Below are 144,179 nucleotides of genomic sequence, written 5' to 3'. Positions count from 1 at the left end.
AATTGAAATGGAGCTTTGAGTCTCATTTAAATGAGATGGTGTGGTCTGTGGGTGACTGCTACGCGTCCCTCAGGCATCTTGCCCCTGTACAGCTGTTAATCTCAGGCCATTGCCCAAATGCATCACCTCACAATTCTCCGAATTAAATTCTACATGCCATTTATCTGCCCATCTTAGCCTATGTGCTTTAACAGTCTATTAGCATCATCCTCACTGTTTACCACATCTCCAACTTTGATAGCTGCAAATTTTGAAATGTTACTCAGTATTCCATTACCCATGATACTTTTATCTTACTGTAAGTGGGAGTTTTCTTTCACCTGTACCATTATTTATATATTTTTTTATGCTTTGATATTCTGGATCCTTCAAGTCTTTTATTCCTCCAGTGACTTTATTTGTGCCATTTTTGAGATTGTAATATCAATCTGCTGCTAAACTCACCAGTATGGAATGCTTATCTGGTGCCAACACCAGGTGCAAAAGTGTCAAAAAGTGTTGCAAGATGTTTGGGCCTAGGACACCACCTGAGGAACTCTGCAGCAATGTCTCGGGACTTAGATGATTGGCCTCCGGTAACCACGACATCCTCCTCTGAACTAGGTATGATTCCAACCAGAGGAGAGTTTTCTCCCAATTCCCATTGGCTTCAATTTTGTTACTTTACCTTGATGCCACACTTGGTCAAATGCTGCCTTGGTGTCAAGGCAGCCACTGTCACCTCATATCTTGGGTTCAGCTCCTTTGTTCATGTTTGGACTAAGGCTGTACTGAGGTGAGGAGCTGAGTGGCCCTGGTGGAGCACAAACTGAGCATCAAACAGGCAAGTGGGGAGTAGGGAGTATTCCATCACGCTCGTGACTTGTGCCTTGTAGATCATGAATAGGCTCTGTGGAGTCAGGAGATAAGTTACCACAGAAATCCCAGCCTCATCTTTTTATTTGTTTATGGGATGTGGGCATTGCTGGCTAGGTCAGCATTTACTGACCATCCCTAATTGCCCTTGTTTAGAGGGCATTCGAGTCAATCACATTGCCATGGGTCTCGAGTCACATGTAGGCCAAACCAGGTAAGGACGGCAGATTTCCTTCCCCAAGGGAAGTAGTCCATTAGAACCAGATGGGTTTTTATGACAATTGGCAATGGTTTCATGTTTATCATTAAACTTTTAATTCCAGATTTTTATTCAATTCAAATTTCACCATCTGCCGTGGTGGGATTCAAACACAGGTTCCCAGAGCATTACCTGCTCTTGTAGCCACAGTATTCCAGTTCAGTTCTGGTCAATAATGACCTCCAGGAGTTGATGATGGTCATGCCTTATCGATCAGTATTTGGCTAAATGATTAGTTGCCCTTTACAGTTCATGAATTGATTCCCCGTGTTCTGCCCAAGATCTCTTGGGTCAATAGCTCCTCGCTGTATCTGCAAGGCAGTCACCTCAAATAATACCATATTTTTATCAAATACTATTATTGCCAGCAGTTGCCTTCCCTAGGATGAGAGAGACATGGGAATGTACAGATCAGGAAAAAACAATGACAATCATGCAGCCCAGTAACGTCTAGGAAATATTGTGCACTCTTATCTCAATCATTTATCCTGCCAAATAGCCTTACAGTTGCCTCTTGAATTTGCCATCATCCACCTCCCTGGACCCCCCAGTCCGTTTTACCCTTCATCACTCTGTCTGTAAAATAATTAAATTTGAACTATATAAACTGTTTCCAGTGGTAGGGTTGTTAACTGAGGGATACAGATTGAAGGTGATTGCAAAAGAAGCAATGGGGGAGATGAGGAAACATTCTTTCACATAGCCAGTGGTTGTGATCTGGAAAGCACTGCCTGAAAGAGCGGTGGAAGCAGATAGTAACTTTCAATAAGGAATTCGGTAAATACTAGAAAAGCAGGAAAAAGTAATACCAAGCTACAGGGAGTGAGCAGGGGAATGGGATTAATTGAATAGCTTTTTCAAAGAGCCAGCACTGGGATGATGGGCCAAATAGCCTCCTTCTGCTGTATTATTCTCTGATTCTACATTCACCTTGAATCTGTTTTAATTTGTAGAGTCAGTGACTACATCAAATATATATTGAGTGAAAATTTCCTCAGAGCATTACATGCAGCAACCCACATCCTTTGTAAACTGCCAATTTATATTTATTCATAGGACTCAGAGGAAAACTCTCGTCCATTATTAGGCTGGCCTTCAATACTTAAGTAAGATCTCTCTGATTCTTTCCCAGTTGACAAAGTGAGCAGTTAGCCTTATCGATCAGCTGCTTGCATTGCTTTGTAGATCAGGTGCCTCATCCAAGTGTCTTTTGCTGTACCCTCTCTGAAGCCATGCAGGCTGTAAATGTTAATCTAGACCTGTGTCCAGTCCTTACAGAGAGGCCTGATCGAGGCAGGCCTCAGCTGCTTCACGTGTCGTGTGGGTGGGGGGGATGTTGGATGGGATAGTGTGGGGCTCAATCGCCAGGACTGTTGAGTTGGGGTGGTGGAGGTAGGAACTCCGGCTCCTCCTGGTTCCACAGAAAAGTGTATTAAATTTTAAAACCTCACCCTTGTTTGGCATTCACAGGGATTGCAGCAGAACATCAAGTGCAGATCTGCTCACTGTCCCTATCATCAGCAAAATATTTTTGTAAAGGGCTCCTTCAATACACCTAAGAAGCCAAATAAACATAGGATTATGGTTGTACAACACAAAAACACCCTATTCGGCCCATCCAGTCCATGCCAGTGGTTATGCTCCACTCGAGCCTCCTCACATCTTTCCTCATCTAAATCTACCATCATAACCCTCTATTCCCTTCTCTTTCATATGCTTATGTAGGGGTGTGCGACTTTGGAACTCTCTGCCTCAGAAGGCGGTGGAGGTGGAGACACTGAATATTTTTAAGGCAGAGGTAGATAGATTCTTGTTAGGCAAGGGAATCAAAGGTTATCGGGGGTAGATGGGAATGTAGAACTCGAAACACAAACAGATCAGCCATGCTCGTATTGATTGGTGGGGCAGGCTCAAGGGCTGAATGGCCTACTTCCGTTCCTAATTCGTATGTTCCCCTTAAATGCATCTATTCTATTTGCTTCAACCACAACCTGTGGTAGCGAGTTCCACATTCTTACACACAGGGTAAAGACATTTCATTCTGAATTCCCTATTGGACTTATAATGACTATATTGATGACCTTTAGTTATGCTCTTCCCCACAAGAGGAAATATTCTCTCTGTATCCACTCTACCAATACCCTGTATTGTTTACGACCTTAGGTCGACCCTCAGCCTTCTTATTTGAAGAGAAAAAAAATTAAGTGGCCTAACGCCAGCTTTATGGGCCACAACAGCGAGTCCAGCACCTGCATGGGATCTCTTGCAGTGCAGCAAGTGGTGTCCCCACTTCTGAGCCAGAAGCTCCAGGTTCAAATTCCACCCGGGGGCTTAAAAACAAAAAACTGCGGATGCTGGAAATCCAAAACAAAAACAGAAATACCTGGAAAAAACTCAGCAGGTCTGGCAGCATCGGCGGAGAAGAGCAAAGTTGACGTTTCGAGTCCTCATGACCCTTCAACAGAACTAAGTAGAAATAGGAAAGGGGTGAAATATAAGCTGGTTTAAGGGGTGGGGGGAGGGAGAGGGGTGGGGGGGGTTGTTGGGACAAGCAAGCAGTGATAGGAGGAGATAGCCAAAAGAGGTGTTGAAGGTGGTGATATTATCTAAAGGAATGTGCTAATTAAGAGTGGAGAGCAGGACAAGCAAGGTACAGATAGCTCTAGTAGGGGTGGGGTGAAATAAACCATGGGTGGAATACATTTAAAAATAATGGAAATAGGTGGGAAAAGAAAAATCTATATAAATTATGGGAAAAAACAAAAGGGAGGGGGAAGAAATGGAAAGGGGGTGAGGATGGAGGAGGGAGTTCAAGATCTAAAGTTGTTGAACTCAATATTCAGTCCGGAAGGCTGTAAAGTGCCTAGTCAGAAGATGAGGTGCTGTTCCTCCAGTTTGCGTTGAGTTTCACTGGAACAATGCAGCAAGCCAAGGACAGACATGTGGGCAAGAGAGCAGGGTGGAGTGTTAAAATGGCAAGCGACAGGGAGGTCTGGGTAATGCTTGCGGATAGACCGAAGGTGTTCTGCAAAGCGGTCATCCAGTCTGCGTTTGGTCTCTCCAATGTAGAGGAGACCGCATTGGGAGCAACGAATGCAGTAGACTAAGTTGGGGGAAATGCAAGTGAAATGCTGCTTCACTTGAAAGGAGTGTTTGGGCCCTTGGACGGTGAGGAGAGGCGAAGTGAAGGGGCAGGTGTTGCATATTTTGCGTTTGCATGGGGAGGTGCCGTAGGTGGGGGTTGAGGAGTAGGGGGTGATGGAGGAGTGGACCAGGGTGTCACAGAGGGAACGATCCTTATGGAATGCCGCCAGAAGGGTTAAGGGAAGATGTGTTTGGTGGTGGCATCATGCTGGCATCATTTTCCACCCTGGGACTTGATGGCCAAGGAAGGTGCACTCATAATGTGACCAAACAGGTTGAGTATCAATCTGCAAATCCTTCCAATACACACCAATGACAGGGGGTAAGAGTGGGTGAGGTGCCTGGTCAGCCCTGTGATGGAAAGAAGTTGTAGCTTCTACCATCACTTTCCATACATCCAGGCTACAACATGCATATAAAAGTGCCTGTTACCACAGCAGCTTGGACCCCCTGAGTGAACTGTAACCCACCAACTGTACAGATTAGATGTGGGACATCTCATCGTTAAATTGGTATGTTTTACCCTCCCCGAAAACCCAACACAATGCAGGTCAATTTCTATTACAAGATATGCGTATTCCGGTACAGAAACCAGAATGATAAACAGTATCTTAGATCAATGCTCTGTAGATAGCACCTGCAGTCTATGCCTCTTTGACTATTCTCCCCAAGAGATTATGATGTAACGTCCCATGATTGATTAAAGAGGGTTTCACATGTGAGCCAAGAAAAATCACAGGATTGATGTTTTGTAATCTTTGAACTTTCAGTGGTGTTAGTTTTAAAATAAGTATAGGGGTACTTGTACGTTGAGATAACTGACCATTAATTTGTTCATGTGATTCCCACTGGGAACACTGGCAGTTCTATGCCTGAATTTTCAAATCCACTTCAAAATTTGAAGGACCAGCAGCTTCAGCTTGAGCTTTTATAGCGCTTTTTACAAAGAAAAACATTCCAAGGTACTTCACAGAGTTATAATCAGACAAAAACAGATGCTGAGTTACAGAAGCGGTTTAGGGGCAGTGACCGAAAGCTTGGTCAAAGAGGTGGATTTTAAGGTGCATCTTAAAGGAGGAGAGAGGCTGAGGGGGGAAATTCCAGAGCGCAGTGCCTGGGCGGATGAAGGCATGGCAGTCAATGGTGGGGCAAAGAGTGGACATGAAGCTCAACAGCATAGTAGGGGGTTGAGAGATGTGATGGAGAGATGGAAATTGCTTGTCACCAGTTGACCCAACATCTATGCTAAGAGGCAGACTCTAAATGATGAAGAGGAGGGAACCAAGGATACATCCTTGAGTAAAAGAAACCAGAAAGACACAGAGGTTTCTTCGGTGTCCAGGAGTCTGGATGAGTGGGAGTTTTGGCAGAGAAGAGTGAGTGCTGATAACACTTGAGATGGTGCAGCAGATATGCTCACAAAGGACAAACCAGTTGTGCATGAGATACACTGAAGTCTGTGGCTCCTTGGACTTGAGGGAGTGAAAATGGGGATGTTGCCAGAGGGGATGACCAAGAGAGGAAAGCATAATGATTTTAATGGAGTGAGGGAATGGTTGGGCAAATCTTATCCTAAAGGCTGGGAATTTGGTGGTTCGAAAGTGTGGTTGAAGGGATTTGGGAGAGAGCTTTATCGAAATGCAGAAGGAAGCAAGACTGGAAGATGGTAGGAGGCTGTGGCTAGTGAGAGACCTAAGGAATCGGTTTTGCTGAAATCTGTAGAAGCAATCCCAAATGTAGAGTTCTGCGCCTGAATTTGTAGGCTGACATCTGAATTTGATGAACTGTTACTGATGTTGAATTTACTTTTAACAAGTCCCAGTAGAAGATTAGGACTTTGAGCTTTGAACATTGCTATTTCACCCATGCTGTGTTTCAGGTAAGACATTTAACCGTGACCATGTATGCTCTCTCAGTATGGGCTGTAAAGGATTTCATGGCTACTACTTCCAAGGAGGGCAGTTCTTGCTGTTGCCCAGGCCAATGTTTATCCCTCAACCAACATCACTAAAACAGGTTATCTGGTCATTATCACATTGCTGTTTATGGGAGCTTGCTGTGCATAAATTTGCCTCCGCGTTTCCTATGTTACAACAGTGACTGTACTTCAAAAGTACTTCATTGGCTGTAAAACACTTTGGAATGTCCAGAGGTTGTAACAGAAGCTATATAAATGCAAATCTTTCTTCTTACCAAAGGAGTCAGCATGTTAAGCATCCCAACTATTTCAAAGTTCTTCACAGTCATATAATATTTGTATTTGATTCCCTCTGTGGATTGTTCTGTGCCTGGGTCAAATGCGTCTCTCATTGTGACAATCTCACTAGAACTGGTACTTATGCAGTAGGCCTTTTGGTTAATGAATCTGGAATGAAATGGCCAAGCCCACTGCTATTCTAATCCCTTTCATAGGAACAGGAGAAGGCCATTCAGTCCCCGAGCCTGTTCCACCATTGAATTTGATCGTGGCTGATCTGAACCTTAACTCCATTTACCCACTTTGGTTCCGAAACCCTTAATACCCCCACCTAACAAAATCCATCTCAGTTTTGAAATTTTCAATTAACCCCTCAGCCTCTACAGCTTTTTGGGAGGTGGGAGAGAATTCCAGATTTCCACTCCCCTTTGTGTGAAGTGCTCCCTGATATCACCCCTGAACCACCTGGCTCTCATGTTCTGGACACATGAGGAAAAAGTATCTCTCTGTCTACCCTATCAAATAATTTAATCATCTTAAACACCACAATTGGATCACCACCTAATCCTCTAAACTTAAGGAAAAACAAGTCAAGTCTGTGCAAATTGTCCTCACAACTTAACCCTTTCTGTCCTAGAACCATTCTGGTGAATCTGCACTCTACCCCTTCCAGAGAACATATATATCCTTCCTGCAGTGTGGTGCCTAGAACTGGGTGCAGTTACTCCTAATGAGGATTGGAATGTGGGGAGGAGTGGGGGGAGGGGGGATCTAACCAGAGCTTTATATAACTCTACTAGGCACAACCATCTTCAGCTGCTTCATCAATGACCTTCCTTCTATCATAATGTTCAGCACTATTCGTGACTTCTCAGATACTGAAGCAGTCCATGTCCAAATGCAGCAAGACCTGGACAATATCCATGCTTAGACTGACAAGTGGCAAGTAACATTCGCACCACACAAGTGCCAGGCAATGACCATCTCCAACAAGAGAAAACCTAACCATTGCCCCTTGACATTCAATGGCATTACCATCACTGAATCCCCCACTATCAACATTCTGGGGGTTACCATTGACCAGAAACTGAACTGGACTGGCCATATAAATACTATGGCTACAAGAGCAGGTCAGAGGCTAGGTTTCCTGCGGTGAGTAACTCATCTCCTGACTCCCCAAAGCCTGTCCACCATCTAGAAGGCACAAGTCAGAAGTGTGATGGAATACTCTCCACTTCCCTGGATGAGTGCAGCTCCAACAACACTCAAGAAGCTTGACACCATCTAGGACAAAGCAGCCCCGTTTGATTTGCACCCCTTCCACAAACATTCACTCCCTTCACCACCAACACACAGTAGCAGCAGTGTGTACCATCTTCAAGATGCACTGCAGGAACTCACCAAGCCTCCTTAGGCAGCACCTTCCAAAACCACAACCACTATCATCTATCTAGAAGGACAAGGACAGCAGATGCATGGGAAAATCACCACCTGCAAATTCCCCTCCAAGCCACTCACCATCCTGACTTGGAAATATATCACCGTTCCTTCACTGTCGCTGGGTCAAAATCCTGGAACTCCCTCCCCAACAGCACTGTGGGTGTACCTACACCACAGGGACTGCAGCGGTTCAAGAAGGCAGCTCACCACCACCTTCTCAAGGGCAATTTTTTTTTTTTTGCAAAAATATACTTTATTCACAAAATATCTTCAACAACATTTCAAACCATTTCAAAATCACCAACACCAAAAATACAATCAGGTTCAACTTTTACAATGTGTATCACGAAATGCATTGATACAAAAAATGAATATTACAATCATTTGCAGACATTCATTTTGAGCTGTACAGCCCGAGGGGATTTAAACAGTTCCCAGACCTCAGTGCACTGTGGCAGAAAGGTCTTAGGCAGCGACCCTTCCCCATTGTGCCTTTGCGGCGGCTGCTCCAAGCTTTAGTGCGTCCCTCAGCACGTAGTCCTGGACCTTGGAATGTGCCAGTCTGCAACACTCGGTCGGGGACAACTCTTTGCGCTGGAAGACCAACAAGTTTCGGGCAGACCAAAGAGCGTCTTTCACCGAGTTGATGATCCTCCAGCTGCAGTTGATGTTTGTCTCGGTGTGTGTCCCTGGGAACAGCCCGTAGAGCACAGAGTCCTGTGTCACAGAACTGCTCCGGTTCTCAAGGGCAATTAGGGCTGGGCAATAAATGCTGGCCTAGCCAGCGACACCCACATCCCGAAAATGAATTTAAATAAACTACAAATTCTACCTCTTCACATTCCATGTCCCCTTGAGGTACATGCTGTTCACTCCTATATTAATCAGAATCCTAAGCCCATGGAAGGTTTTTAAGAAAGTGAAGCCTGTGCTGGGGCCAAACAACCACCTGACCTAGTGCCAGATTCCTGTGTTTGTTTAGTGCTGGGAGAGGATTTGGTCCAATTATGTGAAGGATAAATGTGTGGTCCAGAATAGAGCCACTTACAGCTCAACTCTGATTAAATATTTTTGATGTGGTGAAAATAATTAGCTTGGAGGAAAAAAATGAAGTTATATTTCAATGAGTTGCCATGTAATATCCTTCACAACTGAAAGACAGAAATATTGCTTCCAATTTAAATAGTAAAATGATAAATTAAATATTATACACAGATTAATATTAGGAATTTCAAAACACGTCCATAGACCGACAAAACAGCCACTTACATCTTTATTGAAAAGTTTTGTTTCAAATCGTAAATTTGTATCATTTTAGTTAATTTGTGGCTATCTGCATTAGCTTCGGAGATAATAATGGTGCCTGAGGTATTGTTTCCCATAAAAATGATTCCTTGTAATAAAGATTACTGTCTCTCAAATCGAAACTACATTGACTTAATATCATTCCCCATTCCCGCTTTAACCAATCACACAGTAATGCAGTTATGCTCTATCTGCTGCCATCTCAGTTGTCCTCGTTCATTTAATTCCAATTTCACTCACAGGTTTCTGTTCTTTTAGCATTACTGTTCCTTTCCGTCAACATTCTCTCCCCACCCCCACTCCCCTCTCAGCTGCACCTGACTTTTACAGCTAGAAATGTAAACGGTGCTTCAGATGCAGATGAAGTACGGATGCACCTGCTGAGCAAAGAGACTCTAAGGGGAGAAAGGAAGGAAGGTTTGCATTAACACAGCACTTTTCATAATCTCACAACATTGCAAAGCGATTCATGGCAAACGATACTTTTGAAGTGTGATCGCTGTTGTAATGCAGGAAATGCAGCTGCCAATTTGTGCACAGCAAGCTCCCACAAGCGGCGATGTCATAATGACCAGGTAATCTGTTTGTTGTGATGTTGGTTGAGGGATAAATATTGGCCCGGGACACTGGGGAGACCTCCCCCTGCTCCTCTCTTCAAAATGGTGCCATAGGATGTTTTACATCCGCCTGAGCAGGCAGATGGGGTTTCAGTTTAACATCTCATCCAAAAGAGAGTGCAGCACTCCCTCAGCACTGCACTGGGATTGTCAGCCTGGATTTTTTTTGTGCTCAAGCCCTGAAGTGGAACTTAAACCCAGAACCTTACAGGGGCAAGAGTGCAACCCGCTGAGCCGAGGCTGACACATGCTGGCATGTTCGGCACTATCTTCCTCCTGCCCAGACATTGTCCATTCAGCTGGAGGTTCCACCACAAGAAGAGCCTCGCTGCACACCCCATCACCCAGCCTCTTCTCTAGCTTTAGGTTGAACTTTCCAACGCTCCAGGATTGGAGTCTCTGGGAATTGAAGATTAAGCTCCTTGACATTCCAGGAGAAAAAATAATAAGGGTATTTTTTTAAAAATCGTTCTCTTTCAATTTTTTTGCTCGGTAGTTATAAAGAGGCTGTTTGACCAACAGTCAAGAACCATCCAATCAGGTAACAGGAGGCACAGTTTGCTTTCTAATTGATGTGATGAAGCCTCCAGTATTATGTCCAACAACAGTTAGTGACTAATGTTCCCTTTAAGCTGCATGACTGCAGCCACTTGAAAGTCCCCACACGTGTGCGGTCCCCTTGAGAAAGAAATTAAAGGGGCCACGCACTTAAACAAATTGCCCGCGAGCTCCAAAAGTAAAAAGTGAGGGTAAATTGCTGGCAACTTTACACCAAGCCCAGAGACATTGGGGTCAATTTCGCCTCCCCTTCACCCGCTAACGCTAACGTGGTGATGTGACAGCCTCAAACCGGCAGTCCGGAGCGCCATCGTCCAGTTAATGGCCGTGTCCCTGTCGGCGCCACTTTTAAAGGGCTTTGGGACTTCCTGAGGTTGTGAAAGGCGCTATAGAAATGTATTTTCTTTCTTTCTTTCTTTTGCAGCCCATGGACGTAACTCCTAGTAGCTCTGGGTAGTGGCTGAAAATTACCTGCTGCCCATTTAGTAATCCTCAAAATGCATGCTGAGCACTTTTCCAGTTCCAAGATAATCCTTCAACTAAGTGACAGGCCAAGAGGCTGTTGAGGGAGATCTGGCTCTTTGTTTAAAATCAATCAGACATCTGCATCTAATGCAGCTGAGAGTCTCCTCAGGAAGTATTAGGTTATTAGCCTCTTCTGGCAGGGAAGCTAAAATATAATTTATGCGATGGAACACACGAAGATTACTGTTTCACAGAGCGAAACTGAAACCAGGCCATCTGATCTCTGGTTATAGCAAGTAACTGTTTACTAACTGTTTTAAGGAATATAAGAAATAGGAGCAGGAGGAAGCCATTTGGCCCCTTGAGCCTTCTCTGCCATTGAATCAGATCATGGCCCAATCATCTACCTCATCTTCACTTTCCTGCCCTACACCCATATCCCTTTATTCCCTTAATGTCCAAAAATCCATCAATCTTTGACTTGAATTTACTCATTGATGGAGCATCCACAGTTCTCTGGGGTAGAGAATTTCAAAGGTTCACAAACACTCTGATCAACAGTGTTATAATAAAAATAAAATAACGCGGATGCTGGAAATCCGAAATAAAAACAGGAAGTGCTGGAACAACTCAGGTCTGGCGGCATCTGTTGAGAGAGAAACAGAGCTAACATTTCGAGTCCAATATGACTCTTCATCAGAGCGCCCTCTAATGTTTTTTGGGGAGTGCATGGGTGATTTTTTTTCTTTATACTTTGATGGGATGTGGGTGTCACTGGCAAGGCCAGCATTTGTTGCCCATCCCAACTGCCCTTGAACTGAGTGGCTTGCTGGGCCATTTCAGAGGGAATTTAAGAGTCAACCGCATTGCTGTGGGTCTGGAGTGACATGTAGGTCAGGCCGGGTAACAATGGTAGATTTCCTTCCCTAAAGGGCATTAGTGAACCAGATGGGTTTTTAAACAACAAAAAAATGATAGTCTCGTGGTCGCCATTACTGAAACTAGCTTTCAATTCCAGGGCCAGAATCTTCGGGTCAGCGTACAGGGGGCGGGCCCCACTTGCCGATGCTTAAAATGACACGCGGTTTCATCGGGCGTGTGTCCCGACGTCACCACGCATCATTCCCATCTTCAGTTTGGCGGGTGCGCACTAGAGTCGGCTGCGCGCCTGCCAAACTGTCAAAGGCCTATTAAGGCCATTTAAAAACTAATTAAAGTAATTAACTGAGCTGCCCGTCCAACCTTAAGGTTGGCGGGGGGGCAGGCGAAGAGCCCAGGCGGCCTTCGCATTTATCATGAAACCTCATCCACGGGCGGGATGAGGTTTCATGAAGGATTTATAATTCAAGTAAATTTTTAAATTAAAATTCATTGACCTGCCCCAGTTCATGTGACACTGTCACGTGAGGGGACATGTCTGAAATGCTTTTTTTTCTCTTTATTTAAATTTTTCAAAATGTAATTAAACTCCCTGAGGCAGCTCCGTGCCTCAGGGAGATTTCTGCACTCTTTCGCATGCATGCACAAAAGAGCGCAGGCCCCGACTCAGCCTACACCCACCCCCCCGTGCCCCACAAGGAGTGCTCTGCGCATCACGCAGGGTGGGCCTTAATTGGCCCGCCCACGTAAAATGGCGTTTTATCAAATTCCACCAACTGCTTTGGTGGGATTTGAATCCATGGTCCGGAGCATTAGCCTGGGTCTCTGGATTACTAGCCCAGTGACATTACCACTATGCCACCATCTTCTGTTTAAACATGTGGTCACTTCAATCTTTTTCGCACGGCCACACACACACGGTAACTTAAAGGTGGCCAACTTGAACGGAAACTTTTGGTCACACAGCTTTGAAGGGACATTGCCCATTGAGTGAAGAAATTTCTCCTCATGTCAATCCTAAATGGCCCACCCCTTATCCTGAAATGGTGACAGCGTGTTCTGGACTCTGCAGCCAGCAGAGTCATCCTCTCAAGAATTTTGTAGGCTTCAAAGACATCACCTCTCGTTCTTCTAAACTCCAGACTGTATAGGCCCATTCTACCCAATGTTGCTAAAGCTCACCTGCTGCTTGTTGGCCAGTTTGATGGGTAAAAATACCGGATTTTGGTCTCTCAGAGAATTAAGGGATATGGGGAGTAGGCGGGAAAATGAAGCTGAAACGCAAGATCAGCCATGATCGTTGTGAATGGGCTCCATGGGCCGTGTGGTCCACTCCTGCTCCTATTTATTATGTTCTTAATAGAGGTTGCTGTGATGGGAAATATCTCCACACTAGACTGTAGAGGTTGAAGAAGGAGGTCAAATGGCAGCTTGCAGATGGACAACAAAATATTGGCCTTGCCAGTGTCGCCAATATCCCAAGAATGAATTTTAGGAAACTGGCCCCCAATGAGACATCCACCTGATGTACTGCGCCAGGCCATTCTCCCACCAACATCCAGCTTGACCTGAACTGTAATTCCTCGAGTTCTGCTTCAGCAAAGCAAAATTTATATTTATGTAGCACCTTACATTACCTTCAGGAAACATGACAGGCAATTTGAGCACAGCAAGCTTCCACAAACAGCAATGTGATCATTTAAATTTTAATAGGCTCTGCAAAAATCTGTCTTTGTGATGTTAATTAAGGGATAAATATTGGCCAGGACACTGGAGAAAACCCCCCTGTTCTTCTTTGAAATAGTGCTATGGGATCTTTTATACCTACTTGAGAGGGCAAATAGTTTAATGTCTCTTCCAAAAGGCAGCACCTCTGACAGTGCAGCACTCCATCAGTACTGCACTGGTGTGTCGGTCTAGATTCTGTGCTCGTAACCCTGGAGTGGGACTCAAACCCACAGTGTTCTGACTGAGGGGCGGGTGTGTGACCCACAGCTTACAGCTGATACCTAACTCTCAAGGGCATCTCACCTGCTTTTGGGAATATGCAAGCAAGGGGGGCACGGTTTCTAAATTCTACTTCAGGAGAATGCAGAATGTTCCTCTTCCTCTGCGTCCAGAGATAACACTGTGGAACACCAGCCAAAAAGTAAACAACAGCAGCCAGCCACAAAGTTGGAAAAGCAGTGCTCAGATGATGAAACCAAGGTAAAGAAAGTCAAGTCATAGTCATTCTGCATTGTAATGATGCAAAGTGTTCAATATTTTCCAATTAATGTAAATTATTTATTTTGCATTTTTGCCAATGAAGCAGTATCTGTTTGGCTGCGAAGTTTGCAAAAATCAAATACAAATAAAAGCCACATGGGGCAGGTATGGGCTTTTTTTCATTTGTTCACAAAATGTGGATGTCGCTGTCAAGGCCAACATTTATTGCCCATCCCTAACTGCCCTTGAGATTATGGTGGCAAGCTGCCTTCTTGAGTATATCTGAGTGGCTCGCTGAGCCATTTCAGAGGGCAGTTAAGAGTCAACCACATTGCTGTAGGTCTGGAGTCACATGTAGGCCAGACCAGGTAAGGGCAGCAGATTTCCTTCCCTAAAGGGAACTATGAACCAGATGGGGTTTTTATGACAACCAGTGCTTTCATGGTTACCATTACTGATGCTAGGTTTTTATTCCAAGTTTAATTATTAACTGAGTTTAAATTCCCCAATCTTTCAAGATTAGCTCCACTTCTTAATTTTAATAAAGGCTCCCCAAAAATTGTTTAGTAAGTTCAAGTAGACCAGGTGGCACAGTTAAGGCAAACTGGTGGGAAATCTAGTGAGGCAGCAGCACTTAAAGGGCTGCCACTTGCCATTGAAGAGTAAGAGATTTTTCTATAATTTTCTTCGAAACGGAATAAGCAGAGATTGCTGGGTAGAAGATCTGCAAAGTGTGCAGAATAAGGACTGAAAACAGAGAAACAGAGTTAGATGTCTAAATTGGGTAGAGGAGTAGAGGGATCTAAAGGTATAAATACAATAATCATTTAAAGTAGTGACACAGGTTAATAAAGCCTTAAAAATAAAAATGCATAGGAGTTCATTTCTAAAGGGATTGAACAGAAAAGTTTGTTAAACTTGTACTGAACCTAGGTTAGACTACACTCAGTGTACTGTGGACAGTTCTGGTCTCCACATTATAAAAAGGATATTGATGCACTGGAGAAGATGCAAAAACGATTTACTGGAATGATATTAGAACTGCAAGGTTATATCTATCAGGAAAGACCAAACAGGCTAGGGCTCTTCCCTCTGGAAAGAATACTGAGGGGTGACTAATAGAGGTTTTTAAAATTATCAAGGGATTTGTGAAATTGGACACAGAGAAACTGTTTCCACTTGTGGAGGGAGATCACACTGAGGTCCATTAATATAAGATTGTCACTAATGAATTCAATCGGGAATTCAGGAGAAATTTCTTCACCCAGAGAGTGGTGAGAATGTGGAACTTGCGACCACAGGGAGTGGTTGAGGTGAACAGCATTGATGCATTTAAGGGGAAGCACATGAGGGAGAAAGGAATATAAGGATATATTGATGTGATTAGATGAATTAGGATGGGAGGAGGCTCATGTGGAGCATAAACACTGACATGAACCTGTTAGGCCCAATGTAAATTCTACGTAACTCCTTCTTTTGATGGCAATGCTTTGGAAGTTCTTCTCCAAGAGATGCACCAAGAGGAGGACACCATCTTCGGAATGGTGAAGTTTGTCGTGTAAGCTGCCAGTATGGAGGTCATTTTTCTTAACTCTGGCACAGGCCCACAGGTGCCAACAATCCCACAAGATTTTTAAAGATGCAGCTCATTGTGTAGAAGATGTGGGGGCAGGGAGGAAGGTGTGGTCTAGATTTAATATCACTGGACCCATATTATAGACCCAAAACAGACTCAATGATGACCAATTTAGCAGAACTGAGGCTGATGCCCTATCTGCTCTGGAGTTCAGGCCACTGCTAAGTTGGTCGGTGATGAATCCTGCTTCAGACATCAGGAAGTAGACTTTTTAGTCTTGAGTCGATTCACAACAAATCTCTATTAACAACCCCTAACTACGTATGTATATACAGTAGATGGTGCAGGTATGGAGCTGACTCTATCCTAGGTCTTTACACATCTCCGTCCATCTCTAGACTGACCCTGGTTCTGGGTCATGTACATTCTTACATCACTGTGTGGGCAGTGCTGTACTCAGTCCCACATTAACCCTGTATGTACCAGACTCTACCACGACAAGTCAGGGCAGTTTATACCTACCAAAAATCTATCAATCTCAGTTCTGGAATTTTCAGTTGACCTCCAGCATCAACAGTTTTTTGGTGGAGAGAGTTCCACATTTCCACTACCTTTTGTGTGAAGAAGTACTTCCTGACATCACCCTTGAATGGCTTGGCTCAAATTTTAAGGTTCTGCCCTCTTATTCTGGACTGTCCTCCACCAAAAGAAATAATTTCTCTCTAACTATCCTATCGAACTCTTTCCTCATTTTAAACGCCTCAGCTAGATCACCTGTTAATCTTCTATACTTGAGGGAATACAAGCCTAGTCTATACAACCTGTCTTCATAATTTAACCCTTTTAGCCCTGGCACCATTCTGGTGACTCCCCCCCAATTTCTTGTCACCTTAAGACAAACACTACAGCAGTGTAAAGAATTAAATAAACTCTATTGAAGACAGCTCTGCACATTGTGCTGAATATTAATAGAGAGTTTCACTTGGTATATTCATTCTGATTTGGGAGTCTCTTAAGTGGAATAAATTGCAAGATAAAATCATTAAGTGGAGCAAATGGAAATTATTTAGTAGGCAGATATCCTTTCAGCGGGATTCTGTCAATAAACACATCTTTATCGGCCCTTGCTGGTGCCTAAATACTTCTTATAATCTCAAGGTTTATATGTGTTTATGTAATTCTGCAATTACCATGGAAACCAACGTTTATCGGGGATAAGAATGTCAACTATTGTGCCAAAGAACTAGGAGAGGGAGCAGAAAGATAATTCCTCAACAAGGGAAGAGTTCCACGCGAGGACAAATATCCTGCAAACAGCAGTGTGATAAAGAGCAGGTCATCTGTTTTTTAGATATTGGTCGAGGTCAGGAGACTGGGAAGAAATCCCCTGCTCTTCTACTGAAATAGAGGCTGTGAGATCTTTTATGTCCATCCTAGAGGCCTCAGTTTAATGTCTCACCTGAAAGACAGTACTTTTTTTTCAATTTATTCCTTCGCAGAGTGTGGGCATCGCTGGCTAGGCCAGCATTTATTGCCCATCACTGATTGCCCTTGAGAAGGTGGTGGTGAGCTGCCTTCTTGAACCGCTGCAGACCCTGTGATGCAGATGCACCCACGGTGCTGTTAGGAACGGACTTCCAGGATTTTGACCCAGCAACAGTGAAGGAATGGCGATATATTTCCAAGTCAGGATGGTGAGTGGCTTGGAGGAGAACTTGCAGGTGGTGGTGTTCCCATGCATCTGGTGCCTTTGTCCTTCTAGTTAGTGGAGATCGCAGGTTTGGAAGGTGAAAGGTCCTCTGACAGTGCAGTATCCCATCAATACTGCGTTGGGAATATCAGTCTGGATTTTGTGCTCAAGGGTTTAGAGTAGGACTCAAGCCCACAGTCTATTTGTACGCAAGAGTTCTAATTGCTGAGCCATGGATTGAAGTCACAACAACACAAAGAGTCATTCAAATTGAAATTGAAATAGGATATAAATGAGCGATGAAGTGGATAGCACAATGCTCCATAGAAATAACAAGAAACTGATTCATAGGGCCAACGTTGTAATTTTACTGGCTGACATGTCCTCTCTGATTTATATATAACTATTTTTTTGTTATTCTTGACAGAACTGATGAAAGAGCCCCAAATCTATTGTCTAACTAGTAATATCCAAAGCGTTAGATTAATAAAAATAGGAACTTGGCTGAAATCGTAAGGGGAGCAGGAGTAGGCCATTCAGCCCATTGAGTCTGCTCTGTCATTCAACAAGATCATGGCTGATCGGATTGTGTTCTTAACTCCACTTTCCTGCCTGTCTCCCAGAACTCATAACTCTCTTGTCAATCAAAAATCTATCTAACTCAGCTTTGAATATATTCAATGTCCCAGCCTCCACTCTGTTCGCTGGGGAAGAGAATTCCAAAGACTAATGATCTCTGAGAAAAGAAATTCCTACTCATCTCCATCTCAAATGGGAGAGTCCTAATTCTAGATTCTCTCACGAGAGGAAACATCCTTCTAATGTCAACCCCATCAAACCCCCTCGGAATCTTATATGTTTCAATAAGATCACCTCTCATTCTTCTGAATTCCAATGAGCAAATACCCAACCTGCTCAACCTTTCCTTATAAAACAATCCCTTCATCCCAGGGATTGGCCTAGTGAACCTTCTCTGAACTGCTTCCAATGCAAGTATATCCCTCCTTAAGTAAGGAGACCAAAACTGTACACAGTACTTCAGGTGTGGTTTCACCAATGCCTTGTACAGCAGTAGCCACACATCCCTACTTATATATTCCATCCCCCTTGCAATAAAGGCCAACATGCAATTAGTCTTCCTAATTAATTGCTGTACCTGAATGCTAACTTTTTGTGATTCACATACAAAGACACCCAGATCTCCCTGTACTGCAGCATTCTGTAGTCTCGTTCTATTTAAATAGTATTCTGCTTTTCTATTCTTCCTGCCAAAGTGGGGCAGAATTTCCCGGTCGGCGTGCGGGGGTGGGACCCGCACGCTGATGTGTAAAATGACGTGGGGTGACATCGGGCATGTGTCCCGGCGTCGCCCTGCATCATTTAGGTTTTCAGTTTGGCGGCCCACCGAACTGTCAAAGGCCTGTTAATTACCTAATCGAGGTTGTTGTCAGGGCTACCCATCCAACCTTATGGTTGGCAGCCAGGCTGGGAGCCCAGGCGGTCTTCCAAAAAAACATGAAACCTCATCCACAGGCGGGGTGAGGTGTCATGAGGGTTTTAAAAATGTTTATTAAGTTTTAACATTCAAGTAATTGACATGTCCCAGCTCATGTGACACTGCCACATGAGGGGGCATGTCAGTAATTCTTTTTCTCTCCGTTCAGCACAGTTTTTAAAGTTGAAGCGATCTCCCTGAAGCAGCACTTTGCCTCAGGGTGACCTGTGGGTTCTTTCGCGTATGCACGAAGGAGCGCACAGACCTGCTCAGGGAATCCCCGCCTGGTGCACACAGGGAGCACACAGCGCTTCAGAGCGGACGTCACACTGGGCGGGCCTTAATTGCTCCGCCCACATAAAATGGCGGCAATCGGGAACCCACCCGCCCACAAACGTGCCTGCACAACCCCCCCGACAGGCAGAAAATTGGACAACCTCGTATTTTCCCACATTATACGCTATCTGCCAATTTTGTGCGCACTCACTTAGCCAATCTATATCCATTTGCAGGTTCTTTGTATCCTCCTCACAACTTGTTCTCCTAGCTATCTTTGTATCATCAGCAAATCTGGCTACACAGTTGGTCCCTTCATCTAAATCATTAATACAGATTGTAAACTGTTGAGGTCCCAGCGCTGATCTCTGTGGCACTCCCGCTAGTCACAGTTTGTCAAACCACAAATGACCCACTTATCCTGACTCTGTTTCCTGCCGGTTAGCCAATCCTCTCTCCATGCTAATATATCACCCCAACACAATGAGCTCTTATCTTGTCTTGTAATCTTTTATGTAGGACCTTATCAAATGCCTTGTGGAAATCGAAATACACTACATCTCCTTTTATCCACCCTGCTAATTATATCCTCAAAGAACCCTAATAAATTTGTCAAACACAACTTTCCTTTCACAAAACCATATTGACTCTGCCCGATTGTATTATGATTTTATAAATGTCCTGCTCCTGCCCCTTTAATGTTGGATTCTAGCATTTCCCAATGACCGATGTTGGACTGACTGGCCTATTGTTTCCCACTTTCTGTCTCCCTTCTTTCTTGAATAGTGGTGTTACATTTCTGGTTTTCCAATCCACTGGTGCCTTTCCGGAATGAAGGGAATTTTGAAAGATTACAACCTATGTATCCACTATCTCTGCAGTCACTTCCTTTAATATCCCAGGATGCAGGCCATCTAGTCCAAGGGACTTGTCAGCCTTTAGTCCCATTTGTTCTCCCAGCACTTTTTCTCTAGTGATTGTGATAAGTTCTTTCATCCCTTTTGCCCCTTGATTTTCTACTATTCTAGGCATTCTTTCTGCCTTCCTACTGTGAAAATAGATATAAAATACTTGTTCAAAGTCTCTGCCATTTCCTCATTTCCCATTATTAATTTCCCAGTCTCATCATCTAAGGGACCAATGCTCACTTTAACTGCTCTCTTCCTATTTATATACTTGTAGAAGTTTTTACTGTCTGTTTTTATATTTCCTGCTAGTTTCCTCTTATTCCCCCTCTTTAATTATTTTTGCTGGTTTCTAAAATTTTCCTAATCTTCTGGGCTATCACTAATATTTCCAGAAATGTACATATTTTCTTTCAATTTTATGCCATCCTTAGCTTCTTTAGTTTGCCATGGATAGTGTATCCTTCTCACAGAGTCTTTCTGAATTCTCAATGGAATACATCTCTGTTGAGAGTTATAACATATCTCCTTAAATATCTGCCACTGCTTCTCTACCATCTTACATTTTAACCTATTTTCTCATTCCACTTTAGCCAACTATCTTCATACTCTTGTAATTGCCTTTAAGACACTAGTTTCAGATTTTTTACCCTCAATCTCAATGTGAAATTCTATTATACTACGATCACTCTTACCTAGAGGGTCCTTTACTATGAAGTCATTAATTAATCTTGTTTCATTACACATTACCAGGTGTAAAATAGCCTGTTCCTTGGTTGGTTCCAGAAAATATTGTTCTCAGAAACTTTCCTGAATACACTTAACGAACTCATCCCCCAGGCCACTTTTGCCAATTTGATTCATCCAATCTATCTGAAGATTAAAATCTCCTACAATGATTGCAGTACCTTTCTTACAAGCCCCCGTTATTTCTTGATTTATATTCTTGTCCTACAATGTAGTACTTTCAGGGGTCCTATAAACCACTCCCATGAGTGTCTTCATTGCTTTGCTATTTCTTACCTCCACCCAGACTGATTCTACACTTTGATCCACTGAGGCAAGATCATTTCTCAATACTGTACTGATCTTATCCTTTATTAACAAAGCTGTCCCACTCTAGGGAGAATGAGCAGCTTTTCATTTGGAAGAAGCACAGGCTAGTAAGTAGAGTTTACACAATTCACTGTCCCTAAAGGTGTGCCGGGGCTAAAGGCATCCACACTGCGTACCTTGAGGGTTAATACAAGTTGAAAGTAAATTACTGCAGATGCTGGAAATCTGAAATAAAAACAGAAAATGCTGGAAAAACTCAGCAGGTCTGGCAGCATCGGTGGAGAGTGAAACAGAGTTAATGTTTCAAGTCCGTATGACTCTTCAGGGTCATATGGACTCGAAACATTAACTCTGTTTCTCTCTCCACAGATGCTGCCAGACCTGCTGAGCTTTTTCAGCATTTTGTTTTTATTTTGTGTTAATAAAAGTTGAGTTGACTGATACTAGAAGCTCTTTTGGTCTGAGGCAGATTAACGTTGTTGGGGAGATGTGGCAATCAAGGGGATGGGTGCAGAAGTTCTATTTAGCAAGGACTTAAAGCACATTCAAAAGTAGCTGTTATGCACTGGCATCTAAAATATTTAATGAAAGGCTTAATCAATTTGACTTTGCCTGATGACTTAGGACTGAGAACCCCACTGTGCAGCCAATTTCCATGTCTCTTGACCAGCCTTGTGTACATGTACTGCTTGTTGCTGCCTTTCCTCTCCTGCCTGTTCAATGTTTAACTCCCCTTTGTAAGGTGCAGGTATGTGCCGTGGGAATTCCATAGAATACACATAACAGAAACAGGCCATTCAGCCAACGTTTATTCTCCACACAACCTCCTCCCGTCCTACTTCATCTTATCCTATCAGCATATCCATCTATTCCTTTCTCCCTCATGTATTTATCCAGCTTCCCCTTAAATGTATCTATACTATTCACTTCAATTACACCTGGTGATATCAAGTTCCACATTCTTACTACTCTCTGGGTAAAGAAGTTTCCAGAATTCCTTATTTGATTTCTTGGTGCCTATCATTATATTGATGGTCTTTAGTCCTGCTCTTCCCCACAAGTAGAATCATGTCTCCTCCCGCTACCTTATCGAACCCTTTCATTATTTCAAAGGTCACTCCTCACGTCTTCTCCTTTCCGACTGAAAGAGTCCTAGCCTGTCCTGATAAATAAATCCTCTCAGTTCAGCCACAATGTGGTGGTTTCTTTTTTGCATGTATCATGAATGGTTAGTTATGGACTGCCTGGCAGGTTTGTGTCTAACTCAGATTTTGAATCTCAGTTCCTGGCTCACCTCTTTTTTTAATTCATTTATGGGGTGTTGGTGTCACTGGCTAGGCCAACATTTATAGGCCTTCAGACGGTGATGGTGAGTCGCTTTCCTAAATGCAACTGAATGGCTTGCTAGGTCATTTATATGGAGTACTATATAGCCCAGACAATATACATGTATTAATATATATATATAAATTGGTAAAAACTCATCAGGTTCACTGAAGTTTTAGGCTATGTGTTTTTTAAAAATTATATATATATAGTTACTGTTATATTATATATTTGAAACTATAGTAAACCTGATGAGTTTTTAGAACAACTTACAATTTTTTTTTTCATTAACAGAATTCAAATTCCTCAGCTACTATATTGGGATTTGAACTCCAGATTACTAACCCAGTGACATAACCATTATGCTACCAAACCCCTGTGGCTCTTAGCTAGGTTTGTCAGGTTATCAACAGTTGGAGTTCCAGTGCTAGAGCTTCATAGCTAGATGGAAAAATTGGTACCTGAATAATAACCATTGAAAGCTCATCACGAACAACACTGACCAAGACTGAAGGAGCATCTACAGCTCATTGACTGAGAATACATTGGAATCATTAGCCCATTGACTGAGACTGAGGGGAGTCACTGGACGTGTTGCATGTCTTAGACGGGGCTCAGGGGGCTATGAGAGGTAAACTAATGCAACTGCGTCTACTTGTGGTGTGTCTTGTCTGTACTATCCAGGGATCTGCATTTCTAGAAGGTTAAACATATACCAGACATGTCAGAAGAGACCTATTTTCATCAATTTCTGTTTTATAAAAATAGAGACAACCTCAGGACATCCCAAAGCTCTTCATAGCCGATGAAGTGTAGTAGCTGTTGTAATGTAGGAAATGCAGCAGCCAAATTGCGCACAATAAGCTCCCAGAAACAGCGATGTGATTGTGCTCAGATCATGTTATTTTTGGCACTGATTCAGGGATAAATTTTGGCCTCAACACCAGGGAGAACCCCTACTGTTCCTCTTTGAAATATTGCCCCAGGACCTTCCATATCCACCCGAGTGGGCAGATGGAGCATCCTTTTGCAGGACAAGTTAAAATTCTTTGGCAAGGCAGTGCCTCTTCTTAACGTCAGCCCTTCAAGGGGGCAGATAAAACTTCTGCCCACTCCCACCGGGAATTTCCACCGTCCCTCCCTTTGCAATGGTGACTCAGGGTGATGGACCCCACCCCATTTCCTTGCTCCGCCAGACAGCGTTTGTAGGACTTCCATCCTAGGACACCAATGGTCCTGAGACTTTGGTTGCTAAAGGCTGAGGAGAGAGGTCTTTTCGATTATGAAAGGGTTTGATACGGTAAATGTGGAGGAGATGTTTCCACTTGTGGAGGAAATCAAAGCTAGGGGCCATGAATAAAAGATAGTCAGTAATAAATTCAAATGAAAATCAAGGGAGAAACTTCTGTATCCAGAGAATGGTGAGAACGTGGAACGCGCTACCACATAGGAACGGTCGAGGTGAATAGCATAGATACATTTGAGGGAAGCTAGACAAACACACGTGGGTGAAAGAAATAGAAAGATATGTTGATGAGGTGAGATGAATAAGGGTGGGAGGAGGCTCGTGTGGAGCATAAACACCAGCATGGACCACTTGGGCCAAATGGCCTGTTTCTGTGCTGTACTTTCCACCCAATTCCATCTTTTGATGGTGATGCCTAGGAAGTTCTACTGCAAAGAAACATAACAAGAGGGCGGCACCATCTAGGCTGTAAATTCTATATAAAAACGCTGGGGAGGTTTTACATCTCTGTTATACCCCGGGTGAGTTAGTTTGCGGAGTGCAGTGGATGTTATGTCGATGGGGTGAGATAAAGTAGGGTTGGGGGGAGGCTCACATGCAGCGTTAACACTGGCACAGGCCAGTTGGGCCGAATGGCCTAGTTTCTGTGCTGTAAACTAGGTAATTCTATGTAGAGTACACCAAGGTATCAAATATGTGACAAACCCAATGATTGGAAGATGCAGTACCTCAATCACATTCCCTATGGAAAGGATTTGATCTGGGCACAGTACATTCACGGGATAGCAGGTTCCCACAAGTCAAAAATGGCACCCCCTTGCCTATATTCATGGCTACTGAGACCACTGCAGAGCAGGGAAGGTATTTCTTCTGGTGGGGGTAGTCCAGAACAAAGGGATGCAGAACCTTAAAATTGGAACCAGGCCATTCAAGGGTGACCTCAGGAAGCACTTCCTCACACAAAAGGGAGTGGAAATCTGGAACTCTCTCCGTAAAAATTGTTGAGGCTGGAGGATGGATTGAAAATATTGAAACTGAAATTGATAGATTTTTGTCAAGTAGGAGTACTAAAGGTTACAGAACTAATGTTGATAAATGAAGTTGATACAAATCAGCCATGAACAGGCTTGAGGGACTGAACGGCCATCTCCTCTATCTAAAAAAAATAGGTTTGCGTTTATATAGCACCTTTCACAACTTCAGGACATCCTGTAGCACTTTACAGCCAATTAAGGTTTGAAGCATAGGTACAGTTCTAATATAGGAAATGTAGTAGCCAATTCGTGCACAAGATCCCACAAAGAGCAGTGTGATAATGACTAGATAATCTGCTTTTTAGTGACGTTGGCTGAGGGACAATATTGGCACCAGAATGAATTCCCCTGTGCTCCTTCAAGTAGTGCCATAGGGTAGCGCTTTTACATCCGCCTGAGAGGGCCTTGGTTTAACATTTCATCCAAAAGACAACACCTCTGACAGTGCAGCACTCTCTCAGTACTACACTGGGAGTGTCAGCCTAGATTTTGTGCTCAATACTCTGGAGCTTGAATCCATGAGATTCTGACCTTGAGGTGAAAGTGTAACCCACTGAGCCAAAGCGGATATTGTGGGTTGGAGGGGTGGGGTGGGTGGTGGTGAGTGGCTGGGTAGTTGCAGGTTGAGAGTGGGGGAACTGTGAGTGCCTCAGGCTAGTGGTTTGCCCTGTTGTAAGATGTCCATTAGCTGCCACTTCCAAATGCGGAAAGTGTGCCCTCTGGCTTTGGCACGATGAAACTGTACATTCAAGGGCGCAGGTGCATGTAGTGTTTGAAATGGCGTCTCTCAGAGGGTGTGACAGACTTCACAGTGAATGTATGCACTTATGAGAAGCACACCAACCTCTATTGCTCTCCTGACACCAATGAACTTCTTGCTGATTCGCTCAGAAACAAGCTGATGGAGTGATTCAGTCAGTAACCTCCCTCCATGTCACTGGTGCCTGTTGCCTACTGCTCCAGATAGGGCCATATTCACTGTATTGGTTGCAGGACAGGTAGATCTCCAGCATCAAAGGGAGGGGTGTTTCTTCTTGTTTCCACAGCACCACAAATTAATCAACATTCAAGGGTAGACTCACTGACCTTGCACGGTGAGCACACATTGGAAAATCACAGGCTTAACGGCCATATTTTTCCACCCAATGACAGCAATAGATGGATCATCACCAGCTGTGGAACAACCACCGCCAAAAAGGAATAAAAACAGAAAGTGCTGGAAACACTCAGCAAGTCTGGCAGCATCTGTAGAGACAAAGGCCAATATGACTCTTCAGAACTGCCGCCAAAAGGAAATTAGATAACACTTGATTTTTCTCTGCAGTTGACCATTTGTCCAAATCTATTGAATCTTTGACGGTGGCCCTAGTTGCCCCATTGGGCTTGAGGAGATTGAGTGGTCAGAAAGACACCTGGTAAGAAGGGTGGTATACTGCATGCTGATTCACACCAAGACTGTGCAAGGAAAGCACCTGCTATGTTAACTAATGTTACCTGACAAGCTAACTTGAAATTACCTGTCATGGTGCTATCTACAGGTGTTAACTAGCACTGCAGGTACCTGGCGACACTTAAAATGGATTTTGCCACAGACAAGGTCTGACACGGGAGTTTTCGATGCACTTTGAACTGCAATACTGGCACCAGCTCTGCAGTTTTAAACGGTAATACGTAAGCATTTAAAAATTATTTCTTGGACTTTTATAATGTTTGAAGGTTGCAGACTGTGCCTTGGAATCTGAGCCTCTCTATATGAACAAGGAGCAGGAGTAGACCATTCAGCCTCTTAAGCCTGCTCCGCCATTTAATAAGATCATGGCTGATCTGACAGTAACCTGAAATCTGCATCCCGCCTACCCCTGGTAACCTATTACCCCCTTGTTAATCAAGAATCTATCCACCTCTGCCTTAAAAATACTCAAACACTCTGCTTCCACCACCTTTTCAGGAAGAGAGTTCCAAACACTCACCACCCTCAGAAAGAATTTTGCCTATTCTCCATTTTAAATGGGCCAGCCCTTATTTTTAAGCAGTGACCCCTAGTTTTAGATTCTCCCACAAGGAGAAACATTCTTCCACATCCACCCTGTCAAGACCCTTCAGGATCTTATATGTTTCAATCAAATCGCCTCTTACTCTACTAAACTTGAGCGGACATGAGCCTAGTCTGTCCAACCTTTCCTCATAAGACAACCTGCCCATTCCAGATATTAGTCTGGCAAACCTTCCCTGAACTACTTCCAATGGATTTACATCCTTCCTTAAATAAGGTGACCAATACTGTACACAGTACTCCTGATGTGGTCTCAGTAGTGCTCTGTATTCCTCATCTTTGTGGAGGCAGAAGAGAAAGACTAGGAGGACGAGTGCAGAGAGACTTCAAGTGGCCTCGAAGCCCATCCCCTTGTTGCCCAAACCTCCTCTCACTGTAGATTAAAGTAGGGCAACTTGGCAACATCTAACAAAGCACCGGCTGCTGCAGCCACATCTTAGAAGGGAATAGCTGATGAAAGTCCATTGCCATGTGAATCCTGCCATCAGAGTCGCCCTCTTAGCAACAAGCTCAACTCAGTGCCTGGTTAGCTCTCTCTGCCATTGCTATCAAAGTGCCATCTGCAGCCCATTCCGTTGGTCATTTGCGCAGACACCTCACCTCAGGTCATTCTGCACCTATCTCGTGAATGACAAAAACATGCCACTGACAACGATATGACCACCTTTCTTACTGCTGGAGGGCTGGCTCTCTTCCCTTGGTCCCTTGCGTCTGTTGTCTTTGCTTTTCAAGGTGCTAGAGTTCTTGGGTTTGGGAGGTTCTGTTTGAGAGATGACTGACCAATGAATTGCTGCAGGAGCCTTGAATGTTGAGGTGGTTCCTGTCTTGCCTTCAGTCGTGTTTCCCTTTCAGATTAGAGCAATTGAAGGCATTCAACTTGCCAGCATATGAAATTAACCCAAGATCCCTTAATGGAACTGGCAATTAAATATCTTTCATTTGTCTTTTCCACTGTTTCCTTATGTGTTCAACTGTAAGTAAGGAAGCAGTTACAGGAGAAGGAATACGGTTGTGCAGAATGTTGCAGAGACTTCCTGCATTTAGGTGGTAAGTTATAGATGATGTTTGGCTCAGCAAGGACAAGGTGGCAGTATCTGGGATACTTGCTTATTGCAGTAAACTGCTGCAAAGTGTGACTGTTTCCTGTTATCCTGGCTGCTCTAGCGAGGTCAGTGAACTTTGTTGAACGTTGAATAGCCATGTGGAGGCTGCTAGAGTTCATGCGCACTGCCAAGGTCACCTCCTGCCATGGACCTGAATTCACAGAAATCAGAATTATACAGCACAGGAGGAGGCCATTCAGCCCATTGTGACCTTTCCAGCTCTTTGATAAAGTTGTCCCAATTAGTCCCACACCCGCTGTTCTCCGTAGCCCTGCAATTTTTTTACTTTTAAGCATTTATCGAATTCCTTATTGAAAGTTATTATTGAATCTGCTTCCATTACCTTTTCAGGCAGTGAATTCCAGATCACAACAACTCGCTGCATATTGCTTTTTTCCTCATGTCACTTCTGGTTCTTTTGCCAATTGACCTAAGTCTGTGTCCTCTGCTTACTGACTGTTCTGCCAATGGAAAAAGTTTCTCCTTATCTACTCTATCAAAACCCTTCATTATTTTCAACACCTCTATTAAATGTCCCCTTAACCTTCTCTGCTCTAAGGAGAACAACCCCAGTTTCTCCATGTAACTGAAGTTGCTATTTCATCCCTGGAACCATTCCCGTAAATCTCTTCTGTCTCCTTTCCAAGGGCTTGACATTCACCTGCAAGATACCCTATTTCTGCAAACAAATATACATAGGATTAGGATTGTTTTAACCTCATGTGACAACTAACTAATGAATATTTACTGTAGCTAGAAATCATGAAATGATTCATTTGTAAATTTTCAGGATGTTCCATGGTTTAATGTGTCAGTATGCAATTAAGCTGTTTAGCTTCTGTTTAAAGCATGTTTTGTATCAGCTGACATCTTTTGTTATTACATTCTAAAACGAGGCAGCCAAGATCATCCTGATATAAGAAAATGGACACTGGGGGCTAAGATGAACAGTTACATGCTTAATGATAAACAGATTGGCCATCTGGAAGTTCTGTAGCAACTACCACATTTTGGGGCATGTCAATCACAAATGTTAACAGGATGCAATAAATCATCTAGGATTCAATGTGTGACTAGAGATCTATCTAGACACCTTTGTGGTGAGATGATAAGGGTTACATATCTATCCAAAAGAGATACTTAGCAATTGCATTTACTTCTCTGTATGATTACTGCTTAGAAACATTGAATGTGTCAAGATGTAATTGAACACAGTAAAAAGATTAAGTTCCAAACTTTATTGGGTGTCAGATCTGAATTCTCTTACACTTCCGAAAGTGTGGTGGCCAGAATTGGACACAAAACTCTGTCTATGACCTACCCCAGTGGTTCATAACCTATATCCATTGTGGGCCTCCTTTCCTCACGGCCAGAAAGTTGGACCCTGCTTTGCTGAATTACAAAGAGTAACGCCTTGACGGAAAAGTCTTTAAATGTGTTGGCTCGTGCCCTGAAGAAACACCAACCTCACATGTTGCAGTGCACCACATCATTATTACAGCTCCAAAGCAGCCATCGTGATCCTCTCACCTTCCAATACATCGCTCCGCACAGAGACAGGAGGAGGTTATTCAGCCCCTCAAGCCTGTCCCATCATTCAGGCAGATCGTGGCTGATCTGTATCTTAATTCCATTTTACCTTCCTTACTTCTGTAATCCCCAATATCCTTGCCTAACGACAATCTATCGATCTCAGTTTCGGCATTTTCTATTGACCCCCAACGTCCACAGTCTTTTCAGGAGACAGAGTTCCAGATTTCCACTGCCCTTTGTGTGAAAAAGTGCCTCCTGACATTACCCCAGAACCATCTGGCTCTAATTTTAACGTTCTGTCCCCTTGTTCTGGACTCCCAGCCCACCAGAGGAAATAGCTTCTCCCCATCTACCCGAATGAATCCTTTAATCATCTTAAACACGCTGTTTTAGATCACCCTTTAATCTTGTATACTAAAGGGAACAAGCACAGTCTATTCAACCTGTGCTCATAATTTAACCCTGTTCTTCTGATTTGTTGCACAGTAATAATATATTCACTACTTCGAACGTGGTTCTTCTGTGTTATCGATGAGTTTTGTAGAGGTCTCCGACTCATCAAAAATGAATGGATAGTCATGTAGGATGCTCATAGCGCCAGATGTTTGCAATTAATATGCAGTGAGGGTACCCCATTGAGGAAAATTGAATCGGGGCAGGGTTTTACGGTGATTGGGCGGGTGCGCGCTTGATCTGATCGGATGTGAAATTGCGCGAGATGACGTCGGGTGAGCGTCCTGGTGCCATCCCATGCTCGGGCGATATTTTGGTCGGTGGGTGCGCACGGGTGTTGAAGCAGCACCCGCCATCAATTAAGAAGCCAGCTAAGGCCATTAAAAAGACAACTGACAAAGATTTCACATTGCCCGTGCAATTTTGCACTCGTCGCATGGGCAAAACGGGCAGCCCACATTTTGTAAAACTTCACCCAAGGGCAGGATAAAAAGGGTCAGCAGCATTACCAGTCTGAGTAGTGAGGAGCTGTTGGAGATAGTTTGCTGCCGGTTGCTTTTTGGTACTCGGTAGCTTCATCTCCGTTCGGGGCTTCATTGTTAGCACGTCCAGCCTTCATTTCAGGACTGACTGGTGTCTCCAAGGCCCCCCAGAGGATTCAGACTGTGTGGGCCCTTCCAGGTATCAGACAGCCTTCCCTTTCCCTGGTAATGGGGAATGTGGTCTCCGCTGGAGGCACCTCCTCTGAGGGGGAAGAGGGGGCAGAAGGGAGAGGAGGCTGCGTGTCCCAGTGCAGCTTCCAGGGGAGGGACCTGTGGGAGGAGAGGTGCAGGCACAAGGGGCGCAGGGTCAGCAGGTAGTCCAAGGCGTTAGGGGCCACAGAAGATGCCACTATCCTGCTGCCAGGGTTTACAGGCGGTGATGCAGCTACCTCAATATGTCCGACGTGCAATGCCGAAGGAGGCTCCGTCTCTCAAGGGAGACCGTGACCTCCATTTGTCAGATGATTGGGCCTGAGATCACTTCCGACTGTGTGGGTGGACACCCCATGCCAGTGGCTCTGAAGGTCACAGTGGTCCTCAACTTCTATGCCTCTATCTCTTTCCATGAACATGCAGAGTGAGACCACAGGACGCAGATTCTACAAGTCTGTGCAAGGTACCCAGGCGGCTCCCATGACGTGTACATCCTGAGACACTCCCAGGTGCCGAGGCTCTTCAGTGCTCCAGCCCGACTGGATGGATGGCTGCTGGGTGATAAGGGCTATACATTGAAAAGGTGGCTTATGATGCCTCTCCACCACCCAAGAACAGAGGCAGAGCAGCGTTATAATATGAGTCATACCTCCACAAGGGCGGTGGTAGAGAGGACCATAGGTCTTCTGAAGATGCGCTTCCCATGCCTGGGCTGTTCAGGGGGAGCACTGCAATACCCCCCAGAGTGGGTGTCACTGATAGTGATTTCATGCTGCACTCTCCACAATCTGGCATTGACAAGGGGGGACTCACCAGAGGAAGAGGACGTTGACACAGCTCCACAGGCCACAGGGGGTGAATCCAGTAGTGAGACAGACGAGGAACACAGTGAGAATGCTGAGGGTGTGGAGGCAGACCTCTGTAACCTCCAGGGAGGCAGGGACACCAAGGATGTCATGATCCAACGCTCCTTCAGCTAGGCTACCAAAGGTCCGCTCCCACCTCGTGCCAGGACTGCAGCCTCCATCCCAGACGTCTGAAATGGCCTTCATTTGGACCCAAAGTCCACTCAGTGTCTGTGTATTAAGGTTTAGAGCCACTCACGTCCAGCATTACACACTGGCGTACCCTGCACTAGAAATAAAAGGTGAAGCATACTCAGGCCATCACAACAAAAGCAAATTTAATGTTATTGTCGCATTGAAATCACACTGACATGACCATTACTGGTGTTGCTGCCCACTCCAGTAGACATATAAACCAAACATAACTGAACAGAAGATCACCCATGATCAGTCCCTCTTGTGCTCATGGTGCCTTAAACTTATATTTGCGAATGTTACATCTTGGTGCCCCACCCCCGACCCCTCACTGGCAGTGGCACTAGAGGCAGCCTGCTCACTCTGCTGTCTTGTTTGTCAGTGGAGCCTGTGCTGGCCCCGCCTATAAGGGAGCGGCAAGTGCCACGGTTGGCATCTCCCCAGTCATTGCAGCCTCACCAGATGCCATGGTCACTGTCAGAAGGGCAGAGGAGCTGCTGCCGTCATCCAGAGCGCACTGAGAGGAACCCGCAGAGATGACAGGCAGCTTGTGCACCAACGTGAGGTTGCTTGGTTGCACGGGAAGCCACAAGGCACTCTGTCCAAGCTGCCAGGGCTCACCCACTTGGCCAGCTCCGGCATCATTGACAGTTGGCACTCAGATTCTAACACCCCTGAACTTCACGGGGGGACAGCCAGCCCTTAACACTTCTGTACACCGTTCCATGCCAACTTGGTACTCACCCTTCCTGAGCGCAGCTGGTCATTGAACCCTTTGCGGCACTGGACCCATGTGCGCCACACATCGTGGCTGCTGACCAGGGCTGCCACCTCCTCCCAGGCTTTCTTCGACAGGTATGGTGGCCTCCTCCTTCCTTCCCTTGGTACAAGGGTGTCCCTCCTGGTAGCCATCTCCTCTGGGAGGACTGCGAGGCACTCATCTGAAAAGCGGGGTGCCGAGTGCCCACCTGACCTGCCCTCCCGCCTGGCGTCTCTAGCCGAGACCACAGGTGTCATCTCCGCAACGCAGGCTGTACGCTTCTTCACCGACAGCCTTCAAGGGGCTGCTTGTGCTGTTTTTGAACTGCCTGCCAGGTCACCATTGGATCTGGCGCACATGCCCCCACCTGCGCGCGGCCCTTCCCGACCACTAGGAGGCCCCGTTTCATGCTGGGCAGGCCTTAATTGGCGATTGCAGCCGGTGGCCCATTTCCTGGCCGATCCCAGGCCTACCAATCGTGCCCGCTGACCTGAAAATTCAGGCCTTGGTTCTCAGTTGTGTAACTGTGGAGGAAAACCTACCAATGAGGAAAATTCATCTGTCTTACAATGCTCATGTCTTAGCTCTATATAAAGGAGGCCATTCGGCCTGTCGAGTCTGGGCTGGCTCTCCAAAAGACCGTTCTACCTGGTCCCACTCCCCTGCCTTATCCTTATAACCTTGCACATTCTCTTTTTTCAGATAGCCACATAATTCCGTTTTGAATAGCTTGACTTGCCTCCACCACCCTCTCAGGAAGTTCGTTCGTACGTGTGGTGGCTTTGTTACTGGTCAAGTAACCCAGAGGCCTGGACTAAGGATCCGGAGACTGAAGTTTAAATCCCATCGTGGCAGCTGGGGATTCAGTTCTTTAATCAAATATGAAGTAAAAAGGTAGTATTAACCATGATGACCGTGAAACTACTGGGTTGTCGTTAAAACCCCAGCTGGTTCTCTAATGTCCTTCAGAGGAGGGAAATCTGCCATCCTTACCTGGTCTGGCCTACATGTGACTCCAGACCCACAGCAACGTGGCTGACTTTTAACTGCTGTCTGAAACGGCCGAGCAAGCCACTCAGTTAAGAGTACAAGGCTCACTATCACCTCAGCAATAAATGCTGGCTGCGTCAGCGATGCCCACAACCTACAAAGCCATTATTGGCCAAAAACAATAGCGCATATTGGAAGCAATCTTGACACGTGTTGGTAACTGATTGGCAGGTAGGAGACAGGAGAATCGGGCACGGTGCTCTAATTGGCAAGATGTGGCAAGTGGGGTTCCTCAGGGGGTGTGTACTGGGATTTCACCACCTATATGAAGGAATTGCGAGTTGTATACAGAAGTTTGCAAGTGACACTAAGTTAGGAGGCACCGTAAGTTGTGCAGATGGGAACAGCACGTTACAAAAAAGGGGCACAAGACAGATTAAGCGAGTGGGCAAAGTATAGATGAGAAAGCTCAATATGAGGAGGTTGTTGTCGGATCCTGAGAACAACTTTCACGGAGAAATGGGTGGAGTGTGCAGGGCAGATGCCAGTCCCATTTCTTCAAGTGTTGAGAGGTCCAACTGCTGGAGGCTTTGCAAAAATGCGAAGTGATGTGAGGATTTTTTGAAAAAGATTTTTGTAGGGTCGGGAGGAATAGGAACACACATCACACCACCCCTCAACGCCCCTCCCCCCACCCCACCCCACCCCCAAACCCCTACCACCACCACAGGCCATACCTGCTGGATGGCTGCATGCTACAACCAGCTGACTTTCCACCATTGGAAGCCTTTTTGGCATCTTCAGCTTGTAGTATAAGGGTATCTGTCATAGCTAGGGTTAATGTGGGACTGGGAAACAGTCCCGCCCACAGTGTGATGTAAAGAGACACATGGCCTGAGACTAGGGTTAGTTATGGACTGGACAGAGACAGGTTCTACATGTACACTGACGACACCAGCTCTACCTCTCTTGACCTTTCCACTGCCCGCAAAGAAATTCTGTTCAGTAATTATTTTTAAGATTTTGGATTAAATTGCAATTTTCACTCTGATGAATTTTATTTTAAAAAAGAATGTTTTTCTTTTACTTTTTTCACACACTCCTACCCTCAGTTAATCACCACATTGTGAATCTGTTCTTATTCATATACTGCTGATATTATTTACAATGTCCAAATCAAAATTAAGGTTTTTAAAATCAGAATTATCAAGGACTCTGCTTTCAAAAACAGCCACAATTATGTTTTAATGTGTTATCAGACTGCATGTCAAACATATTCAGCCTATCTGCACACCCGAATGTTGGAAAATAATGTGCAGGATGGCATGATTCCTCAATATATCACCAGGAAGCTGCCTATACTGATTTTCATTCACCATGATACAGTGTAAATCAGTAGGAATTTAGTTGTCCATCAAATTTCCTGCTTTGCTCCATTCCATAAACCAAAACACCCGGAGCCTAACAGAGATATAAAATTTCTCCAGTGTTTTATATAGAATTTACAGCTCAGGTGATGCCCTCCTCTTTGTATATTTCTTTGATGTAGAACTTCCAAGGCCTCACTATCAAAAGAGGGAGTTACATAGATTATGCCACACAGAAACAGGGTCATTTGGCCCAGGTGATCAATGCCAGTGCTTTTGCTCCACATGAGCCTCCTCCCACCCCCTTTACATTTCACCCCGTCAAGCACATCCTTCCGTTCCTTTCTTCTTCATGCATTTATCCAGCTTGCCCTTAAAGCAATCTATATTATTCGCCTCAACCACTCCCATGTGATAGGGGGTTCCACATTCACACCACGCTCTGGGTAAAGAAGTTTCTCCTGAATTCCCATTTGATTTATTAGTGACTGTCTTATATTTATGACCCCTTAGTTCTAGTCACCCCCTCAACCCTAACCCTAACCTCCTGGTAAATCCTTCTTGCACCTTCCCCAATGTCTCTATATTCTGTTTGTAATATGGAGACCAGAACTGCGCACACAGCATGCTCAGTGTTTCCTTCTGGTTTAAACAGAGGTTATGGTTGCTAATGGTTTAAATCCTGAGATGACATACGCACACCCTCTGACAATGTTATTATTTCCCACATATTAGTCTTCTAAACCTTTTATTGCTGATGGGAAGTGGCATGACTAAAAAAAATTAACACTGCATTTCCTGGGAAAGGGTGGGGTGAATTTCTGGAACATTTCAAAAATCAATTTGCAAGCCCTCCCTTTTTGCTGTATCATGTTGGCTTTTTTTTTTAAATGGGGGAGGCGAGTGACTCTAATCAGGTTGCTCATGGAGTGACTTCAGATCAAAACCACTTAACAGAGAGGGTGATGTACAGCCAGTTAACGTGCATTGACTGTACTCTCAGTCTGCCGACTCCCCCCCTGCCACCATCGTACATGGTGCAGGCCAGCAGATTATAAAATGCTCCATGTGTCACTCTGATCGCAGAACCAGGGTGTAGCAAACTCACCCGATTCAGCAGACAGAGCTACATGTACCATCCTGATATCAGAAGATGCTGGCAAGAAAATGCAGAAGAACACGCAGGTGAGCTTTTATAAAATAAAACTTGCTATAAGACCGCAAAGAAATTCTGTTCAGTAATTATTTTTAAGATTTTGGATTAAATTGCAATTTTCACTCTGATGAATTTTATTTTAAAAAAGAATGTTTTTCTTTTACTTTTTTCACACACTCCTACCCTCAGTTAATCACCACATTGTGAATCTGTTCTTATTCATATACTGCTGATATTATTTACAATGTCCAAATCAAAATTAAGGTTTTTAAAATCAGAATTATCAAGGACTCTGCTTTCAAAAACAGCCACAATTATGTTTTAATTAATGCTCTGGCAACGTTAAACCTCACCTCCTTAATTAGCAAGTTGTAGTCAAATGCTAAAATGGTTGGCCTCAAAAAAAAAATGGATGTGAAATTGTTATACACGTAGATCACAAATGAACGAATTCAGAAATGTTTCCCATGCATCATCAGTTCAACGTGAGACTCTGCAGACATTTGCCTTGTCCCCCCCTTATGCATAATAGCAGAAAATGCTGGACATACACAGTGGGCCAGTCAGCATCTGTAAAGAGAAAAGACAGGTTAATAATTTTGGGTGTGTTCCCCTTCATTAGAGCTCCTTTTCCCATCCTCCCCCCCCATAATTCAACAAGGCTGATTTTCTCCCGTCGTCTGACAAGTGCAGACGAGAGGTAACAAAAATAATTACGCATTGCAAGTGAAATGGCTGCACCACTTGAGACATTTATGAAGACTGGCTGGTGTGATTCTTGTCTGTATCATACATCTTCTGAGTTTCAATCGAAGATGGGCGTAGCAGGAGGAAGTTGAATCACAGACGGCTGTAGATACCTGTAGGTTTTCTATTCTGCTGTTCTTTTTTTTCTCACAACTGAAATGAGCATCAGCCGGGCAGTTCTACCTCAGAAAGAACGGCTATTCCTTATTTGCAAATATTTAAAGGCTAGACACTTGACAGTCTACATGTTACGGGCTTGTTATCTCTAACCTTCTATCGGATGACAGCATTCCTGAATGGCACTGCAATTATTTTCATTACTTCCATTTGCAACTAGCTGGTTTAGGGGAGTTCCTCCTGGTGTCCTGGCCAACGTTTATCCCCCCTAGCAGCGAAAACACAGTGTCACTACCTCTTGCTGCTCATGGGAGCTTGCTGTGCGCACGTAGGCTGTCGCATTTCCTGCATTATAACAGAGACCGCACTTCAGAAATGACTGCATCGGATGCGAGGCGCTTTGTGACACCCCGAGGTCAAGAAAGACTCCATAGAAGTACAAGTTATTTTTTTCCTCTCTTTTCGAATGTTTGCAGCAAACGTCTATGCTTCCTACTTTTCGCACATCTGGAACAAGGTAATGCACATATGCAATATCCAAAAAGAATATTGAATCAAAAGGCACACTTTAGTTCCAAACCACTGGGTCTTCGGTTTTCCAATCCGGTTTGGAATTGCTATCTCACTGTCAATCAATTTCTTCATTCGGCCAAGAGAGCAGGAAAGAGTGAATGATCAATGGTTGATTGATTGATGTAAAAGGGACACAAAATAAAAATAATGCAGGTGAACCTCTCAGTTGGCATTGTACCAGCACAGTCAGGTAGCATTAAAAATGACAGCAAATATAGCTACCGCCTGCATTACTGGTAATTAGGATAAGGTTATTATTAATAGCAATAAGTATAGGATGAATATTAATGGTAGTTAATATCGAACTGCCACTGATAGTAATGAGTATTGGGCTAGCGTTAATGATAGTGAAAATTGGATTTGCATTATTCGTGATTAATATAGGGTTGGCCTAATGGTAACTAACAAAGGTCCAGCCTCACTGGTAATGATCTTAAGGCCAGCATTAATGTTAATAACTATAGGATTAACACTATTAATAATTACATGGCTTCCATTAATCCAAATGAATATAAGGCACACATCAATGGTAATAAACATAGAGCTAGCATGATAGTAAATCTGGGGATAGTATTATTGGTAACAAATATAGAGAGAACATTATTAATGATTCATATAGATAAAGCATTATTGTCATTGAATATATGGTAAACATTCATCGTAATGTAATATAGAGTTTGCATTAACGATAGTGAATATGTCTGTCCGTAATAGGAATGAATGTAAAACCAGTATTAGTGGTAATAAATAGATGACAAGAAACATTGCTGGTGAATCTGGGGCTAGTATTATCGGTAATGAACATAGCATTCGCACTATTACTAATGGATATGACAAGGATTAATGGTTTTTATAAAGGACTAACATTAATACTAATGAATGTAGGGGTAGCATTAATGGTACTGAATGTGGTATTAGATTTAGTCATAGTGAATATAAGGCTAATACTAATGATATAGGGATGGTATTACTTGTAGTTAAAATGAGTCCAGCATTAATGATAGCAAATCTGAGGTTAGCATTATTGGTTTTACACATAGGATTAACATTATTGGTATAAATATGGGATAGTCATTGGTATAAATAGTGACTATGTGACTAGCATTACATTAATAGGTATAGGTCTAGTATGAATAGTAATAAAGGGCTACTATTAATGGTAATGCATGTGAACATTAATTATAATAAATCGAGTGCTAGAATTATTGGTTTTGCATACAGGACTAACATTAATGGTATTCATTATAGGACAGTCATCAATGGTAATGAATATATGGTTAGTATTAATGGTAATGATATAGGGCTAGTATGATTGGTAAAAAATATAGGACCAACATTATTGGTAATGAATATAGATTCAATATTAATACTAGTGGGTATAAAGGAAGTATTATTAGCAATATATGTAGGTATTAATGGTAGTGAACATTGAGCTAGTATTTTTGGTAATGAATATACCACTCCCATTATCGATCATAGTTTTTGGGTTTTAATGGTAATAGACATATAATGCTCATATTGGTAATGATAATAATATTGATATTTGGTTAAATAGGGCATCTTCATTAGTAATGAGTTAAAGCATTAATTGTAATGGATATAGATGTGCTATTCAACTCCATAACCCCTCCTTCACAAAGACTACATATTTCTCCCTCCATAACAATACTTGCCTTTGCCATACTTCAGCCCACCAGCTGCTAAAATCCTCATACAAGCCTTTGTTACCTACAGACTCGATTAGCCTAATGGTCTCCTGACCCGCCTCACAATCTCCATCCATTCTATATAACATCAGCTCATTCAAAACTCTGCTGCCTGAATCCTCTCACACCAACTCCCACTTGGTCATCACCTGCATTAATCTCCCAATGCCCCATAACTGAATTTATGAATTGGTTTTTAATTCCCTCAGTGGCCTCACCTCTTCCTATCTCTGTAACCTCTCCAGCCCTATAGTCCACAAATGCCACCACAACCCCCCACTCCCCAACTGTTTGTTCTTATGGCTCCAGCCTCATCTCTCCCTTTAATTCACGATTTTTGGCCCAACATTCAACTGCCAAGACTCCACACTCTGGAATTGTTCCCCAAAATTATGTATGAACATACGAATTAGGAGCAAGAGTAGGCCATTCGCCCTCCCCCCAGCCTGCTCTGCCACTGAATAAGATCATGGCTGATCTAATTGTAGCATCAACACTACTATCCTCTGCCTACCCCCGATACTCTTTGACTCCCTTGTTAGTCAAGAATCTATCTACCTCTGCCTGAGAAGTATTCAATGATCTGCCTCTACCACTATCTGGGGAAGAGAGTTCCATAGACTTATGACTCTCTGAGAGAAACTATTTCTCCTCATCTCTATCTTAAATGGGAGACCCCTTATTTTTAAATTGTATCCCCTAGTTCTGGTCTCTGTCACAAGGGGAAACATCCTTTCAGCATTCATTTCTGTCAAGTCTCCTCAGTATCTTATATGTTTCAATAAGATCAGCTCTCAGTCTTCTAAACTCCAGTGGATACAGACCCAACCTGTCCAGCCTTTCCTCATAAGATAAGTGTCTCATCCCAGGTATCAGTCGAGTGAACCTTCTCTAAACTGCTTCTAATACAATTATGTCCTTTCTTAAATAAGGAGACCAAAACTGTACACAGTACTCCAGTAGTCTCTGCCTTTTCACTGCCCTGTCCACTTTTAAGACCTGTTTAAAAGTCACTTCTGAATAAATTTTTATGACTCCTCCTGATCTTCATTAGCCTAGAATCCATAACTCCTTACACATCGGTGAAGTGCTTTGTGATGATTCTCTCTGCTAAAGGTATATGAAAATGCAAGCTGTTATTTTGCACGTCAGCCTTGGCTTAGTGGGTAGCACACATGCCTCTTGAGTCAGAAGGTTGTGGGTTTAAGCCCCTCTCTAGAGACTTAAGCACAAAAATCTAGACTGATTGCTCTAGTGTGGCCTTTTGGATGAGACATTAAAGCGAGGCCTCTCTCTCTGCCCTCTGAGGTGGGTGTAAAAGACCCCAGGGTACTATTTCGAAGAAGAGCAGGGTAATTAATCCCCAGTCTCCTGGGCCAATATTTATCCCTCAGCCAACATCACTAAAAACGGATTATCTGGCCATTATCTCATTCGTTCTCAGAGTCCTTGTGAAGGCAAAGGCATCGTTGTATCTTGCCCCAGAGGGTGTGCTAGGATGACACAAAGCAGTGAGCAGTTAAGGCAGCAGTGGCCTACCACCACTCTCCCTTTGACCTGCACAATGAACATATTATGGCAGCTGCCTGAGTGTCTGGCAATTACTGATATGTGCCAATTGTCACATACCAACTGGTCATTGATGGGCCCTTCCTCTTCCAATAGGGGGCAGTTCCCAAAGTGCTACATGGGTCCCAATAATAACCCCAGATACTGTGAGAAATCCCAATGTACAATAGAATGCAAAACCTCTAGTCTGAACATCCCTGGCCTCCAGAGGAAGCACAGTATGGTTATTGGCCCACGTGATCAGCAAATCTGGCACTTGCTATGTGCATCAATGCATTGATGACTGACAAATGCTTGCTAATTCATTTGTGCCAGCCTGGAAAATGCCCAAACATGACGCGCTCAATGCAAAGTAACTTGCACTGCTACAGGGTGGGCCATTCTTGCTGTGGATTGGTGGCATTGGCTCATACTCCAGTATGGTCCTAAGCTTCCTTAACCACCTTGCCGGTGAAAGTAAGGTCCGGAGGGCCCAGTAGATCCTTGGATACAGGTAACATCAGGTAGGTGCCCTCCTTCTCACGGGTCGTCCATCTTCTTGGGCAGCCAAACATTTCTATTCCTTCCTCCTCCTCCTCATCATCGGAGTAAGCTCGGTTCACAGAGATATTCAAAAAAGATGCACTACCCCAGCAAGCCACTTTCCACGGGGTAGATTTGGCTTTTTAAAGGCGCTCACCTCTAAGTAGGAGCTAAAGGGACATCAGCAAATCTCCATTGCGGTAGTCTCTGGACCATTACCGCAGAATGACACTGCAGAAAGCCAGCACTCTGTTTCCACGGGGTGACCTTGTTCCTGTGGCCTCTGGAAATGCAGCCCTCTTGGTCGCAGGCAGGAGCGACACCTCAGTCGAAATGGTAAAATTTGCAGGGCTGTGGGGAAAGAGCAGGGACGGGGGTGGACAGTGGGACTAACTGAGAGCTCCTTCAATGAACTGGCAGGAGTATGGGGCGTAGAATGGCCTCTATCCGTACGATTCTATGATTCCTGCACTAACAATCCAGGAGAACGTCAATGGGGAATTTAATAAAAAAATGAATGTTTTTTTTTCAATTTTCTTCAAACACTTTTATTGATATTGGAAGTTGGGAGGAAAAAGGACTGACATTTCCATTCAATTAAGCGTGAAAAGTCTTTGTCTTTCCAAAGAACATGGTATTAGGGTGACCAGAGGTGGCTCTGTGGGGGCAGGAGATCACGTGACAAAATCTCCAGAAAAATGTCCGACTAAAATTGGCAACCCTCATGATTATAAATCCATCCAGCCAGTTCCACCCCTCCATGGGTTGTAAATGTGCCAATCACTGGGCAGCTGCTGCCTTCTTGTTTCAGTTATAGAATGCCCTCCTTATAACCCTTGTGCCACCTCCATCCCTTGACACTCCCACTGACCATCAGCAACCTCTCACCCCCCCCTGCTCCTCCCATTGACTGAAGAGATACAGCCTTGCCTTTACGTTAAAATTCTCATCCCCATCATCAAACCCTCCATGACTCCGCTGCCTCCCTATCTCTGCAAGCCTCCTCCCGCCTGATAACCCTCCAAAATCTCCGCACTCGTCCAATTCTGGCTTATTGCGCATCCCTGATTTTCATCGCTCCATCACTGGCATATGTACCTTCAGCTGCCGACTGTAAGGTTTTGGATAATCTACTAATTTTTCCTGAAACGAACTGTTGGTCAGACTGGTTAGACAAGGTCCTAAGCTCCATAATTTTCTCTCTAAATCTCTCCACCTCTCTCTCCTCCTTTAAGATGCTCCTTACGACCTATCTCTTTGTCTGAGCTTTTGGTCACCTGTCCTAATGGCTCTGTACGTGTCAAATTTTATTTGATAATGCCCCGTTGTAGTGCCTCGGGGATGTTTTATGGACATTAAAAGGTGCTACATAAATGCAAGTTATTGTTGATGAAGCACCACTTGTAAGGTCACTGAGAGGAAGCACACAGTACAAACTTCTGCGGCAAACCAGTGAAATTCAGTGTGTTATTTTTAGTTCCGTATTCCATTAACTTAACCGCACACTGTGGGATCTGCTCCAGATACACTCACTGCATCAGTGGAATTAAGCAGCACAGTGTCCCTTTGGCATTCTGCAAAGCAACTTCGCAGCTATTTCCACGATCGTTTCTGAGATATAAGTAGAATGAAACGTTCACACGAGAGAATTTTGCTTTACCGTGTGCGTCACTGCTGAAACTTACAGTAAGGATGAAGAAAGTGGGAGGTATTAATTTGGTCACACTGCCTCGCCCTTTCAACAGCCGGGCACAATACGACGTCGCAGCCTTCTAACGGTTATTCTAGAACAGTCTGTCGGTTGATATGTATTTACCCAGGCAATGTGGGCTCTGCGCTGTTGCAGGCTAATTGTGCTCAGCCACGTTTAAGCTCAATAAAAGCTGATTAATAAATACAGGGTGATTCAGTCCAGTGATTTTTTTCATAAGCAGCCTCGGTAAATAACGAGCAAAGGTATTCAGCAATGAATTAAAGATACCTGCCAATAATTTGCTGGCTGCTGTTTCGTCGCGTTTTAACGTTTATTTTCCTGCTGTCTCCCCAAGGCAGTGACCAGAGAGATGTGAATACCAGACAAATCCTCAACGTGAGATTATCATTCCTGAGTCAGATGCATTGCCCGTGATTGTTTTGTCTTGCAGCAAAAATAGAAACAGACATCACACTGTGCATGTCCGTCAGGTTAAAGAGACCTAATCAGTCCCTGTTCAGATTTGAAACTGCCCTGTTACAACTGATGCAGCAACTTGGAGTCGTAATGTCAATTATCATCGAAACAATTAAGTCGCAAATCCTGGTCACTGTGGGGAAAGCTCAGCACACGTATTGAGTCCTGTCTGTAGCGTGACAGCATTTATTACCAGATTAATCAAGACGTGGCACTTATTCACTGGTCCTTTGAAACATGTTGCAAACTGCTTGCGTTTAAGAAAATGTTCTCCGAATTATTTTCCGTATTGTTTTAACATCTCAAAAATCAGCATTATATTCTAGCCACACACTGAACCCACTCAATTCCACGTACCTAAAACCAAATCACGCCACGCGCCCTCCCTCCCATGTCCCCACCCATTATCTACTCTACCCCAGCCACCACTGGCTCTACCCCAACACCCACTACCCTGCCAATAAAAAACTCTACCCCATCCACAACTCTGCTCACGACCTGCCCACCAACCTTACCCATCCACCCAACCCCACCCACTCTACCCTACTCAGCCACTCTACCCACCCACACAACCACTCCTACCAACTCTAACTGACCCAAGACTACCCCCCCCACAACTCTACCCCATATACCACCCACAACTCTACCCCACACAGCACCAATTCTATGAGTATAGCTATGCCAGGCTGTTGCTTCACATGTCTGTGGAACAGTTCTCTCAGCTTGGGCACTGGACGCAAGACATTATTGAGGTCAGCTGGGCCAAGGTCTGCCCTTTTCTCCCTCCTTGTAATTCTCTGCTCCCTTGTTTCACTGCCTCTTTAGTGTCACAAAATCACATGTTACAGCCATTTATTAGATATCTCACTGGTGCCAAACACTTTCTGACTCAAGAGCTCCTCCCCTGCTGCTGCAACCTTCTTGGCTTTTGAAAGTCTGCGCCAGAGTTTCCAGTCTTCACCCTCAGCGCACCACTCCGGGTCTAAAGAGAACCCATGCTACTGAAATAAAAACAGAAATGTAGGAAATACTCAGCAGGTCTGGCAGTATCTGTGGAGCGAGAAGCAGAGTTAACGTTTCAGGTCGAAGACCTTCTATCAGAGCTGGAAAAAGTTGAAGATGGAGTGAGTTTTGAGCAAGCACAGAGTCAGGGAAAGGTGGGGAGGAGAGAGCGAAGGGAATGTCTGTGATCGGGGAAAATAAGTGTGATTAAATGACAAAACAGACTGGGAATGGGACAAGTAAAAGAACAAAAGATGGGTCCAGAGGAGGTGTAAATGTGAAAAGCAAGAACCACGTACCCCATTTTACCAGCATTAACACCCCCTCTGCCTCACACCATCATCCCTCTTGTCATTTAATCTCTCCAACCTTCCCATGTCAGAGACCTTCCCTTTTGTTCTTTCCAAGCCCCCTTTCCCTGCTTCTGCTTGCTTTAATCCTGTCACATCGCTAACTTATCCCAGTTCTGAAAAAAGATCATCAAACCTGAGGGGTTAATACTGTCTCTCTCTCTCTCTCTCTCCACAGATGCTGCCTGGCCTGCTGAATGTTTCCAGTATTTTCTGTTTTAATTTCAGATTTCCAGCATCCGCAGTGTTTTGCTTTTGAATTTGTGCTACTGGACTACTAAAGGCTCTTTAAAAGAGTCAATCGCACAATCTCTTAGGGTTGTGGGGGTTGGGAAGCACAGGATTGCGCTGGGGGAGCAAGTTCCAGGGACACCACACCCATGTAAATGGCCCCATGGGGTTTTGGAACTCCAGTTTTTCAGTTACCTTCAGCTGTCTAGGCCCTAAATTCTGGATTTCCGTCTCTAAACCTCTCTACCTCATCCTCTGGGATGGGAGGTTTGTCTTAGGAGGAAAGGTTGAGCAGGTTGGGCCTACGTTCATTGGAGTTTAGCAGAACGAGAGGTGATCTTATTGAAGCAGGAGATTCTGAGGGGGCTCGACAGAGTAGATGCTGAGAGGATGTTTCCCCTCGTGGGGGAATATAGGGCTAGAGGGCTCAGTTTCAATATACAGGGTCTCCCATTTAAGACAGAGATGAGGAGGAATTTCTCCTGAGGGCTGTTAGTGTTTGGAGTTCTATTCCACAGTGAGCAGTGGAGGCTGGGTCATTGAATATATTTAGGGCTGAGTTAAACGGATTTTTGATGGACAAGGGAGTCAAAGGTTATGAGGGACAGATAAGAAAGTGGAGTTAAGGCCACATCAGGTCAGTAATGATCTTAATGACAGGTGGAGCACGCTCGAGGGGCCGAACGGCCTACTCCTGCTCCTATTTCTTATGTCGCCTCTCTCGCTCCTTAAAACCTACCAGATTTGATCAAGTTGTTTCTCACCCATCCTCATATGTCCTTATCTGTCTGGCTCGGTGTTTGATAACGCTTCTACGGGATGTTGGACTATATTAAAGACACTGTATAAATACAGTTGTTGGACAGAACATAGGTCACAGAGAGGACACATAAACCAGGAAGAGAAATTGTCCTTGCTTGTCCCAACATCACCAGCTCAGAGAATTAATGGAAAATCCACTATGAGCTGGCTCCTTGCCCGGTACTGCTGGTAGGGCCTGGGGGAGATAAAAACCATTTATTCAGGATCTCTTTTCAAGAGCAGAAATGAGTTACCAAAGACATTGGTAAAACATTTTCTGAGATTATAAAGTGGATTGTTGACCCAATTTAAAGGTCTACATAGTGGAGTGCAGAGATTTTCTCCAGGTACAGAAATCTCTACAAGCCAATTCGAAAAACAATCAAAAGGGCTAATGAAATGCTGGTCTTTATCTCAAATGGGCCAGAGAATAAAGGAGCCATGTTAGTTATATAAGGCTCTGGTTACACACCCATTTAGAGTAACGGCGTCCAGTTCTGGTCACCACATCTCAAGGGGAATATATTGGTCTTGGAGAGCTTGCAACACAGAGATGTACCAAACTGATACCAGGGCTAAAAGAGTTAGATTATGAGGACAGGTTGCACGGGGTGTGGGAGCTGCCGGCTGGGCCAGCATTTATTACATATCCGTAATTGCCCTTGAGAAGGTGGTGGTGAGCCACCTTCTTGAACTGCTGCAGTCCATGTGGTACACATGGTATGCCCACAGTGCTCTTGGGGAGGGAGTTCCAGGATCTTGACCCAGCGACAGTGAAGGAATGGTGAACTAGTTTCAGGTCAGGATACTGGTGTGGCTTGGAGGGGAACTTGCAGGTGATGGTGTTCTCATGCATCTGCTGCCCTTGTTGTTCTAGGTGGTAGAGCTCGTGGGTTTGAGAGGAGCTGTCGGAGAAGTCTTGGTGAGTTGCTGCAGTGCATCTTCTAAATGGTACACACTGCTGCTACTGTGCGTCGGTGGTGGAGGGAGTGAATGTTGAAGGTGGATGGGGTGCCAGGTTTGTATTTCGTTGAATATGAAAGATTAAGAGGTAACCTAATTTATTTGTTTAAGACAATTAAAGGAATTGATGTGGTAGATGGAGGAAAACTATTTTCTCTGGTTTGGGGGGAGTCCAGAACCAGTAGGTCAGAACCTTAAAGCTCAAGCCAGGCCGTTCAGGCGTGATGTCAGGAAGCACTTCTTCAGACAAAGGGTAGTCAATGTCTGGAACTCTCTCGCTGCCAAAGCGTGTCGTTGCTATGTTATGCATGCTACGCCAACCAGCAGTAAAGGAGTGAACTCTTTAACAAGCATAAAAAGAGCAACAATATATTTCCTGAATTTCTGATTACTGGTAATGAGGCGGATTTCTTCTTTCAAAGTCAATAGGGTGAATTTATTGGGGCCCCATGCTCCCTGAACAGCATGCTGCCTGCCATTTTGCACCCATTGATATCAATATCCATGTCTTTTCAAGGTGCTCTGTGTGTGTGAAAGACTCCCAATAGCACAAGGTGTAATTTACCCTCATAGAATGGTTCACATATACTTGCCCATTACAACAAGCTAGCACCTATAGGAAACACGGCACAGAAATAAAAATATTTCAGAATAAACTAAATAATTGACCAAGCCTTTTATTGCACCAATAACCAATCTTCTTGTATACATTTAATGTACATTTACTGATATGTAATACAGGGGACAAGGATCAATGCTGATATGAATAAATGTATTCTGTTCTATGCATGACAGAGTTTGTGTACAAGAGAGATGGGCTTTGCTGGGATAGTTAAGGTTCTAGAGGGATGAGTTTCAATGGGGGGTGGGGAAAGTGTACAAGGTGGGGATGGGCTTCAATGGGAGAGTTAAGGACTGGAGGGATGGGTTTTGATGAGAAGGTTTGTGGAGTGGAGGAACTGGCTTCAACAGGAGGGTTAAGGATTAGAGGAATAGGTTTTGATGGGAGGTTTAGTGGAGTAGAGGGATTGGCTTCGATGGGAGAGTTAAGGATTAGAACAATGGGTTCTAAGGAGGGTTAAGGATTAAGGGGTTGGCTTCAATGGGAGGGATAAGGATTAGAGGAATAGGTTTTGATGGGAGGGTTAGTGGAGTAGAGGGATTGGCTTCAATGGGAGGGTTAGGAGACTACAGGGATGGGTTTCAATGGAGTTTGGGTCCTAGAGTGATGGGTGAGTTTGTATACTATATATGGGCTTCAATGGAATAGTTAAGGTACTAGTGTTTCAGTCACCACAAAGATGATAAAAGGTTAAAGTCCTGTGACAGGATGCAGAATTCAAGCATGTTAACATTTTTGTTATTACTGTAAATGTTCTTACCTTCTTTTGTATTTCCTTTTCCTCTCCTTTTTTGAGAAGGTGACCCCAAGATAACTGCTTTCTCGGCACTGTCCAGAGTGGGGTACAGCCATTGGTCTTGTGGTAAGGTGCTGCAGCTGGTGTTGTGAATCAGGCCGTCAGCATTAAGCACCCGGCTACTTCACAACACCAGGGTTGCACCAAACTATTGGCAACATCTGGCTTGGAAGAGGATTTATTTACACCAACTCATCTGGAAGCAAGTAAGCATATTCAGTTATCATTCTTCATTAACCGTAGCTCAAATAGTTCACATTTTTAAACATTATCATTCTTCATTAACCGTAGCTCAAATAGTTCACATTTTTAAACACAGCCTTTTGTGGCTCCCAATTCCTTAAAATGTAATTCTCCAGTGAAAGGAGTAACACAGAGCTATTGTGGTGAGTTTAAGAATTCAACTTTTAAAGCAATGACCTTGACAATATCTTGAAAGTTAAGGACATACATTCCACTGATATGATCTCACTAGTTTTTCTTGTGAGACTGACACTTGTGTAAAAGCTTCTGGGATCTAATTAGTTATTTTAAAGCCTCTAATGAAGTTCTGCTAAAATAAAAATAACCCTTGTAGGTACATGGGTGTGTTGTAGTGCGATCCCAGTGGAGTATATAGAATTAGCTTCCAACTCATGGCACCAGGATTACACTGATGACTTTGGTCTTAAACCAAATGTATTTTACAGAGGTTAACAGAAAACAGATCTGGGAAATGTTAGAACACCAAACTTGTCTGCAGTGTTAACGGGAGTAGTGATAGGGGGTAATAGGTGTCAGCCATGGCTCAGTGGGTAGCACTCTCATTCATCAACTTCCAGGGATGGGCATTTAATCTCCAGGGCAATGCTGTGAGCAACCTGGGGAGAAAGCTAAAAGCAAAGTATTGCACGTGCTGGAAATCTGAAATAAAAACAGGAAACGCCGGAAAAACTCAGCAGGTCTGACAACATCTGTGGAGAGAGAAACAGAGTTAACGTTTCGAGTCCGTATGACTCTTCTTCAGAGCTGGGGAGAAAGCTGTTTGACTGAGAGGATAGAATCATTAACCTGGTAGCAAGGAGTCTTTCCAAGGAGTCTTGTTCCCAGTTGGCTGTGGGCAGCTGGAGGCTCTTTTTCTCCCTTCTCTTTCTATCCTCACCCTCCCCATTATCCCCTCGCCATCTCCATACCAGCTTTCTCCATATCCCTCCCTCTCTCTCCCTCCCTCTCTCTCCATATCCCTCCCCCTCTCCATATCCCCCTCTCTCCATATCCCTCCCCCTCTCCATATCCCCCCCCCTCTCCATATCCCCCTCTCTCCATATCCCTCCCCCTCTCCATATCCCCCTCTCTCCATATCCCTCCCCCTCTCCATATCCCCCTCTCTCCATACCCCTCCCTCTCTCTCCATATCCCTCTCTCTCCATTACCCTCCCCCTCCATATCCCTCCTCTCTCTCCATACCCCTCCCTCTCTATATCCCTCCCCCTCTCTATATCCCTCCCCCTCTCTCCATATCCCTCCCTCTCTCTCCATATCCCTCTCTCCATAACCCTCCCCCTCCATATCCCTCCTCTCTCTCCATATCCCTCCCTCTCTCAATAACTCCCCTCTCTCTGTACATGTCACCCTCTTTCCATATCCTCCTCACTTTCACAAAATCCTCCTCTTTCCCCCAGATTCCCCACTTTCTCCATATTCCACTGATTATCGTCAATCTACCCCCCAATCCCACAATGTTCTAAGCGCTGCGCAACAATGGGAGGCCCCGTCCACTCCCACAGCCCCGCCCGCTCCCGACCCCGCCCCTCCCACAGCCCCACCCACTCCCCGACCCCGACCCTCCCACAGCCCCGCCCGCTCCCGACCCCGCCCCTCCCACAGCCCCACCCACTCCCCGACTCACCCACAGCCCCGCCCGCTCCCGACCCCGCCCCTCCCACAGCCCCACCCACTCCCCGACCCTCCCACAACCCCGCCCGCTCCCTGACCCCGCCCACTCATACGTCCCCGCCCACAGCCCCGCCCACTCCGCGGCCTCCGCCCACACCCACAGCCCCGCCCCCGCCGCACCCACAGCCCCGCCCGCTCCCCGACCCCGCCCCTCCCCCTCTCCCGCTCGCTCCCCACGCACGCGGCAGGTGTTTTCCGCTCGGAGTCGGGGAGTGACCCTGTCTCCCTCTCCCCCCGCCCCCATGGCCGCCAGCCGGCCCCGGAGCGGCGCGGGTCTGTTCAGGGGGAGACCCCTCCCCCGAGTCCCGGGCCCGGTCCGGGTGAAGCAGCCGGCACCGAGCCCTCACTCAGCCGGCTCCACACCCGGAGCCTGCCCGCGACAACTGCGGAGATCAAGTAAGCGGCCCCGGGGTTTGGACGGAGGAGGGAGCTCGAGGGGGCGGGAAAGGCCCGGCTGGGGCCTGGGGAAGGGCTGGGGGTCGCCCAGGGTCCCGCGGGTTGGGCTTGTGGGGGTCCAGCTGAAGCCCTGACCATTGCAGCGAGGCCGCCTTGGCTCCTTTGGGCAATAGTTAAACTCTGGATAAAATGTCACCTTGAGCAAGGGGTCAGGTGAGGGGGGGCAAGGGGTCAGGTGAGGGGGGGAACAAGGTGTCAGGTGAGGGGGGGGCAAGGGGTCAGGTGAGGGGGGGAACAAGGGGTCAGGTGAGGGGGGGGCAAGGGGTCAGGTGAGGGGGGGAACAAGGGGTCAGGTGAGGGGGGGGCAAGGTGTCAGGTGAGGGGGGGAACAAGGGGTCAGGTGAGGGGGGGAACAAGGGGTCAGGTGAGGGGGGGACAAGGGGTCAGGTGAGGGGGACAAGGGGTCAGGTGAGGGGGGGGCAAGGGGTCAGGTGAGGGGGGGGAACAAGGGGTCAGGTGAGGGGGGGGAACAAGGGGTCAGGTGAGGGGGGGAACAAGGGGTCAGGTGAGGGGGGGAACAAGGGGTCAGGTGAGGGGGGGAAACAAGGGGTCAGGTGAGGGGGGGACAAGGGGTCAGGTGAGGGGGGGACAAGAGGTGAGGGGAGCAAGGGGTCAGTTGAGGCGGGACAAGGGGTCAGGTGAGGGGAAACAAGGGGTCAGGTGAGGGGAGCAAGGGGTCAGGTGAGGGGAGCAAGGGGAAACAACATTCAACCCAGAGTCAGAGCAAAAGAGGAGAGACATTTACAAACTTCCTCACCCCTAGGGCCGTATCTGTGTGGACTCTCTCCCATTAAAAAAGCAGCACATACGGGGGGGATTAATTAAACCTCAGATGGATAGAGCTTATTGTTAACCAAGGGTATTAAAACATCTGGAGTAAAGGTGAGTTTAGCAGGGAGTGGTGAGTATAAACAGGAGGAACAAGACCGACCAAAAGTACAAAGGAATCTCGGAGAGGTAGGCTGATGGGGATCATCATCCATCCAGCTTTCCACATTTCCAGCTGTGGGTGAAGGAAATAAACATTGGGGGGTAACAAACTTAACTTCAGGTATTGTTCTGAGCTTTAGGGTACAATACAGAACAAGGTTTTGGGAGCAAAAACAAAATGCTGGAAAAACTCAGCAGGTCTGGCAGCATCTGTGGCGAGAGAAACAGTTAACGTTTCAGGTGGTGTGTGCTGTGATGTGTAAGCCAGAAGTTAAAACAGATTAGTGCAAGATGGCCACCCTTGGGGTACCGTGTACAACTCTGGTCTCCGCCCTGCAGCGAAGGCATTAGATGTGGTACGGGAAAAGGCAACCAAACCGTTAACCACCTGAAGAATGAATGGGAGCCACAAGAAGAGGCTGAAGACCCTGAGATATTTTGCTCTTAAATAAAGGAGGCTTGTTGGGAGATACCCAAGGTTCTAAAGGGGATAGTTAAATCAAACTGCATTAATGCGCTCAGGATTGTTACAGATCTAGAAGCAGAGAACACGGCCTCAAGCTGACAAGAGGGAAGGAAGATACAGGAGTAACTTAGGAATTACATGGATGTGCGGGATGGTGTGCACAGAGTGTCGGGCGAATTTAAGCGAGAATTAGATGCATGAGGGGGTGGACATATTGAGAGGTATTGGGGCTAACTAAAGTCCTTTTTGATCCTGTAAATTTATATGTCAACCTTTCCCTTCCATCAACCCCCAATTTTCTTGTAACAAGCATTGCTTCTTATCTATCATTTTTCCCTGTACCTTATGGTGGATAGTTGTTGTGATTATCCTCACATAGTGTTCACCCTCACTGCATGGTTTGGAGCATTGAAAAAATTTACTAAGCTGATTTACAACCTTCAATGAGCCTTCGCTGTGATGAACAGCACTGGAAGTAGGCCTTGAACGTGGGTCCTTCCGACTCACCAGTGGGACAATGTGATTAGTCACCATGATAGAAGAATGGTTGAGATTGTTGATGAGATCTGTAACTAGCTTTGCTTTGGTCAGTTGAATGAATGTTTGCTGTGAATGGCAAACCATTGCCAAAATGTGACACTTCAAATCACACCTAGAAATCCACACAAGTCAAGCTTCTGCTTCCTCTCCAGAGGGACATTGCCCCCTGCCCTAAACTCTAGATAATTAAGGCCCAAATTGGCAAGGGCCAGTGCCAAGGGATTTCCCCAGCCTATAAGTGTGGATAGACATATTGCTGAAGCTCAACATATTAAAACCATGCCATGTACCAGCACAGGACATTGATAAATGCCCCAATTTTTATTTCTTTAAGATTGTTTGTCCCATTAAGACATTGACTTTCAGGATAATTTGGAGTTGAACAGGAACAATTGCATTCGCCAACCACAAGCCTATCCTTTCAGGTCCCAACCATGTGTTTAAGCTAGCTGCTCAATCGTGGGTGTTGCTCTTGATAGTTGCTTTTGAGCTTGTCCTTGTCATATCCTTTCTCCAGAAAAGGATGGGAAGAGCTGAATACCAGAACAGAGGTGAATAGCTGCCTCAGTGTGGAGTTTGGTACCAAGCAAACTGGTCATGAGGGCAGGAGTGGGGCTGTTTTACATGTGATACAATGGTATATAGCTCCAGTGACAACTATGAAATTGAGGTGATCAATGCTAACCTACGGCAGGACCTGAACAAGATCTATTCTTGGCAAGAGGCAGGTATCATTCGTGCTCTGTAAGTGCCAGGCAATGGTTTCTAATAAGCGAAGACTTAACCCTGATCTTCAATAGCTCCACAATTGCCAAGTCTCCCCATCCTGGGTAGGGGAGGGGCTGCCGTCACCATTGACTAGAAATTTAGTTAACCCAACTATATCAACACAGGCTGAGAGCGACAGTCTGGGTAATCTCTGCACATGATTCCGCTGTTTTGCTACTGTCCACAATGCTCAAGTCAGAAAGTTATGGCATGCTCAGCTCTCCTGGATGGCTGCAGCATCTTGAAGTTCAACACCATCCAGGACATAACAGACTGGATTGGCAGCCCTGCTGCTGAAACCTAAGTCCATTCCATCCCCCCACTATTGCACTATGTTTGTACAGGATGCACTGCGGGCAAGCTGCCCAGTTCCATGACCTTTACCATCAAGAAGGACAAGAGCAGAAATGTCAGAGGAACACCTCCATCTCCAAGTCTCACACCATTTTGGCTTAGGCATATAGTACCGTTTCATTATTATTGCTGAGTTAAAATCCTGGAATTCCCCACTTCAAACCCATCACCACAAGGACAGCAGCAATTTAACAAAGTGACAGGCACATCACCTTTTCAGGGCAGCTAGGGATATGCAGTACATGTGGCATTGTCACCATCCCAAGAGCAAATCAAAAAATATATGTTGCTGGATGTGGATTGTTAGACCTTGCTGGGCTGGAAGCGTGTACCCTGAGCAACTCACTATGACATGTCAGCACATTGCTGCTGGTCTGGCCACAATGTGAGTAGAGAGCATACCTCCTCAAATCCTGGTTCCACTATTTGGAGTTGCAGCAGTTACTTAGCTCAGCAGCCAGTCAAGATATGCACTATGCACTGAGCTATGGATGTCAGATTATGTTTACCTACCTGTTCTTCTGGTAATTATTGTGCCAGGCCAATAACTATAAGTGAATGCTGCTGTGTGGCAGTGTTTGGTAGCAGGCATCTCATGAACCAGCTCTGGCCCAGAGAGTTTCCATCCTCCCCCCCCCCCCCCCCCCCCATATTAAACACAGACTCAGGTTCATCTATGGTTTGTTTTATGGGAACTGAAGGTAACAGTGGTTGAAATTGACTTTTCCCTCTTAATGAGAACAAAGGAGAACTGGACGGTGGCCATCCGCGGGCCCAGCTTGGGCATGGGCTGTGGGGGAGGTGGCCCCTCCTGCCTGCTTTGTACTTCCCCAGAGTCTGAGCATGCATAAGGAGCACAGGTTGACTGCTGGTAGACTTGAAGCCTTGCATGACCAGTGGGCACCGCAGAGATCAGAGGTGGAGTTGACTGTTAATGATTCCATTTTTTTCTATACCGTTTATTGGTGCCCTTTAAAGACGGGGTGGGAGGTGGGGATGCGGTGGTGTTGTCATCCTAACTGTCCAATAGCAGAGAGAATTGAATGGAGAGCCCAGCTGCTGCTTTACAGATTTTCCTACAGGCTGACAACAATTTATTGATTTAGACTAATCAGGAAGCAGCTTCTGGCACCAATTAACTCTCCAGGAAATTAAAAAGCCAAGGCTGAGCCCTCTCTGTTTCCTGTGTAGGAGGAGGAGAATGATGGGGGTGAGAATGGGTGGGGTTGGGTGTGTGATGAGTTTGACATTATTTTGTGCATGATGGTTTTGCCTTTCTGCTGGGGTTATTTGGCTTTCTATATGTATGGGTAGATTTCTATTTTTGTGTTTAATAATGCATTTTTGAACATAGGGCTCCTTACGTATTGTGGGTTTGAACTTTTGTGAAAGTGGTGTTTGCATTTTCTGTTCATTAGGACTCTCATCTGTGCTTAAAACCAGTGATTGGCTGCACAATTAATGTGAGTATCACCCTCCTAGCTCCAGATGGGTAAGATTGCCCTAGTGGATAAATAATGGGAAGCTTACCACTGTTCTGCTCTAGTCTGCATGGTTTTAATTGGTTAGACCATGCATTCTTAAGGTGAAGATTGCCTCAGCATTGACCCCTGTTTCCACTCTGCTTAGGTTTATCTGGGTTTGACTAATTGGGCTTTACCTTTACAAGGACAGAGTGTGCACTTAATACCAGTTACATAAATATTAGCTTTCAGATTGCAGTTGTAGAGGACTGCCTGCAATATGAAACAAGTGTAATGTGTTAGTTGATCCAGTCCACCAGCTATTTAATCTAGGTCACCCTGAAAGTGGTTTGATGTGGATGCTTTGATTCTGCTGTGAATGACAGGTTGGTAACTGTTTCTCTTTTTGCCACAAATCTACCTTGGATTCACATCCAGGCAGAAGTAAAACCTTCCATTGGAACCCGCGTTCTACCTCTCTGGCAACAAATGAGTCATCAAGATGCAGTGGCAAGTTTTACCTGTACTTTACCACTGTGTAAAACCTTATCCTTGCTTGTATCTTGTCTGCACTGGATTTCTAAAATGTCCTCCTTCTCTGCCTCATATCATCCACCCTTGTGTCAGCCAAAGCATAGTGGGTACCACTTGTGAATCAGAAGATTGTGGGTTCGACTTCCATTCTGGAGACATGCACAGAAAACTAGAATGACACCCCAGCGCAGTCCTGTGGAAGTGCTGCACTGTCAGAGGGAACCGTGTTAAGATTGAGATGTTAAACTAAGGCCTTGTCTGCACTCTCTGGTTGATCTAAAAGATCCCTTGCACTGTTTTGAAAAAGAGCCAGGGAAGTTCTCCCCAGTATCTTGGGCAATATTTATCCCACAATTGACATCGTTTAAAGAGAACAAATTGTCAGATTGTTATCACATCGTTATTTGAGAGCCTGCTGTGGGTAAATTGGCTGCTACATTTCCATCATTAGAACAGCACACATGAGGTCATGAAAGGTGCTGTATAAATGCAATTGTCTTTCATAGACACCCAACTAGTCCACAATGTATCCTGTCCTGCACAACTGCCCACACTCGCCTTCCTGGTCCTTATGAGTTGCACAGGCTCTCCTGTTCTCCAAAGCATTGAATTTAAACTCTGGTACTCTTATCCTTCGCTAGCTTTGTCGTACCCTACCTCTAATATTTCCTCCAGCTTTATGCTTCCTTATGCACCTTTTGGTCTCCAGCTATGCTATTTTTTTGCATTACTTTCTTTACTGCCAGCAATTGGTGACGTTATTGTCGATTTGTCTCAACCTTACTGTCTGCAGCCACTTCCTCCTCTCTCCACCTTTTAAAAGCTCATCTCTTTGACCAAGTGTTGGATCACTTCTTAACTCTTCCACCAGGGATTGTTGTCCCTTTCCAGAAAGTTCATTGGGATATTTTTTCAACATTAATGTGCAATGAGTACAAGTTGTTGCTACATCAGTACTGTTCACCCCTGGCTTTAAATATTAATTTGCTGTCAATTTGGGATTTTGCTCTACTGCACCTCAGCTTGAAGTCTCTAAAGGAGAAGTGCTTGCTCTATGATTTTAAGCTTCACTCAGCAAGGATAATGCAGTAAAGGTACAGCTGCTTATTATAGAACAGATATTCCAGGCAAAGTTACTTTTTATAAAATCAGTTTAAGCATTCTGTATGGTGAAACCAAATGCAGGCAGATGAAACTTGACTAAAAACGTGACAATAGGAAAACCTGTAAAGACTGAGGATGCAGCAAAAAAAACTGTAGAAGGATTTCTATTACTGTACTGTTGAGCGAATGATGTTTAATACTTACAAATATAACACATTCTACATAAGACAATTGTGGACACAAGTATAGAATGATTGGGAAGAGAAAATGCTGGAAACAAATGTGTCTCACAGCGTCTGTGGAGTGTTTCTCTTTGCATGGATGCTCCCTAACTCGCTGAGTATTTGCAGCATTTTCTGTCTATTTCAGATTTCCAGAATCTGTAGAATGTTGCTTTTGTATAGAATTAATGCAAAGTTGGCGCGCTGAGCCTTATAAAAGGATCTATTGTGTTTTTGTGGTAATGGCAAAAACATTTACTGGGCATGGTGTAAGACAGCATCCATGAAGATTCTGAACTATAGAGAATGATTCTTGAAGCTTAAACTTTGCAGCCCAGAAGGAAAATGGTTAAAGGGTATCTCATCGACATATCTAACATTTTTTAATTGGCCAAGGACTAAATAAGGTAAATCCAGATGTTCACATTCAAACAAATACTTCTAAGAAAGTAGAGTATAAGTAAAATGGGTGAAAATTACATTTAAAATAGCTGTCGGGAAAAGGTAATTTGCTTGGTGCTACCACAACAGAGTTAATCTATTAGAGGAGCGAGCTTTAATGGGCTGCAACTATCCCCTTTTGCCTGAATTTTCTCATGTTCTTAACTTCTAATATATTTTTCTTTCTCTTAATTACTAGCAATTGAACAAAGAATAAAGATTGCTCCAAAGAATTTGACTGAGAGAAATCCTTCAGACCCTGATGATGTAGTGATGGACCACAGCATTAAAGAGCCCAGTGTGGATTCTACAAAGCATTTAAACTGCAGATCAGTTCAACAGGCGCAATTTAAAAGAGAAACTGCGGTAAGGATTTTTACTCTGTATTTGTACCACTTGTAAATATTGTATTTTCAAATATGACCTAGAGAAGATGTTTCCACTTATAGGAAGGTATGGCAAAGACAGCATTGGCAGAATGGATGGTGCAGTGGGTAACAATTTCTTTATTTATTCATGGGATTTGGGTGTCGCTAGGCCAGCATTTATTACCCATCCCTAATTGCCCTTGTTCAAAGGGCATTTAAGAGTCAGCCATGTTGCTGTGGGTCTGGAGTCACATGTAGGCCAGACCAGGTAAAGATGGTATTAGTGAACCAGATGGGTTTATATAACAATCAACAATGGTCCTCATTAGACTTTTAATTCCAGTTTTTTATTGATCTGCCGTGGCGGAATTCAAACCCGGGTCCCCAGACCATTACTGTGGATTATTAGTCCAGCGACAATGCCGCTACGCCATTGCCTCCCTGCAATTTTTTATTAATGGGATGTGGGCTTTGCTAGCTATGACAGCATTTATTGTCCATCCATGGTTGCCCTTGAGAAGGTGGTGGTGAGCTGCCTTCTTGAACTGCTGCAGTCCATGTGGTGTAGGTACACCCACAGTGCTGTTAGGAAGGGAGTTCCAGGATTTTGACCCAACGACAGTGAAGGAACAGCGATATATTTCCAAGTCAGGATCGTGAATGACTTGGAGGGGAACATCCAGGTGGTGGTGTCTTCATCTGTCTGCTGCCCTTGTCCTTCTAGATTGTAGTGGTCGTGGGTTTGGAAGGTGCTGTCTAAGGAGCCATGGTGAATTCCTGCAGTGCATCTTGTAGATGGTACACACTGCTGCTACTGTGCATCGGTGGTGGAGGGAGTGAATGTTTGTGGATGTGTGGAATGTATTCCATCACACTCCTGACTTGTGCCTTGTAGATGGCTTTGGGGAGCCAGGAGGTGAGTTTGTCGCTGCATGATTCCTAGCCTCTGACCTGCTCTTGTAGCCACAGTATTTATATGGCTAGTCCAGTTCATTTTCTGGTCAATGGTAACCCCCAGGATGTTGATAGTGGGGGGTTCAGTGATGGTAATGCCATTGAACGTCAAGGGGGTGATGGTTAGATTCTCTTGTTGGAGATGGTCATTGCCTGGTACTTGTGTGGTGCCAATGTTACTTGCCACTTGTCAGCCCAAGCCTGTATATTGTCCAGGTCTTGCTGCATTTGGACATGGACTGCTTCAGTATCTGAGGAGTCATGAATGCTGCTGAACATTGTGTAATCATCAGCGAACATCCCCACTTCTGACCTTTTGATAGAATGAAGGTCATTGATGAAGCAGCTGCAGATGGTTGGGCCGAGGACACTACCCTGAGGAACTCCTGCAGTGATGTCTTGGAGTTGAGATGACTGACCTCCAACAGCCACAACCATCATCCTTTGTGCTGGGTATGACTCAAGCAGTGGAGAGTTTTCCCCCCCCTCCCCCTGATTCCCATTGACTCCAGTTTTGCTAGGGTTCCGTGATGCCACACTCAGTAAAATGCAGCCTTGATGTCAAGGGCAGTCACTCTCACCTCACCTTGGGAGTTCAGCCCCTTTTGTCCATGTTTGAACCACGATGACCTCAATCTGGTTTGATGGGATGAAAAGTCTCTTTCAGCATCTCAGCCTCTTCCCCAGTAAGCTTGTGTATGTAGTAATGGAGCCACATGCTGATCGGCACTGAAAATTAATCTCAGACTGCAAGAGTGGATGGCATAGGAAATGTGTTTCTGTGCGGTAAATAAATAAGCTTGAGACTGTTTGAAAAATATTACTGTTTCCCTTAAATCAAACTTTGCTTATACTTATCTGGGCATGCTTGTTGCAGATAATGTGTGGCAAAGTCTTACAGACTTGATCCAAGATATAAAGCAAAGTTAGAGCATAAAATGTCAAGCATTCAGCTAGTGATGTTATGCTATAATTGTATTTTTCAGCAATGTAGAACTGTTCGTGTACAGCTATGTGACTACATGATGCCTAAAGGGCTCAAACAGTCTTCAATACATGACCTTTACAATCAGTGTAATGACGTGTGCAATAAGTCAGGGAAAGGTCCCAAAAGCAAAAGGTGCCAAGTGAGAAAACTGGAAGAGGATCACAGCTGCAGGGATTGTAAAGTGGCTGATGTGATGAAAAGCAACCGGAAGGGCACAGAGCTCATAGCAACAATTGAACCTCTACAGGTTAGCCTAAACCGAAATGGCTGTAGTAAGATATATCCTTCAGAGGATTTATCGAAATGTATTAAACAATATCATAGCACATCAGTGGACATGGAGTTTACAACAGGGAACAGCACTAAAATACTGCTGGAAACTGGACCATCAGAGCTATCCAGAGTAATTCAGAAAGACATACAGCATCTTAAAGCTCTTGATAAAGCCCAGTTGAGGACTGATACTGTATCTGGTGATGTTGAAAAGACCCAAACATCTAATGTTCTCGAAGCTTGTTCTGAAATAGCATTTAAACCAGGGTGTTTAGGATTATCCTGGCATCCCAAAGATTTGGTTTGGCAAGGTACGTGTCAGGACAGCACAGCTTGGAGCACAGTGGGTTCTACAGATGTAACAGGGGACTGTTTAGAAGAGGAAATACCACTGTTGTCTGATAGAGCACTAGAACTAACTGCTGGCTTTGAACCTGTTGACTTCATTGCACCCAATGAGGCGGTAGGGCTTTCTGAAAGCTATAAAAGAAAGGCAAGTGAATATGTGCACTCCGAGCCTTCTGTTACACAATTTGGCTGTGCAAGAACAACACCCATCACTCTGGATACATGTGCTCGAGCAAGGCCATTCAAGAGAGCAAGACTATGCCCAAAGTTTTGGTTTGGTTCAGAATGGTATTCCAAACCGGAAAAAATAGGTGAACTGCACAGAGACACTTCAGCACTCAAGCCAAAATCAGGAACATTGCCTCATCAAGGATATTTGGAATCAGTCGAGAGCATTTTATATTTGTTGAATAGTTTGTCCTTGGAAGTGCCTGAAATAAAGGTGGTTAACAAAGATAATTTGAGAAGCAAATCACTATTAGAAAATAATTGGAGTTATGCATCCTTTGCAAGTGACAAAGTAGCTAAAGTACAGCCATCAATACACTTCTCAAAATATTCCAGTATTGTAGTAGAATATGGAAGACAGTTAAAAGATGCATACAATAATTTTAAAACATCGCCATCAATCAGTGTACTTAACTCTAAAATGGCAAATGGTCTTCGTGTTGAAGAAAAAAAATGTCCAATCAGGCAAAGTAAATTGAATTTTACAAGTTCAGCTGCTCATTGCGCTAAAACACTAATGTCAACAAAACTGCCAGCATTCCCTGTTCCTTTGTGCATTGATGCAGGAGGAAAAGCAACTGTAGACTCTCAAAGATGTGAGACCATTCAGGAAAAATTTACTCCAAGGAAAGTGTGCACAAAGGAAATTAATGGTATACAGTCGACGGTGATCCCCATTCATCAGAATGCATCTTTAGAGTTGAGATGTGGTCAAGTGGATGGGCAGTGCCATTTTGAACCTAGTGAACAAACTGGGAGTGAGGGGTTTGTTGAGCATTACCCTTTATTAGATGCAGAAAAAAATGCAGAGCCTCGATCGAAGGCAGTGGAAGTGTCTCTGTGGCCAGATGGTAATTGCAACCTTGATGAACCATTGAATTCTCTGTGGAAGAGAAGTGCTGAAACAATTCCTTTATTAGAAGACCAGCAAGTCCTTCCATCTCCAGAGGAGCCTTTCATTGCAACACAGGTAACTACGGACAATGAAGTCAAAGAAATACTGGATAGGAACTCTGAAAAGAAAGGAAGTGTACAGCGAGTACCTGATGTCATAAGGGCCTATGAAGAAGATGTGCTTGTACTTGATGTGATTCAAGATGACCCAGAGCTATTTGGTAGTCCCAGTAACACTGAGGTGGTGCAGACTGCTGAACCATTGGTAGGTCTGGATGAATCTGCTTGTAGGAAAGTGGAGTTGAAACCTGTAGACTGTCACCTTGGAAGTGAACTGAACAGCAAACAGAAAGAGTCAAGTGAAAGGATTTCCAGGTTTGTGTATGCTTTCTTTTCATTTTTAATTGGTTATTTGATAGTCATACTTTTAAGCTGGTGAAGAAGAGTTTAAAGAATTTTTCCAAATTGTACATTTGATAAAAGCTATGAAAATCCTTTTAAATCACTGAGGGGAAAAGGTTGGAAAAAATGAATTCAATTGCTGTAATGTCATCCCATCATATTTCTAATGAGCCAATAACCAATTTTTATACTGATGGTACATGACAAGATGAATTAAATGAGTTAATTTCAGGATATCGAGGAACGTGGATCAACGGGTAATTGAAGTGGAGGTACAGATGAGCCATGATTCTAATTGAATGGCAGAACAGGCTCAAGGGGCTGAACAAACCACTTCTATTCCTATAACAAAATGACAACTGATTTCCGGTGGCCTTTCTTATGAGTAGTCTCAACTGGATTACAGCTATGATGTTGAATGTGACCCAGGGCACGGTGCACAGTGAGGGAGCCAGTTCGGCAGGGTCATTGCCAAGCTATAGAGCCAAGTGAGAGAGAAAGTTTCAAAATCAAGACCAGTTCACTTCCACAGTGAGAATGTGCAGGACCAATGAGGGCAAGTGAGATCGAGCAGGTTTCTTGGATCCGTTTTCCAGTTAGCAAACTGGGGCAACATGTTTTTTTGATGAGAGAATCAGGATGTGTCATTTTTCTTTCTTTGATAGCAAGATTGCCCATTAGTAAAGGAAGCCACAGCTTTTATATTCTCAAAAAAAAACCCAATAAGTGCTGGAAATACTCAGCCGGTCAGGCAGCACCTGTGGAGAGAGAAAGAGTTAACGTTCCAGGTCCTGATGATCAGGTCGTTCTGATGAAAGATCACCTTGACCTGAAACATTAACTCTGTTTCTCTCGCCACAGGTACTGCCAAGCCTGCTAAGTATTTCCAGCATTTTCTGATTATATTTTAGATTCCCAGCATCCACAGTATCTTGCTTTTTGTATTAGTTTTTACATTCTCAAGAAGTGGATGACTGGCAAGGCCACATTTTATTGGTTGTCCCTTCCAAGAAAAGCAGTGAGTTCTTGCATTAACCATTTAAGCAACAGGATCTTTTAAAACACACATTCTTCCAGAATGTTTCTCGTCCTTGAAGATGAACCATTTTCTGTGATTTTAAAGTGTTCATCACATGGCCTATTGCATCTCTGGCTCTTTGGAAAAACAGTCGTGCTTAGTCCCACGCTTTTTCTTCTGTCCATAAGCTCCTCAACTTCAATTACTTGTTCAACTTTGTCTTAAATTATTTATGGAATCAGATTCCACCATCTTTTCAGGTAGAATATCCCAGATACTGAACAGGAAACCCTGAAATAATAAAAACATGAGTAACTTGAAATTCATTTTTGATTTTTGGATTCAGAACCAGGAAACTGTTATATGGTGCCTTCATCTGTCTCGATGATCAACGTGGTTTACATTGGCATTTGACAGTTTTCCTAGTAAATGAAAAAACACTGCCACTCTATTGTGTATGCTTCTCTTACTGATTTTAGAATAGAGACTTACAACTATGTTTAGAAACTGTGTTCTAAAAATCTGCAGGCTTTGTTTCTATTCACAGCACCTTTCTGTGTGTGCCCAAGGATGATGTCTCTGGAAAGCTGCCAAATTGTACCAGACTGCAACATGATGGTAAGCGTATGTGTAAGAACATAAATAGGAGCAGGCATAGGCCATTCAGCCCTCAAGCCTGCTCAACCATTTAATAAGATCGTAGCTGATCTTTGACCTCAACTCCACTTTCCTGCCTGATCGCCATATCCCTTAATTCCCTTCAAGTCCAAAAATCAATTCATCTTGGCCTTGCTCCATTGCTAAGCATCCAGAGCCCTCTTGGTTAGAAGATTCACAACTCCTCTGAGTGAAGAAATTTCTCATCTCGGCCCTAAATGGCAGACCTTATATGCTGAGACTCAGCCCTCCAATTCTAGACTCTCCAGCCAATGGGGAGCAGCCTCTTAATATGACACTGTATGAATAGATTAAACAACTGATGTTTAATGCATGGATGAAAGAGTACAAATTTAGGTTATTCAGAATCATAGAGTAGTTACAGTGCAGAAAGAGGCCATTCAGCCCATCGTGTCCACACCAGCTCTCCAAATGACCAATTCATTTAGTGCCATTCTCCTGCCTTGTCCCTGTAGCCCTGCACATTCTTCCTTTTTGGATAACAGACTAATTCCCTTTTGAATGCTTCGATTGAACCTGCCTCCTCCACACACTCAAGCAATGCCTTCCAGAGCTTAGCCACTCGCTGCAAGTGAGAGGTTTTTTTTTTTCATTTTGCTTTTGCTATTTTTGCCAATGATTTTAAATCTGCGCCCTCTCATTTTTGATCCTTCCACCAATGGGAACAGTTTCTCCCGATCTACTCTGTCCAGACCCCTCATGATTTTGAACACCTCTATCAAATCTTCTCTCAGCCTATTTTTTTCTTCAAGGAAAAGAGTCCTAACTTCTCAAATCTATCTTCGTAACTGAAGTTTTGGTTAGAAAGTTTGTGTATGAAGAAATAGCCATTTAATGTTGTATTGTGATATGTTTTTCTGCAGCCCAATATGGGAACAAACTCAATCTTTAGATTTTTACAGCAAAGAAGTCCATTAGGCCCATAGCACCTGGTCCAAATAGCTCCTCAAATTTATAATACAAGCTATGTTTGGTTAAAGCAATGGATTAGCTCTTTGCATTTTAGGATTCAGAACTCAAAGCAGAACATCTGTGAGTGAAGAGAGCTATTTTGATGAGGATGCTCCATTGGAGATATTGGTGAAAGAGGGAGAGATTACTCAATCTGGATACAATTTGTGCCGGGTAGGTTGATAGATTAATCTATGCTTAAATTATTTCCTTTTTTGTCGGTTTTTTTTTTCATGTTCAGTTTTGTTAGATCATCACTTGTTTTTAAACCCACAACTTTCATGCTTTCTTTCAATGTTCCTACCCTTGTCTCCCCACCTCATTGCTTCTTACTGCTGCTTGTAATGTTTGAAGAGGGCAGAGTCATGAACTCACTCGTGCATTAAGCTGTTGGTTCTCTTTCCCATCCCCTGTCCTGGTCTTGAGTCTAAAGCGAATCCCTGGAGAGCAATCTAAACGCATTGACCTCCCTCCTTAAACACACACAAGCAGAGCTTCTGCAAATCTGTAGAGGAGAGAGCGGCTGAGCTGTTTCTAGTTCCAATGTGACACTTCACTAACCTGTGCATTAAGTAACTTACTTCATGACCTCGGTAAAGGCTGACGTGAGGCCAGTAACATGCTAAGGATTTGTACAGTAACCATTTTGATTGGAAAGGAAGATGTAGCACTGATCCAGGTAATATAGGAGCAGGACCAGTCCAAAGAACAACCTGGCACCATCACCTGTGTGGAGCCAGTACAGTGCCAATCACAGTTCATTGGTAGTATGTTTATCTCTATAATTTGTACATTACAGTGATGTCTCAGAGCAAAAGCTACAGGGTGTCTTTTATTTGCAGGTTGCTTCAAAAACTGGATTAGTTTCTGAGATGGATGAACAACAGGATGACAGAGGGACTGAAATAAGGTTAGCGGATGGAATTATTGCATTTGCTGCAGTAAGGGACTATAATCCCCTTCATGCAAATGCATCCCAACAATGCCCCAGCCCTGCAATTTTCTAAATCCCCATAAGCCTTTTTTTCATAACGACATAGAAATATACAGTACCAGAGAAGAGTTTCGCACCGACACCAGAATCTCAGAAATATCATATTGTAAGATAGAGTTCATTCCCCTCTTTCCAGGCACTCATCTGTGCTGATTTGAAGCTGATGATCTGAACGTTCCTGCCTCTTCTGGTCATCCATTCATTACCCTTTGCATGAAGTAATTACGTTTAAAATGCCTCTCTGTTGCTAATTTTGAGGCTTTCCCTCATGTGGAATTTGTGACTGTTAAACGTTGGCATTTACTTTGCCTGCAGCCTTTTATGATCTTGAATATTTCAGTGCGATCACACAAACATTTTCTCTTCAGCGTAAACATTCCCAGCATCTATCACCTCTCCTCAGAGGCAGGTGTCTAATCCTGTTCATCAGTTTAGTTTCCTCTCACTGCATGCTCTCGGTGCCTGGATATCTCTTTAACACTGTGACCAGCATTGTGCATGTTTCAGATGGTGTAGTGTTGGACCAGTGCTCTGCGAGCTCAGTTGATTGCTGAGATTTGACCCCTTCCAGCTAGGCAGCCCACTTGCTCTTTTAAACAAATTGAATTTTTTTTTGTTTAATTATGCGAGTTCTTATGAACTGGAATGCTCTACAGTACCTGAGAGGGTAGCGACAGCAGATCCAGTAATAACTTTCAAACAGGAGTAGCCGTATACTTAGAGGAAAAGAATCACAGGGCTATGGGGAATCGGCTGGAGAAGCAGGATTAAGTGGATCACTCTTTCGCAGAGTCGGCACAGGCACCAAGTGTTGAATGTTCCTCTGCTGTCTTTCTACTGCATGCTGTGTTGGTATCAACATCCTGGGGGTTATCATTGACCAGAAACTGAACTGGACTAGCCATATAAATACTTTGGCTACAAGAGCAGGTCAGAGGCTGGGAATGGTGCGACCAGCAACCCAACTCCTGTCTCCCCAAAGCCTGTCCACCATCTACAAGGCACAAGTCAGGAGTGTGATGGAACACTCCCTGCTTGCCTGGATGAGTGCAGCTCCCACAGCACTCCAGAAGCTTGACACTGTCCAGGACAAAACAGCCCGCTTGATTGGCATCACATCCACAAATATTTACTCCCTCCACCACTGATACACAGTAGCAGCAAGAGTGTACCATCTACAAGATGCACTGCAGGAATTCACCAAGGCCCCTTCGACAGCACCTTCCAAACCTCATACCACTATCATCTAGAAGGACAAGAGCAGCAGGTGCAGGTAGATGGGAACACCACCACCTGGAAGTTCCCCTCCAAGTCACTCACCATCCTGACTTGGAAATATATCACTGTTCCTTCACTGTCACTGGGTCAAAATCCTGGAACTCCCTTTCTAACAGCACTGTGGGTGTACCTACTCCACATGGACTGCAGCGGTTCAAGAAGGCAGCTCGTCACCACCTTCTCGAGGGCAATTAGGGATGGGCAATAAATGCTGGCCCAGCCAACGAAACCCCATGAGTGAATAAAATAAACTTCAGTGATCTATCCACCAGGGCCCCAAGTCTTTCCTTTGTGCTGTGTCTACATAATATTATTTACTTTATATTGTTCCTGTTTACTAGTCCTCCTCAATCTCATTCTTTTCCATTTGTCCTTGTTAAATGATCCATCCCTCTGCCATCTATGGCTGTGGGTAGCACTCTCTTCTGAGTCAGAAGGTCGTGACTTCAAGTCCTATACTAGGCACTTGAATTCCTAATCTAGTCTGACATTCCAGTGCAGTACTGAGGGATTTCTGCACTGTTGAAGGTTGTGTCTTTCCGATGAAACATTAAATCAAACCCCCATCTTCCATCTCAAGTCGATGTAAAAGAACATGTGGCACTATTTTAAAGAGCAGGGGAGTTCTCCCCAGTGTCCTGGCCAATATTCATACCTAAGCAAACATTAGTAAACCAAATGATCACATTGCAGTTTGTGGGACCTTACTGTGCAGAAATTGGCTGCTGCGCTTTCTACAGAGGGAGGCACAGGGATAATATCTGAAATATAGTCCAAAAATGTAATAATACTGTCTCGTGGCTGGGGGAGTAAAGCAAAGCCCTAATCCTGGTGCAAGTAGTTGGTGAACACCAAAAACAGATCTCTGGTCATTCATCACTTTTGCCATTTGTGGGATCTTACTGTGCACAAGTTCTCTCATTTGCCTATAAAACAGCAATGGTTGCACTTAAGAAGTAATTTATTTACAAAGACAGAATGAACTTGTATTTCTTTGGCACTTTTCAGGGTATCCCAAAGTTCTTTTCAGCCCATGAAGTACTTTTTGAAATCTACTCCCTGTTATCATGTAGGGGTGTACTAATGATGTGATGAGATGCTGGTTGCAAGTTGGGGACTGGAGTACGTTGCCTTCTTGGATTCGGTGATGGCAGTTATTCCTGCAAGTGGACCACAGGCCCTTCGTACTTAATTACACACAGACACACACACTACACTTGCAGGATGTCCAAAAATCCTGATATAACAAGAAACAATTTGACATCTTCAGAATTTTGTGCTGGGAGCATATGCAGACAAGGAAGACTTCTCAGACTTGTTTGATATTAATAGCCATCTGACTTCCACTCCAGATACCTGAGCATATGTTTGAATCCAGATCCTGGGGGTCTAGTCCTCTAACCTGCCATGTCTTTAACCATTAAGGTTAAATTATTGTAAAATATCTGGATTGCTAACTTAATGTATGTTTTTCTTACACTGTCAGCAGCCTTCAGTACCATTGTTCAGACAGACGTCTATTGGAAAATCAGTTGTCTCTGAAACAACCTTGTTCTGAATTTCCATTCCAGAAATCAGCATTGACAAATGGTATGCTCCAGCTTTGTAATTGTGTATACCAACATTCATGGTTGACCTTTGTAATTTTAAAATAACAAATGTGTGATTGTCAGTGCTATGTCTTTAATGATTTGAGTTTGAGTGTTTACTGAAGCTCTTGACAGTCCTTGCTGAAATCGTCCAGGATTCCCACAATAGACATTTGTTTTTGTTTCGAGAATATGAGGTGTTAAATTATAAACCGAAAATGCTAGAAATACTCAGCAGGTCTGGCAACATCTATGGAGACAGAGTTCGAACTGTTAGAGTTGACCTGAAATGTTAACTTTTTCTCTCTCCACTGAGTATTTCCAGCATTTTTAGTTTTTATTTCAGATTTCTGCCTTGTGCAGTATTTTGTACTAATTATGAAGTCTTCCAGGTTGTTATTGTTTATCAGTCTAATTTTTGATTTATTTGTAAAATAGACTTGTTCTACTTTTAAAAGGCATTTTGAATTCAAGAGAATATGAGAGTTAAAATGGTTGAGTTTGTATTAAATTTAAAAAGGAGGACAACGTAAACTTCATTCTAATCTTTAAACCTGTGTCCAATTTTCTGTTCCTTTCCTGAAGATGCTAGTGGCTCGTGTCTACCTGGTGAAAGTGGCCATTTATGCATGAGCTTAGCCAGGAAATGGCAGCAGTCAGTTTGACTGAGGTGGGATGGAGGTGACCCTGACCTTGGTGTTGCCCAATAGCCAAGCACCCACTCGTTCAAGCAGGGGTCCATGAGTGTTTGGGAGAAGATTCCCTGATAAAGTGCCAGGCTGCTCCCTCCCTCCCCTCTCCCTATCCATCTCGTACAATGGGATCCTGAAGCTGTCTGTAAATCTCCTGCAACCCCACCAGCTAATTAAACACGCTCCAGGAATTAAACCCAGGACTATTCCTGATCTGCCCAATCTGGTATCCCACTGGCAGTTGAATTTGCTTCTTTATTTTGGGAATGGCCACTTGGATTAGGTAGCAGAGGCTAATGTCACTCATGGAGATGTACATAGTGAGCATCGATATCATCAGGAGGAAGGAAAAGAAAGACTTATAACTCAAAGTGACTAGGACCTTTTCTGACTCCTTAGATTTAAGGTTTCCACAAGAGCATTTACAAACATCAGCATGTGCTCCTCCTCCAGTATTTCCGAATAGCTCAGAGCATTGGACAAGGCCTGTAAGTCTGGAATTCATATATCCCTTTGTGATCCGTTAATCTGCTGAATTTACGATAATAATATAGATACGAGCCTTTAAGTTATATTGAATGAATTGTGTCTGCTAGCGAACACTTTCCAGTGTGCGAAACACTGGAATAACAAACCTCACTTGTAACTTGATTCATTCACCTTTTTTCCAAAAAAAAAGTAAGAATTGCATATCTTGGTTAGTGTTATCACACAGCTGATGGTAAATGCTGAGCTGTTCAAATCCCAGAGGGAAACTTGAAACAACTGTCACACCTAACGTTCAATTTGTATGTTCTGAGATGCGGGCTTTGAATTCAGTAATAATAAGACCACTGAGTCTTAAGAAGTTTTTATAAAACTAAATTAAACATTTATTAATAAAAGAAAAGATTGTAAGCACATACGTATGTCTACAAATTACTGCTACAATAACTTTTAAATCCCCTAGTTAATCTAATTCCCAGTTACACCTTCGTTAAGGCAACAGTAAAACACACAGATTTTAAAAGACCCAGGCAAAGTAAACAATACCCTGAACAGTCAAATTCAAAGTGAGTTCTCTTAACTTCAGTGCCTGGAGGCAGCAGTTTGGTACATACAGGCTGAAGGAATTTCAAACTTGTTGAACTTAGACTGCCTACCCTTACATACAGCCGTTGCTCCTTTATTCGAATACCCATTGTTTCACTGTCTTTGGACTTTATCTTCCTCGTAATAAAAAAAATCACTCCTAGCACTAACTTTTGCCAGTAGTCTTTGGGAAAAATAAACACACTGGGCAGAATATTGAGCTCTGTGGGTTGGATGTGCCTGACCCAGCTGAGCGTAAAATGACGTGCAATGACGTCAGGTGAGTGTCCCGATATCATCGCCTAGTCCTGTGATGTTTTGTTCGGGTGTGTGCCAGAGTCAGCAGTGCACCTGCCGACAATTAGAAGGCCTATTAAGGTCACTAATAAGGTCATTAATTTCAAATTTACGCTATCCGTCCAACCTTACGATTGGTGGGCAGGCGAAAACGCCAAGCGGCCTGTGCACTTTTTAGGAAACCTCATCCACGGGTGGGATAAGGTTTCCTAAAGCAAATAAAATTAAAATTTCACACATGAATTAAAAACATGTACCTGTTAATGTGACAGAGTCACATGAGGGGATATGTTTTATGACATTTTATTCTCTCCATTTTTTGTTTATGCAGCATTTCATCTCCCTGAGGCAGCTCCGTGCCTCAGGGAGATTGAAGTGCTCTTTCGCGCGCATGTGCAAAGTTCGCGTTAAGCCTGCTCGCTGCCCCCCTCCCGCCCGCACAGGCAGCGCTGAGTGCTGCTGCCCACGTTCTGCGCTGGGTGGGCCTTTATTTGGCCTGCCTGTGTAAAATTGCTGTGCCAATCGTGGGCGATGGTTGGGTTTCCAACTGCCTGCCCCCATCGAGCACCCCTGCCAAGGGTAAAATTCTGCCCACTGTTTCTGAACTTCACCTGGCTAGGTGACACGTTTCACCCCTCCTTTGAAAACAATCAAGCCTGGCTCACTTAAAAATGAAACAATAACAAAAAATGCTGGAAAAACGCAGCAGGTCTGACAGCATCTGTAGAGAGAAAGACAGAGTTAGCGTTTCAAGTCTGTATGACTTCTTCAGAGCCATATGGACTTGAAACGTTAACTCTGTCTTTCTCTCCACAGATGCTGTCAGACCTGCTGAGTTTTTCCAGCATTTTTTGTTTTTGTTTCAGATTTCCAGCATCTGCTGTATTTTGCCTTTATCATTTAAAAATGAAATGTCCTTTTACACCTTTACATTCTAAACTTGCCCCTATGTTTACATCAAAACCTTCAGACCAGCTGCCTTTAATCCAATTAAGTCTCTCTCACTCACGCACATACAGATACCACTATTTTACAGTAAATTTCAGTAACATTATGGAATTATTATATCTTTTTGACAATTAGCACACCTTGTCCTTGGAGTTGGTAGAGTTTCTTTTGTAAAATTGCATTGCGCTCCTCCCCTCAAAGATTCACAAAACTCTGCTTTTGGTTTTGTCTGTTGTTGTCAACAGTGTAGCTTTATGTTGATCTCCTGCAATGTTTACACTGAGATTGAAAGTAAGAGTTGTGATCCAGGAAACGATGCTGAGTAGGGAAATCCCTGTTGTTAGACTTATGAGAGAAGGTTGGAAGAAATAGGGGGTTCCTTGCCCTTGATAGAGCGCTACTGAGCTATTAACTGTTATGCAAGATAAATCCAGAGCATTACTTCAATGTAAACATCAATAGGAGGATTTGGTTTCAAATGGGAGAAAGGCGACTTAAGGACTGAGTCAGGGAGTCTTTCAAAACTTGGGAATAAGCCTCTCATAGCACAGTAAGATTCAGATTCTCCAGTTAAGCAGGGAAGGGAGCACTGGTAATTTATTTCTCTAGATGAACTAATTTGTTTTGCTATTCCTGCATTTTGTCTATGAATTTTTCAAGTCATCCAACACGACATCAAAGTGTGCATGGCTCACCACTTTTTCAGGGTTGCTATCTTTCTGGTATGGTGACTGTACGGAAAATATTTTTATACAAAGCACTTTTGCAATGTTTTTTTTTGCTGTGGTGATTTAGTGGAGTTGGAAAAAACCCCACCACAGTGAAGTAAGTGGATTTCCTTGTCCAGTAACTGTGCATCATAGCAACAGCAATTTATTTGTATAACGCCTTTAATGCTGTAAAACATCCCAAGGCATTTCACGGAAGCATTATCAAATAGAATTTAACACCGAGCCGCATGAGATATTAGAGCAGATGACCAAATGTTTGGTCAAGGACCGATGTAGGTCTTAAGGAGCATCTTAAAGCAGGAGAGAGAGGTGGAGAGGTTTGAGGAGGGAATTCCAGAGCTTGGGTCCAAGGCAGTTGAGGGCATGTCTACCAGTAGTGGACGATGAACATTGGCAATTGGAGGAACGCTAAGATCTCGGAGGAGGCTACAGCAACACAGAGGGTTGAGGCTATGGAGGGGTCGGAACACGATGAGAAAACCACCACCGTTTTCCGATACCTGAGATATCATTTTAATTTTGCGCTATTTTAACCAATGTAGATGTTTACTCCATGAATCGATATCTTTTCGGGTATTTTGGAGATCTAACACTATAGGCTTGAAGCTTGTTTTGCACATTTAAAAGTTGTTAGTCAGTTTGAGCATGAATGTTGCTTTATTTAATGCAGTGCTTCTCCAAACGTTTTTGGTTGAAGGACCCATTTTCAAATGGATTAGTAAGCACAGAACCCCCCCCCCCCATGCCGCATCTAAATTATAATGCAATACTCAACGTGCAAGTGCTGCATGTAAAGTGTGTTTTAATAATTCTTTTCATGCCACTTGCAGCGCTCTTTCATGTACGCTGTCTTCCTAGATGAGACAGCCAGCCCACACTGCACTACATGTGTGGCAGCTGCACATTTGGTGGTTGCACTTAGCTGCTGCTTCTTATCTCACACTTTCACATTACTTCATGGGCCCCCTAAAAAGTGTCGATGTGCCCCCCCCCCAGTTGTCCACGGACCCCAGTTCGAGAAACTCTGCTTCAATGTGAAACACTGCAAATGAGTCAGATTAAATTGTTTTGTCGTTACTTCCAGCTGGAGCTGACTGCACTACCATCTGGTTACTGTCGATTTTATTTCACCACCGTTAAAGGATGCAAGAAAAAAAAGTGCAGGTTTGGACATGAAGTTAAAAAAGGAGATGAAAAAGTAAATGCCTTACTTCACTACTTAATACCATTGAATTTTCAATGTACTTGCTGAGCTGTAGTATTTTTGTATTGCATTGTAAGACAAATCATTGATCATCGTGTCTTGCAGGGTTCTGCTCTCTTTAGTAATTTATCAGCCTAACCATTTTAGTATTTACTTATTTTGAAATTATTCACTAATAATTTGAATCATTGACGAGGAAAAAATTGTAACACTGAATCTTTTACCTTTTTTTTGTTTTTGAATTTGAACTGTGTAAATGAACAAACTTTTTTTTGTCTGCATGTATAGACATTATTCTTTTTGAGTTGATCACGATTTCAGGATGATCCACCGAAACTCTTTTTGCCCATTCATTTTACCTTTTCCAGTTCTGTATGGAGACTGTTCAGAAGTTTTTGGAGACGGGAAGGCTGCATCTCCTACTACGTGCAGGTAGGAATAAGCCTGCTAGCTGCTGCTCTCTCTGAGGCTTTTATTCCTCATTGGTTTTTAATTGTAGCATTACTTCTAGCGGTATAATTAATTTGGGTAATGTAGCATTGTGGTTATGTTACTGCACTATTAACTGGTATTGCATTAGCTGGAGATTTTAAATTCAGACAATTAAATATTTCTAGAATGAAAAGTGAATAACAGTAATGGTGACCATGAAACTACCAGATCATGGTTAAAAACCCATCTAGTACACTAATATCCTTTTTAGGGAAAGAAATCTGCTGTCCGTACCAAGTCTGGCCTTTGTGCAACTCCAGACCTTCAACGCAGTTGAATCTTAACTGCCCTCTGAAATGGCCTAGCAAGCCCCTCAGTTGTCTTAAGGGCAATTAGAGTTTGATAATACAAACAAAAATGCCAGAAAAACTCAGCAGGTCTGGCGGCATCTGTGGAGAGAGAAACAGAGTTAATGTTTCAAGTCCGTACCCAGAAGGAAAAAACAGTTCAGACCAGTACTGTTATTTCCCAGTTTTTACTGGTGTTCCATTTTAAGGCATACAAGACCAGTTCAGACCAGTGTGCTTATTTCCCAGTTTTTACTGTTCTTTCACTCTGGGTATGTCTCTTTTTCATACAGACTCAAAACATTAACTCTCTCTCCACAGATGCTGCCAGAGTTTTTCAGGCATTTTCTGTTTCTTTTTCAGATTTCCAGCATCTGCAGTATTTTGCTTTCATCTTGGTCTTCCCAACTGCATCCACATTCTGTGAATGAATGAATGAAAATAATAAAAATAATTCAGTGACTGCATTTCAATTGGAAAAATTGCATGGAATGGGAGCTCTTCAAGTTAGTAAAAAAGCCAAGATTATTCTCTTCCAGAAACCTTGAATCACATCCTAAAATTGGTAACTTCCAGAGAGGGAAATGATCTTACTATCTTAATGAATGGCCTTTTGCATTCTTGTGTGAAATGCGAGGGGACCTGGGAACCCCAGTGTCCTATACCAAGGTCATGTTAATTAATGTTGCCAGTAGCCTGTTTATGCTCATCTTTCAAGGCAATCCATTTATCAAATTTGTTTGTCACCAGACCGCCATCTTCTGTTAATGTGGTTGAATTGTGCTTTCTGGCGTACATCAGGAATGGTCAACAAAGAAGGCGTTAGCACTATTATGAAGTCTAAACTTTGATAAGTGACCTTTCAGCTGAAAGAAATAATAGCTGAGTAAATATAAGTAAATCACCAAATGGGTTTTATAGATGAGAAATAAATTGGTGTCAAACTGAGAAGCTATGTCAGCCATGACATTTTGACTGAGATGGCAACGATGAGCGTTGAAAGGCAAAATGAGTGCAGTTTGAAATGAGTGCACTATGACCATCTCGGCTTGAATCTGCAAGAGTGGGGCAAATAAAAAGGAATGGTTCCAGAATTAATACTTGTGGGAAGCGCGTCAACCAGCTGAGTTTTTAAACATGTTACTGCTGCATGAAGCAGATCATTCACAGTGCTTCCAGCAACTCAAGCTTGGGTAGGGGGAAACTTGCCGTAGTTTCAGCGCCAGGGCAGTTTCTCCTGATAAGGCACGTCAGAGTTCAAAGCTTGGTGCTGATCGATCTTACTTGAGTTTCCCAGTTTGGCCAGGAAGCTAAGGAAGGGTCGTTTGGTGATCTGTGGCTCCTGGTGCTGCTTCAAGCAGGTGAGATGGGGGGTATTAGACTGGCTGCAAGCGTGGAAAAATTATTGAAGATAGAATAAAAGTTTCTTAACCCCAATAGTGACGCAGTGTGTATACTTTTCTTACTCAGTAAGAACATTTAGAAGTTACTACAGGAATTTTCCACCTGGCATTTACTGTAGTTCCCAAGTGATGAACAGACTACTTTTCGCACTGTTGAACTTGCGTATGTTGCAAGAAGTTTTTGAGCTGCTCAATATGGCTGTAATCATGAAGGTGTTGGTGAGTACTTGTTTTGTTAATCCAGACGAAAGGTAATAAATTTTCCTACCTCTTGGCAATACATAACGTACAAAATAATCAGAATCAAAGAGCTGACTGTTTCGATGAACAGGGGGATGTTGGTGCCTGCTTTCGGTATGATCGGTGTTGTAAACTGATACAACTCAATCATCTCAGGTGGCAGTCAGTAGCTCTTAGTTTTGAATATGATAACCTTTAAACTGTAAACCATAATAGTTGCCAAGTTGCTCTTTTATTGATGTGGCAACGTATCCCTGATCTACTCTGAATTTTGAATGGTAAAACTTTAAAAGTACCAGGTAGAATTGTTAAGCCATGTAGAAGGGCAATAACCTCTGGGAACTGTGCATCAGGATTTCATTTTTTTTATTCAAGGGAATACTGGGTAAGAAATTTTCCCACAGAACTTCAGATGCTTTCTTGTGAAACTTTTTGATACTCTGCAAGCCAGTTTTTTTTTTTCTCCTATAAGATTATTTCTTCAGAGTTGTCAAGGTGTCACTAAACAGAAGTCTGGGTAAGCAGGTTTTCATTGCCAGTATTCCCCTACTTTGTTATTAGATGTTTGGCAACTTGCTTCTTCTTAAAAGCTGTGGGCATTTTCAGTTTGCTGACATTGACACACAGTGGTGCCAGATTCTGAGAAACTTTTCTGGCCATTGACTACTGGGACTCATCTCTTTAACATCTTACTACTAGGATCTTGAAACATGAGCCCATTTCTGAAGCGGCTTTCAGACATTGAAGAACTTGTAGACCAATATAGTCCCTGTCTCTGAAAATTGCCTAGTATTCGTTCTTGCCTTTCCAACAAAAAAAATCAATAATTCATATACCATCCACACTTGATTATTCCACTTTTTTAACCCCTCCTGTATCTTCATGTACCCTCACTTATGCATGGCTGGGAGACATACAGAATAGAGAGAAAAAATTAGAGTCAGATGAATGGAGCTGGCTAGAAAAAGTACACGGAATGCAGAGGGAAAAAGCAGAAGACATAGAGAGAATTGGAGAGTGGGAGAAGAGTGGGGAGAATTAGAGTGGGATAGTGAGCAGCGACTAATGGTTGGAGAGTGGGAAAGGAGCAGAGAGACAGGATGGGAAAGTGGGAAATGAACAGCCAAGAAGGTTATATCTGACGATAACAACACAAGAGAAAAAGACCAATAATATAAAGCAAAATGAAAATCTAGTTTTCTTAAACTCCTCCAAGACGGAGGCCATTCAACCCATCGTAGCTGTGCTGATTCTTCTAAAGAGCCATCCAATTAATCTCGCTCCTCCTGTTTCCCCCATTAGCTGTGCAAATTTTTGCTTTTCCAATATATAGCCAATTTCCTTTCAAAATCTATTTAATCTGCTTCCACCAAACCTTTTCAGGCAGCACATTCTAGATCACAACTCGCTGCATAAAAATAATTTCTCCTCATCTCCTGTCTGATTCTTCTACCAATTTCTGTAAATTTGTGTCATCTGGTTACTGACCCTCCTGCCACTGGGAACAGTTTCTCATTATTTACTTTTATCGAGACCCCTCATAATTTTCAATACCTTTATTAAAACTCTCCCTTAACCGCTCTGTTCTAAAGGGGCCAATCCCAGATTCTGTCTTCACGATAGATAACTGTCCTTTATCCCTTTTTTTATAGTCATTAACAAACAAGATTGGAACTAGAAATATGCAGTTAACAGAATGCTACTAAACATATGAAAAATACTTTCTCTTCTAGCCAGAAGGTGACATTTTACTGAATGTATTTAACCTTGTGGTATCCACGGACTCAAGGGCCATGATTCCTAATCTTATAGAGATAACCTGTAAGGTAGGGGTCACTGCTAGGTATTTTTTTTTTTACACGTTATAGAAATGCAATGTGGTTGCTCTGTGATTGAATTTTAGGTTTTGCTACATAAATTGACAAATTTGCTGAAGAAGTATTATTAAATGGACTTATTCCATGATTTCTTTATTACGGAGTACAAGTTTCTGTCTGTCTGTCTGGCTCTCTGTCTGTCTGGCTCAATAACTAATCTCATTACCTCATGTAGAAAGAGTTCAACCGTATTATTGCTAGAAATAGACATGGTGAGATTTTTAATTTTGCAGTATTTTCAGGAGTATAATCTTAACCAACACTTTGCTGCTTCCACAAGGAAAAGAAGCCACACCTTTTGACCTTATGCTCTTTTGTGGTCTCAAACCATAGCAAGGTTGTCTCTGACTTTTGCTTACCCCACCCCCCCCCCCCTACCTGAGATATCTCCCCCTGGGGTTTTTCTTCTCTGCTGTCTCTCCTAATTCACTATCCAACTCTCAATTCATTCTCTTCAGGCCCCGCATCCTGTTCTTTAATTCAAAAGTGATCTCCTTTGCTCTCTATCTTTTTGGTAGTTATAATGGTACATATTCCAGGAAGGATAGGCACATTAGAAATGTTCTGTTGATATGCATATTTATTGAAAACTTTCTTACGGATGCAAAAGCAAGATGCTGGAAATCTGAAATAAAAATAGAAAATGCTGGAATTACTCAGATCAGGAAGCATCTATGGAGAGAGAAACGGAGTTAACATTTCAGGTTGATGACTTTTCATCAGAACTGGAAGAAGCTAGAGATTTAATAGCTTAAAGACCATTGACCTGAAATGTTAACTCTCTCTCTCTCTCTCTCTCTCTGCAGATGCTGCCTGACCTGCTGAGCTTTTCCAGCATTTGCTGTTTTTATTTGAGATTTCCAACATTGGCAGTATTCTGCTTTTGCTCAAAGAGCTTGTGCATCAGATTTGTGTTACACATCATCAAAAATAGACGGGACTTCAGCTGCCAATTAAATATGTAATGCATAATGAACCATTCTAATTTTGGAAAACTGTAGAAAACATTCAATCAAAATTGTATTCATTTCATGATTGTCAGGGAAGATATCAGGAATGCTGGCTCAGAGGGGAAAGCGTTACCCACTGAGCCGTGGTATGCTCTACATTTGCAAATGGAGTTCTAATTAAATGGCTGCATTTGAGCTAAAAACTAATGGGGAAAGTGTCAGATATTAAAATTTAGACGTATTTAAGATTTTTCATATATAAAGTAATTAGTGAACTTTTACAGCTTGTGGAAGTGGGACTTAAGTTCCAGTTGGATCAGTTTAACTACATGATACATCTGCTGAATCAACTGCAGGTGTCTCACCAAGAAGTACATTTCATCATGGCACTTAAACCCAGGTAAGCAGTTGCCCATTTTGTTCTACTGTTAGCTTCTATAAAGTTGCAAGCCTATGACACTAAAAGAGTTAGCCCTGGTTTTTTTAAGTGATGTGTGTGATGGCTGAATCAGTATATATGGGCTTCACTTGGAACTTTTGAAGGATTGATTGAAATTATATGGGCATGTACTATTGGCTCATGGAAAATAAATGACTCATTTGAAGGTTTATTTCAATCCATTTCAATTCTAAAGGGGATGTAGGAGCAGAGGGACTTGTGTGTGTATATGTGCATAAGACATTGAAAGTGGCAGACAAGTTCAGAGCACAGTTAATAAAGCATACAGCATCCAAGGCTTTATTAAAAGGAGTATGGAGTACAAGAGCAAGGAGGTTATGTGGAACTTATATAAGACACTAGTTCGGCCTCAGCTGGAGTATTGTGCCCAGTTCTGTGCGTCGCACTTTTAGGAAGGATGTGAAGGCATTGGAGAGAGAAAAGATTCACGAGAATGATTCCAAGGATGAAGAACTTCAGTTAAGTGGATAGATTGAAGAAGTTATGACTGTTCTCCTTGGAGTAAAGAAAGCTGAGAGGAGATTTGATATAGGCATTCAAAATCATGCAGCATCTGGACAGAATAGACAGGGAGAAATTGTTTCCACTCATGAAAGGATAGAGAATGAGAGGGCACAGATTTAAAGTAATTAGTAAAAGAAGCAAAAGCAACATGAGGAAAGCTTTTTTCCACACAGTGGTTAAGGTCTGGTATGCACTGCCTGAGAGTATAGTAGAGGCAGGTTCAATCGAGGCATTCAAGATTGTTACTGAAAAGGAAGAATGTGCAGGGCTACAGGAAGAAGTTGGATGTTACGACCAAGTGAGGAAGTGTGCAAGGATTTCCCCTCTTTTTCCCACTTCTCAGTTGATTGTAATGAGTTTTTTGTAATTTATAAGGATGAATGTGCCAATTCATCCTTGTACGCACTTAATTGTTTACATGCTGATTGCAGTCAGGCTTTTTTGAATTTAAACAAATAAGGGGTTAGTTTTTGTGCTAAAAACGCACCTAGGTAACGATATTAAAATATTAAAAAGATGGTAAACCCATGTCCTGATGTCACAACGCATGTGCATGCGGACATGCACACCCACTCAAAAATGCAGATTACAAAGTAGAGAAGATAAATCTGAATTTGGCCAAAAGTTAAACAAGAAAAGGCAAGTAAACAGAGTTAATTGATTGCATGTCTTTTTGTGATGTTTGTGGCTGAGGCAATTCTTAAAGCTGTAGCCCTTGGTTTTTTTCTCTGTGAAACACTGCTTTGGAATTTGAAGTCATCTTTAAAACTTCTCTCTGCTGTCCACAGTATTGTATAAGCAGGCAGGGCTCAAGTTAGTTGAGAGAGAGGAGAGACTGACAACCTCCCGCTGCTGGTTTCATCTGCTCTTCAGGCATTACTTTTAAGACTGCTCCAAAGCAAGCAATGTTTTATGTTAAAAGACATTTCAAAATGGTGTTCCTGATCAAATGACCCCTCTCCATGGTGCTGAGTAATTCACAGAAGGTAATTGATTAGCTGAACACACTTTGGCTATTATGTTATGGCTGAGGGGATTAATTTTTTAAGGTCCAAGCCATCACTTTTTGAATGACCCATTCTCCCATGTAATGAGTGAGGAAGAATATTTCTAAACCTCCAAGGTGGCCATTGTCTCTGCACACTGTCTACAGCCTGACGGGAATGAAATGTAGCTATTATGGTGATCTAAACGGTGGCAGCCATTTTAAGTTTCCGTCCATCTTTGAAGTAATCCTTAACATTGGCAGGCGTGAAATTCAACAGGAGGATTGCCTGAACATGTCTTAATTATAATCCATGTTGGAAACTTCCAGATACTTGACCAACTTGCAGCTGCAGACATGTCAGATGACCTCTGGCCTTAAGTCAGTGTCTTTGTTTTAACAGTTGAAACTACCTTTTTTTTAATAAGTTCCATATGCGAGTCCAGCAGATGAAATTGAAATTTAAGATTTGACATCAACACACTTCCGTAGCATGAGAGAATGCATGAAGTGAATTGCTCGTTCAGGGAGGTGGTGCAGACATGGTGGGCCGAGTGGCTGCCTTCTGTGCTGTAACATTTGTGATTCTGTGAAGTGGAGAGGAGGGATTAATTTAATTTAATTTATTGCTGCCCATATCACATGCTGAGAAAGTTGGGAGGGACAAATATATTTATCGTTATAAAAGTTTTTTTATCTATCTGTAGTAGAGAAATGCTATTTTCCAGAACCAATCAAAAATGCTGTCTTGGGGAGATTTGTTATAAACCTGAGCCATCTGATGAGCCACAGTGATCTTTCAGGCATTTCTGGCTCACTGAGTAGCAACACAAAATATTTGCTAGTAACTTTCAAAACTGTTCTGTCTTAAAACATTGCAGGATTACATATAATCTCACAGTACGGAACGAAGCTATTCAGCTAAGATAAAGGCAAAATACTGCGGATGCTGAAAACCTGCAACAAAAACAAAAGATGCTGGAAAAACCCAGCAGGTCTGACAGCATATGTGGAGAGAAACTACAGAGCTAACGTTTCACGTCCTGTATTACTCTTCTTCAGAACTAAAGGGAAGTAGAAATGTGGTGAAATATATACTGTTTTAAGGGGGGTGGAGCAGATGAAGCTGGATAGAAGGCCAGCGATAGGTGCAGGCAAAGAAGAGATTGCAAAGTATGAATTTAAAAAATAATAATAATGAAAATAGGTGGGAAAAAAATGTTTTTAAAAAAATGAATATAGAAAAAAGGGGGCGGGGATGGAAAGAGTGAGTTCATGGTCTGAAGTTGTTGAACTTAATGTTAAGTCCGGAAGGCTGTAAAGTGCCTAATCGGAAGATGAGGTGCTGCTCCTCCAGTTTGCGTTGAGCTTCACTGGAACATTGCAGCAGGCCAAGGACGGACATGTGGGCATGAGAGCCCACTTTACAGCCTTCCGGATTTAACATTGAGTTCAACAACTTCAGGCCATGAACTCTCTCTCCATCCCCACGCCCTTTTTGATCCCCTTTTTTCTATATTCATTTTTATTTTTTAACTTTTTTTTTCCCACTTATTTTCATTATTTTTAATTTATTTCCATTTTTATTCATTGTTTTATCCCCAGCTTTTAGCCTATTTTCGATCTTTTTTTTTCCCCACCACTGTCCCCTCCCTCCACTAGGGCCATCTGTTATTTTCCAGAGCGCTTACCCTGGTCCAGCCACTATCACATTTTGCTTTCCACTCTTAATGTCACCATTAGCACCTCCTTTAGCCAGTACCACCGCTATTAACAACCCTTTGACCTTTTTGTTTATGACATCTTTTGCAATCTCTCCTTTGCCTCCACTAAGCTGGCCTTCTATCCAGCTTCACCTGTTCCATCCCCCCCTTAAACAGTATATATTTCACCACATTTCTACTTCCCTTTAGCTCTGACGAAGATCACACGGACTCGAAACGTTAGCTCTGTCTTTCTCTCCACAGATGCTGTCAGACCTGCTGCTGAGGCTATTCAGCTGATGCTGCCTGTATTGACTCTTGAAAGAGCTATCCAATTAGTCCCATTCCCTCTGCCCTTTCCCATAACACTGTAAATTTTTCCTCTAAGTATATTTCCAATTCCCTTTTGAAAGTTACAATTCTTCTTCTCTTCCAGGTTACTTTCTCATCAAGCAGAACCAGAAGAGGTGTTTGACTTGAATTTTGCAATAGCTGAAATAGAGGTGTTTAGATTTTTTTTTTCAAAAGTTTTTCCTAAATCTGCTAATATTTATGTAAAAGTTCTGGACACTGAGTGCTTTAGGCTTGTGGGTATAAAGGCTACCATCAGAAAATTCTGATATATAAATAGACGCTTCAGCTGGTGTTACCGACCCTCTAGGATTGATCTGGAGTCTCTGGGAGTCAAAAAGATTAATCTCCAGGACACTGCTGTGAGCAAAACCCAAGGAGAGTAATCACAGGGACATTGAAATAACTTCCATTTCTTTTGATGGTTACAAAATTATTGGTAGATGAGGGAAGAAAAAAGCTATTGGGCTGTTGGGGGAGTTGGAGGTGAGAGGTCATGTGATGAGCCCTCTAATAACATGTCCACCGAGAGCTGGCAACCCTAGTTTGGAACCGCCTTGACTGTCCTTCAGGCATTCTCTTCTTCAAAAGTGTGTGCTGGCAAGCAGCAGCAAGTTTTCTATAGAAGGGGCTATTTTATTTCCGTCTGTTTCATCAAAGATCTGACCTAGACTTCACCTGCAACCCACCCTTGTTTGCCTGCTGCCCCTTTTCAAAGTTAACCAGTATTCCCCCTCTCACCTGAGGACCTTTTTTTTTTATTTCAGGTGCATTACTGTTCACAGAATGAGAAAAATGATCTTGTCAATTTTTTGAAAAATAATCTTTAGTACTTGTTTCTGTCGTAGAAATTTGCTTGCAATAAGAATTATTTCCCACTAAACGATTGAAAGGGAAAAGTAAAGCTCGTAATGCAAGCGGGTTTTACACACTCTAAAGGCCAGTCATGTGAGAGAAAACGTCTTGTGTAGGACCAGTCAACCAGGCAGACCTCCAAAACCGTGCAGCTTTGAATTCTGGTTCCAAACTCTATTTGATCCTGATTTGCGAATCAAGGCGCGCATGCTTGGATCAGGGAACCTTTGTAATCATGACACAGGTTGAGTGACATCAACAGTGCATCTCAATGGGCTTTAAAATGGTAGTTCAATAATTGTTATGCTTATAATTTTGTTTGTATGCCAGCAGGTATCCATTAGTGTTGCTCACGTTAAGTCTGAGGATGTGATGCTTTATAACAGATCACAGGATGTTACAATGCACTGGCCACTTAGCCCATTAAATCTGCATTAATGATTTCCACTGTTTAAACTTCCTAGTCCAATTTCACACTCCTTGCTTCCCATAACTTTTCAATGGTCAGTTTAGACTCACCCAGATTTGCAGTTTTCTTTTGTCTGCCTTTGCTGATTTCTTTCTCATCTTGTGCAGTTTAACCTATTTCAATCTTCCTACCTCTTTGTTTTCTGGGTCTAAATCTTACTTTCCCTTTCAGTCTACTCTTATTTCTTGCTTGTGCCATTTTAGTTGAAATCTTCCCTCTCAACTCCTAAATAACATCTTCACAAGAATAAAGGTTCCAGTTCTATTCAAGTGTAGGCTATTCTGTTGATACAGCTCATTATTGCTTCAGGAACCTGAACCCTTGCCCCATATATATGATAGCTCTAGCTGTGTATTTACTTCCCAAAACTGGCTGTTCTTGCCTGGGCTGGCGATGAATTGGCTAGCAATCTTTTGAATATTGCTGCTGTTTTCCTTCGGAGTCTTTCCCCTAACCCCTTGTTCTTTTTGCAGGACCTGAATCCTACTTTTCCCTTGTCATCACTTCAATCACAAACAGTGTTTCCTGGCTGATTCCTCCTCCCTTTTCAGGCTTCCTTACCTACTCTTTAGTCTTTACCTGAGAGGCATCACACCATCTGGGACTTCCTTTTATACATTACACAATTGACTGTCTGCTCCTCTGACTATTATGGCTCCTACTACTACAAACTTTCCGTTTGACCACCTACTATGGAGTTACTGTTTGTCTGTATGATGGGCGCTGTTCATCTATCCGCCCCATGGGAGTTTCCTGCATTATTTCTAATTTCATACTAATGCTGCAGGAATCTAAACCCCTCCCATACCAGGCCTCTGTATTTACACATTAAGCATTACCGAAGCAGCCAGCTTAAAGACCTACCATTGATGAGTAATCCTGAGGTTACCACCTTTTTTGAGGTTCTGCTACTTTCTACTCAACTCACCCTCCTTTGCTTCTCTATTCCTCCCTAGCCGTGGGATGATGACCTGCTGCTGTGCTGTTCTGGGAAGTCTTCCTCATTCTGTTTGCAGTTACTTTGTAAACTCAGTAATTCTTGAGTTCATCTGGAAACACTTACTTATTTCAGCTGTGGTGCTTTAAACTTGATTTCTGGGCTTTACACTTGTTAAAAGGGGCAGTGAAGATATGGAGCGAAGAGAAACTGATCTCTGAAAAACAGGTGTGGGGATCGCATTGCGTGATTAACCCGCAACTATTCATTGCACTGCAGGCAGAATGGTAAATTCATACTGTTTGCTGCTTCCCGCAATCGCTGGATGCAGTCAGCATTACCTGCGCTGTTCATTGGCTCCAAGCACCAGCAAGGGTCCCGATTAGTGTGAGCAGCCAGCACTACTTAAAGACTGCACAAACAACTCCCATCAAAGGTCTGGGTGCTGCAGTTGAAGCACAGACTGCTGCCTTCATGGTTCAGATTATCACTGTTCAGAAGAACTTCCAGACCATTACAGCAGTCTGTTAATCTCCTCTTCAGCAGGGTACTAGGATTGCTGAGGTGCTGCCTGAGGAGAGTGACAGTGGCTCTGTAGAGCATGAGCCTGCTGCCCCCTCTCAGGATGGCAGAATTCCAAGTCCCATTCCTGCCACTCTGCCAGTGCCCATCAGCCAGCCTACCCAGACAGCTGCAGCCCAGTCCAAAATGAAGCAGTTTGAAGCCTGGCCTTCTCAGCTGAGATCGATGGAGGTCGCCCTCAAAGGCCAAATGTAGCCTCCTGAGTTGGATGTCAGGAGCCTTCCATCACCATGCTTTAACCACTAGGGAAGCAACACCAGGAGAGGCGAAGGCATACAGGACCTGCACTAAGGGAATGCACATGGATGATATTTTTTTGCATTACGTTAGTCGAATTTATAAAATTGGAATTTAATGTGTGTTTTCTGTTGGTTTTTATTTTTATGTTGTTTGAAAGAGGGTGATATGATGTGATGGTCAGTGATCAAAGAAAGGCATGGAATATGGGACTGCTGGTAACGCACATGTGGTTCAGGTTCCTGATATCACTCAGTTATTTCATCACATAGAGTCTGGGTAGAAAGGGGTTGTCTGCATTGTAGCCACTCTTCCTGTTCCCCCTGCTTCTCAGCTTCTTGCCTGATAGTTGGTGTAAGGTGCTTCCCTCATAATGGTTAGGTTGTACAACTTGCAGCTTATCACTTCAAATCTTGACACTGTACCTGCTCAGCATAAAACACAGGGCTTCTTTGGAGGCATCCAGGCAATTGGGTCGTTACTTAAGGGCACCAATGGGATGCTCTGTGTTGTTCCTTGTGGCAGCTTGGCTTCCATTTTAGGTCTGCTGTGCAAATGTGCATGGGTTCTGAACAGGAGTCGTGAGCCATGTCATGAGTGGCTAACCCTCATCACCGAGTACCAAACCTTTGGGCAAACTGTAGCTGGCGCAAAGATTTTCCACAATATGCAAGAATCCTGACTGTCAAGATGACAGATATTCACCTGCATGATGAGCTGCTTTTGGCTGAACTCCAGCTATGCATTGAGGGATTGGAATCCCTCTTGGTTCATGAAAATGACCGAATTCATGTGAGGCACAAGCAAGCCAATGTGTGTGCAGTTAATTGCACCCTGCACAGAGGGGAAGCCTGCATTACACTCAAACCTGCGTGCTGAACCTGTTTGGTCCTACTGCCAGTGCCCATCAGCCAGCCTACCCAGACAGCTGCAGCCCAGTCCAAAATGAAGTAGTTTGAAGCCTGGCCTTCTCAGCTGAGATCGATGGAGGTTGCCCTCAAAGGCCAAATGTAGCCTCCTGAGTTGGATGTCAGGAGCCTTCCATCACCCATGCTTTAACCACTAGGGAAGCACAGGAATGGGATGAAGCTACGAGTATCACTCATTAATTATTTCATTAACTTAATATAGAGAGCCTCAGTGATCTCCCTTATGCAGCAGTGTACTGGAAACTAAGATGTTGCTAGTGTCTCTTATAGCAACGTGAAAGGAGCCAGACTCCTGAAAGAGCTGTAGTCACCTTGTAGGTAAAGCTGCCCTTGCCCTGTTTTGACATTGCAGTTGTGGTTGCAACAATTGGTGTGTTTAAGCCATGCCATCTTTAGTGAAGCAATGATGTCTCAAGCATTGTTCTCGCTAAAGTTGAGGTAAGGTAACTGTTTCTTAACGGGCCTGGCCTCCTGCTAAGAATTTTTCTTCTCCACTCCCCTCCCCAATTTCCAGCAGCTTATCCTACTCAGCTTTGTTCACTCTCCCTGTCATGTTCCAGTCCAAGAGGAAGACCTACTTGGCCATCCCTGTCTGGAAACATTTCGTTTCAAGACAAGCTTTTAAATGAACAAAAAAGTACTTTAGCACCAGCCAGACCACTGCTTGTAAATTATTGAAAGTTTATCAAGTATGGAAAATCTCAATGTATACAATTGCATCAGCAGCCAGAATAAATAACCCAGCAACTAAAGTAAGTAGTTCATGACCCTCATAGCAGTGCTGGTCAGGGGGCAATGCTGCTTCATTTCACCTGATGTCATGTACGGTTGAGGTTAAGGTAGGGCTCAAGTTAGGGCATGGTGCTCATAAATGGCAGTGTTAGTGTGAGTTATTGTTGCTCTGCAAGCCGCCAGCAGTCATTATGTGCTCACGAGTAAACCTCCTTTACCAAGATGGTGTCCAGTAGGCTTGGAGCCCTGTCTCCTCTTGGGCTGCAACTGAGCCCAGTTTCTCCCCCCAAACTCTTCCAGCCACCTGCTTGTGGACTGAAGCTTATTCAAGCCCCATCTGATCATTCTGATTTATTTTCCTTGGTGGGATAATGACTAGCTTTTCAATTTCCATCACTTTGGTTTTCCTTGTATTTTTTATTCTTTCATGGGATGTGTGCATTACTGGCAAGATTTGTTGCCCACCCATAATTGCCTTTGAACTGGCTTGCTATGCAATTTCAGAGAGCCGTAAAGAGCAACCACATGGCTGTGCATCTGGAGTCACATGTAGGCCAGACCAGGTCAGGATGGCAGATTTCCTTCCCTAAAGGACATTAGTGAACCAGATCAGCTTTTAAAACAATTGATGATCGATGATGGTTTCATGGTCACCATTACTAAGACTAGCTTTATGTTCCAGATTTATTAATTGAATTTAAATTCTACCAGCTATCGTGGTGGGAGTTGAACCCATATCCCCAGAGCATTAGCCTGGGCTACTGGTATAGTGACATGACACCAAGGCTTCCCCCTCTTTCCCCCCCACCACTGTGGCAACGCAAGTCAGCCAGTCAGTTCAGGTTTTGTGCCCACTCCCCCCCCTCCCCCATCAGAACTGTTCACTGCACAATGACCTCACTACTGGCTAATTAATCTGCTCCCCCTCCACCCCCGCCAAGAAGCTTTACTCCGAACGATCTAACTCAATGCTGGCTAAGCATCTTAAGAACATAGGAATGCTTTAAAGCACTTAAACTGGTTATTATACTGTACAAATGCCTGGTATTAACTGGTTAGGTGCCTAAGAAAACTTTTTTTTAAAAAAACACTTCTTAAGCTGAAAGAGGTGCTTACTTTTCTCTTTAACTCATCTTTACAGTTGGCAATTATATGATAATCGGTCGTAACGTTTTGAAAAGTAAACTGCCGGTGAAACCGGCTCAAGTTGCCTTAGCGGCAGGAAGCAGCAGCGGCAAAGGTAGGAAAGGAGTATTAATTACGAGTGCCTGCTGCATTTAATTTATTAATGTATTGCTGTCCCTGCTGCTGTCTGAATATTAACTTACTAGCACTCCATTAGTTTGATTAGTTGCTGTGCCAGCTCCTCCTATTAATCTATTAATATGCTTGCCCATTGCCCTTGATGTGCTGGGGGTATCACTGAATACTTAATTTACTACTCTATTTGGTAATTAACTGGCTGCTGTGCCTGCTGCTCAATTGATTTATTGGTTTCAGTGCCCTCTGGTCTTAAGAATTTATTAATTCATTCTTGCCTGCCTTCGCCCACTTAATTTGTTAGTGCCTGGAGCTGTATTAATGTTCATTCGCTGCTGTCTGCTTAGCTGTGTGGCGCTGCTAATTGGTTTGTTTTTTGTTGTTGGCCAGTTGTCAACTGTGTCAGTTCCCTTGCTTTCTGTGCTTCGGGTCCCCTGCTACGATTTGCATTGTGGCAAAAGAAAAAGAGAGAATGTTGTTCTAATTTAAGTTCTCCAGTTTGCTTTATTTTATTCTCAAACTTACACGCTATTAAGGTAACCCCTTGTGCATTATTAGGGTGATCTGGCATCACATCCTTTGGGAAAATTGAGATGAAGCTTTCCAACATTGACTCCAACATAGAAATATATGGTATCTAGCTTCTCAAATGATGTGCACAAGTCCTGTATCAATTTATCATTCTTTCACTGATCCTTTCATTTCTCAGCACTTTAAGAGCTGGATTAGCCTGACCTATCAGTTGCAAGTTCTACAGCAGTTCTTTCCAATTTAAACACCCTGAAACGCCTGTTGCGGCAGCTACCTACACAACTCTTGCTTCATTTAATGGGATAAAAGCAAAATACTGTGGGTGTTGGAGATCTGAAATAAAAAACAAAGTGCTGGAAAAACACAGCAGGTCTGGCAGCACCTGTGGAGAGAGAAACAGCATTAACGTTTTGAGTCAAATATGACTCTTTGGAACCGACCGAGGTCACCCTCTTGTGTATTCAGTATTCAATTTGGAAGAGCTTCCAGTCATCCACATAACTGGACAGTCACATAGAACTGTTTGTTTGAATTACGTATATTTTAGGGCATAGAAACAGTCTATTTGACCTAACCAGTTCATTCGTGTTCATTCTTCACTTGAGCCTCCTTCCATCTTTCCTCATCTAAATCTGTCATTGTAACCCTCTTTCCCTTCTCCTGTTGTTGCCTAGCTTTCCCTTAAATGTATCTATACTATTCACTTCAACTACTCCCTGTGGTAGTGAGTTCCATACTTTCGCCACTCTTTGGGTAAAGAAGTTTCTTGGAATTCCCTATTGGATTTCTTGGTGACGCTTATATTGATCGCTTCTAGTTATGCTCTTCCTCACAAAAGGAAGCATTCTGTCTGTATCCACTCTATCAAAACCTTTCATAATTTTAAATACCTCTTAGGTAATCCATTAACCTTCTTATTTCAAGAGAAAAGAGACAATCCTTTCCTGATATGTATGCCCACACATTTCTGATATCATCCTTATAAATTTTCTCTGTACCCTCTCCACTGCCTCTATCCTTTTTATGATGTGACCAGAACTGCATGCAGCCCTCTAGGTGTGGTCTAACCAAGGTTCAATACAGGTTTGCCATATCTTGCCTATTTTTCAATTCTGTTCCTCTAGAAATAAAGCCAAATGCCTGGTTTGCTTTTTTTTTCTTAACGACCTTGCTTACCTGTGGTGCAGCTTTTAATGATTGATATATTTGTAGTCCGAGATCCCTTTGTTCCTCTACCCCGCCTAGACTTGCACCTTCCAAGTAATAAGTGATATTCTTCCTATCAAAATGTGCTACCTCACATTTATCTGTGTTGAACTTGTTTGCCAATTATTTGTGCATTCTGCAATTTTACTAATGTCCTCCTGTAATTTGTTGCAGTCCTCCTCAGTATTGGCTGTCATCTCAATTTGGTGTCACCTGCAAATTTCAAATTGTGTTTTTGGTTCTAAAGCCCAGATTGTTAATGTAAATTGCGAACAGCAGGGTCCCAGTGTGATCCGTGTGGAACACTACTTCCTACCTTCTGTCACACCGAATAACTACCCATTACTCTCGCTCTGCTTTCTGTCTTGGACCCAACTGGCAATCCATTCTGCCACTTATCCTGACTCTACATTCTCTGCCCTTATTCATTAGTCTATTATGGGGCACCTTACTGAAGGCCTTTTGAAAATCCAGATAAATTACATCATCTGCATTACTATTGTCTACTCTCAAAAAAAAAAATCAACAAGGCTGATCAAGCAAGATTTTTCCCTTTTGAAGCCCATGCTGACTATTCATTATCTGTTTCATCTTTAGATGTTCTTCTAATCTCCCCTTTTAATAGGGATTGCATGTTTTTCTATCACTGATGTTAAGCCAACTGGCCTATAATAGAGTCATAGAGGTCTACAGCACAGTAAAAGGCCCTTCGGCCCATCGAGTCTGCGCCGGTCAAACAAGTACCTAACTATTCTGATCCCATTTTCCAGCACTAGGTCCATAGCCTTGTATGCCTTGGCATTGCAAGTGCATATCCAAATACTTCTTAAGTGTTTTGAGGGTTTCTGCCTCTACCATCCTTTTTCAGGCAGTGAGTTCCAGATTCCCACCATCCTCTGGGTGAAAAAACTCTTCCTCACTTCCCCTCTAAACCTCCTGCCCCTTACCTTAAATCTATGCCCCCTGGTTATTGAACCCTCCACCAAGGGAAATAGTTCCTTCCTGTCTACCCTATCTATGCCCCTCATAATTTTATACACCTCAATCATGTCCCTCCTCAATCTCATTTGCTCCAGGGAAAATAACCCCAGTCTATCCAATCTCTCCTCATAGCTAAAACTCTTTGGCCCAGGCAACATCCTGGTAAATCTCCTCTGCACTCTCTCGCTAGTGCAATCACATCCTTCCTATAGTGTGGATTCCAGAACTGCACGCAATACTCTAGCTGTGGCCTAACCAGCGTTTTATACAGTTCCATCCCCTGACATGGTTCTGTTCCCCTTATATATAGGAATTAGCTATCCACTAGTCCTCTGGCATTGCCCCCTTTTTTTAAAAGAATTATTAAATGTGCATATAATTCCTCTGCTATCTCTTCTGTAAAGTCTGTAAACTTAGGACAAAGCCTCAACATTTGTATAATTTTAGATTGGAGCAGGATTCCATTTGTAAGTTCTTTTTAAAGAAAATATATCATTCTACATTGTGCTTGGATTAGACAACCACAGCAACTTCCTTTATTCCATAACACTTAAAATATATCATGATGGTAATGCATTCACAATTGCACTGCACAATCCACTCTCCTTATCAAACGTTATGTGCAAGTGTGAACAGTATAATTTCAACTTGAGATGAAAATGTCACTAGGATAGCACTCTGTAATGGCAACGCCACTTGAATTATTCAACCACTGTAAATCAATGAAACCTGTGATATAATGTACATTACATAACATTAAGAAGTGTACCCTCAAACTCGCTGTAAGCAACACTGAGAAATCTGCTAAAATACGGATGTACGTTTTTACCCCAAATCAGGCTATCCAAAAACCAGATGTTTTTCTCTCCGCCCACAGAACACGGTGAATGGAGAAAAAAAAATTGAATAATTGAAAACTCTTTGAAATACAGTGTGTGGTTATATGGGTGCTTACATTAATCACATCCTTGAAATCATTGTAGCCACTGAACAATATTTTTGGCATAATCAGCCTGAAGCTTGGATATTAAATGCAGGGATTAAATACGAGGAACTGTCCTCGCTGAGAATATATCACGGGTTAATACAGGTGTCCTGGAGGGATTACCGACCTTGGAAACAAAAAGTGGAACAACCTCAGGCCAGTTCAGAGACTTGAAAATAACATGTTTACCTTTGCCGCCTGCCTGCTCTCATGTGATCCAGTGGGTAATCTAAAATCCGGCATGGTCTCGGTCCTGAGGGTACCGGATTTTGGACGTCAGACCTGTATAATGGTTTTGAACAGCATTTGTGATACTTGGTGCCTTTTCTGTAACGAGTGAAGTAATGATAAATGGATCCCAAGCCAGATGAAAGTATGAAACTAGACACACACCCTTTTCTTCATAGTTGGTTTACTTGCAGAATGCAGCATTACTTATATCTGCCTCCTACCTGGGCAAATTAACACATTAAATGAAAGTGATAGCCTCATGAAGGGGCGCTGTATCAAAAAACAAAATCTTAAAGCTAATGTACTATTCAAATTAAAATGTTGTTCTGGGGGCTGGTGAAGGGCACCAGCTCCCCTGTGGTGCCCACCAGTCACGGAAGCCCAGCAGTTTGAGTGCTCTAAATACTTAATTTTAAAAATGCCCTCCACCTGTGTATTTTAACATTATAATTTACATACCATTAACACTAATACCTACTTCTGTTACTTGTAATGGACAAGGCTGTTCAATCCCCCCTGCCACCAGTGCTGCTGTGACGCATGCTGCCCAGCTTTGCCTACTATACAAATATTGCATTTTACAGCACCAAAGGAGACCTGTACAGCCCATTCTGCCAGCTCTCATTTCCCCTTGTCTGCTCATTCCTGTTGTCATTTCGGTAAAATCTCTCTCCCATCTTCTCCATGCTCTACGGGTTTTCCCTAAATTAAAGATGCCCAAAACTGGAGGCCGTTGTATAAACTTGCAGCCTGACTGGAGATACCATTTTGAAACAATGAACAACTATGTAAACAGTTTATAAATCTTGCAGAACAGCGTTTACTGTTTTGAACTGAAAATTCTCCTCATACATTTTTCTTTGTTTAATAATTATAACTGGGAACACTGGTTTGGAAGTCTTAGATTTAGCAGTACGAATCATTTTGAATAGATTTCTGTCAGGTTAAGGATTTGTATGTTTCAGATTCTGTTATTTGCTTTCCTGATGCTGCTGAATCCTTGTGACTTTGCACCATTCCAGTGCTGGTTCAGTCTGGGCTGTGGTTCCACCTCCGCAATCAAGTACGGTGCCTAAATGTGTACCTAGACCATGACAGGCTGTTCAGCTATTCCCCTTTTCTTCTCTGGTGGTGTCAGCCTTAGCTCAGTGGGTAGCCCTCTTGCCTTTGAGTCAGAAGGACTGTGAGCTTGAGCCCCACTCCAGAAAATTGACCACAGAACCTATACTGACATTTCAGTGCAGTACTGAGGGAGTGCTGCACTGTCAGAGGTGCCATCTTTCATCTTGATACATTAAACCGAGGCTCTGTCTGCCTTCCTTTGGGTGTAGAAGACCCAGTACCAGGAAGAGCAGGGCAGTTCTTCCCAGCGACCGGGTCAATATTTATCCCTCAGCCACCATCACCAAAAAAACCAAATTACCTAGTCATTATCAGATTGCTGTTTGTTGGGTATTGCTGTGCTCAAATTAGCTGCTACTTTACCAACATTACAACAACAATAGTTACATTTCAAAAGCACTTCATAAAGCTCTTTGGAATGTCCTGATGTCATGAAAGATAATACATGATGCGAGTCTTTCCTTCTTAACAGAAGCCCACTGTAATATCACCCCAGCTCAAACCATCCCATTCAGCGCAGCTCATCCTGGCCTACCCCATGTACGTTTGTGTCTAAGGTAAGGGAAGGATGTCTGATCATTCTGGTTTTTGATCTTTGCTTTGCAGCAATATAAAGAAAAAGAAGAATGGAGCAAGATGGGAACTTTCTTTCAGAGTTTACACTGGAATTTTGATACTAAGAGCGAACTCCACAGAATTGCCACATGCATTGCTGTTACTCTTGTTAAAAGCAAGGATAATGGAGCTGCCGTTCCCTTCTGCGAATTTGCAAAAGCAGGTATGGTTCATTTGATAAATGTTAGCACAAAGGTGTCGGATGCTCTTAGTTACTGGTTTAAAGATGGTTCCATTCTGGTGACTACCAAAGCAATTACACTGCAGTTTTTAACTAGTTCAGTGTATGAGAGATTTTACTGTAGTTTTCAAGTGACAAAGATATTGCAAAATCGACTGTCTTTAATTGGATTTTTATTCATTTGTGCCAGATGATTCCAGATCCCTTGTGGTTGTTGCACGTGAGAGCTGCATCATTCATTGATTTTGCTGAATGCAGCAATTCCTCGTAGAGGTACAGCTCCCTGGCACACTCTGGTCATTTGCCACAAGTGGCATTCCTCATGCCTTCAGCATAAGTGTACTTTTCAATGAGAGGCTGTTCTCAACCAAGCCTGATCATGTCCTCAGCTAATGCCCACTAACGCTCAGATGTGACTGATAGACACTGATTAAAAAGCGACAACCCTGGCTAGTTGTTCTTCACTTGGGGATACTGACATCACGTGTAATGCCACTACTGCAGTGCAGTTTAGAATTTTTGCATGGTGCTCCCATTCTTACCCTGTGTGCCTCTCCATGACCATTCTCTCTTTTCCATTTGTCTCTGGGCCTCCTATATATTTTCCCCTATGTTTGCCACTCTCTTTCTCTCCTTACGTCACTTGATGCATTGCACTCATCTTTGTTTCCACCATTTCATTCTGTCCATTTATGCCCCTGCATTTCAGCTTTGTGTGTCCTTGTGTCTGGTATCAGGGAAAGTCATAGGGAACATTAATTGAGTGGAGCCAGGGAGGGTGTTAAATTGGGAAAGGAAGTGTCACAAAGGATTGGGCTGAGGAACACCAGCTATGAAAAGTATTCTGGCCGTTAATGGGCTCTAGGGCTAAGGGAATGGCTGTGGTTTGGGGCAAGGAACTGAATTATGCTTGGCTGAGATGATTCTGGATACAGCAGAAACTACAAAGCAGATTGATGGTGTAGAAGTAGGATTGGCTCACTGGCCCCCTATTGACTTTAATAAAGGCCTTTAATTTAGATTACCTTTTTTACTTGAGGTGGATAGCACTTTCCAGACAGTGTTTATATCCTGCACCTTGGCACATCTAAGGTCAAGTATGTCAGGTGGGACTGGAGTTACAGGTCTCCCAGACCCAGGTAGGAGTGGAAAGTTCCTCCTATCCTTTAAGGATAGTTGGGGTTCCATGACAATCTGGCAGATTTCATGGTCTTTTTCGGATGTTGCCTCACCACAAATGACTTGATTTATTGAATTCCGTTTCAGAACTTGTCTTGTTGGGATTTGCACTCCCAACCTCTGGATTACTAGTCTGGTACCTTAACTGCAAAGCTACCCATAGCCATTCGCTGACTAAAGGTGTCAAATAATAGTCTTTCTCAATGTCATAGGGAAGCCTTTAAGGGAATCCTACCCCTGAATTTCAAGAGCAATTTGCTGGTTAAGAATGGAAAATGATCGTTGGGCATATGGTTTGCAGTAGGTAGAAGGAGAATGAAGGGGGAGCCAGTGGATGTGATTCGTTTGGACTTTCAGAAGGCTTTCGACAAAGTCCCACGTAAGAGATTGGCATGTAAAATTAAAGTGCGTGGGATTGGGGGTAGTGTTTTGAGATGGATAGAAAACTGGTTGGCAGACAGGAAACAAAGAGTAGGAATAAACGGGCCTTTTTCCGAATGGCAGGCAGTTACTAGTGGGGTACCGCAGGGATCGGTGCTGGGACTCCAGTTATTCACAATATATATTAATGATTTAGATGAGGGAATTAAATGTAATATCTCCAAATTTGCAGATGATACAAAGCTGGGAGGGAGGTTGAGCTGTGAGGAGGATGCAGAGATGCTTCCGTGTGATTTGGACAAGCTGTGTGTGTGGGCAAATGCTTGGGAGATGCAGTATAATGTGGATAAATGTGAGGTTATCCATTTTGGTAGCAAAAACCTAGATTATTATCTGAATGGCTATAAATTGAGAGAGGGGAATGTGCAACAAGACCTGGGTGTCCTTGTACACCAGTCACTGAAGGTAAGCATGCAGGTGCAGCAGGTGCTAAAGAAGGCAAATGGTATGCTGGCCTTCATAGCGAGAGGATTCGAGTACAGGAATAGGGATGCCTTGCTGCAGTTGAGACCACACCTGGAATACTGTGTGCAGTTTTGGTCTCCTTATCTGAGGAAGGATGTACTTGCTATAGAGGGAGTGCAGCTAAGGTTTACCCGACTGATTCCTGGGGTGGCGGGACTGACGTATGAGGAGAGATTGAGTCGATTAGGATTATATTCACTGGAGTTCAGAAGAATGAGAGGGGATCTCATAGAAACCTATAAAATTCTAACAGGACTAGACAGGATAGATGCAGAAAGGATGTTCCCGATGGTAGGGTAGTCCAGAACCAGGGGTCATGGTCTGAGGATATAGAATAGACCATTTAGGACTGAGATGAGGAGAAATTTCTTCACCCAGGGAGTGGTGAGCCTGTGGAATTCGTTACCACAAAGTAGTTGAGGCCAAAACATTGTGTTTTCAAGAAGGAGTTAGATATAGCTCTTGGGGCGAAAGGGATCAAAGGATATGGGGAGAAAGTGGGAGCAGGCTATTGAGTTGGATGATCAGCCATGATCATAATGAATGGCGGAGAAGGCTCGAAGGGCCGAATGGCCTACTCCTAGTTTCTATGAAAAGTGCTCAAGGCAGGTAGCTGGTTGACAAGAATGATGAAACACCACCATTGGTGGGAGGCCTGCAGCCACACTGTGACAAGCAAATGTTTACATTGAAAGTTTCAATTATGAATGTTGGCATAAAAGCTTTACCAAAAATGATGACACCATGAAGTTGGGTGGGTAGTAATAAAATGAGTGCAGACTGAAATATTGGAACACAAAATGTAATTAAAATTTTGTCCATTGTGCTTTGTTTTTCAGTTTGGCAAAAGCCACACATCAATGGTATGGCCAAGAAATTGCTTGTTGGGATTGGAACCTCAGTGATGGTTGCATACTATAAAAGTGAGCAGTGGAGAAAGGTATGTTCAAGGCTTGTCTATCTCAATGAAAAATAGTGAATCCCATTTACTTTCAGAATTTACCCATCCATTTTATTTGCATTGTCACTCATGCTTTTGTCCCTTTTGTCATTTTCAACACCAAAGAACATTCAAAACTATGTTTCTTGTCACCCTTGTTCACTGCTCTGTGAGAACTTGACATTCTTATTTTCGCACTTTGGTTACTGTCAAATGGCTTTGTGTATTATTTTAATAAAGTTATTTACCCATTGTGTAATCCATATTACCACCAGAATATCACCAGTCACTATTTTAATTGTCTTTAATTTACAATGGTTACTTGTTGAGAAGCCAAAGCTGAGGGCAAGATGCACAGTGCCAGGATAACAGCATGTTTGGAAGGAGATTAGGTTATTCAGGCATTGGTGGCTAGATGATGCCAACCTTGGGCGTTAAAAGATTGAGGAGGCCAAGGGGATTGAGTTTTCATTACACAGAAAAAATTAGAGTAGGAATGGTTATAATTAAATGAGAGGCTGGAGGTGAGCAAAGGTTTGACCATCTGATAAAGGCTTTTTCTTGTTCTCTGGCTAGGTGAGAGGTATCATCCAATATATGAGCAGTATTCAACTCTGGTGAATTGTGTGGTCGAAGGGGATGTAAAAATCTGGCATGTAAGAGGAAAGGAAGTTTTTTTTTGGAGAGAGCTGCGTCAATGGACAGGATATGAGATCTCCTGAGATCAGTTGATGGTGAAGTCTAGAATGTCAATAGCTGAAGAAGGACTAAAATTGGAGTCGTCAGTGTTGGGGTGATTTGATTCAATTTCGAGGATTGAAAGAAACCAGGTTTTCAGTTCCCTATTGAAGGACGTGGAGGAGAATTAGATGTAATATCCAACCTTTGCACTGCAAGAGGATTAGTGAGCGGATGTTATATTTTTGAATTTTTACATCTTTCGTGATGTCAGAGTCCCACAGCATGTGTAATCACTGTTGTAGTGTGGCAGTCAATTTGTACATGGCAAAGTCCCACAAACAGCAGTATAATAACTAGCAACTTATTTTAATTATGTTGATTGAAAGAGAAATGTTTATGAAGAACTCCTGTCTTCCTCTTTTTGAAGAGTGCCATGGGATTTTTTGTTTTAAACAATGATCTGATTTCGGGGCCTTGGTTTAGCTTCACTTCCAAAAGGCGACATCTTTAATAGTTCTTTCACTCTCCTTGTGATGTGTCCCGTTCTCTCCCTGTCTCTACACTTGCTTAAAATCCATTCATCCCTGACTTCCATTTTTGACACTAGGTCATTGACCAGAAATGCTTATCTCTGTTTCTCTCTCCTCTGATGCTGCATGAGCTGCTGAGTATTTCCAGCATTTTCTGTTTTTATTTTCGATTTCTAGCATCTGCAGTATTTTGATTTTGGCTTTGTTAGATTTCAAAGTGTTTCTGGCTTAAATTAAGTGTGTTGAACTATAACTGAATTGTGTGAATATTTTGTCTTATTGAACAGGCAAGAAAAGTTCTGGACATGTTGCAGGAAATTCCAGTGAATTTCACCATAGTGAAGGGTCTCGTTAACGAATGTGCTGTATCAAGATGTCAGATCATTAATATTGCTGGAGAAATCTTTCTCAAAACGGGATGTGTGAACAAAGCACTTTGGCTATTAAGAGGTATTTCCTAATTTATTCAAAATGCCTCAATGGATGGATGCAAATGACATTTAACAGTTAAGCTTTTCCTTATCACTGTCAAACTCAGAAACATTTACTTGTAACTGTTATTTTCTGTAACTATTTAAGGTAATATGAACATGGGTGTTTTCACTGAATTTTCAATTCTTCTGCACAAATCCTAGGAATTGCTGTAATTTCACAGAGAAATGGCCATTGGGTGTTGTTTCTAAGAAAATTTGTACGTGGGGAAGTTAGGTTTGTTTCAGATTATCAAGGTTACCCAAGAAGCGTGTTTCTAATGTTTCACTGTGCTTTAATCTTTCTGTTCTTAGTAATAGACCAGGAAAAAAATACCTAACACTCCATTTAGCGGATCACTGAAGCATTGAAATTTATAAAAATTGAAAACATTTGGGCCATTGTACCCCTTCATTGGAGCAGTCAAAACCAATCCTGTTGCAGTTTATTTTTCTCTGCTGCATGTGTTTATATAGTTGCTTCTCTCTGCCTTAACTCCTTTTTCTGAGCAAGCATAGGCACAGGAGGAGGCTGTTCAGCCCCTCAGGCCTGTTCCATCATTCCATTAGATCACTGGCTTGTCTGCATCTTAACTTCATCTCCTGCCCTGGTTCTGTAACCCTTAATACCCTTGTCTATCAAAAACCTATCAATCCCAGTTTTTAAACTTTCAACTGCCCCCCACCTCAGCCTGAATTTTTTGGTGGAGGGTGTTCCAGATCTTCACTACCCTTTGTGCGACGAAGTGCTTCCTGGCACTTTGAGGCTGTTCCCTGCCTGGTTGATGCTCTGTAACTACAAAGCTGAAAAAATAATTTTTTTATTAAGAGCTTCAATTTCACTGAGGAGGCTTCAGGCCAATCCACATCCAGCAGCCTGTTTGGAAAACTCTTCGCATTTTGACAGCTGTGACAAATTCCGCCACAGTAGCGGAGTCAATCCGCAACATTTCAAAAATATTCCAGGATCCGGATCTTCACCAAAAACTAATCAGTTCTTTGTTGGACCATACCCCCCTATCTGTGCACCAAGTTTAGTGAAAATCCATCCATTAGCTTTTGAGATATTGTTTACAAACTAACAGGGCAATAACATTACCTCCGTCCACCTTTATTGGTGGAAGTAATTGGCAAAGTTACCAGAGGGAGGGTAGATGAGAATTATTTTAAGCGGCAAGTTATGATCATCTGAAAGGGTGGTGGAGGCATGTTCAACAGTGACTTTCAGAAGGAAATTGAATAAATACTTGAGTGGGAAGAGTTTGCAATGCTATGGGGAAGGGACGTGGGGCTAATTTGATAGCTCGTTCAAAGAGCTGGCATAGGAACAATGGTTAGAATGACCAGCTGGCTAAAAGGATTTTAAAGGAGAGACCCGTCCTGTTATATAGCTCCAGCTGATTCAGGGATCCTCTTCCAGACATATCGTAGGGGAAAGCTCCCATTCCTTCTAAAAGGAAATCTGAGTTACGGGAAGTTTGAAGTAAGAAGCTCTCCTGGTCGGGGACATTTTAGTTGGGGGGGGGGTTAGCTTCATATGAAATTCCCAGGTATGTGGGTGTATCTAGTCCACCATACAGGTTGTGGACAGATCATGGTAACTGCCAGCAGCCATTATGGCTATTGTTTAGCTAGTGGTGTTGCTGCAGCAATCCATTGCTGATTTTCATGCAATGCTGAGGTTGTGTCTCACAACATAAATAGAATTGGGGTAGTCGGAGGTGGGGATAGACCAGGGGGGTCAGGAGAGTGGTGCGGGTGGGGTGGGGTCCCTTGGGGGGGTCAGGAGGGAGTCGGGTGGGGCGGCGTGCAGTCGGGGTGGGGTAGTGTGGTGCACGTCAGTACTAAATTTACCCAGGAGTTAGAAGTGGTTTTAATTCTTCTAACTCTTCCTGGGTAACTATCCTGGTAAGACAGTTAGAGCTACCCTAAGTTTGCAATTTAAATCGGTACAGGGTAATTGCCTAACAAAAGTTTTCATTCCCCAGGCAGTCCTTGCGCGTGGGGACTTCTGGGCTGGGTTGCTGGGCCAAAATCCCTAACAGCAGGGTGGGTGTACCTACAACACATGGACTGTAGCGTCTCAAGAAAGCAGCTCACCACCAGCTTCTCAAGGGCAATTAGGGATGGGCAATAAGTGCTGGCCCAGCCAGTGACGCCCACATCCTGTGAATGAATTTTTTAAAAAATGATACACGGGTTCATGGTGCAAAGACAAGGGTGTGGTAATGGGACAAGTTTAAAAAAAAAACCAAAAAAAAGAGTCCAGAAGAGGAGTGAATGGCAGAATAATGAATAGCTGCTACCTGAAAGCAAAACCAGGGAAATAAAAGAAACCGACAAAGATAAAGGGGACAAACTGGGGGCAGAGGTTACAATTTAAAATTGTTGAACTGCGTGTTGAGTGCGGAAGGCTGTAAAGTGCCTAGCTGAATGGAGGTGCTCTCCCTCGAGCTTGCGTTGAGCAGGAGACCAAAGACAGAAAAAGTCAGAATGGGAGCGAGGCAGAGAATTAAAATGACAAATGACACGGTCCCTCCAAACCCATATTTCACTCAGTCCACTGAGCTAATAATGCGTGTGTCCCCTCGCTCCATTGACTATAGAAGTTTTGTATATGGAATTCTCTTCCTAAACCACCACCGCTCAACCACCTTGAAACACCCCCTCAATCCTCTGGGACCAAGCCACCACCTCAACCTCGGAGTCTGTTACCCTGCCCTTGGGACGTTTACCACATTAGTAGCTCTTTTGTGAGACTTAGCTTGGTCAATGAATGAGTCGAGGACTGAAAATGAAGTCAAGCAGGACTGTTTCCAAACTCCAGAAAAATTGCATGTTTCAAGCCCAAAGCACATATGGATAAAAATCGATGCTGAGATTTCCATTTAAATCCTTGAGTAAGATTAATAGTAATTTTGGGAATTGAGAGTTGTGCTATAAATTTCATTTTTTGGTGGTGTATATAGTTCAGAAGGGAAACCAATAAAGGAAATTTAAATCAGAAATGTGGTTGGTTTCTGGTACTTAACTGTTTATTAGTACCTTTTCACTGTTTTTAATTAATGGAAATTTTATAAGCGAGATGTCATTTTTACGCAGTTAGTGATTCCTGAATGGCTGAAATGTCTATAATTCAGAAGAACAAATCAGTCTTAATTGGGACATTTTTGTCCTATGGGAGAGGCCCAGGAGAGGAGGGTTCAGATGATGCCAAACACTGGAGGCTAACGGGGGCCCCGAGCTCATTGCTCTAAATGGAGTTTCTTGTTGCCCCCGCCCCCCCCACAGCCTGAGCAGCCAGAGGCACAGCTGCAGGACCCTGAAAGACCGACTTAAAAAATAAAACCTGAACCTTCAGGCTGAGTTCTGATTAGTTGCTGCCCTGCTGCTTCCAACCTTCGGGCAGTTTTGTGGCTCAGTTTTTTTTTAAAAAGCCTGCCAAAAAAACGTGGAGTTGTCTGAAGCAGTGCAGTAACTGAGAGGTCTTGACTGAAAAATGGTAAGTAAATAAAATCTCTACTTTAGGACCAAGTAGATGCTGGAGTTGGGGGAAGGGAGATTGGGGGTTGTCGTCCTTTTTTGCTGTTGGAGTTTATTTGTTAATTATGTTGTTTTTATTTTAGGCTGTAAATTTAATGTTCAGCTCAATTTATATGACAATTTCTTGGGGAAGGGGAAACAATCGAGTCCGAGTTAAGGCCGTACTGAATTTATGTACCATGTATCATTCTTATCTGGAAAAATTTAGATCAGCAATTCAGTCTACTGTACATGCTTCCTAAGCTGCTGGTAGATGCCTAATTGGCAAATCTTGGGAATCGTGTCATTAGTGCAAAAGGAGCAGGTACCATTTATGGTATACTGTGGGTTGGCACCAGAGAAGTCAGAATGGTAAGGTTGTATTAGCTACAAAATTGAATTGTTTTGTGAATGTAGTGATTTCTTTGTAGCCACTTCCCTAACATCAGTTGATTTGTTCTATGATTAATTATCCTTAGGGAATCAGCATTGGGCCTCCAATTTCACCATTACAACAGTCACTCTGCCTACTGCATGCAGATATAATGAAAGAAAGACAAAACCTACATTTTATATAGCACCTTTCACGATGTTTCAAATCGCTCTGCAGCTAATTAAATACTCCTGAGTTGTAGTCACTGGTGTAATGTAGACAATGTCATCAAATGGCTGAGCAGGCTCGAGGTGTCAAATGGCTTACTCCTGCTCCAGCTATGTATGTCATTCTGAATGGATGAGATGAGCTGGGTTAGATGGCCTTTGTCAATCATAATTACCTTGCGAACAGAGGGTGGAACCATGGCTGGAGTTCTGTTTATTTTGTTGCTAATGGAAGTTTACTGTGAGTGGGCTTTGTGGGGTGAGATTGCCAGGACAGGGGTAATGGGCTCATAGTGAATCAGTAACCTGTTTTATCCTGCACGTGATTCTCAAGAGTCTTTTCCATTGACTTTCGACTTGTCCTTTTGTCTACTTACCTAATACCCCACTCTATCTTGGTGCTTTTATAAGATTTTTGAGGTACTGAAATATTGTGATAAAGTTGTGTTACATGGCAGATATTAAAAACATTGTAGTGAGAAGCAGCAATCAGCTCTCTTCAGACTTGCTGATCAAGAAAACAGTGTTTGTCTTCTGGCCTCTTAAAAGTTGTCACATAGAGACACCCGAGGACTCCAGTGCTTCTTGCTGACCGTGAAGACTTATGTTGTTCAATTAATTCCACTTTGTTCCTTAGAAGTCATTTGATCTTTCTACCGTGAGATTACTGATAAAATAGAATCCAGTTCCCACCCCTTGTATGAAATAATTGTATTGAATAATCTCATGCACCCGGGCAGGAGAAAGTCTTCTAATTCTTCTACAGAATGGAAAAAATCTTGTGCAGTTTATCTGGATTGCAAGTATTGAATCTTTCTACTAAATATGAATTTACTGTCACCGTGTCCATATGGTGCAATGTGCAGAACATGTTAATGAGGCTGAGGCAGTCACCAAAATCAGTGTTATAGTCTGCACAGTGTTATACATAACTAATGGGCTATTTTCCTGTCAAGTTAATAATATTACATGATGCTGTTAAAGTAAAATTTGTGCTCTCTGGTTTGCTTAATAGTCACAGTGGGATCACTTAAAGGGCATACACAAATTGCATTATATTGTTGCGGCTTTTAATATTAATGACCCGTGCTGCACATATATCGGATGATATTTGTGACCAGATGCCAACAATGGGCGTTATCATTTTACAAGTACCTTTCTGTGATTAGTGAATTAATTGGTGAGCGTTGAAAGGGGGACAAATACCATGCATGATTGAGGGGAGGGTTAAGTGGGGGTGGAGGGGGGGGGCGGGGAGGGGGGAGGTTGTGAGGAGGAATAAGGGATCCCAAGAGTGTTATGTTTTCTGTATGGCTGTGTGTCATGCACACAACCTTTTATTGTAAGAACCAGTGGTTCTCAAACTTTCTTGACCGAGGCCACAGTTGGGGCAAAAACCTCACAAACCACCTGCTGCCCCAACCCAGTTTTTGCTTAACACCGTTTTTTAAAAAAACCTCATCCGAATTAATGGGAACTTATAGAAACTATAAATATTTCACTGCTTTTTCTCTACAAAATGTAATAGATTTATGCGCATTAATTTTTGTTAACAAATTATTATTTCATGCCAGAAACAAAAGTGTAGACATTTTCACATTAAAAACATTAGTACTACAAAAGAACACATTTATTTGAAACATTCTAATATGTTATAAAGTCAGCACAATAATCTTATTCAGAGAAACTAATACAGTAGTTATTATGATCTGTAATTAAACATAATCAACAATAACATAAATCTTGCTTATAAAATGACGTTGTTGTTCATGCTTATGTTGATCCATGCTGTGCATGTGGGAGCTGGTCTAGTCGTGTAGCTCCAGGTGAGTCGTGGGGATGAGGTTTCTGGCTTGTTCCCTCATATGTCCTTGGCCATGGCGTTGTGCGTCAGTGACTTGCATTTTGGACCAGCACACGGACCACCAGAAGGACACTCATAGATCACCAGTGGTCCATGAACCACACTTCCAGAGCCGCTGCTCTAAATGGATGGGTTTTGCAAAATGAAATCAGTAATCACAATTTTGCTTCTGTTGAAATGATACAGACACAACCTCTTTACTCTGAATTATTTTTAACACACAGAATCTGACTGGCTAATCAGTACCCCTGAATGGCCCTGTGACAAATTGGATGTTCTCAATCGATACAATTTTCTGATTAGCCTTGCTGATGCTACTCTTCAGAGTAGCATGTATTGTGAAACACTGGAAGTTCTGCAGCACTTGCCTGGATTCCAGAGTATAAATGGTAAGTGCAATGGAATCAACCTGGCATAGCACAGATTTGTAATTTTAGGGAACAATATACTAATTTTCAATAATATTCTGCCTGCAGTTGACTTGTTTCTGAATTTTGTATTCGTCCAGAAAGGGTGACCCTTCTGGGGAGTATTTCGTATTCTCACTAGTTTTGTTCAGCATTGAACATGTCACTTATGGCTAGAGTTTCCAAATTGAATATATATTCCTGGAGGTTTCATCACACCACCTCGCACCTCTAACCTCCCTGTCTAGTCAAACATTCCTTTTCATCCCAATCTGAATGTTTTTACAATTAATAGAAGTGTTCAGAAAAAAACTATTTAAAAAAGAAAACACAGCCTCTGTTTTTTTTAAATTTATCAGATTCTGGTCTAACCATAGACCAGTTTAAAAGCAGCAACTGCCAAGTTGTAGTGAATACATGTAACAGTCTTGTTAGTCTAGACACCCCAGGAAAAGGCAGAGATATGGCATGGACAGTGCGGCTTGATTGTGGATGTTGTATTTAACAGGGTCCCTGCAGCTGTATCAAATCTGCCACTGAGAATAAGACTGCAGTGGCTCAAGAAGGTGACCCACCACCACCTTGAGGGCCAATGGCCAATAATTCCTAACCTTGCCAGGAACAAATAATTAATAAAACAGGGTTCTCAGTCGTGATGCAAATGTCCCGTTGTGAAATTTGTGGATGTCTGGTGCAGATGAGACGTAGCTCAGCTGTGATGTCCCCCATGGCTGAGGTGTCTGCCTATAACATTTTTGAGCCAACTAGTTAAGAATAACTAACTACCAGAGGCTGGTAGCACTAGTGAAATATAACCCAATGTGAGGAAGCAGGCTCAGCAAGCAAACGGAGAAAAACCGGGTGGAGAAACTGAACACCAAGTGCAATAGCCATCAGTGGACCTTTCCTTGTAGTCGGCTAAAACTAAAGTACTTACCAAGTTATCAGGACTCTTAGCTCATAAGTTATATTTCTGTTGGTGTAATCACTAGGACCTGGGAGGGAGGGTACATCAAAATTGGTCTGTTGCATAACAATACTCCAATAACATGCTAAACACTTCCTTGCAACCCAATAAAAGTAATTATTGTTCATCTTGAACTTAAAATGTTGATGGGTGAGAAATGTAGGTTGGCTGGAAGTCCAGAAATTCGAGGTGCTGGTGGTAATTCCACACTCATGTTATGGCTTAGAATATTTTTCTCAATCTTGCTGCTGTTGAACTGTTTTGAGAAAAAAAGAAGACAATTGATGGTGACATTCTAAGAAGTGTCAAATTAAACATTTATTTTCAGTTCTCTCTAGCAGAAGTTAATTGATTCTCTTTTGGTGTTGCAGGCGCCATGGATCTCACACCGTATGTCAGGATTTTCAACAACCTGCTGCTTGAGTGCATCCAGAATAATTGTCTTGGGGTGTCGACTGACACGGTGGAGTTTATGAGGTCGGCAAACATACCTGTGAACTCTTTGGCTGTAAGAAACTTAATTACAGCCTTGGGCAGGTCCTGTTTGTGGCCGAAAGCAAGAAAACAATACAAGAGTAAGTCTGTGGCTGTGTTTAACCCTTGTCTACTTGTATATCTGTATCAGAAAGTAGATGGAAATACACGCGTTGGCCAGGACCTGATTGTCGATAATGTTGGAATGAATATTTACTTGCCTTGGTGTTTAGACCTACATTTTATCATTTCCCTGTCAGATGATTACCCAGCTTCGGTTGTATTTTGTTTTCTTTATTCTTTCATGGGACATGGGCGTCGCTGGCAAGGCCAGTGTTTGTTGCCCATCCCTAATTGCTCCTAAGAAGGTGGTGGTGAGCTGCCTTCTCTGCGTGATGCTGTCTGTGTGGTGTAGATACACCCACAGTGCTGTTCGGGAGGGAATTTGATCCAGTGACAGTGAAGGAACGGTTATATAGTTCAATGGCTGGGTGGAATGCTTCTTCCTGCTGCCTAACCACCAGCCTTGCCTCCCCCAGCCCCACCAAACCCTGTGCAGAGTCTGCCAGAGCCACGTGTCCTTTCTGGCTTCTGCAGCAATATAGCAGGCTTACAAGGAAGTGCACAAAGGTGATGAGTGATCACCTCTCACTCGGAGAAAGCACCAGACCAGTGAACCACTGGAGCTTGTCACCAGCTGGGTGCAGTGGGTGCTGACTCTCTCCATTCAACAGGGATTTGGCTGGTTCTGGTCTGGGGCAGAGATTACATCATATTGAAGGGAAGTGCTTTTATAGATAACACTTAGCATGTGTGATCTCCTGGACTTAAAGGTTTGGAGGGGAATTTTTGACACAATACTTTTTCCAACATTGTCCCTGTTTTATATTTGTTTTTTTTTTGGGCCTTTCCCAGAATCTAACATGGCAGGAGACCGGGAAAAGGCGAGTAAGTCTTAGTCCTGATGCACTGGCTGTCATGGTGTGGGGAAGGCTTAATGTAGCTCAGATGGTCTTGCCCTGCCTGTCAGTTCTGTACGTTCCCATGTCATATCATAAGGGTAGATCAGAAAATTCAGATGTGTCTGCCGGCCCTGTCTGCTGGTTCCATTGTTTCATACTGCACCATTCAGGCAGCACACCCAGTTCTCTTGGTGACCTCAACCAGCGGCACGCACAAAAAAGGTTCAGTTGTTTGTCTCCTTTGCTGTTTTGTAGAATCTTGATGAGCAGAAGTTTACTGCCAGGTTTCCTACATAGCAATAGTAACTGCACTTCAAAACTAGTGTGGGATGTGCTGAGAGCCTGATGAGGCAATTGGCAAATGCAAAATCTGTCCTTCCCTCTCCCATTTTGGTTTTTTCTGTAGGCTCTGGAAATAAAAAGTTGATCCCAGTAAGTGATCACAAAGCTGTCAGATTATCATTTTAATAAACTCAATCGGTTCATTAAAAGGGATCTGCCTCCCTAACCCAGTCTGGTCTACATGTGACTCCAGTCCCACACCACTGTCGACTTGACTCTTTGAAGTCAAGCCTAGCAAGCAAGTGAATTTAATTGAATTGAACATGCTATATGCATGGGTCCAGTGTTACTGGTGATGCTGTTTGAGGTATAATTGTTCGCTAGGGTACAGGAGAATTCCCATGGTCCAGTTCAAATACCCACATGGACAGGTACACGTCTTCTTTGAACCATAGCTCTCTGCCATTACAACACTCCTGCAGGTATTGACACTGGTTGCTCACGTCCTGGAGTGGGGCTTGAACTGGCAACCCTCTTAACAGAGATACACATATTGCCACTGAACTAACTTGACATTTCATGCTAGCTGGTATTAGAGGAGCTGAATAAAGTAGCAATCGAGCACCATAAACTCAATTAACCCATTTAGCTTGGTATGTGACCCACAGCTTCAGTGTTACGTTAGTGTAGGGATAAAGCGCCTTATAGGACACAGCTATCCGTTTAAATTTTTTAAAATGAAAACACAAAATTATACTGAAGTTGTTTCCCAAACTGGAGTGCCTAGAACTAGGAGTCATAGTCTCAGCACAAATGATTGGCCGTTTTGGACAAAGACTTCTTCACTTAAGAGGCTGTGAATCTTTGGAATTCTCTACCCCAGAGAGCTGTGAATGCTCAGTTGATTTTATTCACAACTGAGATCGATAGATTTTTGGACACTAAAGGAATCGAGGGATTTGGGCATAATGTGGCCATGTGGAATTTAGGTAGAAGAACAGCCATGATCTTGTTGATTGCTGGAGCAGACTCAAGGGGCCATATAGACTATCTCCTATATCTTACATTGCTATGCAAATCCTTTCTGACGGGGACATTGATTCAGGATACTGAATATGAATTGTATGTATTTAAGAAAAAAAAGACTTACATTAATATAGCACCTTGCACAACCACTGGGACGCCTCAGTGCTTTACTGCCAATGAAGTACTTTTGAAATGTGGTCGACCGTTGTAATGTAGGAAATACAGAATTGTTACGCTGTAGGAGGAGGCCATTCGGCCCACCATGACTGCACTGGCTCGCTGCGTATTTTAACTCAGTATTAATCTCCTGCCTTTTCTGTGTAACCCTGCACATTGTTTCTATTTAGATAATCATCCAATGCCCTCTTGAATGCCTCAATTGAACCTGCCTCCACCACACTTCCCAGCAGGGCATTCCAAACCCTAACTACTTGCTGTGTAAAAAAGTTTTTCCTCACCTCGCATTTGCTTCTTTTGCAAAACACTTGAAAACTGTACCCTCTGGTTCTTGATCCATTTACGAGCTATCTACTCTGTCCAGGCCCTTCATTAGTTTGAAAACTTCTATCAAGTCTCCTCTTAACCTTTTCCTCACCAAGGAAACAGTCCCAACTTCTTGAATCTTTCCTCATAACTGAAATGTCTCATCCCTGGAACCATTCTCGTAAACCTCTTCTGCACACTCTCCAATGCATTCACGTCCTTCCTATAGTGTGGCGCCCAGAACTGTACACAGTACTCCAGCTGATGTCTAACCAGTGACTTATATAAGTTCATCATAACCTCCCTGCTCTTGTATTCTATGCCCCTATTAATGAAGCCTAGAATACTGTATGCTTTCTCTGTACCTGTCCTGCTACCTTTAATGACTTATGTACATGTACACCCAGGTCTCTCTGCTCCTGCACACCCTTTAAAATAGTATCCTTTATTTTATACTGTCCCTCCATGCTCTTTGTACTAAAGTGTATCACCTCACACTTCTCTGCATTGAAGTTCTACACTGTCCTCCTCATAGTTTACAATTCTCCCAAGTTTTGTGTTGTCCGCAAACTTTGAAATTGTCCCCTGCACACCAAGATCTAGATCACACATACACATATATATATATATAATATATATATAACAGGACAAGTGAGAGAAAATAAGTTTTCTATAATTCTGATTTCTTTCTGCAGAAGCCTTGTCCAGTGGGTGTTATCCACCAGTTGAGGAAAGCTTGTACCGCAAACTGCTCCCAATTCCGTGCTTCCTGTCGGAAGTGGAAATGTTGTTGGCGACTGAGATGTTCCTGGTTACGAATGCGAGCAACATTCAGAGTCCTAGTGTCTCCAAGCAGTCTCTGCAGATTGTACTGAGAAGGTTGAAGTCCCCTTTTTAAACCATGTTTTCACGATTCGGTAATCGGGTGTTTTATTCTGGAACACATTTTTATTTTTATTTTTGTTTGTAAAGGTTCGAAGATGAAAGGAGTCAGTTGGCGAATGGCGATTACGAAGCAGCGGTGGACAGATTGCTGGCAGCTGCCCGAAAATCAGAACCAAAGCTTCAGATAAAACACACGACCGTCAACATCGCGAAAGAAGAGGTTTTCAGTTTGGAATATTCCTCTGCTCTAAGGTGGCTTGAACAGAACATGAAGTGGGCGGGCAAAGTTTGGCTGTTTGACTAATTAGGGCAGAGAGATCGCTCTGGCATGAGTATTAAAAGATATTTTGAGTTATTAATGTTAAATTGACAATCACTGTACAATGAAACTATTTGATGAAAATGTGTTTATTCAGTAAAATCCAAGGGACTTGCTTCTTGACCTAACTTCCTTTAAACACAAAACAAGCCAAATGTCCCTTTGTAACTGGTTATAATTCAGCATTTTTGCAACTTAAATCTTACTCCAGCTAATATGGTTAAAATTAGCGCTGTATTTTATATGAAGCTGCCCTGTTATCTGGTTGAGAGTGAAACAACAGGTATAAATCTATAATAAACCATAAAAAAAAATTGATATTGGAAAAAGCTTACTTTTGGTTACCACTCTTAAGTACATCAAGGAATACTTTTTAGCAGAACTTCTTAAAAAAATAGAAACTGTTAGAATGCTTGGTCGTGCTTGGAAGATTTTATGTTTGTGATCATGCAAATGAGTTTTAGCAGAATCATAACCCAACTAGTGCAGTTTCCTGATAGCAGCCAAAATGGCAACTCTACCCCAGAGTATTTACTAATGTTCAACAACAATTTGCATTTATAAAGCACCTTTTTAAGGTAATAAAACATGCCAAGGCATTTAGCAAGAGCAGAATGACAGTGAACCACAGGAGGAGACATCAGGAGAGGTGACCAAAAGCTTGGTGAAGAGGTAGGTTTTCATAAGCATCTTAAAGGAGAGAGAGAGAGGTTTAGGGAGAGACTCTCAGAGCCAAGGTCCAGGCAGCAGAAAGTACAGTGGCCAACGGTAGAGTGAGTAAAGCTGGAGCTGCAAAAGATGCCAGAATTGGAGCAGCATGGATAATCTTGGAAGGGTGGAAGGAGGTTACAGAGATACAAGAATGGGAATTTTAAAGTTGAGGCATTTCTGAACTGGGGCCAGTGTAGGTCAGTGAACACAGTGGTGATGGGTAAAGGGACTTGGTGTGAGCTAAGATATGGCAGCAGAGTTTTGGATGAGCTCAAGTTTATAAAAGATGAGAGGCCAGACAGGAGACATTGGAATTGTAAAGTCCAGAAATAACCAAGATATGGATGAAGGTTTCAGTAGCTGATGAGCTGAGGTCAAGTTGCAGAGGTGAAATTAGGAGGTCTTAGTGACAAAGTGGATATGTGGTTGGAAGTTCATCTCCGGGTCAAACGCAACATCAAGAATTGTGAATGGTCTGGCTCAACTTCAGACAGCTGCTGGGCAGCACAGTGGAAACAGTGATTAGGAAGCAGAAATTGTACTGGTGACCAAAGACATTGATTCAATGGGTTTAGTTTATGCGTGGCTGAACTGTAGGAACTGTGACCATGCATCTCTGCTGGCTCAGTAGCTCTAAGCCCCAGGAAACAGTAGAAGCCACTACAAGCTGGGTTGTGACTACTTGTAAGGAAGATCCTGTTCAATCTCCAGTGACTGATGTTAGATGATATCAGGCTTAGTCTGATGCCCCCTACAACTGGCTGACCTGGGACCACTCAGCACTCAAGGTTCAATAAAAAAAGCTCACTTAGGTGCTCGGAAACTTACACTTAAACAGCGCCTTCCATAACTCAGAAATATCTGGGAGCACTTTGCAACCAATGAAGTGCTTTTGAAGTGTAGTCACTGTTGTAAAGTGGGAAACACAGCAGCCAATTTATACACAGCAAGCTGCCAAAGGAATGAAATAAATACGAGAGAACAGATATTGATTGAGAGATGATTGTTGCTGTTCTGCACATGTGCTACAGGACTATTTACATCCACCTGAGAAGCCATATGGGCTGTTGGTTCAATGTAATTTGAATGAACAAAATTATCAAGGAGCCCTAGCAAAACTGGAGTCAATGGGATTCATGGGGAAAACTCTCCACTGGTTGGAGTCGTAGCTAACACAAAGGAAAATAGTTGTGGTTGTTGGAAGTCAATCATCCCAACCCCAGAACATCACTGCAGAAGTTCCTCAGGGTAGTGTCCTCGGCCCAACCATCTTCAGTTGCTTCATCAATGTCCTTCCTTCCATCATAAAAGGTCAGAAGTAGTGATGATTGCACAATGTTCAGCACCATTTGTGACTCCTCAGATACTGAAGCAGACCATACCTATATGTAGTGAGACCTGGACAATATTCAGGCTTGGGCTGACAAATGGCAAGTAACATTTGTGCCACACAAGTGCCAGGCAATGACCATCTCCCCTTGACATTCAGTGCCATTACCATTGCTGAATCTCCCAATATCAACATCCTGGGGGTTACCATTGACCAGAAACTGAACTGGACCAGCCTCATAAATATTGTGGCTACAAGAGCAGGTCAGAGGCTGGGAATTCTGCAGCAAATAACACCTCATGACTCTCCAAAGTCTGTCCACCATCTACAAGGCATAGGTCAGGAGTGTGATGGAATACTCTCAACATGCCTGGATGGGTGCAGCTCCAACAACACTCAAGAAGCTGGACACTATCCAGGACAAAGCAGCCCACTTGATTGACACCCCATCCACAAACATTCATTCCCTCCACCACCGACACATGGTGCCAGCAGTGTGTACCGTCTACCAGATGCACTGCAGAACCTCACCAAGGCTCCTTCAACAGCACCTTCCAAGCCCACGACCTCTACCATCTCAAAGGACAAGGGAAACAGACACATGGGAACACCACAAGCTGGAAGTTCCCCTCCAACTTACACACCATCCTGACTTGGAAGTAAATCACTGTTCCTCACTGTCGCTGGGTGAAAATCCTGGAACTCCCTCCCTAACAGCACTGTGGGTGTACCTACACCACATGGACTGCAGCGGTTCAAGAAGGCAGCTCACCACCACCTTCTCATGGGCAATAAATGCTAGCCCAGCCAGCGAAGCCCACACCCCATCAATGAATAAATATGAAAAAAAACAGGAGCGTCAGCCTAGATTGTGTGCTTGAGGTTCTGGAGTGGAACTTGAACACATGAACCTCTAACTCAGGGAAAAGGGCAACAAATGCTGGTCTTGCCAGTGACACCCATATCGCAGGATAAAAAGGGGGGGGGAAAAAATGAATATTGGCCAACCTGCTCTAGTACATGGCTAGAAAGACTTACATTTCTATAACATGACCACAGGACATCCCAAAGCGCTTTAAAGCCAACAAAGTACTTTTTGAACATGTATTCACTGTCGTAATGTAGGAAACACGGCAGCCAATTTGCTGACAGCAAGATCTGACAAACAGCAATGTGATAATGACCAGATCATTTGTTATTAGTATAATATTGGCCCAGAACATTGGCAAAATGCCCTTGCTCTTCTTGAATCATGCCTGGGATCTCTAAGGGCAGAAGGAGCATTGATTTAATGATACATTTAACCCTGGAGTGTCAGGAACATCCACTTCAGATACTTTTTGCTTCTGACACACTGCACGCACACAATGAATTACAGTTCACATTTATTTTGGTCTGAAGCAATTTCTAAAAGCATGCTTTCGAATTTGAGGTTAATCCAGCAAGACTGGCCTCAGATGTGGCTTAGCGAGTAACATTCTCACTTCTCAGGCAAAAGGTTCACCTCCCATTCCAGGACTTGAGCACAAAAATCTGATGGTACAGTGCTGAGAAAGTTTTTTTCATTTATTCATGGGATGTGGGCTTCACTGGCTGGGCCAGCATTTATTGCCCACCCCTAGTTGCCCTTGAGCAGGTGGTGGTGAGCTGCCTTGAACTGCTGCAGTCCATGTGGTGTAGGTACACCCACAGTGCTGTTCGGAAGGGAGTTACAGGATTATGACCAAGTGACAGTGAAGGAACGGCAATATATTTCCAAGTCAGGATGGTGAATGACTTGGAGGGGAACTTCAAGGTGGTGATGTTCCCGTGTATCTGCTGCTCTTGTCCTTCTAGGTCGTAGTGCTCATGGGTTTGGAAGGTGTAGTCAAAAGAGCCTTGGTGAATTCTTGCAGTGCATCTTGTAGATGGTACACACTGCTGCTACTGTACATTGGTGATGGAGGGAGTGAATGTTTGTGGATGTGGTGCCAAGCAAATGGGCTGCTTTGTCCTGGATGATGTCAAGCTTCTTGAGTGTTGTGGGAGCTGCACTCATCCAGGCAAGTGGGGAGTATTCCATCACACTCCTGACTTGTGCCTTGTAGATGGTGGACAGGCTTTGGGGAGTCAGGAGGTGAGTTACTCACCACAGGATTCCCAGCCTTTGACCCGCTCCTGTAGCCACAGAATTTATATGCCTAGTCCAGTTCAGTTTCTGGTCAATGGTGAGTGCTGGCTTTTGGATGAGAGTTTAAATCAAGGCCCTGTCTGCCCACTGAGGTGAATGTAACATGTGTCACTATCTCAAAAGAGCAGGTGAGTTCCCCCTGGTGTGTTGGCCAATATTTATCATTCAAATCAACACCATTAAAAACAGATGATCTGGTCATTCATACACTGTTGTTTGTGGGAGCTTGCTATGCACAAATTGGCTGCACACTTCTTACATTACAACAGTTAGTGGCCTCCATACTTAACTGGCTGTAAAATGTTTTGGGACATCCTGAAGTGGTGAAAGGTGCTATAGAAATGCAAGTCATTTTTGGGCTTGCAATTAGGGCCATTGACAGATTAGTTTTCAAGATGATCTGAGTGACTGGTCTCTGTCTCTCACTTTGGCCATCTGCCCTGGCACTGACACTTATCGCACTCAATGGAAAAGGGTTGACTTAACACAGACTGGGGATCAAACTTAGTAGTTCACTGAGCCAGCTGGGAAGTGCCCATCTAATAAAGTTGGATTAGGGCTTCGTTCTATCTGTACAGGGACTCGCTCTAAGCCAACACTGCCATAATCAGATCTTCTGGTTTATTTTTAAATATTCCATGCCCTGTCAGAATGTGCTGTAGTTTCCAGATCCACTGCACTCAATATTCCTTGTTGGGCATGGTGGGGGTGTGGTGGGAGGAAGGATTAAAAAAATCAGAATCCAAATTAGCCTCACTCAAAATGGTTAGCGATGGCATTACAAATATGAGCTTTGTGAGATTGCTATAGGGAGGTCTTGAGGTTTGGTGGATAGCATCCCGGCCTCTGAGCCAGAAGTTCTGGGTTCAGATCGCACTCCAGGACCTGATGGCCAAGGAAGGTGGGTTCATAATGCGGCCAAACAGGTTGAATATCAATTTGTAAATCCTTCCAACACACTCCAATGGCGGGCGGGAGAGATTCCTGGTCAGCCGTGTGATGGAAAGTAAATGGAAGCCTCCACCATCACAACATAAAGCCCCGGGCGACAACATGTATGTAAAAGTGGATGTTGCCACAGCAACTTGGGCCCCTTGGCTCGTGCGTACTAAACATGGGCCGGTTGGGCTGAGTGGCCTGTTTCTGTGCTGTAAATCAATGTAAATAAGTGAGAGGAACAAATGACGATGAAGAACCATATAGAGATGAGAGACGGATGAAGTAAATGGTGGGGCTGCTCACATTTTGTGTTGTCAAATTTTAAATATTTATATGTATATATCATTTTAATTCACACATATTGTTTTACAGTTCTCTGCTGGCAACTCGGGATTCCCCGGTCCTGGATGTGAACTACAGCTCCAAAAACACACAGATGACCCAGTTTCTCACACGCGGTTAGCTTCATGCTGCTCCTGTTGAGACTGCGGGCGAAAATCAACGATCCAGTCTCCTTTTCCCATTCTCCACAGTCACTGTTTCCAGTCCCAGGGCATGCATAAGTCACCATCCTGCAACACTGAATAGAAATGAGAAATACACAGGTGCATCCCTTGTAACTCGCTGATGTGTCCTTCAAACAGTCTTTGACAGCACTTCACCATTTGTTGACTGGACACACTGGGCTCCTTATAGAGTCTCTTGAGTCCAAATTTTTCTGTGCAATCGCTGATCAGTTTCTTCTGCTCCACTTCCAATCTAATTGGATAAAAAATAAAAATCCATTCAATTCTGGAGTGAAACAGTGGGCTGAACCTCGCTTGTGAACCAATGAAGTGTTAACAATGCACGCTGTTATTAATCAGCCAGCAAGTTCAGCAGATGAAGAGATACGCTTTGAGCTGTGAAACTTCAGGACTTGTTGGTCAATTTATGCCACTTCACCCTAACAGCGTCTTGCCCTCAGCATTCCTGTTATTTTTAAGAACTTGCTGGATTTACACATTAGTTGCCCATTAAACTCACCACAGAAATTTAGAGCTGGCAATTAACCGTGTAAGTACCCCATTAACAATGAGATAATGAATGCAATGCCAATCAATCAACCTCTCTGGCCCAGAAAGGGAACAGTTTGAACTATAATACAAAAGTAAAAACCTGCAGATGCTGGAAACCTGAAATAAAAACAAAAAAAGCTGGAAATACTCAGTAGGTCTGGTAGCATTTGTGGAGAGAGAGTTAACATTTCAGGTCTGTGACCTTTCATCAGAACACTTTAAATTGTTCAGTTCCCATCTTTCAGACAGCGAATTAATGCTAGAGATTTTACAAATGTTAACACTTTTTTTCTTACTTTCTCTCTCTCTCTCTCTCTTGATCCATTCTTTCTTTCCCTCTCTTTATTTCCCTTTCTAGATTTGTTTTGACCCTACTTCACCTGATTTCCTTTTCCCTAATTCCCGGTTTCTTCTCCATTCTGAAATCTCATGGAGAAAGGAGAAACGCTGTTGGTCTCACCGCTCATCGACATCTCAGGTGCCCCACTGCCTTCACAGCGGCGTTATCAGAAAGTCAAAGGAGAAAAGATCCTTGAGCTGAAGGCTGCAGTAAAAGGCTTAACTAATGGGGCCCCACTCCAGCAAAATTTTCCCCAATTAACATATTTTCCCTTACGATCTAACAGATTTTGAACGTTAATGGTGGTTTTATTACACAATTATTTTACTATCTATTTGGCGTAGCCAGTAAATTCCTCGATCTCACCAGTGGTAATTGATGTTAATGAACTAATAATCAATGGGGATTCATAAACACTGATCACACCCCCAACACCTTAAGTTGGCCCAGTCAATGACACTCTAGTGTGGCGTCATGTGGGATTGCAATGCACAGCGGCTGCAGGTCAAAGATAAAAAATAAATTGAAGATCCTTGAACAATTCAGGAAAAATACCTTTACCCAGAGAGTGGAGAGTGTGTGGAACTTACTACCACAGGGAGTGGTCGAGGCGAACAGCACAGATGCATTTAAGGGGAGACTGGATAAACGCATGAGGGAGAAAGGAACAGGAGGATATGCTGATCAGGTGAGATGAAGGGAGGGCGGAGGCACATGAAAAGGAAGAATGTGCAGGGTTACGGGGAGAAGGTAGGAGAATGGCACTAAGTGAACTGCTCCTTCAGAGAGCCGGTGCTGACACAATGGGCCGAATGGCCTCCCTCTGCGCTGTAACTATTCCGTGATAAACAGCAGCATAGGCCTGTTGGGCTGAATGGCCTGTTTCTGTGTGTAGATTCTATGCAAATCAACAAATAGCAAAGAAACACACACTGTTCTGGTTTCTACGCTAGTTAAAATTACACATTTCTTTATGAACAGAATTAAAATGGATTCAGCCGTTTCCCAATCCTTCACTGAATTACCCTCATGAACAAAAACTGCAAAAAAGTAGCCCGTAAGAAGCGAGGTCCTGTTCATGAGATTGGCTTCAGCTGTTGCCCTCTCGTCTGTAATATGTGCTCAGTAAGAATCAGTTACTTACTCCTCCTCTCTTCTCAGGTAGGTCCTGGCTCTTTGTGCATGAGCTAGAATAAACCATTGCAAGGCAGTGGGGTCACACGTGACTGGTATGCTCAGCTGGCCTGATCTGAGGAGGCTGGGAGCAGAAGAGTCGCTGAAAAGACAGAACAGCATCCTGTTAGTGTGGGCAATTGTGTGAAAGAATGGAGGAGTGGGAAGTTGAAATCTCTTAGTGCCTTTCACAACTTCTGGGCATTTCAGGGTGCTTCCCACCCCAAGCCATACTTTTCAAAGTCGAGTCATTGTAGCAATGTAGGAAACACAGCTGCCAATTGTGCACAGCAATATCCCACAAACAGCAATGTGCTAATGACCAGTTCACCTGCATTTGTGATTTCAGTTGAGTGATAAATATTGGCCAGGACTCTGGGGAGAGCTCCCCTCCCTTCTTCAAATAATCCTGTGGGATCTGTTATGTCCAACTCTCCCACCTGTTAAACATTTCTCCCAACTTTGGTTTTCACTGACTACATGGAAAAGTCTCTGGATAGAGATCGAGGTTAGTAACATGATTCATTTTTTTTCTTTCTCCTCAGCCAAGGTTGCTTTGGACTATGAATCACACCGGAGACCTTTTTAACCTGTGGGAATTAAACCCCACATTGGACATGGCAATGACTAATTGAGCCACCTAGAGTATTTAAATATCAGTTTGCAAAAACTATGAGAATGAATGCATTTCCTATATGAGGTTTCTCCCAGCGGAAGCCAAGTCATCAATTATACAAACTCAACAAATATGGAGCTAATGATCTGACTGAACAACTCTCATTATCATATATGAATGGTCACATCATCGATGGTTTGTTCAGCAATTTCACCCCCATGCCATGGCCTCCCACTCCCCCCAACACACAAAAGCCACATTCCACAGCACCACCACTGATCAGTACAATATACTAGGTATACGGTAGGCAGCTTGAGTGCAATGCCTTGCCATTATGTTGGCCCATTTCCACTATATGGAGCATCAACATGGACCTGGCACAAGTGAGTTAGCTGATGAGGGGGAGGTGGAGGGGTGAGTTTCATGTTCTGAGATATGATCACGTATTCCCTTCTTCCCATGTGGCTTCAGTCACCTATCAACCAGAGAGAACTACTGTAGCGATTACTCACTTTTCTAGAATTATTTGCAGTCCTTTTAGACTCCGTGGGTGAAACAGAGGTTGGATGACAGCCAAATTCTGATGGAAGGTCTTTAACATCCTGTAATAATCCTCTAGCATCATGGTTGGATGCAGGTCCTCATCATAAATTAACTCGACATCTCCCAAAAGGTAGCTGGTCCTCTCTCTCAACACAGAAAGGTGGCTGTGAAGATCATAGTAGATGGGCAACCTCTCCAATAGCTTCAAGTAATAACAGATTAAATGTTTACCGCACTAATACTTGGTGTATAATTCACACCTTAAACATTTTACAGATGCTTTTGTTACCTCCAGACTCAACTACCCCAAAACTCTCCTGGCCAGCTGGTTGGCCTCCCACCTTCCATTCTCTTGAGCTCATCCAAACCTCTGCCAAGTTATCCTAAGTCCCATTCACACATCAGACCCTGTGCTCGCTGACCTACATCGGCTCCCAGTCTGGCAATGCCCAGATTTTAAAATTCTCATCCTCATTTTCAAACCCCTACATGCCCTCGCCCCTCCCTTTCCCTGTAATCACCTCCAGCCTCACAACCCTCCGAGATCTCTGCACTCCTCCAAAACCAGCCACTTGAGCATCCCTGGCTTCCTATCCATCATTGGCAGCCATGTCTTCAGCTGCCAGGGACCTAAACTTAGGGAATTCCCTCCCTAAACTTTGACCAGAGAGAACGATGTAACTGTTCATGTCAATATGTTAAACAAAAATGCACGCATTTTCCTAAAATATTGTCTTTACTGTTAATTTTACTTACTTTTGTCCAGTGTTGGTGGACATCTACTGTTCCCAACATAATCTGCCCCGCAGCATTCATTCCTGAGTTATCAGCAAAGATTAGAGTGTGTCCTGTGAAGGGGACAGCCAAACCCAGAGAGAGTGAAAGGTTTGCTTCAACATTCAAAATGTAGAAGACATGTCACAGAGTTCAATTTTAAAATGGTTAAACTCCCATCTGGAGGAACTGGTTCTGGGCACCGCACCTCAGGAAGGAGATATTGTCCTCGGAGGGAGTGCAGTGTAGATTCACCAGAATGATACCGGAACTAAAAGGGTTAAATTACGAGGACAGGTTGCACAGACTGATATTGTATTCCCTCAAATGTAGAAGACTAAGGGGTGATCTAATCGAGATGTTAAAGATGATGGAAGGATTTGATAGGGCAGAGGGAGAGAAACAATTTCCTTTGGTGGGGGGAGGAGTCCAGAACCAGGGGGCAGAACCTTAAAATTCGAGCCAGGCTGTTCAGGGGTGATGTCAGGAAACATTTCTTCACACAAAGGGGAGTGGAAATCTGGAACACTCTCTTCCAAAAGCTGTGGGTGTTGGAGGGGTAGGACATGGAAGCATAGTGGTTATGTTACTGGACTAGTAAGCTAGAAGCTTAATACGAGTTCAAACCGCACTGTAGAAGGCAGCGAACTTAAATTCAATGAATTAAATACATTTGGAATAATTAGCTAGTCTCTAGTCCAGAAATGATGACCACGAAACTACTGAGTTGTCATTAAAAACCCAGCTGGTTCACTAATGTCCTTTAGGGAAGGAAATCTGTCCTTACCTGGTCTGGCCTACATGTGACTCCAAACACAACTTCCTTTCACCACCCCCGCCGGTGGCTTTCCGCAGGGATCGTTCCCTCCGGGACACCCTGGTCCACTCCTCCATCACCCCCTACACCTCAACCCCCTCCCATGGCACCTTCCCATGCAACCGCAGAAGATGCAATACCTGCCCCTTTACTTCCCCCCTCCTCACCGTCCAAGGGCCCAAACATTCCTTTCAAGTGAAGCAGCATTTCACTTGCACTTCCCTCAATTTAGTCTACTGCATCCGCTGCTCCCAATGCGGTTTCCTCTACATTGGAGAGACCAAACGCAAGCATGACCCAGAGCTCCCTGTCGCTTGCCATTTCAACACTCCACCCTGCTCTCATGCCCACATGTCCGTCCTTGGCCTGCTGCAATGTTCCAGTGAAGCTCAACGCAAACTGGAGGAACAGCACCTCATCCTCCGACTAGGCACTTTATAGCCTTCCGGACTTAATATTGAGTTCAACAGTTTCAGATCAAGAACTCTCCCCTCTATCCCCACCCCCTTTACGATCCCCCTTTTCCAATAATTTATAATTTAAAAAAATATATATTTTTCTTTTCCCACCTATTTTTAAATTTATTTCGATCTATTGTTTTATCTCCACCTTTTAGACCATTTCGATCCCTTCCCCCCACCACACCCCCACTAGGGCCATCTGCCACTAGCTTGTCCTGCTTGCTACCCTTAATTTCCCCATTAGCACATTCCTTAGATAATATCACCACCGTCAACACCCCTTTGTCCTTTCGTCTATGACATCTTTGGCAGTCTTTTCTTTGCCTCTACCTATCACTGGCCCCTATCCAGCTCTACCTGTCCCACCCCCCTCTACCAGCTTATATTTCACCTCATTTCTCTATTTCCTTAGTTTTGATGAAGAGTCATACGGACTCAAAACGTTAACTGTGCTCCTCTCCGCAGATGCAGTCAGACCTGCTGAGTTTTTCCAGGTATTTTTGTTTTTGTTTCAGATTTCCAGCATCCGCAGTATTTTGCTTTTATACTTATATGTGACTCCAGAGCCACAACTGTATGGTTGACTCTTAACTGCCCTCTGAAACGGCTGAACAAGACACTCAATTGTACCTAACTGCTACAGGAAAGTTAAATAAAAATAAAACTGGACAGACCATCTAGCATTGACCTAGAAAACGAGCGGAAATGGCAAACCTAGCCCAGTCAAGCCTGCAAAGTCTCCCCCGCTAATACCTAGGGATTTGATTGGGAGAGCTGTCCCATGGCCCAACTGCATAACATTGTCATAATCACCGAATCATATCTGACAGCCAATGTCTCATGCACCATCCCTGGATATGTCCTGTCCCACCAGCAGGACAGACCCAGCAGAGGTGGCGGCACAGTGGTATACAGTCGGGAGGGAGTTGCCCTGGGAGTCCTCAACATCGACTCCGGACCCTATGAAGTCTCATGGCATCAGGTCAAAAATGGGCAAGGAAACCTCCTGCTGATTACCATGTACCATCCCTCCCTCAGCTGATGAATCAGTGCTCCTCCATGTTTAACACCACTTGGAGGAAGCACTGAGGGTGGCAAGGACACAGAGTGTGCACAGGATGGGGGGCTTCAATGTCCATCACCAAGAGTGGCTCGGTAGCTCTGTGACTGGCTAAGTCCTGAAGGCCATGTCTGTCAGACTAGGTCTGTGGCAGGTGGTGAGAGAGCCAACAAGTGGGAGAAACATACTAGACCGCATCCTTACCAGTATACCTGTCTGAGAGAGTGGAGGTAGGAGTGACCACTGCAAGGTCTTTGTGGAGACAAAGTCCTGACTTCACACAGAGGACATCCTCCATCATGTTGTGTGGCACTATCACCGTGTTAAATGGGATAGATTCAGAACAGATCTAACAGCTCAAAACCAGGTATCCATGAGGCACTGTGGGCCATCAGCAGCAACAGAATTGTACTCAGCCACAATCTGTAGCCTGATGCCTGGTGCATCCCTCACCACAGTTAGTGCACATGGCTTTAGGCAGGCCACAGTGGTCTGTCTGACTGTTGTGCAGTCACGCACTACTCCATAGGCACAAGCAGCGGACTCCTGCTCACTCACTGATAGGCCTTGCAGGAGCTTGACACTGACTTAACTGCAAAATATGTCAGCACTTTAGAAAACATCTTTCTAAAGTTGCAAACACTTGAATTTTAAATGAAAACTAGGAAATGTCTTCACCAGCATCTGTAGAATCAAAATAAACAGGAGAATGTTTTCTTTAAATGTCATCTCGGTGACATTGAAATCCTGCAATTAAGCAATGGGGTGAGTGAATCCTCTGGCCATCAGGTTCCTTCCCCCACCCACTCCTTCTCACTGAATCCTGTTGGGTAGATGTATCCCGATATATGCCTGTCCTATAGCTTACTGTCTCAGGGGGTGGGTGTGAAGTGGTGCTTGGGGGCATAGGGGAGTGGGGGAAAATGAAGTGGGAGCTGTGGGTGTCACTGCCCTATGGTTGCTTGTTTGGGGATCACTGACAGAAACTGAATCATTGACTCAATGACTCAGAGGAAGTCATTCGGCCAATTGTGTCTCTGCCTGATCATTCAAACAGCTTTCCAATTAGACCCCCCCCCCGCCTCCCCCAAATACCAGACTTAAGACTCCCCTTCAAACAGAGCCTACACAGCGAGCAATCTGTGCCAGTGTGCTGCTATTTATCTGAGCAGGGTGATTGAAAGAGAGGGAACACAGGGACACAAGGAGGCCATTCAGCCCTCTCACTCAATTAGATCCTGGCCGATCTACACCTCAACTCCATTTACCTATCAGCACTCCATCAACATCCTTACCCAACAATAATCTATCCACTCAGTCTTGAAAACTCCAGTTGATCCCCAGCACCCACAGCTTCTTGGGGGAGAAGGTTCCAGATTTCCACTACCCTTTGTGAAGAAGTGCTTCCTGACATCACCCCTGAATGGCCTGGCTCGAATTTTCAGACTGTGTCCCCCTTGTTCTGAGCTCCCCCCCACCCACCTTCTCCTGAGCTCCCCCTTCTCGACTAGAACGGACCGGATTTAAAACCTAAAGCCCCTGAGGCAAAGTTACATTCTCCTAAGCCATGAAACTAAATAAAGTCAGTGTAACGAGGCCACAGATGGTGTGTAGGATGAGATTTGTCTTTGGCTTTCACTTGCATGCGATTTATCTTTTTGTGAATAAGTATTTATTAGAAGGTTAACCTTTGACATTGCACAATACTTGAGAGTTCTGCTGGCAAAAACGAGCAAGGCTGTGCAGTTGGCTGCATCGATGAGCCACTCCCCAACTTCTCTGCCACCTAGACCAAGAACAGAATTAAAATCAAGTTACCCAGGATAGACTTTGGTGTACTAACGAGAATGGAGAAATATTTCTAAAACATGTTGGAAACCAATGTGAGAAATAAAACTTTAATATTCTTCCGTGAACAATATGGTGCCAGTGGGGAGCACTCTCAATTCCTCGGAGTCAGAAGGTCGTGGGTTCAAGTCCCACTCCAGAGCCTTGAACAAAAAATCCAGGCTGACACTCCCAGTGCAGCACTGAGGGAGTGCTGCACCGTCAGAGGTGCCAACTTTTGGATGAGACATTAAACCAAGGCCCCACCTGCCCTCTCAGGCAGATGTAAAAGATCCCAGGGTCACTATTTCAAAGGAGAATCATTTTGTTACTGATTTTACTGCTGCAGTGCAAGAAATAATTTCACTAATTGCGTGCAGAGTAAAACTTACACGTGGCACTTATTGACTGTGGGATTTACAGCATGTGGCTACAACAATGGCTTGCATTTATATAGCACCTTTAATGCAGTTACATCCAAGGATATCCTTTACAGGATTGTTAATGGACAAAATCTGACACCGAGTCGCACGGGAGTTTTTAGGGCAGATACCAAAACCATGGTCAGAAGTGGGTTTTAAGGCATGTATTAAAGGAGCAAAGACAGGTGGCAGGCAGAGAGGTGTAGGGAGGGAATTCCAGAGCTTAGGGCCCAGGCAGCTGAAGGCAGAGGCACCAAGGGTGGCGTGAATAAAAGTGGGTATGCTCAAGAGGCCAGAATTGGAGGAATGCAGAGAAATCGGAGGGTGGTGGGATTGGAAGAGATGACAGAGATAGGGTGGGGTGAGGCCATGGAGGGATTTGAAAACAAGGATTAGAATTTTAAAATCAAAGTGTTGCTGGATTGAGAGCCAGTGTAGGTCAGCAAACACAGGGGATGGATGGTGTGGGACTTGGTGCGAGTTTGGATATGAACAATCATTTTGGATGAGCCCGGGTTTACAAAAGGTGGAAGCTGAGAGGCCAACCAGGAGTGTCGGAACAGCCGAGTATGGATGTAACAAAAGCATATATCAGGGTTTCAGCCGTGGAGAAGCTGAGGGCCAGGGAGATAGGGGAGATGTTACAGAGGTGGAAGCAGGCGGTCTTGGTGATGGAGAAAATATAGGGTCAGAAGCTCAGCAGGGGTCAAATAGGGCACCGAGGTTGCAGACAGTCTGTTTCAGCCTCAGGACATGCAAACATCATCAATCAGAACCTGGTTAAAAGATGCACAAAAAGCAGCTGTGGAGTGGGAGAAATCGCTAGGATGTGAATCGCTAGGATGTGAACCAATACCCTATTTCATTTCATGGAGAACCACTGAAAACTCCACAGATCATACACATGCCTTTCTTGCACACCTTGGTTCCTTTTAGCACCAATACCTGATATCGCTTATCTCCAGTCGCTGACATAGTTCTGTTTCTAAGCGATCGAGCTCATCCCGCAGTGGAATACTGACAGTTAACCTCTCGGTGGCAGCAGCTATGTTTTTGTGCAACCACAACCTGCAAAATGAATATTAATATCAATTTGTCATCATTTACACTCCCAATAAAATCTCTGGTTTCCTTAAAATTGTCCCAGAACCGAATACCGTAGAATTGAAGAACATGTTGGTCTTGTAACTCTGACCTAGCAAAATTTAGGGTTATCCATTGCTCCTGAAACATAGATTAGACGAAATTAGCTGACCCCTTAACCAGATCCACCAACCCTGTACAAATCACCCATTTCATAGTATTATCAGGTGTAAATAGATCAATACAACAATGTGTGTCAAAGCGAGCGAAGGTGTGTGTGTCAGAGCGAGCGAGGGTGTGCGTGTCAGAGCGAGCGAGGGTGTGCGTGTCAGAGCGAGCGAGGGTGTGCGTGTCAGAGCGAGCGAGGGTGTGCGTGTCAGAGCGAGAGAGGGTGTGCGTGTCAGAGCGAGAGAGGGTGTGCGTGTCAGAGCGAGCGAGGGTGCGTGTGTCAGAGCGAGAGGGTGCATGTGTCAGAGCGAGAGGGTGCGTGTGTCAGAGCGAGCGAGGGTGTGCGTGTGTCAGAGCGAGCGAGGGTGTGCGTGTGTCAGAGCGAGAGAGGGTGTGTGTGTCAGAGCGAGAGAGGGTGTGCGTGTCAGAGCGAGAGAGGGTGTGCGTGTCAGAGCGAGAGAGGGTGTGCGGGTCAGAGCGAGAGAGGGTGTGTGTGTCAGAGCGAGAGAGGGTGTGCGTGTCAGAGCGAGCGAGGGTGCGTGTGTCAGAGCGAGCGAGGGTGCGTGTGTCAGAGCGAGAGAGGGTGCGTGTGTCAGAGCGAGCGAGGGTGTGCGTGTCAGAGCGAGAGAGGGTGTGCGTGTCAGAGCGAGAGAGGGTGTGCGTGTCAGAGCGAGAGAGGGTGTGCGTGTCAGAGCGAGCGAGGGTGCGTGTGTCAGAGCGAGCGAGGGTCCGTGTGTCAGAGCGAGAGAGGGTGCATGTGTCAGAGCGAGAGAGGGTGTGCGTGTGTCAGAGCGAGAGAGGGTGTGTGTGTCAGAGCGAGAGAGGGTGCGTGTGTCAGAGCGAGAGAGGGTGTGTGTGTCAGAGCGAGAGAGGGTGTGCGTGTCAGAGCGAGAGAGGGTGTGTGTGTCAGAGCGAGAGAATGTGAGAGTGTGAGCGAAAGTGTGTGTGAGCAAGAGAGAGAGCGAGAGAGTATGTGTGTGTGCGTGAGAGAGTGTGTGTGTGTGTGAGCGAGAGTGTGTGTGTGTGAGCGAGAGAGAGAGTGTGTGTGAGCGAGAGAGTGTGTGTGAGCGAGAGAGAGAGTGTGTGTGAGCGAGAGAGAGAGTGTGTGTGTGTATGTGTGTGAGCGAGAGAGAGAGTGTGTGTGAGCGAGAGAGTGTGTGTGTGAGCGAGAGAGAGAGTGTGTGTGAGCGAGAGAGTGTGTGTGAGCGAGAGAGAGAGTGTGTGTGTGAGCGAGAGAGAGAGAGAGTGTGTGTGTGTGTATGTGTGTGAGCGAGAGAGAGAGTGTGTGTGAGCGAGAGAGTGTGTGTGTGAGCGAGAGAGAGAGTGTGTGTGAGCGAGAGAGAGAGTGTGTGTGAGCGAGAGAGAGAGTGTGTGTGAGCGAGAGAGTGTGTGTGAGCGAGAGAGAGAGAGTGTGTGTGTGTGTGAGCGAGAGAGAGTGTGTGTGAGTGAGAGAGAGTGTGTGTGTGAGCGAGAGAGAGTGTGTGTGTGTGTGAGCGACAGAGAGAGTGTGTGTGAGCGAGAGAGAGAGTGTGTGTGAGCGAGAGAGTGTGTGAGCGAGAGAGAGAGAGTGTGTGAGCGAGAGAGTGTGTGTGTGAGCGAGAGTGTGTGTGTGTGTGAGCGAGAGAGAGAGTGTGTGTGAGTGAGAGAGAGTGTGTGTGTGAGCGAGAGAGAGTGTGTGTGTGTGTGAGCGAGAGAGAGAGTGTGTGTGAGCGAGAGAGAGAGTGTGTGAGCGAGAGAGAGAGAGTGTGTGTGAGCGAGAGAGAGAGTGTGTGTGTGTGAGCGAGAGAGTGTGTGTGTGTGTGTGAGTGAGAGAGAGAGTGTGTGTGTGTGTGTGTGTGTGTGTCAAAGCGAAAGTGTGTGTGTGTCTGAGCGAGAGAGAGTGCGCGCGCATGAGCACGGAATGCTAGAGCAGGGAGGTTATGCTGGAACTGTATAAAACACTAGTTAGACCACAGTTAGGATACTGTGCACAGTTCTGGTCTCCACATTACAGGAAGAATGTGATAGCACCAGCACAGAGAGTACAAAGGACATTGACAGGAATTCTGCCAGAAATACAAAATTTTAGCCATGAGAAGATTGGATAGGCTTTGGAACAGAGAAGGCTGAGGGGGGGGGATTTAATTGAGGTGAATAAAATTATGAGGGTCTTAGACAGAGTGGATAGGGAGAACCTATTTCCATCAGCAGAGAGGACAATAACCAGTGGGCATAGATTTAAAGGATTAGAGGGAAGTTGAGAAGAATTTTTTCACCCTGTGGGTGGTGGGGATCTGAAACTCACTGCCTGAAAGGGTGGTAGATGTAGAAGCCATGTGCAGTTTGAGGTGCGGAAATCCACAGGGCTATTGACCACGAGCTATAAAGTAGATTAACCTGGATAGGTCTATTCAGGCCAGAATGGAGATGATTGGCTGAATGGCCTCCCACTGTGCCAGAAATTTCTGTGATGCTGAGTGATGCCCCCCCTCAATACTGCCCCTTTGCTAGTGCAGCACTCCCTCAATGCTGACCCTCCGACAGTGCAGCACTCCCTCAATGCTGACCCTCCGACAGTGCAGCACTCCCTCAATGCTGACCCTCTGACAGTGCAGCGCGCCCTCAATACTGACCCTCCGACAGTGCAGCACTCCCTCAATGCTGACCCTCCGACAGTGCAGCACTCCCTCAATGCTGACCCTCCGACAGTGCAGCACGCCCTCAGCGCTGACCCTCCGACAGTGCGGCACGCCCTCAGCGCTGACCCTCCGACAGTGCAGCACTCCCTCAATACTGACCCTCCGACAGTGCAGCACTCCCTCAATACTGACCCTCTGACAGTGCAACACTCCCTCAATGCTGACCCTCTGACAGTGCAGCACTCCCCCAGTACTGACCCTCTGACAGTGCAGCACTCCCTCAATACTGACCCTCTGACAGTGCAGCACTCCCTCAATACTGACCCTCTGACAGTGCAGCACTCCCTCAGTACTGACCCTCCGACAGGTGCAGCACTCCCTTAGTACTGCCCCTCTGAAAGTGCGGCTCTCCTTCAGTACTGACCCTCCGACAGTGCAGCTCACCCTCAGTACTGACCCTCCGACAGTGCAGCTCACCTTCAGTACTGCACCTCTGACAGTGCAGCACTCCCTCAATGCTGACTCTCCAACAGTGCAGTGCTCCGTCAGCGCTGACCCTCCGACAGTGCAGCGCTCCCTCAGTACTGACCCTCCGACAGTGCAACGCTCCCTCAGTACTGACCCTCTGACAGGTGCAGCACTCCCTTAGTACTGCCCCTCTGAAAGTGCGGCTCTCCTTCAGTACTGACCCTCCGACAGTGCAGCTCACCTTCAGTACTGCACCTCTGACAGTGCAGCGCTCCCTCAGTACTGACCCTCCGACAGTGCAGCACTCCCTCAGTACTGACCTTCCGACAGTGCAGCGCTCCCTCAGCGCTGACCTTCTGATAGTGCAGCTCTCCCTCAGCAATAATCACAACAATTCACATAACCTGAGGTAAGCAATAAGAGATTGTTATACCCGAGTGCAGGTTCCATACGGACAGTGGAGTCCAACTCTTCCTCTGGGTCCCTGTAGCCAGTGAAGGAGTAGTAGGTCTTATCCCATCGGATAGGTCTACTGAACGGAACTTCCCCGTTTCGATGATTGAGGCCCTTGTCAACCTGCGAGTCCCGAACATGATCAGTGGGTAAACTGCAGGATTTCAAGATCTTTAGCACTGTACCGAGGAGGTCCTTACTCTGCAGTGTGAAAGTGACTGCGCGAAACCCTGAAACAAATAGTTTTGTCTTAATGGTTTCAGCCTGGTGTACGAAGAAGGAAACAATTATTAATTAAACTTATTGTGGACATAAAGTGAACTTACTGTAATACAATATGAAATTATAGAATGATACAGCACAGGAGGAGGTCATTCGGCCCATCATGTCTGTGCTAGCTCTTTGCCAAAACACTGCAAATTCAAGTATTTATCCAATTCCCCGTTTGAAAGCTATTTTTGAATCTGCTTCCATTGCCCTTTCAGGCAGCGCCTTCCAGATCACAACAACCAATATACACAGAACAAAGAAGAATCAAAGATGATCTGTAGTGTTACGTAGCTAAAGCTGTTCTGCTACAATCACCCATTCACATATTTCAGAACTTCTAAAATTTGGTAGATTTCAATTTAACATACCCACTGGCAGTAAAACAAGAGTAACAAACAACTTGCATTTATACAGCACTTTTAACATTGTCAAATGTCCCAAGGCACTTCACAGGAGTGTTATCGAACACAATCTGACACAGACACTTAAAGAGATATTAGGACAGATGACCAAAACCTTGGTCAAAGAGGAAGGTTTTAAGAAGTGTCTTAAAGAAAGGGAGAGAGAGAGAGATAGAGGCAGAGCGGTGCAAGGAGGGAGTCCCAGAGCTTAGGGCTCAGGTAGCTGTTAGCATGGCCACCAACGGTGGACTGAGAAAGTCAGGGATGCACAAGAGGCCAGAATTGGAGAAGCACAGAGTTCTCAGAGGGTTGTGGGGCTGGAGGGGATTACAGAGATAGGGAGGGGTGAGGCCATGGAGGGATTTGAAAACAATGTTCAGCATGTTAACATTGAAGCATTGCTGGACCAGGAGCCAATGTAGATCAGTGAGCACATGTACTGCACCTCTCAGCCTGCCACTGCATCAGTGCAAGCAGAAAAACACTTGCACAGCACTGTACCACTGGGACTGCTCCAACATAGCCCTGTTGTACATCTGCACTCCCTGCACCACAGGAATATACTCAACTGGTGGTAAACCACGACAAATAGTGGATACGCAGTATGAGGTGCAAAACATGAGAACAGAAAGAACCTGTATTTCTACAGTGCCTTGCACAAGCTCAGGATGTCCCAAAGTGCTTTATGGCCAATGAAGCAGTTTTGAAATGCAGTCACTGCTGTAATGTGGGATACCTGGCAGCCATTTAGCACAAAGCAAGCTCCCACAAACAGCAATGAGCTGATGTCCAGATGATCTGATTTCAGTGATGTTGACTGAGGGACGAATATTAAGCCAGGACACAGCGGATAACTCTCCAACTCTTCTCCAAAGTAGTACCGTGGGATCTTTCTCGTACACCTGAGAGAACAAATGGGACCTTGATTCAATGTTTCATCTGAAAGGGTGGCACCTCTGACAGTGCAGAGCTCTGTACCGTGTTTGGGAGTGTCAGCCTAGATTTTTGTGCTCAAGTCCTGGAGTGGGCCTTGAACCCGGAACTTTCTGACTCAGAGCTGAGTGTACAACTCGTTGCTTCACAGCTGGCACAATGAGCTTGGGTTGAATAGCTTTCATCTTCTTTGTTAAGCAAATGGCTTCCTTGCTATAAAGACAATGAAACTGTACGACAACATAACAAGATGCAATTAGAGGAATGCCCTGAACAATAAGACAAGGCAGAAAGTACCTGTCCTCAAATTCTGATTGACACCAGTTAAAAAGAGCAAGAGTAATGTGTACAGCTGCCAACTAAACACTGCTCCCACCTGAGGTATTTAGACTGCGTTGGGGAGTATTTGGATCACGGTTTGTGGCTCTGATGTAAAACGTGAGCTGGGTAGGTTGAAGAGCTTTCTGCCCCGGTCTCTGCATGCGCTCCAAGTAGCTATTCAACTGCTTGAGGGAATTTTCATTCACTTCCTGCAAAAGCAAAACAAGACAGAGACTTTCTTACAGCTGAAAGCAGTTTGTGTCTGAATTGTAGAGCAGCACAGAAACAGGCCATTCGGTCCATCAAGTCTAACCACTCATCCAAAGTCTGATTCAAAGGATTCTTTTGGTGGGACCATGAACGCTGCCTGATGTACTTAAGCTCTTCCGTTAGCTGTTAAATGCTGCCATAGCCAGCATGCACTGCCATAATCACACCTTTACCTAACCAAATCTGGGCTGCAGCGTTCAAGTAATTAAAAACCCTCATCTCCAACTTGAATAAAGCCTCCGCCCAGCCCATTATCATTAGTCCTCTGTATACTGGAGCACCATAGAATGACAGGACATGACAGATAGGCTCCAAGAGAACTTGGCCAGCCACATGTGAATCAGTCCAGTCTGCATTTCATCAAATCAGATTCTAACCTTCCCAGTGTAGACGGGGTTGAAATAGGGCTGCTTACCATTGCTGTCTTTAACTTTAAACATAGGAGCAGGAGGGAGCCATCCAGCCCCTTCAGCCATTCAGTGAGATTGTAAAAACAAAAAAACTACTGCGGATGCTGGAAATCCAGAACAAAAACAGAATTACCTGGAAAAACTCAGCAGGTCTGGCAGCATCGGCGGAGAAGAAAAGAGTTGACGTTTCGAATCCTCACGACCCTTCAGCAGAACTGAGTCTCGAAACGTCAACTCTTTTCTTCTCTGCCGATGCTGCCAGACCTGCTGAGTTTTTCCAGGTAATTCTATTTTTGCAGTGAGATTGTAGCTATCTGGGACCTAACTCAAGCACAGGATTCGGGTGCTCACCTGAGAAAGGCGTTTGAATCATGGAATACAAGTGACCAGCTGCAATACAATAGGTAACAATGGTGGCAGTATAGGTGGATTACCACTGGCAGACCGACAAGAGAAAGTTAAAAGCATGTGCGAGCAGTTGCAGATAAGAGTGGAGACTTCTGGAAGGGCTCAAAAGAGCACAGAGCTAGAACGTGCCTGCGTAGTTTAAAGAAAAATTGAAGGCACAGCATTTCCACTGAAAAAGCAACGGCATTGGGCCCATCGAGGCAGTGCTGGCTCTATCCAATTAGTCCCACTCCCTTACTCTTCCCCATAGCCCTGCAAATTTCTCCCCTTCAAGCGTTTACCCAATTCCCCTTTGAAGGTCGCTACTGAATCTGCTGCTGCCGCCCTTTCAGGCAGCGCATTCCAGGACAATTAACTTCAATCCGTGTCCCTCTGGTTACTGACCCTTCTCCCAGTGGAAACAGTTTCTCCCCAGGTACTCCGTCAAAACCCTTCATAATATTGAACACCTCTGTTAAATCTCCGCTTCACCTTCTCTGCTCTAAGCAGGACAATCCCAGCTTCTCCAGTCTCTCCACATAACTGAAGTCCCTCATCCCCAGTGACATTCTGAAAAGAAAGGCATGCATTTCCATAGCACCTTTCACATCCTCAGGAGATCCCACAGTACTTCTGAAGTGTAGTCACTGTTGCAATGTAGGAAGTGCAGCAGCCAATTTGCACACAGCAAGATCCCACAAACAGCAATGTGATAATGACCAGATAATCAATTTCAGCGCTGTTGATTGAGGGATAAATATTGACAGAACACCGGGGAGAACTCTCCTGCTCCTCTTTAAGTAACAAGGGACCTTTTACATCCACTTGATAGGATAAACAAGGTTTTGGTTTAACATATTATCTGAAAGATGGCATTTTCAACAGTGCAGCACTCCCTCAGCACTTCAGCATTCCCTCAGCATTTCACTGGGAGTGTCAGAGCACAGATTTTGTGCTCAAGTCTCTGGACCCACCGCCTCCTGATTCAGAGGTGAGAAGGCTACTCACTGAGCCATGGCTGACACTAAATCCTGGTGAAAACCTCCGCACTCTCTCCAAGGCATTACTTAGTTCTCCGACTCAGAAAACTCACAACACAGAGCATCAATACCTACCCTTTCTCTCGGATACTGGCCAAAGAAATCTGGGTGTACAGCAAAGTAGAAAGGTCTCAGTGCATTTACAGCGTCAGTCACTGATAATGTTCCCATTCGACTAGTCTGCTGGTTGGCTCTTCCTGCACAGAATCTGGGATATAAGATGGAATGATTTGGTTATTAACAGGGAATAGATTTCTATTACATTGTAAGATGTTTTCTCAACTGAGCCTGTGCAGCAGGAGAGTTTCTCTCAATCATGGAAATGATAGCTTGGGCTAAATGGAAGTTATTTGGGACAGTGGGAATGGCCTAGCAAATTGCCCACAGGGCTAGCAGAAGACATGATGGGATGAATGGCCTACTTCTGCTCCGACATCTGATGGTCTAGATAAACATTTAAGGGAGAGGCCAATGGAAGGATACGTTGATGGGAGTAAGGTGAATTAGGGAGAGAGGAGGCTCAGATGCAGCACATACACAGCCTTGGGCTGGTTGGACTGAATGGCTGGTTTCTATGCATTCAACATATACATTGGTGGGTTGGAAATTCTGGCTAAAATCTCCCCAGGGATGGGTGACGTACTCACAGACGCTAAAGGAAATACTGTCATCGACATGTAATCGATGATTCCAGGCCAGGCCTCAAAATCAATCGGAAACATTTCAACCACGTATTAATCTCCAAAAATAAGGTCACAAAGCAAACCAGGGTAGGCTTGCAACACGGGCAAATGAAAAGCTGACTGAAACTAGCGTGAATAGGGTCCAAGGCTGTCTTTATAGGACTATTGACCAGAAAAAAAGAGCATCCTATTTTGTCCTTGTAAAAGACCCTGGCTAGTCCACAGTTGGAATACGGTGTTCAGTTTTGGTATTTTCACAGGATAGGTGAGGCTTTGGAAAGGGTGCAATGGTGGGGCACTGGGCTGGTTTCTTGTACAAAGATTGTTCATTATCAAGATTGGATAGAAAGGCTGGGGCTTTACAGTGAAGACTTAGTTTGGGGGGTGGGGGGCGAGGTTTAGAAGATGATGATGTTTCAATTGACAGTTTGTCCATTCAGTTCAGTTCAGGAGGAGAAAGGGGTCACAATTTTCAGTTATATGAGGCCAGATCTAGGATCGACGGAAGGAGGGGGTTCTTTTCCCACAGAACTGTGAAGCTCTGGAACTGGGTGTCGTCTCGTATGATGGACGCTGACTCGCTGAATTCCTTAATCGAGAGCTGGAGCTGTTTCTGGCTGGAGGGGAGATCACCTTGTACAAGAGGCAGGTACTTTATAGAATGACCAGGGCTGGGGTGATATCCAGCACGGTTTCGAGTGCCTAGATGGGCCGGACAGGAATTTCCCAGATTTCCCTCTCCCCACAATTTGGTCTGGGGGTGGGTTTATCATTTTCTTCCCCTTTCCCAGAAGATCACAATGATTTTTGGGTGGGGCGTGTCTGTATTGTAATACACAAGGTATCACAAATCGTGTGGGACAGGTTGGATGGACCAGGTGGACCTGTCTGTAACTGTTTATATATCATACGCAACCCAAGACTGTCAGAGATCAGATGGAAGTGGCAGTCTGGGAGCTGGTTATTCCAGCACCTTCTGGTAAAGAATGTTTAATCGGGAATGTTTAAACTCAGTACTTGATCCAGACCATTTACAGTGAACCCCATGCCATGAACATGTTTGTGATCACACTTTTGGATCAAAGTTGAAGTTAGCAGGCAGGATAAATCAATCTCATTATTTACAATCTCACATTCTGACCAGGCAATCTCTTTTCCTGGAGAGGGGTGGGGTGGAGGGAGGGGGAGGGATGGTGGGAGGGGGGAGAGAAAGTGGGGTAGGGGTGGGGATGGGAGAAAGTGGGGTGGGGGGGAGAAAGTGGGGAGGGGGGGGAGAAAGTGGGGAGGGGGGGGAGAAAGTGGGGAGGGGGGGGAGAAAGTGGGGAGGGGGGGGAGAAAGTGGGGAGGGGGGGGAGAAAGTGGGGAGGAGGGGGAGAAAGTGGGGAGGGGGGGGAGAAAGTGGGGAGGGGGGGGAGAAAGTGGGGAGGGGGGGGAGAAAGTGGGGAGGGGGGGGAGAAAGTGGGGAGGGGGGGGAGAAAGTGGGGAGGGGGGGGAGAAAGTGGGGAGGGGGGGGAGAAAGTGGGGAGGGGGGGAGAAAGTGGGGAGGGGGGGGAGAAAGTGGGGAGGGGGGGGAGAAAGTGGGGAGGGGGGGAGAAAGTGGGGAGGGGGGGGAGAAAGTGGGGAGGGGGGGGAGAAAGTGGGGAGGGGGGGGAGAAAGTGGGGAGGGGGGGGAGAAAGTGGGGAGGGGGGGGAGAAAGTGGGGAGGGGGGGGAGAAAGTGGGGAGGGGGGGGAGAAAGTGGGGAGGGGGGGAGAAAGTGGGGAGGGGGGGGAGAAAGTGGGGAGGGGGGGAGAAAGTGGGGAGGGGGGAGAAAGTGGGGAGGGGGGGAGAAAGTGGGGAGGGGGGGAGAAAGTGGGGAGGGGGAGAGAAAGTGGGGAGGGGGGGAGAAAGTGGGGAGGGGGGGAGAAAGTGGGGAGAGGGGGGGAGAAAGTGGGGAGAGGGGGGGAGAAAGTGGGGAGGGGGGGGAGAAAGTGGGGAGGGGGGGAGAAAGTGGGGAGAGGGGGGGAGAAAGTGGGGAGGGGGGGGAGAAAGTGGGGAGGGGGGGGAGAAAGTGGGGAGGGGGGGGGGAGAAAGTGGGGAGTGGGGGGGAGAAAGTGGGGAGGGGGGGGGAGAAAGTGGGGAGGGGGGGGAGAAAGTGGGGAGGGGGGGGAGAAAGTGGGGAGGGGGAGAGAAAGTGGGGAGGGGGAGAGAAAGTGGGGAGGGGGGGGGAAAGTGGGGAGGGGGGGAGAAAGTGGGGAGGGGGGGAGAAAGTGGGGAGGGGGGGAGAAAGTGGGGAGGGGGGGAGAAAGTGGGGAGGGGGGGGGAGAAAGTGGGGAGGGGGGGGGAGAAGTGGGGAGGGGGGGGGGAGAAAGTGGGGAGGGGGGGGGAGAAAGTGGGGAGGGGGGGGAGAAAGTGGGGAGGGGGGGGGGAGAAAGTGGGGAGGGGGGGGGAGAAAGTGGGGAGGGGGGGAGAAAGTGGGGAGGGGGGGGGAGAAAGTGGGGAGGGGGGGGGGAGAAAGTGGGGAGGGGGGGGGGAGAAAGTGGGGAGGGGGGGGAGAAAGTGGGGAGGGGGTGGGGGGGGTAGAAAGTGGGGAGGGGGTGGGGGGGGTGTGGGGAGGGGGTGGGGGGGGGTAGAAAGTGGGGAGGGGGTGGGGGGGGTAGAAAGTGGGGAGGGGGTGGGGGGGGTAGAAAGTGGGGAGGGGGTGGGGGGGTAGAAAGTGGGGAGGGGGTGGGGGGGGTAGAAAGTGGGGAGGGGGTGGGGGGGGTAGAAAGTGGGGAGGGGGTGGGGGGGGTAGAAAGTGGGGAGGGGGTGGGGGGGGTAGAAGTGGGGAGGGGGTGGGGGGGTAGAAAGTGGGGAGGGGGTGGGGGGGTAGAAAGTGGGGAGGGGGTGGGGGGGGTAGAAAGTGGGGAGGGGGTGGGGGGGGGTAGAAAGTGGGGAGGGGGTGGGGGGGGGTAGAAAGTGGGGAGGGGGTGGGGGGGTAGAAAGTGGGGAGGGGGTGGGGGGGGTAGAAAGTGGGGAGGGGGTGGGGGGGTAGAAAGTGGGGAGGGGGTGGGGGGGTAGAAAGTGGGGAGGGGGTGGGGGGGGTAGAAAGTGGGGAGGGGGTGGGGGGGGGTAGAAAGTGGGGAGGGGGTGGGGGGGGTAGAAAGTGGGGAGGGGGTGGGGGGGGTAGAAAGTGGGGAGGGGGTGGGGGGGGAGAAAGTGGGGAGGGGGTGGGGGGCGGAGAAAGTGGGGAGGGGGGTGGGGAAGGGGGAGAGGGGGCGTCAGGGTGACTTTGACCATTGACCCCTGACCCGGGGCCGCCCTCACCTGCCCAGGACCCGGAGCGGCCTCAGCAGCGACCCCGCGCGGATCATCGAGGGCGGCGGCCCCGCTCCCGGGTCTCCGCTCCCTCAGCCCCAGACACCCGCGGGCTCCACCTCTCGGTCACCGGGACAACCCGGGCAGGCCGGAGCGATCCATCCCGGAGAGATCGATCCCCAGACCCGAGCGATCCATCCCGGAGAAATCGATCCCCAGGCCTGGCTAATCCATCCCGGAGAGATCGATCCCCAGGCCCGGCTAATCCATCCCGGAGAGATCGATCCCCAGGCCCGGCTAATCCATCCCAGAGAGATCGATCCCCAGGCCTGGCTAATCCATCCCGGAGAGATCGATCCCCAGGCCTGGCTAATCCATTCCGGAGAGATCGATCCCCAGGCCTGGCTAATCCATCCCGGAGAGATCGATCCACCAACCTGAACAATCTATTTATCCATTATCCTGCCCATGGGGCCTGTGCCAGCTGAGGTTGCCAACCCTCCAGGATTGGCCTGGAGTCTCCCGGCAAAAACATCACCGGGACGTTAAAAATCACCTGTTTTTCCTTCTTTTTCTTTGAAATGTTCCCATTCCCGGATCTGAGGCTGAGAATCAATCATCATCCAATGGGGTAATGAGTCTATTTGCTCTCCAGTTGGAGTGGGAAGGCCGCGCGACACCAGGATCGATGTGTCGGCTGGAGCTCGGGGGGCAAATCACGGGGATGAAACCAGCATAACCTCCCGGCTCTTATATTCTATGCCTCGGCTAATAAAGGCAAGTATCCCATATGCCTTCTTAACCACCTTATCTACCTGTCCCACTACCTTAAGGGACCAGTCGACATGCACACCAAGGTCCCTCTGACCCTCGGTACTTCCCAGGGTCCTACCATTCATCGTGTATTCCCGTGCCTTGTTTGTCCTGCCCAAGTGCATCACCTCACACTTATCCGGATTAAATTCCATTTGCCACTGATCAGCCCATCTGACCAGCCCGTCTATATCCTCCTGTAATCTAAGGCTATCTTCCTCACTATTTACCACCCCACCAATTTTCGTGTCATCCGTGAACTTACTGATCAACGGTCCTACATTCAAGTCTAAATCGTTTATATATACCACAAACAGCAAGGGACCCAACACCAAACCCTGTGGAACCCTACTGGACACAGGCATCCAGTCACAAAAACACCCCTCGTCTGGGAAGAGTGTCCTGCAGTCAGCATCGCAGTGAAGCACTCTGGGAAGAGAGTCCTGCAGTCAGCATCGCGGTGAAGTAGTCTGGGAAGAGTGTCCTGCAGTCAGCATCGTGGTGAAGCAGTCTGGGAAGAATGTCCTGCAGTCAGCATCATGGTGAAGCAGTCTGGGAAGAATGTCCTGCAGTCAGCATCGCAGTGAAGCAGTCTGGGAAGAGAGTCCTGCAGTCAGCATCGCAGTGAAGCAGTCTGGGAAGAGAGTCCTGCAGTCAGCATCGTGGTGAAGCAGTCTGGGAAGAGTGTCCTGCAGTCAGCATCGCGGTGAAGCAGTCTGGGAAGAGAGTCCTGCAGTCAGCATCGCGGTGAAGCAGTCTGGGAAGAGTGTCCTGCAGTCAGCATCGCGGTGAAGCAGTCTGGGAAGAGAGTCCTGCAGTCAGCATCGTGGTGAAGCAGTATAGGAAGAGAGTCCTGCAGTCAGCATCGTGGTGAAGCAGTCTGGGAAGAGTGTCCTGCAGTCAGCATCGCGGTGAAGCAGTCTGGGAAGAGAGTCCTGCAGTCAGCATCGCGGTGAAGCAGTCTGGGAAGAGTGTCCTGCAGTCAGCATCGCGGTGAAGCAGTCTGGGAAGAGAGTCCTGCAGTCAGCATCGTGGTGAAGCAGTATAGGAAGAGAGTCCTGCAGTCAGCATCAAGGTGAAGCAGTCTGCGAAGAGTGTCCTGCAGTCAGCATCGTGGTGAAGCAGTCTGGGAAGAGTGTGCTGCAATCAGCATCGCGGTGAAGCAGTCTGGGAAGAGAGTCCTGCAGTCAGCATTGCGGTGAAGCAGTCTGCTAAGAGTGTCCTGCAGTCAGCATTGCGGTGAAACAGTCTGGGAAGAGCGTCCCACAGTCAGCATCGCGGTGAAGCAGTCTGGGAAGAGTGTCTTGCAGTCAGCATCGCGGTGAAGCAGTCTGGGAAGAGTGTACTGTAGTCAGCATCACGGTGAAGCAGTCTGGGAAGAGCGTCCTGCAGTCAGTCCTTGTTGTAAATAACAAGAGTGACATCACAAGACAGCGCGAGCGGTGGAGAGATCAGAACCAGCGCGAGTGCAGGGAAGTTTCAAAAAGTGACGTCAGCACAAAGGTGAGAGCTGATTGGTGAGTAGTGGGTAAGTATTTTTGTTCAGTTTTTCTCCAGTTTGAAATAGATTAAGCTAAGGAAAGGTAAGAGTTCTAGTTTTATTTAAAGTACATAAATAATTTAATGTTTTTTTAAAACTGTATTTAACTTAAAGTAAGGTTTTTTTTTCAACTAGAGGCATGGCAGGGCAGCTCAGTCCCATGTTATGTACCACCTGCAACATGTGGGAAGTCCTAGATGTTTCTTGCGCTCTGACCGACCATGTGTGCAGGAAGTGCCAACAGCTGCAGCTACTTGAACTCCATGTTTCGGAGCTTGAGTGGCAGCTGGAGTCACTGAGGTGCATCCACGAGGCTGAGAGTTTCGTGGATAGCACATTTTTACACGTCATCACCCCACAACTTACGGAAATGCAGACAGAGAGGGAATGGGTGACCATCAGTCAGAAGAAAGGTGTCAGGCAGGTAGTCAGGAAATCCCCAGGGTGCATCTCGCTTGAGAACCGTTTTTCTGTGTTGGAAAACGATGAGAGTGACGGTTCCTCTGGGGAATGCAGCCATGCTCATGGCACTGTGAGTGGCTCAGCTGCACGGGGTGGGGAGGAAAAAGAGCAATAGTGGTAGGAGACTCAATTGTAAGGGGAACAGACAGGCGTTTCTGCGGCTGTAGATGTGACTCCAGGATGGTATGTTGCCTCCCTGGTGCCAGGGTCAAGGATGTCACTGAACGGCTGCAGGGCATTCTAAAGGGGGAAGGCAAACATACAGAGATCATGGTACATATTGGTACGAACGATATAGGTAGAAAGAGGGATGAGGACCTGCAAGCAGAATTTAGGGAGCTAGGAGGCAGATTAAAAAACAGGATCTCAAAGGTAATAGTCTCTCAATTACTTCTGGTGCCACGTGCTGGTGAGTATAGAAATAGGAGGTTAGTCCAGATGAATGCGTGGCTGGAGAGATGGTGCAGGAGGGAGGGCTTTAGATTTCTGGGACATTGGGACCGTTTCTGGGGGCGGTGGGACCTGTACAAGGCGGACGGGTTGTATCTGAACCGGAATGGTACCAACATCCTTGCGGGGAGGTTTGCCAATGCTGTTGGGGAGGGTTTAAACTAACTTGGCAGGGGGATGGGATCCTGAGAGGAGGTTCAGCAGGGGGAGATGCACAGCCAAAATTAGAAGAGAGAGCAAGTGAGCCTGGAAGGCATAGAAATTATAGGCCAGTTAAGGCACAAGGGAGTTTGGCAAGGTTGGATGGTATTTATTTTAATGCAAGGAGCCTGACAAATAAGGCAGATGAGTTGAGGGCACAAATTAACACATGGAAGTATGATGTCATTGCTGTCACAGAGACATGGTTGAGAGTGGGGCAGGATTGGCAGCTCAGTATTCCAGGATATAGGGTCTTCAGGCAAGACAGGGAAAGAGACAAAAGAGGAGGGGGTATCGCAATATTGATCAAGGAATCAATTACAGCAGTAAGGAGATAGGACATCTTAGAAGGCTCCTCAAATGAAGCCATATGGGTAGAACTGAAAAACAAAAAAGGAGCAATCACATTGCTGGGAGTGTACTATAGGCCCCCAAACAGCCAGAGAGAAATAGAAGAGCAGATATGTAGGCAAATTTCAGAGAAGTGTAAAAATAATAGGGTAGTAACAGTGGGGGATTTCAACTTCCCCAACATTAACTGGGTTAGTCACAGTGTGATAGGTTTAGAGGGAGCGGAATTCTTAAAATGCATCGAGGAGAGCTTTTTAAGCCAGTATGCAGAAGGTCCTATAAGAGGGGACGGGTCCTGGACTTAATTTTAGGGAATGAAGCTGGGCAGGTGGTAGAGGTATCAGTGGGGGAGCATTTTGCAGATAGTGATCATAACTCCGTTAGATTCAAGGTTGTTATGGAAAAGGACAAGGATGGGCCAGGAATCAGAGTTCTAAATTGGGGGAAGGCCGATTTTAATAAGGTCAGATATGAATTGGCCAGAGTGGACTGGGAGCAGCTACTTTTAGGTAAATCTGTGCCAGAGCAGTGGAACTCATTCAAGAAGGAAATAGGGAGAGTACAGGGCCAACATATTCCAGTAAAGATAAAGGGTGGGACCAACAAATCCAGGAAACCCTGGATGTCAAGGGATATACAGGGTTGGATAAAGAGAAAAAAGGAGGCTTATGGCAGATAGTGAGGGATCAAAACAGCGGAAGCCCTAGAGGAGTTTAGAATGTGTAGGGGGAATCTTAAAAAGGAAATTAGGAGAGCAAAGAGGGTGCATGAAAAAACATTAGCAAATAAAATAAAGGAAAATCCAAAGTTATTTTACAAGTACATTAAGAGTAAGAGGATAACTAGAGAAAGAGTAGGGCCCATTAAGGACCATAGTGGTAATTTGTGTGTGGAGCTGGAAGACGTAGGTAGGGTTTTAAATGAATACTTTTTGTTGGTGTTCACAAGTGAGAGGGACGACGTGGGTATGGAAACCAGGCAGAAGGACTGATATAATTAAAGAAATTAGCATAGAAAGCGAGGAGGTTCTAAGTGGTCTGGCAGGCTTAAATGTAGATAAATCTCCAGGCCCAGATGAAATATATCCCAGGCTGTTGAGTGAGGCAAGGGAGGAGATAGCAGGGGTGCTGGCAATAATTTTCAATACCTCTTTGGCGACAGGAGATGTGCCAGAGGACTGGAGGACAGCCAATGTGGTACCATTATTCAAGAAGGGAGGAGGGGATAAACCAGGGAACTACAGGTCAGTCAGTCTAACCTCAGTGGTGGGGAAACTATTGGAAGCAATTCTGAGGGACAGAATTAATCTACACTTGGAGAGGCAGGGATTAATTAAGGACAGTCAGCGTGGTTTTGTTAAGGGGAGGTCATGTCTGATCAATTTGATTGAATTTTTCGAAGAGGTGACCAGGTGTGTAGATGAGGGCAATGCATTTGACATTGTCTACTTGGACTTCAGCAAGGTTTTTGATAAGGTCCCGCATGGAAGACTGATAACGAAGGTAAGAGCCCATGGGATCCAAGGCAATTTGGCAAATTGGATCCAGAATTGGCTGAGTGGCAGGAAGCAGAAAGTGATGGGAGGTTATACTGGAACCCTCATAACATTTAAGTAGTATTTGGATGTGCACTTGCGATGCCATGGCATACAAGGCTATGGGCCTAGTGCTGGAAAATAGGATTAAAATAGTTAGGTACTTGTTTGACTGGCGCAGACTCGATGGGCCAAAGGGCCTTTTTCTGTGCTGTAGACCTCTATGACTTTATTAATACATTTAATCACAGTTGGCAACCCTACTGTCAGCCCAGTCCTGGGGAAGAGCTGTCCATTTTAGTAGAATGTTGTCCACTCATTGCACCATCTCAAACTAATGTTCCTCCCTTCACGTCACCCCCAACCCTCTGAATCTCCCCCTCACCGGATCAAAGCTGGGACAACATTACAAGTGACTTCACTTCAGAAATACTTCATTCACTGTAAAGTGCTACAGAAATGAAGTTCTTTCTTTAAATCAGAAGGTTGTGGGACTTGAGCCCCATAATCCAGGCTGACACTGCCTGTGCAGAACTGACATAGTGCAGCACAGTCTTGCAGATGAGACAAACTGAGGCCTTGTCTACCCTCCTTTGAGATTCAACAGCATTATCATCACCGAATCCCCACCATCAACATTGGAAGTCACCATTGAACAGAAACTTAACTGGACCTGTCATATACTGTGCCGAGGGGAATAGGTCAGAGGCCAGGAATTCTGCAGTGACTCAGCTTCTATCTCCCTAAAGCCATTTACAAGTTAGTAAGGTGAAAGAATACTCTCCACTTGCCCGGATGAGTGCAGCTTCAAAAACACTCAAGCTAACATGGAGGAACAGTCTCAGGATAAGGGTTGTTCATTTAGGACTGAGATGAGGGGCAATTTCTTCACTCAAAGGGTTGTTAATCTTTGGAATTCTCTACTCCAGAGCATTGTGGATGCTCCATTGTTTACTATACTTAAGGCTGGGAAAGACAGATTTTTATTCTCTATGGAAATCAAGGGATATGGGGAGTGGGCAGGAAAGTGGAGTTGAAGCCCAAGATCAACCATGAACATATTGAATGGCAGAGCAGGCTCGATAGGTCGTATGGTCTACTCCTGCTCCTATCCCGTGAGCTTGACACTATCCAGGTTAAAGCAGCCCCTGTTTGATAGGCACCCAATCCGCCACCAGCACACAGTGGCAGCAGTGTGTACTATATACATGATACACTTTACCAACTCACCAAGGCT

General features: G+C 44.4%; 2 protein-coding genes across 3 annotated transcripts; one reads left to right on the top strand and one right to left on the bottom strand.

Annotated features, from left to right (window-relative positions):
• Nucleotides 1–50,027: 50,027 nt before the first annotated feature.
• topaz1 (testis and ovary specific TOPAZ 1) lies at nucleotides 50,028–110,654 on the top strand. Its single transcript, XM_078539761.1, has 21 exons — nucleotides 50,028–50,181; nucleotides 57,262–57,428; nucleotides 59,371–61,490; nucleotides 63,083–63,153; nucleotides 64,220–64,338; nucleotides 65,007–65,074; nucleotides 67,923–68,026; nucleotides 69,117–69,205; nucleotides 72,849–72,962; nucleotides 73,337–73,400; nucleotides 75,218–75,369; nucleotides 77,124–77,216; nucleotides 78,502–78,617; nucleotides 82,306–82,372; nucleotides 93,884–94,055; nucleotides 96,998–97,098; nucleotides 98,597–98,759; nucleotides 104,990–105,154; nucleotides 106,511–106,714; nucleotides 110,062–110,245; nucleotides 110,339–110,654. The coding sequence occupies exons 1-21, from the start codon at nucleotides 50,028–50,030 to the stop codon at nucleotides 110,553–110,555; spliced, it is 4,704 nt and encodes a 1,567-aa protein (XP_078395887.1). The 3' UTR covers nucleotides 110,556–110,654.
• A 5,370-nt stretch (nucleotides 110,655–116,024) lies between these two features.
• On the bottom strand, nucleotides 116,025–137,772 carry tcaim (T cell activation inhibitor, mitochondrial). 2 transcript variants are annotated; one of them, XM_078539840.1, is made up of 10 exons: nucleotides 137,601–137,772; nucleotides 133,709–133,841; nucleotides 131,582–131,735; nucleotides 129,582–129,831; nucleotides 125,757–125,879; nucleotides 124,251–124,348; nucleotides 120,207–120,298; nucleotides 119,420–119,652; nucleotides 118,263–118,394; nucleotides 116,025–116,479 (listed from the first exon to the last, which is right to left on the bottom strand). In XM_078539840.1, the coding sequence occupies exons 1-10, from the start codon at nucleotides 137,645–137,647 to the stop codon at nucleotides 116,254–116,256; spliced, it is 1,488 nt and encodes a 495-aa protein (XP_078395966.1). In that variant the 5' UTR covers nucleotides 137,648–137,772; the 3' UTR covers nucleotides 116,025–116,253. The 2 variants fall into 2 exon arrangements, with proteins under 2 accessions (XP_078395966.1, XP_078395967.1); XM_078539841.1 differs by lacking the exon at nucleotides 118,263–118,394 and having other exon boundaries at nucleotides 137,601–137,762.
• Nucleotides 137,773–144,179: the final 6,407 nt, after the last annotated feature.

Source organism: Cetorhinus maximus, chromosome 4 (assembly GCF_964194155.1).
Source record: "Cetorhinus maximus chromosome 4, sCetMax3.hap1.1, whole genome shotgun sequence".
NCBI classification, from domain to species: domain Eukaryota; kingdom Metazoa; phylum Chordata; class Chondrichthyes; order Lamniformes; family Cetorhinidae; genus Cetorhinus; species Cetorhinus maximus.
The sequence above is the reverse complement of the archived record's forward strand: the minus strand, read 5'-3'. Positions and strand labels throughout refer to the sequence as shown.

What these genes read in the sequence shown, in the direction of transcription:
- topaz1 (XM_078539761.1), top strand. Translation starts at nt 50,028, where the DNA reads ATGGCCGCCAGCCGGCCCCGGAGCGGCGCGGGTCTGTTCAGGGGGAGA. An exon ending in CTGGATACAATTTGTGCCGG is followed by an intron (nt 64,339 to 65,006) that starts GTAGGTTGATAG and finishes TTTTATTTGCAG; the next exon opens with GTTGCTTCAAAAACTGGATT. An exon ending in AAAGTGAGCAGTGGAGAAAG is followed by an intron (nt 97,099 to 98,596) that starts GTATGTTCAAGG and finishes CTTATTGAACAG; the next exon opens with GCAAGAAAAGTTCTGGACAT.
- tcaim (XM_078539840.1), bottom strand. Translation starts at nt 137,647, where the DNA reads ATGATCCGCGCGGGGTCGCTGCTGAGGCCGCTCCGGGTCCTGGGCAG. An exon ending in CGTATGGAACCTGCACTCGG is followed by an intron (nt 125,880 to 129,581) that starts GTATAACAATCT and finishes TTCATTTTGCAG; the next exon opens with GTTGTGGTTGCACAAAAACA. An exon ending in CTGGAGATAAGCGATATCAG is followed by an intron (nt 124,349 to 125,756) that starts GTATTGGTGCTA and finishes TTCTTGGTCTAG; the next exon opens with GTGGCAGAGAAGTTGGGGAG.